Source organism: Chiloscyllium punctatum, chromosome 8 (genome assembly GCF_047496795.1).
Source record: "Chiloscyllium punctatum isolate Juve2018m chromosome 8, sChiPun1.3, whole genome shotgun sequence".
In the NCBI taxonomy this organism is placed as follows: Eukaryota; Metazoa; Chordata; class Chondrichthyes; order Orectolobiformes; family Hemiscylliidae; genus Chiloscyllium; species Chiloscyllium punctatum.
In genome coordinates, this window is record NC_092746.1 from 21,775,855 (window position 1) to 21,920,033 (window position 144,179).

The 144,179-nt window shown below is 40.5% G+C and overlaps 1 protein-coding gene across 1 annotated transcript; it reads right to left on the bottom strand.

The window, feature by feature from the left end:
• Window positions 1-5,519: 5,519 nt before the first annotated feature.
• On the bottom strand, window positions 5,520-93,851 carry cmc1 (C-x(9)-C motif containing 1). The gene is made up of 4 exons (XM_072575207.1): window positions 93,762-93,851; window positions 68,601-68,693; window positions 31,770-31,860; window positions 5,520-8,361 (listed from the first exon to the last, which is right to left on the bottom strand). The coding sequence occupies exons 1-4, from the start codon at window positions 93,778-93,780 to the stop codon at window positions 8,241-8,243; spliced, it is 324 nt and encodes a 107-aa protein (XP_072431308.1). The 5' UTR covers window positions 93,781-93,851; the 3' UTR covers window positions 5,520-8,240.
• Window positions 93,852-144,179: the final 50,328 nt, after the last annotated feature.

The following is a 144,179-nucleotide window of genomic DNA, read 5'->3' on the forward strand; positions in this document are numbered from 1 at the left end:
GGCCAGTCCTTAATAAAATTGTTTTCCTGGTGTTGAAAGTATTTGCCAACCCACTGACTAATTCTGCCTGCAGTCACCAATCTTAATAATTCAAAGGGAGTTATCCACTCTGTTACAAACAATAGTGGGAATGACATTAATTTTGACAAAATACAACAGGTCACTGATTAAGACAAAGAAATCAAATGGACCCATAGTCTTAGTCAAGGCTGCCAATGGCATATGTTTAAAGATGATGATTCAAAGAAGCATCACAGTGCATTCATGTCAAACATGGCAGCAATCTGCCAGAGTAGATCAGTCGCCTGGCTAATATGCATAGTTTGAAAATCAGGCAGTTGTAACAGACAGGTAACACACACTAAAGAGGAAAATTTACCTGGTCTTTCATAATTCCACGTAAAACTGCCTTCCATTTACAACATACCTCAACACATCTCTCAAAAATGCATGAATGATTCACACACACAGTGGATCACTGAGGTGCAGTGACTCATATGAGCAATAGTACATAGACTGAATTGAAACCTTTCCTGCCAAGATCCAATTAAAAAACGTAGAATTCAGCATGTTTATAAGCTGTAAGAAAGATTTGTGGGCAAATTTTGAAGCATTTATCATGTCATTGCTTACCTCGAGTACATTTTGCAAAAAGCTGGTGAATGTTAAAAGGTTGTTTTGCAGAACTGACTTTTTACAGTTTTAATGTGCAATCTGCCTGGGCCAGCGCAAGCCATACTGTTGCTTTCTCACATTTAGTATGCAGTGGCATAGCTGTACATATTAAAGTTAGAAGCGTAACTTGAGAAAGGAAAATTATGCAGCTTGCAAGTCAATTAATCATCAAATTGTCAGCATTAATGACCAGAACAAATGCAAATACTTCAAAATAATTCACTATTTTTAGTTTATTTGTGCCACTGATTCAACCTAGAGTTACATTCACTAAACTAAAATATGCATTTAAAAAAATATCAGATTTCACCTGTGGATACTTTTGGAAATGTTATCACGGGTGTTGGTGTGAAAGCTTAGACTTCACAAGGAGGCGTTACTTAAGTGTAAATTTATCACTCGGAACAGACTGGAACACTCCATGCAGCTGCCATAGATTGCAGAATTACTGTTCAGCTTTTAAATCACCCCCTTCTATCTCAGACATGCAGACAAATCTGTAATTTTTACATAAACTGGACATGTCAGTTTTATAGTGGGGTTGAATTTGGTTTGGAAAACTGTCCTTTCAAATGTGTGCGTTTTTGGAGGGGAGGAAGCTTGCGACTTTCCCTACTCCTAAACATTACCTCAGATTGATTTCAGGACAAGGCATGCCTTTTCTGATGGGCATGCAACTTAATGCTAACATTCTGCAAGAATCAGGTTTTCATCATCCAACGAAACATTACAGAGCATGACCTGAGTTCACACCAAGGACACAGTTTTGTCAGTGCACTCCATTCCCAATCATGGAACTAGAAGTGTCCACTACTTGTGTTTTTCCTTCCCCTACTCAATTAGTTAAAATTTACAGTCCCATTGGTGTTCATGGAAGACATGCGCAATTCCATAGTTGGGATACTCTTCAGTGATGAAATCTGCCATCTGCTTATAATATGGCAGCAGCAAATAGATAAATACGTAAATCTCCTGGTCAAACAGAGTGACCTGTGCGTTATGGCCAAACTCTGTCCAACTCCATTGCTACATAAAGATTTATTGGAAGCATAAAATAGTCCTGTTGTTTTTCAAAATTTAATATCATTTATTGCTACATTGATTTTACTTTATTCATATGTGCATCATCACTATTTATTGGTACTTAGAGAGCTAGATGCACTTATATGTTTCATGGTTGGTATGGACTGATTGTTACAAGTGAATGAAGGGCATTCCCTTCATTGTGGGAAAAGGAATGTTGCGATTTTTTGTTTACTTTATAGCAAATGTTCAAGCTAGTATCATACTCTCTACTCTGTGGGGCATGGTTGAACTCAGTTTCAGCTGGCCTAGCCTTCGTAAATACTACCACTATTGCAGGCAGTGTGTTCCACGCTCCTACTACTCTGACATCTGTCCTATATCTATCTTCGTAAATACCATTGTAAATACTGTTAGCCAAGATCACTCTGTGGGATAACCGAACTGTTACATGCCGACCTCAAAGCCCTGTAAGAATCAACAACAACCTGAGATACTCAGACATTTGGATAGCGCTGGCACTGCCTTGCATATCAAAAATTGTGGTGCTGGAAAAACACAGCGAGTCAGGAAGCATCTAAGGAGCAGGAGAGTGCTGGGTTTTTCCAGAATCACACTTTTTGACTCTGATCTCCAGCATCTACAGCCCTCTCTGCCTTTCATGTATTGACTGACTAACCCCACCACCCCATCATTCAAAGGGTGCCAAACCCTCACTCCTCCTGAACCCACCCCACATTCATCCCAAACCCCATGACTGACTCACCATTGCCAGTTATAGCACATAGAACATTACAGCGTAGTACAGTCCCTTCAGCCCTCAATGTTGCACCGACTTGTGAAACCAATCTGAAGCCCAGCTAACCTACACTATTCCATTCTCGTCCATATGCCTATCCAATGACTACTTAAATGCCCTTAAAGTTGGTGAGTCTACCACTGTTGCAGGCAGTGTGTTCCACGCTCCTACTACTCTGACATCTGTCCTATATCTATCACCCCTCAATTTAAAGCTATGTCCCCCTCGTGCTAGCCAATGTGATCTGAGGAAAAAGGCTCTCACTGTCCACCCTATCTAACCCTTCTGATTATCTTATATGTCTCAATTAAGTCACCTCTCTCTAACGAAAATAGCCTCAAGTCCCTCAGCCTTTCCCCGTAAGACCTCCACTCCATACCAGGCAATATTCTTGTAAATCTCCTCTGCACCCTTTCCAAAGCTTCCACATCCTTCTTATAATGCGGTGACCAGAACTATACACAATACTCCAAATATGGCCCTCAGCAGAGTTTGTACAGCTACAGCATGATCATATGGTTCTGAAACTCAATCCCTCCACTAATAAAATCTAATACACCATATGACTTCTTTACAACCCTATCAACCTGGGTGGCAACTTTCAAGGATCTATGTACGTGGACACCAAGATCTCTCTGCTCATCTACAGTACCAAGAATCTTACCATTAGCCCAGTTATCTTTATTCCTGTTGATCCTTCCAAAGTGAACCACCTCACACTTTCCTGCATTAAACTCCATTTGCCGCCTCTCAGCCCAGATCTGCAGCTTATCTATGTCCCTTTGTAACCTACAACATGTCACTGTCCACAACTCTATCGACCTTACTGTCATTTACTAACCCATCCTTTTCTGCTCTCATCCAGGTCATTTAAAAAAATGACAAACATCAATTGGCTCAAAACAGATCCGTGTGGCACTCCACTAGTAACTGAACTCCAGGATGAATATTTCCCATCAACCACCACCCTGTCTTCTTTTAGCTAGCCAATTTCTGATCCAATCGCTAAATCACCCTTAATCCCATGCCTCCATATTTTGTGCAATAGCCTACCGTAGGGAACCTTATTAAATGCTTTACTGAAATCCATATACCCTCGTTCCCTGTTTGGTCACCTTCTCAAAGAACTCAATAATGTTCGTGAGACACGGCCTACCCTTCACAAAACTGTGTTGACTATCCCTAATCAAATTATTCCTTTCTAGATGATTATAAATCCTATCTCTTATAACCCTTTCCAACACTTTACTCACAACCAAAGTAAGACTCACAGGTCTATCATTTCCAGCATGTTTCTCTACCCTGCTTCTTGTCCAAGGGAACATTTGCTATCCTCCAGTCTTCTGGCACTATTCCAGTAGACAATGATAACATAAAGATCAAAGCCAAAGACTCGGCAACCTCCTCCTTGGCTTCCCAGAGAATCCTAGGATAAAACCCACTTAGCCTAGGGGACTTAGCAATTCTGGAAAGTGTAAAAATAGATAACACCTCCTCCTTACGCACCTCAATCCCATGTAGTGTAGTAGCCTGTATCTCAGTATTCTCCTCGACCACATTGTTTTTTCTAGTGTGATTACTGACAAAAAGTATTCATTTGTAAAGTACCCATTTCCCCATCTCCTCTGACTCCATGCACAACTTCCCACTATTATCCTTAATAGGCCCTAATCTTACTCTAGTCATTCTTTTATTCCTGATATACCTATAGAAAGCCTATCCACCAACAACTTCTCATGTCCCCTACTGGCACCTCTTAGCTCTCTCTTTAGGTCTTTCCTGGCTAATTTGTAACTCTCAAGCATCCTAACTGAACCATCACATCTCATCGAATAGAAGCTGCCTTCTTCCTCTTGACAAGAGATTTATCTTTCTTAGTAAACCATGGCTTCTGTGCTTGACCACTTCCTCCCTGCCTGACCTGTATATCCTTATCAAGGACCTGCATTAGCAGATCTTTGAATAAGCTCCACATTTCAATAGTGCCCATCCCCTGTAGTTTCCTTCTCATCCTATGTCTTGCCTAATTGCCTTTCCCCCAGCTATAACTCTTGCCCTGTGATATATACGTATCCCTTTCCATCACTAAAGTAAACACAACTGAATTGTGGTCACTATCACCAAAGTGCTCATGTACCTCCAAATCTAACACCTGGCCGGGTTCATTACCCAGTACCAAATCCAATGTGGCCTCGCCCCTTGTTGGTCTGTCTACATATGGTGTTGGAAAACCTCCTGCACACATTGGACAAAAACTGACCCATCTAAAGTACTTGAACTAGAGTATCCCCAGTCAATATTTGGAAAGTTAAAGACCCCATAACAACTACCCTGTCACTCTCACTATCAAGGATCATCTTTGCTATCCTATCCTCTGCCTCTCGGGAACTATTCAGAGGCCTATAGAAAACTTCCAACTGGGTAATCTCTCCTTTCCTGTTTCTAATCTCAGCCCATACTACCTCAGTAGAGGAGTCCTCAAACCGTAATACTGTCACAATGCCACACCTCCCCCTCTTTTACCATTTTCTCTGTTCTTCATGAAGCATCTTATGCTTCATGCAAACTGCAATTCTCCTCTTTTTCATGCTGTAGAGGTCAATAAGGAAAATTGCAGATCTCAGATAAAATTACACAAAGCCAATGGGTGCACACCACTTTTACATTAAGGCAAACTAGATGGCACAAGATTCTCATGCACTGCTATTATTTTGTTGAGGGTAGAACTTGATTTTTAAAAGTTATACATTCATAACTATTCATAGCATGTAAATGTGTTACATTTAAGAACCCACCACATACTTGTGTAAAGCCTGATATATACTGAAACTATACCACTGACTTTGCATCTGCATCTCAACCCACTGTTGGAAAATCGCCATTTTTTCCTAGTTCAATGTGTAGGCTGCACATTCTGCTCTTGCAGATTCCATAAAATCTCTCCAATCCCCCACAAACAAATGAGCGTTCTTTTTCCTAAAAGACTATCATGGCACATGGAACGATACACGAGAAATTTGCAAAAATTTCAAAAATATTTATTTTATTCAAAGAAAATCAAAATTTATCAATGATGCAACTTTCAACATTTTCTTACCTGGTCTTGCCCCTTGTGCCTAACTCGGTCTTCTTCACCCCTCTCTCAGGTTGTGTGGAAGGGCTAGGTGCACATTTGGCTTCTTAGGTTGTACAAAAGGATCAGGGGCTAAGGCAGGCCCCACCTAATGGCAACTGACTCAAAGAGCTAATGATGGCTGCACCTCTGCAGGATATCCTGTGCAGCCTGTCTTCACCCCCCACCAAAATGTGTCAGGGCACTCTGAGGTGGAATAGGCAAAGTTCTCGTATATACTGCTGTCATGATATACAGCACCATGGCTAACTATGGACTTGAGCTATTACCATCTGACATTTGTACATCATTATTCCTCCCCCTGTACACATCCCCTTCCCCCCACCCTCATCCACACACACACACACACACACACACACAGACTGGAGGGGAGCTAGTAACAGAGATAGTGGTCAGGGTAGAAACCGGAGGGTTTGGTTTTGAGCATTAGGTCAACAGTGCTCTATGACCTGGTTGTTTTCTCTCTCTTTTTCTAGTTCACCCTCTGGTGATTATCTGACCTCAAGACCTCCTTTAGTGCTGCCTTACGTAAACTCATATTACAATTGGGAAACTGTAACAATAGGATGGCAGAAGGTACCTCAGAACAAAGCTAAAGAGGTTGACGTTTGTGTTTTATGACGATAAAGCAGTTAGTTGAGTTGCATGTGACAGTTGTGCCAAGAGGTGAAGTGAGGCAAATGGTGTGCAAAGATGTGAAAGTGCACAAAAGTGTTTTGCATTTATGCAGAATAGGTACTCCATAGAATCCCTAAAGTGTGGAAACAGGCCCTACAAGTCCACAGTGATCCTTCGAAGAATATCCCACCCAAACCCATTTCCCTTTACTCTATTTGTGCCCCAACCTACACATCCCTGAACACTATAGGCCAATTCACCTGACCTGCACATCTTTGGACTTAGAGAGGAAATTGGAGCACCCGGAGGAAACCCACACAGACACGGGGAGAAGGTGCAAACTCCACACAGTCACCCAAGGCTGGAATCGAACCCAGGTCCCTGGTACTGTGAGGCTGCAGTGCTAATCACTGAGCCACCATGCCACCTTGTTAGGGACTTGCAGGTGCCCTTACACAAAGTGTTGGTACGTCAAATATTGATTTTGAGGGTAAAATAACAAATTGTTGCCTGGGGTCAGTGAGGAGGAAAGACTAGTGACCACCTCCTGCTGTCATGAAATATTTTCTGCAGTGTTTAATCAGTATTGAATGGCTGTGAAGGAGTTGGGGGTTAGTGCCAAGGCCAACTCTCTGCAAACAGGATAACTAATGTTAAATGTCCTGTTTGGCAAAAAGAAAAACCCAGTATTCTAAGAGTTAGATTTCCTACACTTCTGCCTATTAGTTGGCATTGCTCCCAGTGGGCACAGCTAAGCACGATGGTGTCAGCCTGGACTGATGCTGTGGGTGAGCGATGCTTTCAAAGCATTTGGTAATATTTGCCACCAATCAAGTTGAACAGACTGCTGTTGATCACTGTCCAGCTGAGCTGTCCCTTGTTGAAGTTTTTACAGAATCACATTCTTCCTGTTTCTCAGGGAGAATGGTAGGTACAATATCTATACTCAAATATCATCAGGGTTGCAGCAAAAACATTTAAACTGACTTAGGCAAGAGACTTTGTGGAAGCATACCTGGTAGATAAAGTAATTACAGTACAGTCAGACTGAAATTGACAAAGAAATTCAAATAATTCCTCCCTCATAAAGTAAGATCAAATCCTAAGTGAAACTGAGAATACCATATAAGGGCACAGCAAGTTCAGCAAAGAGAAGTCATTCCTCTCCAATGATCGACTTCTCCAAGGTACAATGTTGGTTGGATTCATGGACGTCCTGCTTAAAGTTCCAATGGCTGAGCATATGGGGTCCTAACATTGAGTGATACGGGGTGAGTTTGGACGACTGGTTTTTATTGCGGCAAAATCCTCATCTCAAAACAACTGAAGCAATGAGATCTGTCTATACAAAAGGGAAAAAAAACGTTATGGAGCAAATGAATGAGTCACTCATGTAAGCAGTAGTTACAAGGTAGTAATGACAAAGCTTTGGTACCTTCTACCTGCCAAAAACTGAGAGATTGATTGGCTGAACAACTTGGGGATGTGAACTGCCTCCAGATCTCCACCAACTCAGGAGTTCTCACAGTTCTCTATGGTAAAGTGTACAGTAAAACTTTCTTCCTGAAGAAAACCAGTTTATCTTTCCTTCAGCAGTTGCCAGAGATCCTTTTAGGAGTGTGAACCAGCCAACATGTACCTCTTACAAAACAGTGAAAGTATCCAGCGAAAAAAGACAGACAGAGAAGCTACATTCTGATCAGCACAAGATATACTGACATTTGGACAATTTAATTGAATCACATGCCTTAGTCTATAATTATGGAATTCTGCATGAAAGAAACAAAGAAATATATGCTATAAAATTTGAAAAGTGCTGAATCTACAAACAGTAATAGTTCAATTTTCCAATTTAAAAAATTCCAAAAATCAATCTGACATAATATAGCAATTGTAAAACTGTATTTGTCAAACATGATGAATGATTCTTCACAATGAACAGATTTCTGTAAATGTTCCCTCTTCAGTTCTGGCTTCTTCAATTGGCTTATTCTACATGCTGCTGGGTACTTTCTGCTGCCTTTTCTTAGAAGGAATTCCAGTTTGACGGAATTCTTCCCTCTCCTTTAGGTATTCTTGTTTACATTCTTCATATAATGCTGAATCTTTATAACTTGTAAGAACGAGAAAAACAACATCCGTGTAAGATTAATTTATAGTAAAATGAAATGAAAATATACATGTAGACCATATGACTGTGAAACATGCTTTTAAGATATAAAAACATTGTGCATGCAGCACTGAAAATGCTTTCCATGTTTTACCAAAAATACCATTTTCCAGGAACTGTATTTTGGAAATCCACACATTCAATTAAATTAACAATTTGGTTGCAGAAAAAGAATCCAGGTGACGAAGTCTTCAGGTGACAAAGTGGCAGTCAGAGTGTTAGATGGTATCTAGCATTCTCACCGCTGCTCCTGATAAATCTTGACCCATCACATGCCAATAATCAGAGCTTACGCTTCTCAGCGAATCACAGGTCTTGAAACAGTTGCTCTGGATTGTCATAAATTGTTCATGAATCAGAGGCTTGCAGCCTCTGGGTACTGAAGACTAGGGAGGTGACAGATTGAAATCCTAAATGGCCATTAATTAGCTACTTAATGATCTTAATTAGTGTCAGGTCAAAAGTCACCAGGATCTTATTTCCCAGAATGTAATTAGTGAGGTGGAAATGAAGGTGTGAGCTTCTCTCGAGGGCCAACTCCCCCTCTTCAGGGAGGGAAAAATCATGTCTACAGAGAGTTACACACCACAAACTAAAAATAAAAAGTCTGAATAGCGAAAATCAAAACAATTATGACAGTCATGGGTACACACATTTTATATGCCATGCACAGTAACATATTGTATACTGAATAGGTGCAATAGATGCTATGGCAATGAATGGGTTTCATAAATGTCAAGGCATATTACATATTATCTCTCAAAAATGAGCAGCATGCACGTACCATGAGAATCTGGAAGTTGGACTCCATTTGATTTCAAAATACAGTGAAGCTAATGGGCTTGCTATTATTTATGAAAGAATGGTAAAGCTACTTTAGAAAAGGGGTGAAGTATGATGAAATCTGGATATCCAAAAATTGGTGTCCAAGTTGCACTATTACATTGTAAAATCACATCGTGTGCGCCTACCTCAATGCTGACATCCAGTAAATGCCATTAAAGTGGCTGTAATATTAAACAGGTACAAACCAAACATACCACAAAAAAAACTCGTGGAATTGTCATTTTAATGACATTGTCAGCCTTAATTACTATCAATCCATTTCTATGGCCCTGAAAATTTAACTATTACAAGTGTGAATTCACATTCCTTCAGTTTTAATTGTTAAGACAAAAAGCATATATTTTTGATTTTAAAAAATACTTTCCTATCTTTTACTTTTGTCTCCTCAGCCAGTCTTACATTTCCACCTTTTTTTTTACTTCTGAATCAATATTAAATTCACCTATTTTAGTTTACACATCATTTCAGTCCTTGCATTGCTTCTTTCCTAATTAAACATAGAACATAGAAAAATACAGCGCAGTACAGGCCCTTCGGCCCTCGATGTTGCGCCGACTGAAGCCTACCTAACCTACATTAGCCCAATAACCTCCATAAGCTTGTCCAATGCCCGCTTGAATGACCATAAAGAGGGAGAGTCCACCACTGCTACTGGCAGGGCATTCCATGAACCCACAACCCGCTGAGTAAAAAATCTACCCCTAACATCTGTCCTATACCTACCACCCTTTAATTTAAAGCTGTGTCCCCTAGTAACAGCTGACTTCATTAGTGGAAAAAGGTTCTCACTGTCAACCCTATCTAAACCCCTAATCATCTTGTACACCTCTATCATATCTCCCCTAAACCTTCTTTTCTCCAATGAGAAAAGTCCCAAGTGCCTCAGCCTTTCCTCATTCGATCTTCCTACCATGCCAGGCAACATCCTGGTAAACCTCCTCTGCACTCGTTCCAATGCCTCCACATCCTTCCTATAGTATGGCGACCAAAACTGCACACAATACTCCAGATGAGGCCGCACCAGAGTCTTATACAACTGCAACATGACCTCAGGACTCCGGAACTCAATTCCTCTACCATTAAAGCCCAGTACACCATATGCCTTCTTCACAGCACTATTTACCTGGGTGGCAACTTTCAAAGATCGGTGTACATGGACACCAAGATCCCTCTGCTCATCCACACTACCAAGTAGTCTACCATTAGCGCAGTAATCCATCTTCTTGTTACTCCTACCAAAGTGAATGACTTCACACTTAGCTACATTGAATTCCATTTGCCAGCTTACTGCCCAGCTCTGCAACTTATCTATATCCCGCTGTAACCTGCCACATCCTTCTTCGCTGTCCACAACTCCACCAACTTTCGTGTCATCCGCAAACTTGCTCACCCAGCCTTCAAGCCCCTTCTCCAGGTCATTTATAAAAATGACAAACAGCAATGGTCCCAAAACAGATCCTTGTGGAACACCGCTAGTAACTGCGCTCCAAGATGAACCTATACCATCAATTGTCTCCTTCCAGCCAGCCAATTCCTAATCCAAACCTCTAATGCACCCTCAATGCCATACCTCCTTAGTTTTTGCATTAGCCTGCCATGGGGTACCTTATCGAACGCCTTGCTAAAATCCATATACACCACATTTACTGCTTTACCCTCGTCCACTTCCTTGGTCACCTTCTCAAAGAATTCAATAAGGTTTGTGAGGCACGACCTGCCCTTCACAAAACCATGCTGACTATCCTTGATCACATTATTCCTATCCAGATGTTCATAAATCCTATCCCTTACAATTTTCTCTAAGACATTGCCCACAACAGAAGTGAGACTCATTGGCCTATAGTTACTCGGGCTATCCCTGCTCCCCTTCTTGAACAAGGGGACCACATTCGCTCTCCTCCAGTCTTCTGGCACTATTCCCGTAGACAACGACAACATAAAAATCAAGGCCAATGGCTCCGCTATCTCCTCCCTAGCTTCCCAGAGGATCCTAGGATAAATGCCATCAGGCCCAGGGGACTTATCTATTTTCATCCTTTCCAGTATTCCCCAGACCTCTTCCCTACGTACCTCAAGGCCATCCATTTTAATCACTTGTGACTCAATATTCACATCAGCAACAGTGTCCTGTTCCTGAGTGAATACTGACGAAAAGTATTGATTTAGTGTCTCACCAATCTCCTCCGCCTCCACACACAACTTCCCACTACTATCCTTGACTGGACCGATACCTACCCTAGTCATCCTTTTATTCCTGACATACCTATAGAAAGCCTTTGGGTTTTCCTTAATCCTACCAACTAAGGACTTTTCATGTCCCCTTCTCACTGCTCTTAGCTCTCTCTTTAGATCCTTCCTGGCTACCTTATAACTCTCAATCGCCCCAACTGAACCTTCACGCCTCATCTTTACATAGGCCGCCCTCTTCCCTTTCACAAGGGATTCCAATTCCTTATTAAACCACGGCTCCCTCACAAGACCCTTTACTCCCTGCCTGACTGGTACATACTTATCAAGGACACCCATTAGCTGTTCCTTGAACAATCTCCACATTTCATTTGTGTTCTTCCCTTCAAGCTTATTTTTCCAATCCACGCATCCTAAGTCATGCCTCACCGCATCATAATTTCCCTGCCCCCAGCTATAACTGTTGCCCTGCAGTGCACGCTTATCCCTCTCCATCACTCGAGTAAAAGTCACCGAGTTGCGGTCACTGCCCCCGAAGTGCTCACCTACCTCCAAGTCTAACACCTGGCCTCGTTCATTACCTAGAACCAAATCCAGTATAGCCTCACCTCTTGTTGGCCTGTCTACATATTGTGTCAGGAAACCCTCCTGCACACATTGGACAAACACCGACCCATCTAACGAACTTGAGCTATAGCTTTCCCAGTCAATATCTGGGAAGTTAAAGTCCCCCATAACAACCACCCTGCTACTTTCACTCTTCTCCTGAATCATCCTCGCAATACTTTCCTCTACTTCTCTCGGACTATGAGGAGGCCTGTAGAAAACTCCTAACAGGGTGACCTCACCTTTCCTATTTCTAACCTCCGCCCACACTACCTCAGATGGCAAGTCTTCCTCCATCCCCCTTTCTACTGCTGTAATCCTATCCTTGACAAGCAATGCCACACCTCCCCCTCTTTTACCCCCATCTCTGACCCTACTAAAACATTTAAACCCTGGAACCTGCAACAGCCATTCCTGTCCCTGTTCTACCTACATCTCTGTAATGGCCACAACATCGAAGTCCCAGGTACCAACCCATGCTGCAAGCTCACCTACCTTATTTCTTATACTTCTGGCATTGAAGTATACACACTTCAAGCCACCTTCCTGTTTACAGGCACCCTCCTTCGAGATCGATGCCATGTTCCTAACCTCCCTACACTCAAGGTCCTGTACCCTAAAGCTACAGTCCAGGTTCCCATGACCCTGCAGAGTTAGTTTAAACCCTCCCAAAGAGCACTAGCAAACCTCCCCCCAAGGATACTAGTGCCCCTCAGGTTCAGGTGTAGACCATCCTGTTTATAGAGGTCCCACCTTCCCCAGAAAGAACCCCAGTTGTCCAGAAACCGGAATCCCTCCCTCCTGCACTATCCCTGTAGCCACGCATTTAACTCTTCTCTCTCCCTATTCCTCGACTCTCTATCACGTTCTATTAGCTGACTGGTTAAGGAGGTACACAGTTGCTTTCCATGTTCCCTGTAGTTCCAGATGCTGTTTCTACCATTATCACACTTCCAACATTCCATGTAAAACCATTTTAGAGCCAGAATGTCCACGAACAAGAAGAATTAATGGAAGGCACCATATTACACTTCTTTATTCAGATCTCCATTTTTAAAATTTTCAATGTGTCAGATAGTTATTTTGTACTCCAAAGTGCACTAATATTGCACTACATTTCAATGAGGAGTTCCAATATCAAACTTATCCAGCAGGGAAGAAGATATTTGAATTTAGGCTGCATTGGAATGACTCAAATCAACAGAAAATCAATTTTCTATAATGTCTATCTTTTATATCATTCACTATGCCGTGATTAATTTTAAAATAACTTGAAAATTTCCTAACCCTCAAGTGTAATTCAGACTTCACTCCTGGTCAGAAACTAACAAGGACCATTACTGATTTTCAAAATTATGAACTACAATATTTGTACAATGTGAATACATCTCAAAATTTTCATGTGCATTACAATTGCTATCTATGAAAAGGGGTTAAATTAGACTGGTTCAAGAAAACTAGCTCATGTAAGTGAAGTGTTAAAGTTACTTATCACTTTTTAACACCTAACATTCTCCTAATAAAAAAGATATTTTAAGAAAATGTGATCCAACAAGGTGACAGCTGTTGCATGAAAACCAACTTTAATCCTTATTTACAGTCTGATTAAATTGTTATTTAAATTAGAGACTTGCAACAATATTAATCCTTCCAGGATATTTGAGCCATATTCAAAATGGTATAGCACAAATAATGGGATTCACAAAGATGATTTGCCTTGATTCTAAAAATTGAATTGAGAGAACCAAGTCAATTGCAAAACAATGTATGTAGACCTTATTTTAATTTTCTTTCACTTTTTGAATTCAAATCAAGGCTACTGACTAAAAAAAGATAAATAATTACTCAACAGTAAAGATGTAACTTTTTTAGCTTTACTACTCTTTGCCTTTCTCCCTTTTCTGCTGAAAGCAGAGTGCATTCTAATTCTTGAGTCCAGAAGCCTCTATTCCAGTGGTTGCCCCAACAGGAGTGGAGACACTGGTGTAATGCACTGGACGAGACCTTCAAAGGCTCAGGGGACCTGAGATCCAATACCGTTATAACAAACGATGGAAATTAAATTCAACTGAAAACTGATATATAAAGCTGGCATGACAATTACCATCAATTGTTGCAAACACCTATCTGATTCACTAATATTCTGTTGGGGAAGGAAATCCACCACCCCTATCTGGTCCGGCCTAGATGGGACACCAGATGCGTAGCAACACAGTTGGCTCTTAACTGCCTTTCGAAATGGCCAATCAAGGGCAATCAGGGAAGGGTAACAACTGCTGCCCATGTCAGTGATGTCCACCCGTCATGGAACGAGAGAGAAAAGACACATTTGCTTTAAAGATAGCCTCCCAAAAGACTAGAATTATGAAAATAATAACACTTCAACACATTAAAATGTATTTGGTCATGGAATACAGTTAAGACTGATATGTCGATTTTACAATAGTTTTGATAATGAAGTGGTTGGCATTCACCATTGTTAAAAACCTGTAACTGACAGGCTTGTCATACAGACATAGAATCGGACCTTTCAGTCCAACTCGTCCTGCCAACCAAATATCCCAACCCAATCTAGTCCCCCTTGCCAATACTTAGCACATACCCCTCGAAACTCTTCCTATTCATATACCCATCCAAGTGCCTTTTAAATGTTGAATTGTACCAGCCTCCACCACTTCCTCTGGCAGCTCATTCCATACATGCACCACCCTCTGCGTGAAAAAGGCGCCCCTTAGGTCCCTTTTTGTATCTTTCCCCTCTCACCCTAAACCTATGCCCTCTAGTTCTGGACTCCCCCACCCCAGGGAAAATACCTGGTCTATTTACCCTATCCATGCCCCTCATGATTTTATAAACATCTATGAGGTCACCCCTCAGCCTCCGACACTCTCGGGAAAACAGCCCCAGCCTATTCAGCCTCTCCCTGTAGCTCAAATCCTCCAACCCTGGCAACATCCTTGTAAATCTTTCTGAACTCTTTCAAGTTTCACAACAAAAAACAAACACAATGGATGTGATAAATCTGAAATAAAGAGAGAAAATGCTGGAACTGCTCAGCAGGTCTGACAAAATCCATGGAGAAAGAAACAGAGTCAATGTTTCCGGTTGAGGACCAGAATTTCTAGAGTTAGACATTTGCATTTAAATGTGGGAATCCAGAAGATGTCATCAGTGATTCAGCATTCTTCCATAAGGTGCACTGTTGAAAAGCCCCCAGACAGCAATTAGTTAGCAATCACCACATGGACAAATCTGCCACTGTTAGCCTCTTAGCCTGCCTGTAAAAAACCTTTTACAAAATCTTTACACTATGCTGAATGAGGTATAACTTGGGGTTTATGGAATTCTAAGTTCAGACTACTGCTAAGCAACTTCACTGCCCCCGAAAGAGCAACTGTATATTTGTTGTCAATATCACAACGATTTAAGAAAATCCACATCTTAAATGTTTCTTATCATCTTATTTTACTTTGCATTGTGACATCATATGCGTGTCTCAATCATTTATTTTGCATACCAGCGCAACTTAAAAATTAAAAGCAAGGGAATTCTGTGTTTTTCTTTACTTCCTGGTTTGCTTTCTAAGGTAATACTTGCTGGTGGATGTTTGGAGATTGCCTTAGTATCACATTCAAATTGATATCAGGAATCGGGAAGTGTGTGCCAAAGATGTTTAGATCTTAGTGGTTAGCTCTCTTCAAGGATAGTGACAAGTACCATTACTTTGCCAGTAACTACAAAATCCAAATCACTGCATTTACCAACAAGACCATAAGAAAGAGGAACAGGAGAAAGGCTGTTTGGCTCCTTGAGCCTGCTCTGTTATTCAATAGGATCACGGATAACCCAACATTCCTCATGTCCACTTTCCAGTGTTTTCCCTCGATTACCCCTCTGATCAAGAATTTATCTCAACCTTAAAAGGTACACAAGGACTCTGCCCCCAAGGTCTCTGTGGTAAGGAGCTCCAAAGACACACAAAGCTCAGAGAGAAGGAATTCTAGCTCATCTCGGAGGTCATCTCAAATTGGCACCCTTTCATTCTGAAACAATGACCTCTGGTCCTAGATTCCAAACTCAGTTGGGGTATCAGCAGGTTAGAAGCAGAATGAAGCTGGGTGGGGTGGGGTGGGGTGGGGTGGGGAGAAAAGCCTGAGGTGTGAGGCCTAGCACAAGCCCAGTCACAGCAGCAGCTCGACATCAGTGGAGCAAACCTTCACTGAATCCAGAAGTGGAGCTCCTTAGATGACAGGAGGGTTCAAAAACTGACACAAGGCTAGAGGATTAGCTGCTTTGGAAGCAGCTTTAGGCACTGAGTAAGTAATACTGGGAGGGGGAGAGAGTGCGAGTGCCTGGGTAATGTCCTTATTTTTGTATTTGTTGTTTGTTAGGAATAGACAGCAAAAGATCTGATCTGATCAACAGTAGGTAAAGTTAAGTAATTTGTTCCTAGTTTATTGTTTGTATTTGGTAAAGTTCACAATGTCAGAAGAATTAAGCCCTGTGGAATACTCCCTTTGCAATATGTGAGAGATGTTTGTGTCGCAGCTTTCGTAAGTTTTTCTCCATTTAAATAATATTCTTGTCTTTTGTTCTGCCTTCCAAAATGAACAACTTCACATTTTCCCACTTTACACTTCATGTGCCAACTTTTCACCCACTTAATTTTTGAATACCTCTGTATAAACTGTTTGTATCACACTTATAACCTGTCTTTCCACCTATTTTTATGTCATCTGCAAATCTGGCTACAGTACATTTGTTTCCTTTCTTCAAATCATTTTTATTGTAAATAGTCATGATCCCAGCAATGATTCCTGTGGAACCCCACTGTTCACAGGTCACCACGCAGATTAAAAAAAATCCTTATCCCCACTTGCTGTTTACTGCCCATGAGCCAAATCTCTATCCATACCAATATACTACCTCCAACAAGGTGGGGTCTTTTCTTATGACTTAACCTTTTGTGAGGAACTTCGTCAAATGCGTTCTGGAAGCCCATCAGAAGACATCTACTGATTGAGTAGATATCCATTCTGATTGAGACTTCCTGGAAAAACTAAAAAATTAGTCAGACACGATTGTCCTTTCATGAAGCCATGTTGACTTCTGCTTAATTAGATTATGATTTTCCAAATGTTCTGATTTTGCTTCCTTAAAAATTGATTCCAATACTTTTCCAACAACAGATGTTTGGCTGATCGGCCAACAGTTGCCTGCTTTTTGACTCCCAACCTTTCTGATTACGGGTGCCACGTTAGCAGCTTTCCAATCCTCTGGTACTTCTCCAGAATCCAAACATTTTTGGAAAATTACAACCAATCTCTGTAGCAATCTATTTTATGATCTAAGGATGCAACACATCAGTGACACTCTGACTTTGGCTGCATTAATTTGTCTAATATTACTTCTCTAGTAATAGTGATAGTACTTAATTCATCCCCTGTATTCTTTAGCATTAATGGGATGTCCAAAGTTAAAAATCACACAAACCTGTTGGACTATAACCTGGTGTTAATTGGAAGCACACTAGCTTTCAGAGCGCCGCTCCTTCATCAGGTGATAGTGCTTTCACCTGATGAAGGAGCAACGCTCCGAAAGCTAGCGTGCTTCCAATTAAATCTGTTGGACTATAACCTGGTGTTGTGTGATTTGTAACTTTGTACACCCCAGTCCAACACCGGCATCTCCAAATCATGGGATGTTCAATGTATCTTCCACCATAAAGACTGATGCCAAATATCTGTTTAACTCCTCTGCCATTTCCTTGTTCCCCATTACCATCTACCCAGATTCATTTCCTAAGTGCATGTTTTTCCTTTTTCTTCCTTTATATATAAAGACAATTTTACTCGCTCATATACTCCCTACTTGTTCACCCTTGTAATGTATTTTCTGTCTTTATTATCTTCTTAGTCCTCCTTGTTGGATTATGAATTCGTACCAATCTTTGGGGCTATCACTTTTTGCCTCTTTATATACTTACTGTTTCAATTTAATATTCTACTTAATTTCCTTGGTTAGCCATGATTGGTTTATTCTTCTCTTAGAATCTTTCCACCTTACTGGATATATTTTTTGCTGAGTGTCACGGGTTACCTCCTTACCACAGGGTGGCATGGTGACTCAGTTAGCACTGCTGCTTCACAGTGCCAAGGACCCAGGTTCGATTCCAGCCTTGAGCGACTGTCTGTGTTGAGTTTGCACATTCTCCCAGTGTCTGTGTGGGTTTCCTCTGAGTGCTCCGGTTTCCTCCCACAGTCCAAAGTTGTGCAGGTTAAGTGGATTGGCCATGCTAAATTGCCCGTAGTATTAGGTGCATTAGTCAGGGGTAAACGCAGGGAAATGTGTCTGGATGGGTTACTCTTTGGAGGGTCAGTGTGGACTTGTTGGGCCGAAGGGCCTGTTTCCACACTCTAAGGAATCTAATCTAAAGAGAAATGCCTGCCACTATGTGCTTACTGTCAGTCCTGGTAATCTATCTGCCTTGTTTACCTCAGCCAACTCTACCCTCATTCTATTGTAATTCCCTTTAAGTTAAACACGAGTGGAAACTAGATTTGAATCTCAGCCAGATCCTCCACTTGATAGTAAACATCTAATTTTTCACGATCCTGGAGTTACAATCGGGATGGGATAGAAAATTGGTGAGCAGACAGGAAACAAAAAGTAGGAGTAAATGGGTCTTTTTGTGAATGGTAGGCAGTAACAAATGGGGTACAGCTATTTACAATACATGTTAATGATTTAGATGAGGGAATGAAAAGTAAGCTCTCAAAATTTGCAGATAACACAAAGGATGATGTGGAAATGTTGCACTGTGATTTGGACAAGGCTGAGTGAGTGGGCACATGCAGCTTAATATGGATATATGTGAGATTATCCACTTTAGTAGCAAAAATAGGAAAACAGATTATTTGAATGGCTGTAAACTGACATGTTTAACAAGGCCTGGGTGTCCTTGTGCACCAGTCAGAAAGTAAGTGCACAGGTGAAGCAGGCAGCAAAGGAGGTAAACAAGATGTTAGCCTTCATAGTGAGAGGATTTGAGTACAGCAGTGGGATGCCTTGCTGCAATTATACAGGGCACTGGTGAGATAAGTGGACGGCATGGTGGCACATGCTGCCTCATAGCGCCAGAGACCCGGGTTCAAATCCCAACTCAGGCGATTGACTGTGTGGAGTTTGCAGATTTTCCCAGTGTGTGCGTGGGTTTCCTCCGGGTGCTCCGGTTTCCTCCCACAGTCCAAAGATGTGCAGGTCAGGTGAATTGGCCATGCTAAAATTGCCTGTGTTAGGTAAAGGGATAAATGTAGGGGAATGGGTGGGTTGCGCTTCAACGGGTTTGTGTGGACTTGTTGGGCCGAAGGGCCTGTTTCCACACTGTAAGTAATCTAATCTAATAACACCTGGAATACTTGTGCAGTTTTGGTCTGATCTGAGGAAGGATGTTTTTGCTATAGAGGGAGTGTAGGGAAGATTTACCAAATTGATTTCTGGGATGGCAGGACTGACTTATAAAGAGAGAGTGTCAAGATTAGAGTGGTGCTGGAAAAGCACAGCAAGTCAGGCAGCATCCGAGGAGCGGGAAAATTGATGTTTCAGGCAGGGGCCCTTCATCAGGAATGAGGCTGGAAACGGCATTGGGCGGGGGGGGGGCGGGGGCGAGCTGGGGAGAAGGTAGTTGAGAGTGTAATAGGTGGATGGAGGAAGGGGTAAAGGTGACAGGTAAGAGAGCAGGGTGGAGCAATGGGTAGGAAGTAAGATTGACAGGTGGGACCACATCATGAGGATAGTGCTGAGCTGGAAGTTTGGAACTGGGATAAGGTTGGCGGGGGGGGGGGGGGAGAAAATGAGGAAGCTGGTGAAAACAAATTGATGCCCTGGGGTTCAAGGGTTCCGAGGCAGAAGATGAGACATTCTTCCTCCAGGTATGAAATGTTCGGCCACGGGGCGGTGGGGTTGATGGGTGCAGGTGTCTCAGAGATGTTCCCTGAAGTGCTCTGCGAGAAGGTGTCTAGTCTCCCCAATGTAAAGGGGGCCGCATTGGGAGCGACGGATGCAATAAATGACGTGTGTAAGTGTGGGTGAAACTTTGATGGATGTGGAAGGCTTTTTTGGCATTGGATGGAGGCGAGGGGGGAGGTGCGAGCGCAGGTTTTGCAATTCCTGCAGTGGCAGGGGAAGGTGGGGGGACCTGACCAGGTAGTCACAGAGGGAACAGTCTTTGTGGAAAGCGGATAGCAGTGGTGAGAAAAATATATTCCTGGTGGTGAGGTCCGTTTGTAGGTGGCGGAAATGTTGGCGGATGATGAGGCTTATGCAGAGGTTGGTGGGTGGAATGTGAGGACCAGGGGGCTCTGTACTTGTTGCAGTTGGAGTGGTGGGGGTTTGAGTGTGGAGGTGCGGGATGTGGATGAGATGCATTAGAGGGCATCTTCAACCACATGGGAGGGGAAATTACAGTCTTTAAATGAGGCCATCTGGTGTGTTCTGTGGTGGAACTGATCTTCCTAGGAGCAGATACAGTGGAGGCAGAGGAATTGGGAATACGGGTTAGCATTTTTGCAGGAGGTGGAGTGGGAGTTGTTGTTATCCAAGTAGCTGTGGGAGTCGGTGGGTTTGTAGAAAATGTCGGTGTTGAGTCGGTCGTCATTGATGGAAATGGAGACGTCCAGGAATGGGAGGGAGGTATCAGAGATGGTCCATGTGAATTTAAGGTCTGGGTGGAACGTGCTGATGAAATTGATGAACTGTTCAACCTCCTCGCGGGAGCACGAGCTGGTGCCTATGCAATCATCAATGTAACGGAGGAAAAGGTGGGGAGTGGTGCCAGTGTAACTACGGAAGATGGACTGTTCTATGTAGCCAACAAGTAGGCATAGCTGGGGCCCATGCAGGTGCGCATGGCTACCCCTTATAAGAAGAGATACAATCAGTTGGGCTTGCATTTACTAGAATTTGGAAGAATTTCATAGAAATCTTTAAAATTCTAAGAGGTCGAGAGAGGGTAGATGCAGATGTTCCCAGTAGTGTGGGAATCAATTTACCAAGGATTATAGTTTAAGAGTAAGGGGTAAACCTTTTAGACTGAGCTGAGGAGAGATTTCTTCGCCCAGAGAGTGATAAGACTGTGGAATTCAGTACTACAGAAAGTAGTTGAGATGAAAACATTGCATTTTAAAGGAGGGGTTGGATATAGCTCTTGTAGCTAAAGGGGTCAGCCATGTGGGAGGGAAAGCAGGATGACGGTATTGAGCTTGATAATCTACTATGATCATATTGAGTGGCAGAGCAGGCTCGGGGAGTCAAATGTCCTACTCCCGCTCCCATCTTCTATGTTTCTATGAAAAGGGAAACAAAATGACAGTTGCTGTGTAGCTGGTGTGTGAATCAAAAAAATCATAATCCTGTGAAATATTTGATTTGTTGCACAGAATAGAAGGAGCCATATTTTGGATTTTGCCACATTAGACTTGCTCTCAGAATACTTCAAATTCAATATTCCTGTCTGACTTAAAATTCATGCAGGTCTGCAGGGTAGAAGAGAACAAAACTACCATTAAAAATATTGTTTAGAAATCTTATTATCAATTATTTTGTGTAGTATATAATTTATCCACACAAAACACAGGCACCGTATAGTACATAATGAAAAGCTATTTCTCCAAAACTGGTTGTAAATAAGAAAATCTGATTTTAATAGCAACATAGTTTTGAACAGACAAAGAGAAAAAATGCATACGTCTGGTTTCACACCATATCAAAGTTGCATCACACACTTCAACCTCTTTTGACACTGGAAATGCTCCTTTGCTGGATTCTGTATGCAAAGTGAAAGTTTCTCATTTCTGGCCATTTGCAGACAATAGAAATTTCATACATTTTCTCCTTACTGTCTCACACCTGGTTAACCTTTTTACGAAGCCTTTACTATTCATGCGATTGAAAGCAGTTACATTTTTCACACTTTTTAAAACCTCTTAACATAAAATTTCAGAACTAACCAGGATTTATAAGTTCAGTATTTTTAACCTTTAGCCTGGTGAACTGCAAACCAGAAATATGCATTTAGCAGATTGTACATGAAGTAAATGTGTAATTCTAATCAGCATACAATTCAAGCACAGAATTTAAAATGTAGGGAAAATGGTTAAAAGCTCTTTGTTAATGAAGAAAAATCCTAAAGGGAAAAACACCATTCTATTTTTGTGCTTCAAATGACAATGTTTCAATAAAATACAATGGTCTCGACAGGGACAAAGTATTCCATGAGTGAAGAGTGAGTTCTGTAAAGAGAGTCTCTACTATCATCTATCAAACTCACAATGTTAATTTTAAATTAATGATTCCACAACCAGATGAAATAATCTTTCCATAGTCACTGCCATCAAACCCACTAATAATAGGAAAAATTCCTAATAGAGTTCTTAACTTTACAAACAGAAATAGTCCCTGTACTGTCGTGTAGTTCTGAGGAAACTAAAACGATTCAGTTTTTATGGAAAACTACGAACTGGATTTTTTTTACATCAATGAAGAATGATTGGTGTTCACTCTTCATTATGCTTACACTTAATCTCAGAATCTTGGTCGACATTAGACAGCTTAAATAGTGCAGCAGCTCTGCAGTGGTTCTGCCACCATATCAGCAAGTCAAGCAACAATGTGTCTCCTCTAAAGTGAATGCAGAATGCAAAAGCTGAACTAGAAAACTAAAGTTAGAATGTTTCATTTTCTACAAAATCATGCACAGAAAGCAAATACAGGCTCAAAGAAATCGAAGTTAGAGACAAAAAAAAACTGTAGATGCTGCAATCCAAATTGCACAAACAGGAGGCTGGATGAACACAGCAATCCAAACAGCATCAGGAAATGGGGAAGTCAACGTTTCAAGTATAACCCTTCTTCAGTCCTGAAGGAGGAGGGTTATACTCAAAATGTTGACTTCTCCACTCTCTGATGCTGCCTGGCTTACTGTGTTCTTCCAGCCTCATGTTTGTCCATCTTAAAGAAATCTATGAGATAACTTAAGGGGAGACAGTGATTTAATGATAATGTCACTGAAACAATAATCTAGAGACTGAGGTTAATATTCTGGGGATCAGAGTTTGAATCTCATCACAAGACCATACGACATAGGCCAATTAAGTCTGTTCTGCCCTGAATAAGATCACAGCTGACTCAATAACTCTTAACTCCACTTTCCCTTAATTCTCTTACTGATTAAATATATTTGAAGAGCTGAATTAGATTTTCAATAAACAAGTCTCTAAAGCTCTCTGCAGTAAAGAATTCCACAGATTCTCTGTCCAAAATGGGTAACCCCTAACATTGAGATCATACCCTTTGGTGTTAGATTTCTCACAGGGGACAACAACTTCTCCTCATTGATCCTATCAAGCCCCCTCAGAATCTTATACGTTTCAATAAAGGTCTCCTCTCATTCTTCTAAACTCCAATGAATACAGGCCCAGCCTATTCAACCAATCCTCATAAGAAAATCCCTCCCACACTCTGAATCGGCCGAGTGAAACTTCTCTGGACTGTCACCAATGCCAATATATCTTTCTTGAGAGAAGAGAATACTGTTCACTGTATTCCAGGTGTAATTTGACGAGTGCTTTGTGTGGTTTTAAAAAAGCTTGACTATATTTATACTCTATTCCCTTGAAATAAAGGCCAACAGCCTGCTTGCCTTCTCTATTACCTGCTAAACTTGGACGTCAGCTTCTTGCGATTCATGCACAAGAACCTTACATTTCTGTAGTCTCTCTACATTGCAAATACTTTGGTTCTTCTTCCTGCCAAAGTGCATAAACTCACATTTTCCCACATTGTATCTCATCTGCCAAGATTTTGTCCAATCTTAATCTGTAGGTCCCTCTGCAAGACTCTGTGTGTCAACCTCACTATTTGCCTTCCTGCCTAATTTTGTGTCATTCCACAAATTTGGCGACAGTACATTCACTTCTGTCATTCCAAGTCATTAATATGTATTGTAAATATAGGTTGCATCAGCAGTGATCCCTCTGGCACTCCACTAGTTACAGGTTGCCATCTTAAAAATGCCCCCTTTATCCCAACTTTGTGTCTGCCTGTCTGCCACAGGGGGGGCTTGATAGGGGGCTTGATAGGATCAATGAGGAGAAGTTGTTGTCCCCTGTGAGAAATCTAACACCAAAGGGTATGATCTCAATGTTAGGGGTTACCCATTTTGGACGGAGAATCTGTGGAATTTGAATTCTAAATAGTTAGGAATTATAAATCTGATCTTGACCATGGAAGCAAAGTCAATTATGCAAAAACCCATTTGGGTCACTAATGTCCTTTTAGGGAAGGTATTCTGTCACCTCTTACCAGTTCTGGTCTACATGGGATTCTGCATTCACATCAATGTGATTGACTCTTAACTACTTACTTTGTAACCCAATCAGTTCAAGGGCAACAAGGAATGAGGTACAAATGCCAGCCTGGCCAGTGACACCCACATCCACACAAGAATGAAGGAAAAGGTAATCTTAAAAAAAATTGCAATAGTTGAAATCCGAAGGAATGAGACTCCACACTTACATAAGTTAATTTTCCGTGTTGGAGAATTTGTCAGTAGTTAGAGCTAATCACACTGTTCATTAAAAAAAGCACTAACATTTGAACAGATACCTGCTAACCTTTTCTCTGGCACGTTTAATGTGTATCAAATGCTAAAGTGCCATAACTTTGTTGGCTGTGTAATTCAATAGTGAGTCATTTAATGAAATAATGTCAGAGCAAAGCTTATGGAGGGACATTGTACCTGTGACAGCTACTGCCTGATTTTCACATTTAACTATGTATGTATGGTTGCTGAAAATTGCTATCCAATTTTCTGCATATTAACACCACTAATAGCCTCCTATTGTTCTCTTGGCAAAATCCAGCCTCTCCGTTTATTCTTATCATTGCTCGTCTACACTACTATATTTAATCTCATTACAAAAGAAACTTCTCAGATGTAAGTGAACAGTTCTCACAATAGTGGTGATTATGTCGATATGTCCAGATCCTGGGAGCCACTTCTAGTGCAGTTAGTTCAAAGTTAAAAATCACACAACACTAGGCTATAGACCAACAGGTTTAATTGGAAGCACACCTAGCTTTCGGAGTGACGGTCCTTCATCAGGTGATTGTCAATCACCTGATGAAGGAGTGCCGCTCTGAAAACTAGTGCTTCCAATTAAACCTGTTGGACGAGAACCTGATGATGTGTGATTTTTAACTTTGCACACCCCAGTCCAACACCGCCATCTCCAAATCATTAGTTCAAACTGAAATTCTTAATTGCCAAGATAGTCTTCCCCCAAATCAAAATTCTTAGTTTCATTTACATTCTCATACTATATCGCCATATCCTTTTTCTTTGAGTGAGTGCAAAAGGATTGCAATTTCTATTTTTCAGAACTCAATAATATTTCAAAGAGATGCATGTTCATGTTAGCTACTATTAGAAATATCATAGCTGGGTAGTGACAGTGAGTCCCTGACTGTGTTAAAGTTTCAGTCCAGGAAATCCCAGATGTTCTCCTACTTCAAGGACCACAATTTCCCCTCCCCCCCCATTATCAACAATGCCTTCCACCACATCTCCTCCATTTCTTGCACCTCTGTCCTCAAACAACAACTCCCCAACCACAACAAGGACACAGTCCCCCAGGTCCTTGAATTCCACAACTAATCTCAATGCATCATCCTCCACCATTTCTGCCACCAGCAGTCTAACCTCACCACCAAAATGGTATTTCCATCCCCACCCTTACTCACGGACCATTCCCTCCGTGATTCCCTCATTAGGTCTACACTCCCCACCAACCCCGCCTCTGCACCTTCCTCTACAGCAGCAGGGAGGTGCAAATCCTGACCGCACACCTCCCCTTCACCTCCGTCCAAGACCCCAAAGAATCATTCTGTCAGCAGAGATTTGCGTGCATCTCCTGTACATTGGAGAGACCGAACGCAAACTTGGGAACCAGTTCAAGGAATATTTATGGTCCGTACATTCCAATCAACCCTACCTTCCAGTTGCCAGCCATTTCAACACCTAAGGCCCCCGACAACATATTCATCCTGGGCCTCCTCCACCCTCAAGACCACATGCAAACTGGAGGAAACACTGCATCTCCCGCCTCAGGAGCTTACAACCATACGGCCTTAACGTAGAATTCAGCAGTTTGCAAATCTCCCCACCTCCCATTTCAGTCGAGACCCAGCCCTCCCTCTCCACCCCCCCCTTACCCCCCCCTTAACCTGACCCTGCCTATCGATCTTCCTTCCCACTGACCAATCACAGCCACTTCCTACCTGCATTCACCTATTGCCATCCCTCCTACCCTTCCCTCAGCCCACCCCCTTCCACTCCCTAAGTGGAAGGTTCCAACCTGAAATGTCGACTCCCCTTCTCCTCTCATGCTGCTTGACTTGCTGTGCCTTTTAATGTGTTGCTGGAAAAGCGCAGCAGGTCAGGCAGCATCCAAGGAGGAGAATTGACGTTTCGGGATAAGCCCTTCTTCAGGAATGAGGAGGGTGTGCCAAGCAGGCTAAGATAAAAGGTAGAGAGGAGGGACTTGGGGGAGGGGCGTTGGGAATGTGATAGGTGGAAGGAGGTTAAGGTGAGGGTGATAGGCTGGAGTGGGGGTGGGGGCAGAGAGGTCAGGAAGAAGATTGCAGGTCAAGAAGGCGGTGCTGAGTCCAAGGGTTGGGACTGAGATAAGGTGAGGGGAGGGGAAATGAGGAAGCTGGAGAAATCTTCATTCATCCCTTGTGGTTGGAGGGTTCCTAGGCGGAAGATGAGGCGCTCTTCCTCCAGGCATCATATTGCCATGGTTTGGCGATGGAGGAGGCCAAGGATCTGCATGTCCTTGGCAGAGTGGGAGGGGGAGTTAAAGTGTTCAGCCACTTGGCGGTTGGGTTGGTTGGTGCGGGTGTTCCAGAGGTGTTCTCTGAAACGTTCCACAAGTAGGCGGCCTGTCTCCCCAATGTAGAGGAGGCCACATCGGGTGCAGCGGATGTAGTAAATGATGTGTGTGGAGGTGCAGGTGAATTTGTGATGGATATGGAAGGACCCTCGGACTCAGCACTGCCTTCCTAACCTGCAATCTTCTTCCCGACCTCTCCGTCCCCACCCCTTCTCCGGCCTATCACCCTCACCTTAACCTCCTTCCACCTATCACATTCCCAATGCCCCTCCCCCAAGTCCCTCCTCCCTACCTTTTATCTTAGCCTGCTTGGCACACCCTCCTCATTCCTGAAGAAGGGCTTATGCACGAAACGTCGATTCTCCTGCTCCTTGGATGCTGCCTGAGCTGTTACGCTTTTCCAGCAACACATTTTTCAGCTCTGATCTCCAGCATCTGCAGTCCTCACTTTCTCCTTGCTGTGCTTTTTTCCAGCTTCACTCTTTATCCACTCTGACTCTCTAGCATCTGCAGTTCTCATGATCTTCCACTAATTTAAACATCAGCAATCTCAATAAGACTAGACTGGAAGCAAGAGTGGTCATAAGTCTTTTCAAGTATTAGGTAATTGCTTATAATCTTCTACAAATTTTAATTTTGTGCATGAAAGGAGCAAGGGAGAAGTACACTCAAAACATTACATTTCTTTAACATAATGAAGAAAAATTATTTTTCAATTTATTTTCCAAATAGCATCAGGAGAAAGACTAATGTATTAAATCCATCCTTCACATGAACTGGATGTGTCACTGGAACAGTAGTCCTTTCACCTGTGAGACATGGATTTGTACCTAATAGGACCTGGATAGGTTAGATGAAAATCTAACTTAGTTGCAATAGTTTGTATTTGACATGTGCTGTATAATAACAATCCATTTTTTAATTTTGATCTATAGTACCGAGTGGCCACATTTCCACAGCTATTCTCACTGACAGATTGCATAATTTTAGTGCGTAAAATAGAAGTGAGTTTGTGCTGCAACAAGGAATGCAGAGTATACAGATCTGGAAAAGATCAAGTGGGTGCATCATTGCTCAGAAGGACAACTTAGTTTGAAGGCATTTTTAGATTCCAAAGTAATGCCCTCTACCTACCTCTTCCTTTCAGTCCATGCAACAGGTGCTAGTCAAAAAAAAAGCCACACAAAATAGAAGACTGTCTGGGTCAGTAAGAGTTACTAGAATAAATTCAGAAGGAGTGTGCTGCTATAAACCACCGAAAATCTGAAAACCCAAATGAATACACTTGGGTTCCTCATAGAATGTAGAGAAAGGACTCTGATCTCAGATCAGCCTCAGCTAAAATCCACATCACAGCCTTGAATCTTGTACATAAACTCAAATCTCAAATGCCTACAATCATATTAGTGTTCTCTAAAGCCATTTTATACATTTGTTTATACTATACTTATTGTTGGGCAACATCAGTGCATGAAGACTTCTGGCCTTGCACTGGGAACAATGAAGGTTTGGGAACTGGAGCAGTTAGTTTCTTTTCGACCTCTGGTGCTTAGTTGAATTAGGGACCTAAGGGAAGTCTAATCAAATACAGTCATCTTTCTTTGTCTGTGTAAAGGTCTCCAGCCTTGGGGATGAGAGCTTTTAAAAGGAATGGATTACTCACAAGGGGTATCAGTCTTCAGATCCAGATGATCTGATCTGGAACTGCCCCATATCTGCTTCAGAAAATTGAAGATGCATTCTTAAATGTAGCTTACAAACAACAATGCTAGCCTATCTACTCAAATAGTACCCGGAAGCAACTAGTTGGTTGCTGCAGAATGGCAAGAATGTTTGTCACATGTCCCAGAACAGTGTCTGGATTATTTTTTAATCCTCATTCACAGAACATTTGAGTTGCTGACAATAGCAGTAGGCAGTGAAGAATTGGCAATATATTTCCAAGATGATTGTGACTAGATGGGGAACGTGCAGTTTGTGGTGTTCTCATGGATCTGCTGTCCTTATTCTTCTAGTTGATTAATGTTATGGATTCAGAATTTTCTGCTGAAGGAATATGGAGTTATAGCAGTTCATCATCCAGATGGTAAACATTATTGTCACTGTGTGCTGGTGTTGGAGGAAATGAATGTTTAAGGTGATAGATGGTGTGCCTTTTTGCTTTTATAGAGCTTCGCGAAAGTTATTACAGTTGACCTCATCCGGGCAAATCAGAAGTATTCCATCGCGCTCCTGACTTTTGTTTTGCAGACAGTGAACAAGATTTGAAGTGTCATGTGACAGAACTTCGTAGTCTTCTGCAGGTGGGTGGTCTGTTAAATTCTGTGGGCGCCTTCCTTGCTGTGTACATTTCACTCCCCAACCTGAGCATGTAAGGACCACATCCCACCCAGCCACCAATGTTTGGCCAGAATAAGTGGGCAATGGGTCAGATACCTGGCACATATGCTGGCTCGGGCTTCAGTGTGAAAGACTGGAGAGGGGTATGTCTCATTTATGGGCACCCTTTCCTGATTGGAGATCTCTCATAAGGACTGTTAGCCACATCCTCCTGACTGAATACCACTGCACTTTCATCTTGGTGAGTGGGGGGGGGGGGGGGGGGGAGGCTCTATCCTGCTGATGCACAGGCCAAAACCAAAGAATGATGATAGAGGTGTCTGTGCCTTTAGATTCAAAACTTCTCACAATGTTGTTCATGGCCCAGTCTGTGGGACAATTGTCCCAATTTTGTGAAATGGTAGTGAAGAGGATTTACAGGGTTAACTGCGCAAAATGTGCCATCATTGTTGTGACTGAACTCACATCTCCACTGTATTAATCCAGGCATTTGGATTACTAATTTAGTAATTGAACCACTCTGCTGTGATCCATCCAGGAACATGCAGGAGGATACAGCTTCTGGCTTCAGCCCTTCCAGGAGTATTCTGGTATAAAGAATGCAATGTACTATACTTCTGAGATACGTACAAGTTGAGACTGTTGAGCTAGGTGTTTCCCAGGCTGCCACACAAGAAACAGGGAGAATGCATCATCAGCTAAACTGGATGCTCCACAATAATTTGACACTTCAAAGAGTTAATTGGTTGGGAGATAGGACTTCCAGTTTTCCCATGGGAAGGAAGTCAGTCTCAATAGAGTTGTCAGCCAATCTAATTGACTTCAACTCTGTAGTCTTAGTAGTGCCACAAACATCAGTGGACAGAAATAGGCCTGCAAATAATCCTCAGGGTGTAATTACCAGGACCATGTCAAGTATGAAAATCTCAGATTGAGGAGCGGAGGTGAGGCCAGAAAGAGTTGGAGATTGGGGAATGGAGGGGAATTAGTGACAAAAGGTGCAGTTGCGTGCTTCAACTGCAGGAGCCAGACATAGTCTAAGGGGCTGGCTGATGCTGGCTGATGCTAGAAAGAAACCAGTGTCAGACACAACCCCACACCTCATTTTGGCTGAGTCCTCAGAAGGATCATATTCTAATCATCTCCCCTTATCAATAAACTTATTCTGCCAGCCTCCAAGAAATGGTCCTTAAAATGATCCTTAATTGGCCACTTAAAGGCAGAAGTCAGTGGGCCAACTTAAGCTGTGCCCATTGTACCACTACATTGCAAGAGGCCTATGGGGGAAAACTCCCACCTGCAAATTCACCAACAGGGGGAAATGTAATATTCTGCCTTTTAAGTAGAATTAATATTCTAATTCGGATAGTAGTATTGAGGAGATTTTATTTCAGTTTGCTATCACATTTTCTATGCTAGTATGAAGAGCCATATTTAGCTGTTGAATACACTAGGGAATGAAGGTAGCAATGTGTGTGGTTAGCCTACAACAGATTCTGTAAGGCATTTCTGATAAAATGTTATCCAAGCTGCAGAAGGGGGTCAGTCTAATTTTTGTAGATGATCTAATTTGATCCCTTTTCTATTCACAGGTAGTTCTCCTGTAACATGCGATTACTAAATGCGAATTGGCTGTAACAGGGTTAGTGAACTGCAGACTTATTTTAAATAAAACTACCTCCTGTTCCCTGTTACGCAATTCCATCTCTGATACTAACCTGAACAGCAAAGCACAGCCTCACAATCCTCTGTCTGCAAAATGCAACTTCAGTGTGTTCAGCTAAAACAGGAATACAATCAGTTCTGCAAGCCTTGAAACTGAGCTTGAAACTGGGAATTGTAGTCTACATTTAGAAGGAACTTTATTTCAAACCGGAACGGGGGAGGGGGGAATCTTAAGGAGGACTGGACTTTTGCATCAGCATCACGTGATCAGTCAGCATATGCACTTTCTGGTGAAGAGCTTTGTGAAAAGGTACAGTGCTGTAGTCAATGATTTTAGTGTTAAAGTGTCAAACTTTACAGTATTATTTCATTAAAATATATGATTTCAAGATATACTTAGTGCAATTGTTTGCGTTAGGCTAACTATTATTTGTTTTGATTTTTACTGATATTTTTGGCAGTTCACCCCAAACATTATAAATAATGGGACCTGTGGGAAAATAATGTGCAATTTTCCACAATGGTGTTGCACAGGAACGCAACTACCATGTTACAGGAGAACTACCTGTACAAGATGTCAAGATCAATCATTCTCTTCAGAGTATAATGGAAAACGGGTTCAAATAATAACAGATTTGTATGCAAGTATTAAAAACACAACAAATATATTTACTATGATGGTGACACATTGAAGCAGTGTTCTTGATAACATTGTTAAACATTAATCGATCAATTATCGCACAGTATAATACTCACTGGTAAGTAAGACATTCCTTAAGTGCAGCATTTTCTTCTCTGCATTTTATAACCATTAAAAACCCTTTCTCCTTGCAGCATTTGGTAAACGCTGTAATGACATAGGAAGTTTTAGTCAGTCAAAATATTAGTGCATTGGTTCTTGTGATATTTATAACAGATATAAGTTAAGATGTTATCTTAAAGTTGATAATGTGTATGGATGAACTTTTAAAGGGGCTGATGGGTCAAAAGTATTATAATTCAGAAAAAGGGAACATGTGGAAATCTTTCTTTTGCTTCTGCATTGATTTAGATGGTAACTAAGTCCTTGTTTGGGGCTATTATTAATTCAAGGAAAGTATCATTTTGATTTAGGTATTTTACAACACTGACTTGTGCAAGGTAGATGATGGACAGGCATGGGTGGGGTGGGGGTGGGGGTCAGGGCTGACGTAGAAGAGTTACTTTCCAGAAAATTTCTAAGTTCTGACCTGCTCTTATCGTTACAGAAATTACATGGCTAACCGAGAACAATTTTTGTCAACAGTAATCTGCAGAATGTTAATAGTGGCAATGTCATCGAATGTCAAGGGACGATGTCAAGAGTCTCTTGTTTAACATGGTAAATGCTTGGCACTTTTGTGGCATAAATGTTACTTTCCATTCATCAGCCTAAGCAAGGATTTTGTCCTTTGGTTTGCATATGGGCACTGGCTGCTTCAGTATCGTAACTGGTGCTGAACACTGCAATCACCTCTGAACATCCCACTTCTGACAATAACCACAAACATCTGCATTTGTACCAGATCATTTAATGTCTTTTGCATGAAGATGTTTTTGATGGCGACTATTTAAACACGAATCACTCATGATTGCAGTTTCGAAATTCCAACTGTGTTTTCATTCTCCATTCACCACACTATTTCTACAACGACTGAAATATTCAACAACACCTTCACTTTCATCACTGATGAACTCTTTTCTGTTAAAACCATTATTCTTTTTCCACTGGACATTCTTGCAAGTACAGCCATTATTTCTATCCCAAACATGAAGAATGGATATTTGGATAAGTATGATTGACAGCTAGTTTAGCTCTCCACAATCTGGATCACCATCAGGTACTGCTTGTCAGCCAAAACTACTCACAATTTAATTTTCATCCACGAACACAAAGAAAATCTCTAAACTATAGTCTTAAACTCCTATACTATCTCCTTGACTCTTACATCAAGGAATTCAAGGAACTTGTGGATTCTGTTGTCACTAAGATTAAGATCATTCAATCAATTGATACTCTACTAGCCCACTGGGTTAAACTTTTTCTAAGGCATAAGACCTTCACACCTTTATCTATCTCCTCATGCCCTCTCCAAATTCATTGTGCAACTGGAATCCAACTCCTGCATCTGACAGTCTATTCTGTCCAAACTACTGACCACCCAACTTCCATTCCTGGCTCCCAAGTTACCTGACATAGTCAATTGTTCTCTCTTTCTTCAGGTACTATTCCCCCTTTTTAAAAACATGTCATAACCACCCCTCACCTCCAATTTATTATTTGAGCCTACTGTTCCTACATACTACTGCCCCACTTCAAACTTCATTTCCTCTTCAAAGTCTTTGAGCATCTGCAAAATTCAAATGCATCTCTCTTGAAACTCAATGATTGAATTCCTCCAATCAATCCTTCTAGTGTTGCTCATGCCATGGTATAGAATTGAATCTCATAGGTGCAAATGACATTCTGTGTAACTGTAAAAAAGGTAAACAAGCCTCCTCATCGTCCTCCATCTGCCTACACACATTGACATAGTTGATTACAGCATCGTTCTGCAAAGTCTCTTCAACATTATCCAGCAGTGTGGATTGATGCATGCCTGGTTCTCATCTAAGCTAATCATAAGCCATACTCAAGAGTGTCACCTACAATAGTTTCTCTTTTCGATCCCGTACCATTACCTCAGGTGTTTCCCAAGGATTTATTCTTGGCCCCTACGATTTCTCACCTACAAGCTGCCTCCAGAGATATCATCAGAAAATAAATTATCAGAAAACAGTTTGCTGATAATAGCTATCTCCACAGCATCAGCAACCTCAATGCCTACACTGTTTTCAATACTCAACAGAAAATTGTTCCCCAGAAAATAACTCCAATCCTCTTCCCTGGCAACTGTTTGAACCAATTCTGTGTCACTTTGGTGACACATTTAGTCCTAAGGAGAGCCGTCGAGTACATATCTGCAACATCCCCCAATGTCCACATTAACTTATCTCTTAAAAATTCCACTACATCTTTAAATGGTTAAATAAATGAAAGCATACAAATTCATTTTAACATTAAAATAAAATTCACAATATTTCTTATATTTTAGGGTAATTTCATTTTGTTGGAAAATGCATTAAGTCAATTTATGTGGTCAGTTAAAAAGTCACGAGTCAAAGCTCATAAATACAGAATTTACATATTTTGAATTATCCGTTAGCTCAAATTTGGACAGTGTAACAAAAAAAACCTCTTGCATTATTTAATCAACTTGTGGATCTTGAACGACTGAATAATTCAAATGATGTTTCATGCAAAAACAACTTTGAATTAACAATAATTATGTAACGTACATCCACAATCAATCATTCCTTTCACATATTTGTTCTAGTGTCTTCTTTGTGCAAATACATGCACTAATATTGAATTACCCATCTGATTCAATTTTCATACTTGGAAAGACAATATTATAAAACTTTTAATGACCTAGTTAATACTGTGTATATGCCAACAGCAGATTTTAAGCCTTAAATTAGCTATTATCAATGTTTTGTCACTTGTTTAACAAGAAGCTTTTAATTAGATTTTTTCAGTAATCTGATAATTCGTTTGCCTGAAGATGCAACAAGACTGTAAACCAATTACCAAGATTATACACTGTATGTTAATCTAATTTAAAATCCAGCAAATTAATTGCTGTTTGATTAATAAAGAATGCTAACAAATCATGTAGTTTCCATGTCATTTACTAACAGTGTTCTTATTGCTTTTTTCCTTCTTACAATTCTCCCAAATTCATCCAAATTTACCTGAATAAGACAATCTATTCTGGACCTTTGACATTGAAATAAATGGAGGAGTAACAAACCGAGCAGGCTGATTTTTTTGCCAGTTTCCTCAAGTTTCTTTTGTTGGTCACCTCCTTTTGGTGACCATACCAGAACAGCAACGTGAAGTTATTTGTGTGATCAAGACATTTTTCTTAAAGAGTTTGCAAAATTCATCCAATTTAAAAAAAAAGCTCAAGCAGGAGTGTACAACCATAGCTATGATCCACACTCATTGTATAGACTTTTGCGTGAGAATGACTACTTGGAGATACCAAAAAATCATCATTGTCTGGAAGTCTTTGCAAGATTTACTGCTAGTTTCTCATTTCATTGAAATGAAGGAAAGCAAGAATTAGCAACCATTAAGGCTTTATTTTACAGTAATTTTCAACCAGTATTACAAACAGAAGGAAATTCAATTCAGTCAGGATAAAGTTCTGACATTGGGATAATGATGAAAAACAATATTCTTCAATTCTATTGTCCCTTAGTGTCATTTACTGTTAATTACAGACCTTTCGATTCAATTTAAAACAATGAAAGTTTTTGTAAGTAGCTCTTGATATAAATTTCCCTTTCTTTAAATTTACGTCTCACCTGTACCTGATATTATTTACCAAAACGGAACTCCAACTACAACACCAGACAAGTCATTGCTTTCTTTTAGGTGTCAAATTTAATAAAAATCCACAAATTCCTAATTTAAAATACAATATTTAATATACATGGGCTATAAAAGTACACAATTTACATATTAATTCAAACGTGTGAAGTATGGAATTTATTTCACATGCAAGGTTACGACTTGACAAGAACTAATTTCCTGCATGGCGTTGACAGTTTAAAAATAAGAACCAGCTGCAAGTGCATTATTTACAACGAAGGGAACATTTTTTTCCCTTTATAATTTAAAACTTAATATCTATTTCTTTCACCAAGAGGGAACGGAATATGCCATTAAATAGATCATTCATTCAGTCTGCTACAAGGATAATCTTACAAAATATGAAAGTGAATTTTTTTAAAAATGCAGTACCAAACTGAAAGTTTGTACCTACCTGATCATACAGGAACCTTGGAAATTTGGGAAAACTACTGGAAATTCGGTTACCTGACTGGCTTTATACTAACTGCACTTCCTCTAATCCTCACTTATAGTGCTGGATGCATGAAAAAAAAATGCACTGGATTTGTACATCTAAAAAATAATTTATTACTTCTCATGCAAAATTCATAGAAGTGTGTTCACAAGGGGAAAAGCGGTAAACACCAAGTATTAAGTAAAAGAATTTCAAAGACAATGGCACAAAGAACAAGTTTTTTAAAATGTTTTTTGCAGAATATTGACCATTTTACGTGGCTGGAAAAGATTGTACAACTGAGACAAAGCAGAGAGATTTGAAAACAAAGATCTTGAAGTTGACTCACTGGGACACAGGACCCAATAAAAGTAGATGAAAATGACTATGCAGGACTTCAGTGAATAATAAATGCAAAGGAATTTATACAAAGAATCTTACTATGTAAAGGATAAAGGCTGACAAGAATGCATTTTTGTTCTTCAAGATTAATTAGGGCACAGTAATGGTTTCAGCAGCAGTAGTAGTTTGGGAGGACATTAAGTGTATACTAAGCCGGATGTGGTAACCAACAGCTTTGGTGACAGACAGAATAAGAGGTAGAAAGCTTGCTTCAGGATGAAACATTGTAAGGCAATGCGGTTAGCCTAGATGTGAAGCCCAAAAGTGTGGTGCTGGAAAAGCACAGTTGGTCAGGCAGCATCCAAGGAGCAGGAAAGTCGACATTTCAAGAATAAGCTCTTCATCAGTAATAAGGGGATAACCCAAGGAGGCTGAGAGATAAATGGGAGGGGGTGGGCTGGGGCACATCTTCACCACTTCCCACACCGCTGCACTTGAACCCCACCCCTCCAATCATAACAGGACAGAACTCCCCTCATCCTCACCTTTCTCTGGATACAATGCATCACCTCCACCATTTCAATCGCCTACAAGCAGACCCCACACCAGGGATGTACTTCCCTCCCCACCCCTAGCTATGTTCCGCAGAGACCATTCCCTCCTCGACTCCTTTGCTAGGTCCATGTCCCCCCCCCATCAACCCACCCTCCACTCCCGGCACCTTTCCTTGCCAACGCAAGAAGTGCAAAACCTGTGACATCACCTACCCCTCACCTTTGTCCAAGGCCCCAAAAGGAGCCTTCCACATCCGACAGATTCTCCTGCACCTCCAAACACATCATCTACTGTGTCCATTGCTCTCGATGTGATCTCCTCTACATCAGGGAGACAGGACACCAACTTGCGGAATGTTTCAGAGGAATGAACGCACTAAACTACTCCACCACCCTGTGGCGGAACACTAACTTCTCCTCCCAATCCGCCAAGGACATGCAGGTCCTGGGCCACCTCCACCACCAAACTCTAGCCATCCAACACCTGGAGTAAGAATGCCTCATCTGCCACCTTGACACCTCCAACCACACGGGATCAATGTCAATTTCACCAGTTTCCTCAGATCCCCTCCCCCCACTTTATCCCAGATCCAACCTGCCAACTCAGCACAGCCCTCTTGATCTGTCCTACCTGTCCATCTTCCTTCCCATCTATCTGCCTCACCCTCCTCTCCGACCTATCACTTTCACCCCCCCTCCACCTTCATCTATCATATTCCCAACTCCCTTCCCCTCAGCCTAACCCCCTTCCATTTACCTCTCAGACCCCTTGGGCCATCCCCTCATTGCGAATGAAGAGCTTATGCTCAAACCATTGATTCTCCTGCTCCTTGGCTGATGCCTGACCTGCTGTGCTTATCCAGCCCCGCACTTTTCGACTCTGATCTCCAGCATCTGTACTCCTCACTTTCTCCTCGATGTGCAGTCAAACAGCATTGAAGTCTGAGGCACAAGGCTGTTGGCAAATGCTTCAGTTGTGAACTACTGACAAAATTACTTAGCTATGTTTAAATATGATGATTCAATTTTAATATTTCACACTTATGAAATAAAACAATTCTTTCCCATATAGGATCTTCAGCCTAAATATAAGAAAATACTTAGAATTATTTCAAAACAGTGACAATCGACAGATATACTGTTTCAATGCTGTCAGAGTATAATTCTCAAGATTATATTCATACTCAGCCAGAATTTGGGCAGGGAGCATTTAAAGACTCAACCACTAATTCACATTTAGTGGAGTGGTTTCACAAGTTATACTTGTAAAATGATATCAGTGCAAAAAAGGCCACCAAATACCAACATCCTTGCTGCACACAGGAGTACAGATTCTGTTCCCACACTTGTCAATTTAAAAAACAAAATTAAAGGTAGCAGGGAGACAATCATAAGATTCGCCAAAGATTTAGGTTTTGACAAAGTTTTTAAATTGAGAAGAGTTTATGGAGGGCATTATAAACAATAGCATCCATGCAGAAGATGGGTCTGTCATCAATGATGGGCCAAAGGTTGAGGAATAAAGCGTATGACAGAGTCGGAGGAACAGAATTTCAGAGTAGTACATAAGGTCAGTGAAAATTGCAGAGATGGGATGAAAAAGGACTTATAAAAAATAGATTTACTAAAAGCATGACTTCTAAATTAAAGTAAGGCAAACAGAAATTAGCTCAATGAGGAAAATGGGTGATCAGAGTAAATGTGTTTTAGTCAAGTTAAAGTGACACGAGGAAAAAAGGAGAGAGGATGTTTGGCTTGGTGGATATGGCAAAGAGACATGCAGCAGAGCCATTTAAATAGATGGTCTCAATTTTAGTGGCATAGAGTAAATGCACTGCTTGTATTTGATTCTGAAGCGAAGGGGCATGTGATTGAGGGGGACAGTTTACAATGGAGAAAGGAAGCCAGGGTCTGTCTTTTTATTCAGGGCTGTCCTGAAATATTGAATGGATTCTGCTGAAGACAGCACAACCCCAGAGTGTTTGATGTGATCCAGTCAGATCAAGAGGTGCATGGTCAAGTCAGCTTTATAGCAGATGTATTTTGCTTGTGTCTTGTGAACACAGCAGTGCAAAGAGGCACATTAGGGGTACAACAAAGAGGGAGGGAGTAAGAATTTTATTCTGCACACAGGCATTGCAGATGGAATAAAGCAAATGTTTGTGGATAACAAAAAAAAAGGACCAAAGACTAGACAGTTAGAAGCTTGCAAGTGACTTGGGAAAAGCCCTTTTTTTTCCCCAGGAGTGCACCCAGACATACGTTTGAAGAGGGTGTGTGTGACTGGAGCAACTGTTTCTGTGATTAAGGTGTTTTTACAGATGCATGGGAGAGTTAACAGAGAAAACTGTAAAATTAGGATGTGGTAAGATAAGTTGAAATGGCAATTGAAATCAATGAAGATGAGGAGATGATCATAAGGGGAAGTTGGTGGAAGAAAAGTCAAAACATATTGGAGATGCACCTGGGGTTTTGGGAGCGTGAAAAATAGAAAAGATATTAAAGAAGTGAAGCGGGGTGGAATGATGCAAGGTGTTTGAAGGAAACGACATTATCAGAGAGACCAGATGAAGCTGCAATTCAATGATAAGGGTCACAACCTCCATTGCAACAATTTTAGAGTCAGAAACACTAGGAGATACACGGACAGTATTGCCACCCATCAGCCAAATTTAATTCATTGACAGGAAACTGAAGAACTAATTGATTGTTACTCAACAGATAGTCTAAGAAAGCAGTGAAGACTTGGTGAAATGTGAAGAGAAGATGTGTGGAAATGTCAGTGAGACAGAGGAAATGGGCCATTTGGTTTGCAGTTCATAAGAAAATAGAGACTGCTGGCAGATAGGCACTATGGAGAATGCTTTGAGAGATACAGATGGCAACCACAGGTGCATCAGTCAGATAATGATCCCACTTAATGGTGTGAGTGGACAAGTCAGATCCCAGAATGAAATCTGGCTTGATTGACTTTTTCAGAGTTAACGTGGTGATAGGTGCCTGAAACAGCATTGCATGTAATTGCATAGTTTCTCTAACACCAGAAGTTTATTAAACAAAAGAAGAAATAATCTGAAAAAAAACATAATATAACAAAATTTTCAACTTATTTCCCCACACCATCAATTCATGGGGATTCAAATCCAGACAAAGTACATCCTATCTCTCGGTTACTTAACTGACTCACAACAGTTTCTCTGCAGGAACATGAAAGCAATTCAATTATTCTTGCAGAAAAAAACTTTCACACATGTAACCAACATAGGCCACTATTTTGAATTCCAAACTCTCAAAATAATAAATATATTAATCTATGTAAGTATATAAATATGTATAAATCACACACCTTTCATCACAATGGGACATATGAGACTTGACCAGCTTCGGAGAGGAGAATGGTAAAGGAGTAATGATAAATTGGCATAACAATTAGGCCTGACAAAGTTCACAAGGACGAAGTAATGAGAGATGACAATGACATCTTAACAGGAAGGGGAGGAGACTGTTCACAAGGTCCCCAAGCAAAATCAAGAGTGTGATAATAAGAAGGGGCATAGACTGAGTCCATAAAGGCAAAAATATACAGAAGATTTGGGAATTTGGCATGGCAGGGTTTAAAAAAAACACTTACCCTAGTTATGAACACAAAAAATTAAGGTAATATATATTCTGCAAAATAATTACAGATGGGCATTTGTAAGTCAAGCTGCCAACAATGGCACAATATTTTCCTTAAATGTGTTAAACTAGATGATCAGAAGTAAGCCATTTGACGCAACATGGCCACTGCTCTGCCATCATTGAGATCACGGCTGATCAATCCTCAGTGAGACTTTTTTGCACTTTCCCCAGACCTGGGATTCCCTTTCTGATTAAAATTCTGTGAATCTCAGCCTTGAATAATTTTAATGATTGCGCTTGATAGCTCTGTGCTATACATAATTCCACAGACTCACTATCCTGAGAAAGGAAATTCCTCCTCTTCTTTGTTTAAATGGGTAACTCTTTACTTTTTGAGACTATGCCCTCTGGTCCTAGCACCTCCAAAAAGGTAAAACATCCTCTGAATCCACTGTCAACCTCCGCTATATTTCAATAAGGTTGTCTCACAATGTCTTCTCATAAGAAAATCTCTCCATAGCTAGAATCAACCTATTGAACCTTTTCTGGACTGCCATCAATGCCAATATATCAACAAGGAGTACGTGCTAGAAAAACTGAAAGGGTCTGAAGGTGGATAAATCACCTGGACCAGATGGACAACATCCCAGAATTCTAAAGGAGACAGTTGAAGAGATTGTGGAGGTGTTAGTGATCATATTTCAGGAATTACTAGATTCAGGGAGCGTACCAGAGGACTGGAAAATTCCTAATGTGACACCCCTGTTTAAAAAGGGAGCAAGGCAAAAGATAGAAAACCACAGGCCGATTAGCCTAATCTTAGTCGTAGGTAAGATTTTGGAATTCATTGTGAATATTTAAATTTCAGAATATTTGGGAGTGTATGGTAAAATACAGTAAAGTCAATGTGATTTCATCATGCCTGACAAATCTGTTAGAATTCCTTGAGGAAATAATGAACAGGTTAGACCAAGGAGAGCCAATGGATGTTATCTACCTGGCCTTTGACAAGGTGCTGCACAGGAGGCTGCTGAGTCGTGACCCATGGTGTTATCATGGCAAAAACAGAGTGTGGGGATAAAAAGGTCTTTCTTAGGATGGCAACCAGTGACAAGTGGTATTCCACAAGAGTCAGTGTTGGGACCACAATTTTTCATTTTATACATTAATGATCTAGGTGAAGGAACTAAAGGCATTCTGGGTAAGTTTGCAGACAATACAAAGATAAGTAGAGAGACAGGTGGTACTGAGGATGTGGGGAGGCTGCAGAAGGATTTCGACAGGTAATGAGAGTAGGCAAAGAACTGGCAGATGATGTATAACATGGGAAAGTGTGAAGTCATGCACTTTAGTAAGAGGAATAGAAGCGTAGACTATTTTCTAAATGGGAAGAAAATTCAGACGTTTGAAGTGCGAAGGGACTTGGGAGTTCTAGTCCAGGATTCTCTCAATGTAAGCTTGCAGGTTGATTTAGTAGTTAGGAAGGCAAATGCAATGTAGGCATTATTTTGAGAGGACTTGAATATAAAAGCAGGGACGTACTCCAGAGGCCCTATAAGGCTCTGGTCAGACCACATTTGGAATATCTTGAGCGGTTTTGGGCCCCATATCTCAGGAAGGATGTACTGGCCCAGGAGCGTGTTCAGAGGAGGTTCACGAGAATGGTCCCAGGAATGAAAAGCTTAACACATGGGGCACGTTTAAGAACTCTGGGTTTAAACTCGGTGGAGTTTAGAAGGATAAGTGAGGGTCGAATTGAAACTTACAGAATACTGAATGGCCTGGACAGAGTGGATGTTGAGAGATCTTTCCATTGGTAGGAGAGACTAGGACCAGAGGGCACAGCCTTAGAGTAAAGGGAACACTTTTAAAATAGGTGTTCTTCAGCCAGAGAGTGGTGAATCCATGGAATTCACTGCCACAGAAGAGTGTGGAGGCCAGGTCATTGAGTATATTTAAGACAGGGATAGGTAAGTTCTTGATTGTCAAGGGGATCAAGGGCTATGGGTAGAGAGCGAGAGAATGGTGTTGTGAAAATTATCAGCCATGATTGAACGGTCATGAAAGACAAAAAAAAACTGCAGAAGCTGGGAATCCAAAATAGACAGGCAAGAGGCAGGAAGAACACAGCAAGCCAGGCAGCATCAGGAGGTAGAGAAGTCAACGTTTCAGGGGTAACCCTTCTTCACGAGTGGGGGTGGGTGTGGGGAGAGCTGCAGATAAGGGGGAGGCAGGGGCAGGGTGGTGAAGCAGGGAAGAGAGGCACGGGAACTTCTGCCTCACTTGGAAGGACTGTTTGGGGCCCTGGATGGAAGTGGGGGGTGGTGTACTAGCAGGTTTTGCCTCTTTTCTGGTTGCAGGGGAATGTTCCTGGGGAGTAAGTGGGGAAGAGTGGTGCAAACCAAGGACTGTCGAAGGGAACGGTCCTTGTGGAAGGCAGAGAGAGGTGGGGAGGGAAAGATGTTCTTGGTGGTGGGGTCTAGTTAGAGTTGGTGGAAGTGTTTAAGGATGATGCATTGGATACAGAGACTGGTGGAGTGGTAGGTGAGGACGAGGGTGACTCTGTCTTTATTGCATTGGGAGGGGGGTGATTTTACCTCCACTGTTCTAAACCCCAACATGACCAACCTTGGCCTCCTCCATTGCCACAATGAACCAAACGGCAAATTGGAGGAACAACGGCTCATCTTCCACCTGGGCAGACTACATCCCAGAAGACTCAACATTGAGTTCTCTATTTTTAAATAACCTCTCTTCCATCTCCCAACTCCCTTCCCAGCCTTCCACTGCTCCCTGCCACTAATTGGATTCATTCCTTCTACTGACCAACCAGGTCTTACCCTCTACCTGTCTTCACCTATATCCACGTCACCACCCTGTCCCTGCTATCCCCTTTATTTGCAACTCCCCCTACACCCACCCCCAGTCCTGAAGAAGGGTTACACCCGAAATATCGACTTCTCCATCTCCTGATGTTGTGTGGCTTGCTGCGTTCTTCCAGCCTCCTGCCTATGATTGAATGGTGGAGCAGACTTTATGGGCTGAATGGCCTAATTTCTGTTCCTATGCCTTAGGGTATTATGTTTCCTTAGATAAGGAGACCAAAACTGTTCACACAACACCGAGTGTGGCCTAAACAGTGCCTTAAGTTACTTTAGCAAGACTTGCTAATTTTACTACTCTATTTCAAAAAGGCCAATACTTCCTTTGTTTTCCCCATTAATCTCTGAACTTGGATGATAGCTTTTTGTGATTCATTCACAAGGGCCCTCCAAATCCCTCAATGCTGCAGCTTTTTGCAGTCTTTCTCCATTGAAGTAATATCCAGCTCCTCTATTCTTCCTGCCATTTTCAATATTACATTCCATTTGCCAAATGTTTACCCACTTACTGAACCTGTCTACATCCCTCCATGGAACCTTTGGCTCATATAACCTTTATCCCAAATGTGTCTTCGTTAGCTAATTCTCTACAGTATTCCCAACATTCTGTATGGGTTCCATGTGAATTTTGACCTCTCTCATCCCTCTTATACATATATAACGAAGCCCTTATTCTCTGTTTTTGTACCATTTGCTAGTTTACCCCTAGTTTATTTTCTTCCTCTATTTTTCTTTCGTCATCTTCACCTGGCTTTTAAACCAGCCTTGAAGTCAGTGCAGTAGACTTCACTCATGGTCTAGAACAAAAACTAAGTATCACAACAAATCTGAGCCAGACATTTAAGCTAGAAATTCAGTACATAAATGGTGTATGTAAAGCACAAATACTACTTGAAGATTTGTATGCTTAATAGTGTTCTGAGAATATCTCACTAAATCAAAAAGAGGATTATAATTAAATATTTAAACACAAAACTGAATTCAAGAATATCAAAGTGGTATACTAAATATTTTATTAACTTATATGCTCAATTTTGAGAGTTTACAAATCAACTACGTAAATACTTCATCATAAACATCTTGGATCTTGAATTTAATTCATTTGATTGTTTCATCTTGCATTATTACATCATTCACAAACTACTGATAATAAGTAGCATCATAAATCTGGGAATAATTCTTTCATTGTACTACTTGATGGACTAATGACAATATGAGATCAAAAATTATGATTGCACTGCTTACATTCTGCATACTAAAATATTATTTATTAACTTAAACAGCCTGAGTGCATATAATTTAACTTTAAGAACAAAAGGTATATTTCAGGATAATGAGCGAAATTTAGCATTCTCAAAGAATGCACTTATACCGGTCTCAAGTTTGAAACTGTTCTGTTTTGATGCTTAAAACTTGCAATACTAAAAAGATGTACATCTCGCTGGATGATAAATTTGTTGGGTTTAAACAATCCCTAGTTCAACTAATACGTTACATTGTTACATTACAGGGACAATACCCCAAAAGTATTCAAGTTGCTGTAAAGCACATGGGGCTTCTAAGGTCATCAAAACTCCCACATAAAGCAAGGTTTGCATTCTTAACCATGAAACCTTATTAATAGCAGCAAATAGTGCCAAATAAGAAGGACTTTTTTTTAAAAAACAGCATTAGGCCATCTTTTGAATGATTTCTGAATGGCTAAAACACCAGACGCATTTTACATTTTGCTTTTCTCTCCACTGGAAATGATTGCTTTGCCAAGGCAGAGGCTACCAAAGATCATGATTGCAGTCAGTGGTTTATTGGCAGCCTTACCTAATTAATTTACAATGTTATGATTCTACTTATGGACTGATCTTCTTTCTCCTACATATACTTTCTCCTATAGAGTTTTGAGAAGATTTGTAGCTCAGGTTGAGGTTTTGGATGTAGGTTTGCTCGCTGAGCTGAGAGATTCATTTCCAGGCATTTCGTCACCCTTCTAGGTAACATCTTCAGTGGGCCTCAGACGAAGCGCTGCTGATAATTCCTGCTTTCTATTTATATGTTTGGGTTTCTTTGGGCTGGTGATGTCATATCCTGTGAAGTCACTTCCTGTTCCTTTTCTCAGGGGTGGTAGATGGGGTCTAACTCGATGTGTTTGTTGATAGAGTTCCGGTTGGAATGCCATGCTTCTAGGAATTCTCATCCGTGTCTTTGTTTGGCTTGTCCTAGGATGGATTAAGGATTAGTGGTGCTGGAAGAGCACAGCAGTTCAGGCAGTATCCAAAGTGCAGCAAAATCAATGTTTCGGGCAATTCATCCGGAATAAAAGGCAATGAGCCTGAAGCGTGGTGAGATAAGCTAGAGGGGGGTGGGGGTGGGGAGAAAGTAGCATAGAGTACAATGGATGAGTGGGGGAGGGGATGAAGGTGATAGGTCAGGGAGGAGAGGGTGGAGTGGATAGGTGGAAAAGGAGATAGGCAGGTAGGACAAGTCCGGACAAGTCATGGGGACAGTGCTGAGCTGGAAGTTTGAAACTAGGGTGAGGTGGGGGAAGGGGAAATGAGGAAACTGTTGAAGTCCACATTGATGCCCTGGGGTTGAAGTGTTCCAAGGCGGAAGATGAGGCGTTCTTCCTCCAGGCGTCTGGTGGTGAGGGAGCAGTGGTGAAGGAGGCCCAGGACCTCCATGTCCTCAGCAGAGTGGGAGGGAGAGTTGAAATGTTGGCCACGGGGCAGTGCGGTTGATTGGTGCGGGTGTCCCAGAGATGTTCCCTAAAGCGCTCTGCTAAGAGGCGCCCAGTCTCCCCAATGTAGAGGAGACTGCATCGGGAGCAACGGATACAATAAATGATATTAGTGGATGTGCAAGTAAAACTTTGATGGTTGTGGAAGGCTCCTTTAGGGCCTTGGATAGAGGTGAGGGAGGTGGTGTGGGCACAGGTTTTACAGTTCCTGCGGTGGCAGGGGAAAGTGCCAGGATGGGAGAGTGGGTTGTAGGGGGGCGTGGACCTGACCAGGTAGTGACGGAGGGAACGGTCTTTGCGGAAGGCGGAAAGGGGTGGGGAGGGAAATATATCCCTGGTGGTGAGGTCCGTTTGGAGGTGGCGGAAATGTTGGCGGATGATTTGGCAGACCTCGTAATAGAGAAGAAATGAAATAAGTAATTAAAGCAGTAGCAGCACTTTCTCCTATGTTGGTATAAGTCTGGGTGGAAGTTAAAAGAAAAATGAACTTCGATCCCACTCAATCAATTTCACACATTGAGGAATGGGACAATGAACTAGTGAATCTTACCTGTTGCATCACTGACAAGGTGGTGGTTAGTAAAAGATTCTGTATCTCAGCCTGGCTACAGCCACATTGTTCTTATACGCACATGCCCTGCTGACAAACCACCCCATTTATGACAGATAGTTTAGTAAGAAAAAAAATGCTGATATCTTAAAAGAACAGATTGTTTTGGAATCATTTCTGTACATTTAGAATGTTTGATATATTGTGTTACACAAGTCTTAAAATGACCTTCTAATTTTAACTAAATTAATAGCTATGGGCAATAGAAATGGACTTAGAGCATCTCAGAATGCAATGTTCTTGAACTAACAACTTAATTCTTATTCCCATCAGCAACACCCCAATCCAGTGAAACCTGCAATATGATCCTGTCTTTTAAAAGCTGTTTATAGCAAAACTTCCGCACAACAGGAGGTCTCTTTTGCTCGTTAAGTAGAACTGGACCTCCTCCCCAGTCTCGACTATATGGCTGTGCTTCCACCCCAAACAAGGCTCAAGACAATACATTTGCTCTTCATCTCCAGAAGGCACTGGCTGTTGGTAAATAATCCAGACTGTATAGAAGCTGATCACCCAATGAGTTTCAGATCATTAAAACATGATAAAACACCTCCAAGCTATAAAAGAAAATAATAATCAATGTCTCCTAAAAAGGATGCATGCTGCAGCATACAAACACCCTGCTGCTTTAATTACTCATTTCACCACTTCTCTATTACGAGGTCTGCTTAATCCATCAGATGGTGGCTGAGGAACAATCATTGTAAAATAAGCTCATTAACAAATGGTAATCAGTAGTCAAGAGGCTAAGGCAAGCTGATGAAATATCACATTGCAGAAGAGACTTATTTTATCCAGAATATTTATTTATTTCATTAACTAACAAAATCATAACTGCTGCTCACAATTAGAAATCTACCTAATGTCTTTTCACCCAATGGATTCATCATCAAAATGTGAATTGTAATGACCCAAGAAGAACAAAACCTCTATATCAAATAAGATACTCCAAACCTGCAAATAATTTAAGTACTCCGTACAAAATGTTTCCATTTGATGCTCTCAGTATAAAAACATATTGACACTTCTGACAAAATGTGTTTGCAGTGATAAGTGAATAAATTTCACTAGTTCATAATTTTGGCTGTTTGCTCCCATCAGGTTATGCATCTCAACATTTCTTTATGAGAAAGGATTGTATTACTATTCTTAATGTTATTAAATTGCATTTAAACACCACAAATAATTTTCAACAATATTTATACTGCTATACTAAATTCTGCACAGCCACTTGATACAGGGAGCCAGTCATTAACAGTGGAAATGGACTACACTAAGTTAATAGTGAGATTTAATTTACAATGTATGTCATTTACTTAAAGATCACCTATTAACATGTGATTAACAGGTCATTTACTTCAAGATCACCTGTCAGCTAGTTAGAGGCTGAAAAACAAAGTTTTAAAATATAAAAAAATTATGTTGTTGATCAAGTTTCTCCATGCTAAATGCTTTAGTGGAATGATTTAAATAAATAATAAACTAGCTTCAGAATATTTTTTTAAAAATTTACCTTCTAATTTAAAAGTGACATGGTGCTTACTGAAGAAACACAAAAGAAAATAATTACTGCTGGCCCATAAGGTACTAATACATGAATGATTATTACATACTACATCGCAGAAGCTATTTGGCATTTACAATGCAACAACAATCATAGCTTCTCGATTGATCAAGGTTCAGTTAACATCACTGAATATTTAATACTCAGAGTGTATTAATTCTCACCTGATGAAAAACAAGAAGATATTCAAACTAAATCAGCTCTCCAGTCAAGTAGAAAAGGATATTTCTGATCTGGCTTTTAAATTAACAAATAATATCTGCTTGTTTGGTATGGCTTGAATGGTGTTTCCTATTTTAAGTTATCATAACATGCATAAAGCTTATTACAAGACTGAAAGCTAATTTGAAACAGAATGAAAGACCAGAAGAAAAGACTAATTTGATTGAATACAAAAACAGAATTGTTACACTCATCATGCAAAAAGCCAAAGCAGAAAATTAATAATAAATCCAACAGTGCTTATGACAAATAAATCTCATGTAAATAAGGTAACTTCATCATTACCAAACATTCTAGCTTCCCAAAAACCAATTAATATTCTATAGTAATGATAGGAGCTGCACTGTTTATTCTTAGTAGCATTTTTACTAAAATACATCCCAGTATTTCTAAACTCAAATTCAATTGTTAAGAGGATGAAAAACAACATTTTAACTTCAATATTTCAATTAATATTGAAGGGAAAATGATGAATTTGGGTGAGAATATTTTTATGGCTCACCTTAAATAACTTATTTTAAATACAAATGCTTACTTATCCTTTTTTGATAACCAGATATTCCAAACTTACTATTTAATGAAGTTAAAAATTTGAAGGGGGTTGTGGTATCCCCTTAAACATATCATATCACATTGTCTATTTATTATGCAATTAAACTAGCACAATTTGCATACACACTAATTGTAATTTAGCCTAGTTCGAAACTGAACCAACTCATGGCTAATTTTTTTCCCCCAAAAGGTGCCATTTCATAAATAATCTAAGCCTGAAATCAGCTTAATACAAAATAACATGTCAATTTCAGTTATGTTTCAGCTTGTATAATCAAAAATTAATTTTCCAAAAAATATAACTTTACAACTGCAGAATTGAATGAAGGTATGTTACAAATACTTATCTAGATCAATTTGGAAGCTTGAATTTTTTTCAGTAATTTTTAGATATTTGTAAAGCATCTTGAGGTTACCTCAACCCAAGTACAAGAGGACAAGTGGGAACACTGCTCAAGGCCTCAGCTGCTCTAATGGGTAAAAACAATGACTGCAGATGCTGGATACCAGAGTCTAGATTAGAATGGCGCTGGAAAAGCACAGCAGTTCAGGCAGCATCCGAGGAGCAGTAAAAATCGATGTTTTGGGCAAAAGCCCTTCATCTGGAATACACAGCTGCTCTAATACCAAGATTCAATCTACATGCAAGGTATGCACCGTTCGGATTTCATTTGTGTTTTTAAAAGGAAACAACCTGTTCCCTAGTTATCCTCCCCTCAATTTCAAAAACAAAGTTCAATAAAGGTTAGAAATACACTGGCATCTACCATACGCCTTCCTTAGCCATATGTAATTTTACCTCATGAGAATGCTTCCAATTCCAGAATTACCTATCTGACTAGCTGGAAAAATCTCTAACAACAATGCATTGTATTTAACATCTCAGTGAAAAGGGAATACTTGCCACAATGCAAGACTTCTCAATTACTGAATCTAAAGCGCCCATACTATTAAAAGCTCAAGTCCACAGAGGAACCCAAAATAAAAACCCCTTTCTCAAGGCATTTTTAAAAATTCATTTAAAGGATAAGGGCATCACTGGCTAGGCAGCATTTATTGCCCTCCCCAGTTCCCGAGAGGTCAGTTAAGAGTCAATCACATTGTTGTGGGTCTGGAGTCACATGTAGGCCATTGTCTTCTCCAATGGCACATAGTGTAGATTGACGTAAGCATACATGGTAGACTGACACTGTTGTAGTGTTGACATAGTTATGTACTCTCACAATACTGTCCCTCAGAGGACATGTTAAACTTCTTTTTGCCCTTGTGGGTAGACAAGAGTGAGAAATGACCATAAAGCTCATACACCTCATGGAGGTTGCAAATACATACATCATTCAGACCTTTTCTAATTATGTCCAATTGAGCTAAGCTGAGCTAAGCACACTTATTCCATATAGTTTACTGTAAACTCCTGGAATTAGTCTGATTGACCTAGGGTGAAGGAAAAATAAATTTTTGAGTTTTTTTTTCTTAACTGGCTAATTTTTCAATAAATAAGTTATAGTTTTTTTGCCCCCAGATAAAGCTTGAATGTACGACCTTCACACAAAGTCAAATGTACGACAGCAGAGTGAAGGCAGGTAGTTATCTGGGCTGAACTATGAGATGTAACAGGCAATTCATTGACATCGAGTCGTTGGCCCTTCGGAGTTCACATGGTGTGCTAGTCAAGATTAATTCCTCAATTAGGCACTTTTTAAAATCGCGACATATTGTCTTTTGTGGAAAGTTAGTATATCGAATTGATTGCTGAATTTGCCTTGAATTTCACTATGAAAAGAATGTGAAAAAAGTGTTAAATAAATTAAGTTTTTTCTTAACACTGGCTACGTGGGTGCAAGTGCATCACAAGCTCAGGCAGTTAAGTGTGTGAGAAGCATATTGCAATATTCATTTAGTGACAGACGAAGTTTGCTGATAATCAGAAAAACAAGCTTACTGTATGTTCTTGTGTGATGTGTTGTGTATAGAAATCACTTTCTTTAAATCAGAGATGAGCAGATAACTGCTGGGCCCCTTGCTGAGATAAGTGTCTCATGGACAGTTACAGGTGAGGTGCTAGAAGACAGGAGGTTGGCTAACGTTGTGCTACTATTTAAGAAATGTGGTAAGGACAAGTCAGAGAACTATAGACCAGTGAGCCTGACATCGGTGGTGGGCAAATCATTGGAGGGAATCCTGAGGGTCAGAATGTACATGTATTTGGAAAGGCAAGGACTGATTAGGGATAGTCAGCATGGCTTTGTGCAAGGGAAATCATGTCTCACAAACTTGATTGAGTATTTTGAAGTAGTAACAAAGAGGATTGATGAGGGTAGAGTAGTAGATGTGATTTATGTGGACTTCAGTAAGGCGTTCGACAAGGATCCCCATGGGAGACTGGTTAGCAAGGTTAAATCTCATGGAATAGAGGGAGAACTAGCCATTTGGATACAGAACTAGCTCAAAGGTAGAAGACAGAGGGTGGTGGTGGAGGGTTGTTTTTCAGACTGGAGGCCTGTGACCTGTGGAGTGCCACAAGGATCGGGTGGTGAGTCCATTGCTCTTTGTCATATATATAAAAATGATTTGGATGTGAACATAGAAGGTATAGTTATTAAATTTGCAGATGACACCAAAATTGGAGGTGTAGTGGACAGTGAAGAAGGTTACCTCAGATTACAATTGGATCTTGATCAGATGGGCCAATGGGCTGAGAGGGGCAGATGCAGTTTAATTTATATAAATGTGAGATGCTGCATTTTGGAAAAGCAAAAAAGAGCAGGGCTTTTACACTTAAAGGTAAGGTCCGAGGGACTGTTGCTGAACAAAGAGATCTTGGAGTGCAGGTTCAAATCTCCTTGAAAGTAGAGTCGCAGGTAGATAGGATAGGGAAAAAGGCATTTGGTATGCTTTCCTTTCTTGGTCAGAGCATTGAGTACAGGAGTTGGGAGGTCATGTTGTGGCTGTACAGGACATTGGTTAGGCCACTTTTGAAATATTGCGTGCAAATTCTCCTTCCTATTGGAAGGATGTCGTGAAACTTGAAAGGGTTCAGAAAAGATTTACAAGGATGTTGCCAGGGTTGGAGGATTTGAGTTATAGCGAGAGGCTGAACAGGCTGGGACTGTTTTCCCTGGAGCGGAGACGGGTGACCTTTCAGAGGTTTATAAAATCATGAGGGGCATGGATAGGATAAATAGACAAGGTTTTTTCTTTGGTCTGGGGGAGTCCAGAACCAGAGGGCATAGGTTTAGGGTGAGAGGGGAAAGATATAAAAGGGACACAAGGGGCAATTTTTTTCATGCAGAAGGTGATGAGTGTATGGAATGAGCTGCCAAAGGAAGTGCTGGAGGCTACTACAATTACAGCATTTAAAAGGCATCTGGATGGGTATATAAATAGGAAGGCTTTAGAGGGATATGGGCCATGTGCTGGCAAATGGGACTAGATTGAGATAGAATTTCTAGTTGGCATGGGCAAGTTGGACCAAAGGGTCTGTTTCCGTGCTGTACGTCTCTATGACTAGAACACCACTATAGAGCTTTTCATGAGAACAAATCAAATTATTCAAATAGTGACATATGTAGTTGAGTATCCATCTAAACAGGTTTTCTAGACTGTGATCAATTTTTTAAGACAAGAGAAAACTGTTTCTAATGACTGGTTGTACATATTCTTAATATAGGCCTTGATAATCCAGGAGTCTAATTTCAGCAAATATATATAGCTCGTCATTGCATTGCCTAATCTATGACAAAAGCATACAATAACTTATAATACAAGTCTTAGATTATCCAACAGGATTTTGATAGGTGCTTAAACATTCAACTCCTTGCTCTGACATACACCATCAGGTTCACGGAATCATGTTTAGGCTAATAGTTTTCTGCATATTAATTCTTGCTGTAATCCGACTAATTTGTACACATTTTGTGGAGCGAGAAATAACTAAATGCATCAACCTCAGCATGAATGGCAAAAAGAAGAAGCCCATTCATTTCAATATTTAATGTGAAAATATTTCTTCTGCAAAATAATCTACAAGGGACTAAATTAAGAAAATCTCAAATTCTTTATTATAGATGATGCTATTACATTTTCATCTGAGAAAAAGTTTTTTTCGTTATCAAAGCTTTCTAGAAATAGTCAGTTGCTTATTCTCAATGATTTATTTTGCTTTTGAAGGCATTGCTCAATCCAACTAGTTGGATGAGCAGGCAAACGTTAGCCTTAGTGGGCCCAGAATTTGAAAACTGCAGAGCAAGGAGAGTACAACTCTCAGATATTGACCTTTTAAATTATAAAGGAAGCATTGAACGCCTTTCAAACTAGCTGTTAACAGTTCAAATATAATCCTCTTCAACATGTGACGAGTCTATTCACAGCATAAAGAGTGTTCTCCCTCTTACTGATGGCAAAGAGAACTTCTCCAAACTAACCTGGCTTTTTTTTTAAATGACAGTCACCAGTATAGATAATCGCATAAGAAGCTTTTTAATTGTTTATGGTATTAGAGATAGTATAAAAGAAAGGAATTGTTCATTGCAATTTTTAAATTCAAAGACGTGTAGGTGAATTTTACTTTAATACTGCTTAAAGGAAAGTTGCCTGAAAAACCTTGAGAAATACAGATGATGGCAGAGTAGGACACTCCTGCCAGAGCTCCACTGTTCCACCTGTTTTTTTTTCCCCCTTTGTTTCTCTTTTTCTCTCCCCTTAGCTCCGGAGGCAAATCCCCGAGCAGCGGCAGGCTGGGCATCGAGCCCCCAGAGTAGTGAGTCATAGAGGTGTACAGCATGGAAACAGACCCTTCGGTCCAACCTGTCCATGCCGACCAGATATCCCAACCCAATCTAGTCCCACCTGCCAGCGCCTGGCCCATATTCCTCCAAACCCTTCCTATTCATATACTCATCCAAATGCCTCTTCAATGTTGCAAATTGTACCAGCCTCTACCACATTCTCTGGCAGCTCATTCCATACACGTACCACCCTCTGCGTGAAAAAGTTGCCCCTTAGGTCTCTTTTATATCTTTCCCCTCTCACCCTAAACCCATATCCTCTAAGTTCTGGACTCCCCGACTCCAGGGAAAAGACTTTGTTTATTTATCCTATCCATGCCCCTCATAATTTTGTAAACCTCTATAAGGTCAACCCTCAGCCTCTGATGCTCCAGGGAAAACAGCCCCAGTCTGTTCAGCCTCTGCCTGTAGCTCAGATCCTCCAACCCTGGCAACATCCTTGTAAATCTTTTCTGAACCCTTTCAAGTTTCACAACATCTTTCTGATAGGAAGGAGACCAGAATTGCACGCAATATTCTAACTGTGGCCTAACCAATGTCCTGTACAGCTGCAACATGACCTCCCAACTCCTGTACTCAATATTCTGACCAATAAAGGAATGTATACTAAACGTCTTCTTCACTATCCTATCTACCTGCGACTCCACTTTCAAGGAGCTATGAACGTGCACTCCAAGGTCTCTGTTCAGCAACACTCCCTATGACCTTACCATTAAGTGTATAAGTCCTGCTAAGATTTCCTTTCCCAAAGTGCAGCACCTCACATTTATCTGAATTAAACTCCATCTGCCACTTCTCAGCCCATTAGCCCATCTGGGCCAGATTCTGTTGTAACCCTCTTTGCTATCCACTACACCTCCAATTTTGGTGTCATCTACAAACTTACTAACTGCATCTCTTATGCTCGCATCCAAATCATTTATGTAAATGACAAAAAGTAGAGGGCCCAGCACAGATTCTTGTGGCACTCCACTGGTCACAGGCCTCCAGTCTGAAAAACAGCCCTCAACTACCACCCTCTGTCTTCTACCTTTGAGCTAGTTCTGTATCCAAGTGGCTAGTTCTCCCTGTATTGCATGAGATCTAACCTTGCTAATCAGTCTCCCATGGGGAACCTTGTCGAACGCCTTACTGAAGTTCATATAGATCACATCTACTGCTCTGTCCTCATCAATCTTCTTTGTTACTTCTTCAAAAAACTCAATCAAGTTTGAGAGACATGATTTCCCACGCACAAAGCCATGTTGACTATCCCGAATCAGTCCTTGCCTTTCCAAATACACGTACATCCTGTCCCTCAGGATTCCCTCCAACAACTTGCCCACCACCGAGGTCAGGTTCACAGGTCTATAGTTCCCTGGCTTGTCTTTACCACCCTTCTTAAACAATGGCACCACGTTAGTCAACCTCCAGTCTTCTGGCACCTTACCTGTGACTATCGATGATACAAATATCTCAGCAAGAGGCCCAGTAATCACTTCTCTAGCTTCCCACAGAGTTCTCGGATACACATGATCAGGTCCTGGGATTTATCCACCTTTAACCGTTTCAAGACATCCAGCAATTCCTCCTCTGTAATTTGAACATTTTGCAGGATGTCACCATCTATTTCCCTATAGTCTATATCTTCCATATCCTTTTCCACAGTAAATACTGATGCAAAATATTCATTTTAGTATCTCCCCCATTTTCTGTGGCTCCACACAAAGGCCGCCTTGCTGATCTTTGAGGGACCCTATTCTCTCCCTAGTTACCCTTTTGTCCTTAATATATTTGTAAAACTCCTTTGGTTTCCCAAGCTATCTCATGTCCCCGTTTTGCCCTCCTGATTTCCCTCTTAAGTATACTCCTACTTTGTTTATACTCTAAGAATTCACTCGATCTATCCTGTCTGTACCTGAGTTAATTGTTGTTTTAAGTCTGTCCAAAAGAAAGGCTGCAGTAGTGGGTACAATGGATTCTTTCTTGATTATATGTTTTTGGAGATAAGTCTCTTGATTAAAGTTAAAATATAAGCCATAGCTATTAAATTAACCTGGGGCAGTGTTTATAGAGGAATAAGACGGTGTTATTTTCTGGGTCTGTAGATTGTGAAGGAGGAGAAATGGCCTTTGCAGTGATATGTATTTCTTGTCAGATGTGGGAGTTTAAAGAGAGTTTAAGGGTTACTGCGGATTATATCTGCCATAAATGCTGTTGAATGCGAATCTTATCAGATCGAGAGTCATTGGAAAGATCGGCATGGGGGAAGCATTCCCGGAACCTACCCGAGAACCATTACAGAGCAGACTGGTAGCTAGGAACGGAGCGGGGATGGCTGTTGGACTGGAGTCTGGCACAGGTGGTCAGACCATATGCAGAGGCCCTGCGCTGAGCTGCTACAATGTAATATTTATTTGAAATTTTCTTTTAACCTGGCTGTATAGTCAGGTCTTTAACAATGTCTTACTTCTAACTTATTTCTTTAAACTCCATGAAATAATGCAACTACTTCTTATTCCTCTTTTATATCCAAGATTTAGACATAGGTACTTGGACCCAAGATGGTGCCAGACATTGTAAAAGCTTTTCATTGTACTTCTACAACGGAGTACTCGTGATAATAAAGGACTTGTGTTCTATTGAATAATATGAGGGGAAGAATTTTTGTTGATTGCACTGCCTGGTATGATCATAAACTTGAATACTTCATAACTCATGACCAAAGAACATGGTTGAAAATGCTCCCATTCCTGAGAACTCAATGCAACTAGTAATGATAGCAAGTGATGATTAATCAAAAACCATATACAGAATTGACATGTAAAATAAGGTAGGGAAGAATGCACAAAAGTAGGAATTGTCTTCTTTAAAAATTAGGTACCCTAGAACTTAGTTTCTAGTTGAACTAAAAATTCTCAAAATTATGAAAATAATGATGGCAGACAATTTGAAACAAATAGAAAGTCGGATTTTTAAATATATTCTATTCCTATAAAGAAATTACTGCTTTCTAGTCAGCATTTTTGAAGGAGAAAGGTTTCACTAATATAGAATCATCATACATTTTCTGTACATAAAATATTAAGTCTCGTGTACTTTTTGGAGGGGGGGGGGGGAAAAGTGTTCTGGTGCTATATTACACATCATAAAGGATAAAATTTAATTTCCTAACCCCTCTAAGAAAACATCAATTTTAAAAAAAATCAACAAACAACATTTTACCCTGCAATATTAATGGGAATTTTTTAAAAAACTACAATTTGGTACCTTTCCATTCAGGTTATTCTAAAGTGGCAACTTTCTTACAAAGAGTTTTGAGCAGTATTTCCTGACAACAACAGCAATGTTGTCTTCTGAGGTAAAGGGTGGGGATTTCCTGTATATCATAAATACCCATGTCACTAACTGCACAATGTGCCCATCGCTGCAGACCTAGGTTCACTTTTTTTTTCAACGACTTAGAGTTTAGTTTTGTCTTTCCATTAAGTAATGAAAGTATTGAGCATCATTTACAGCTGCAGACCTGCTCTGTTTGGCAAGTTTGGTACAGCACACATCATAAAGGTTCAATGCATAATATTTCTACTCCTTTAAGTTGTTTATTCATCCTTAGTCAAGAACTTAGTGACAAATATATTTTCAAGCATTTTCAATTCTGTGCTGGGCTAGCATCCCAGAAAGTTGCGAAAAGAGAAAAACTCGACCTTCGATCTTTTTAAAAAATTTATTCAGGGTGTTGTTGATTAGGCCAACATTTATTGCCAGTCTCTAATTCCCCAGAGGGCAGTAGGTCAGGAGTCACATGTAGGCCAGATCAGGTGGCAGTTTCCTTTTCGAAAGGATATTAGTGAACCAGATGGAATTTTCCTGACAATAGACAATGGATTTATGGTCGTCATTGGTCTCTTAATTCCAGATTTTTTTAGAATTTAAATTCCACCATCTCCTATAGCAGGATTCGAACCTGGATCCCCAAAACATTCCTGGATCTCTGGATTAACAGTTCAAAGATATCATTACTAGGCCATCACCTCTAACTTTCCTAGCTGAAAAAATAAACTGCTTTTATCACCACCTCACCATATTTATAAATCTGTATTTTGGAAAATGAAAGAATCAATTTTTGTGTGCACTTAAAACATTTTCTGTGCAAAATTTATCCAACACACCAGCAAAAAAACATTGTTAACATTTATTGATGCTGCAACTACTAGGTAATCACCTTTTTTTGCTCTCTAATTTTAGATTGTGCACATAAAATATGTTTGAGGCTAATTTGAAAACATGTTTCTGTTAAAAAGTAACAATGATTCCCTGGTTATTAAGGTAAAATATATCTGTTGCTACATTTTGTTGTAGGAAATGCTGTTGTGCCACATTGCCCCCAGAGGGCAACAGAGGTTCAGTTGTTTGTGTTCTTCAGTTTCTCAATTTTTGCTTCTGAGCTGTGCCAAGTTTTCAGCAAATATTTTACGATTTATCGAAATTAACGTCTCAAATGATAAATTCTCATATATCATAAAAATGTCCCATCTTTCTGTTAAGTACATGTAAGATATCTTGCAGTCAATCACTGGCTGAATACGGATAACATATTCACTTCTTTTTTGTTATTTAAGGTTTAACGCATTCTAAAGTCTTAGGGAGAGCAATGTTTAATATAGTACTGTGCCTTTGTTAGACTGGACATATTCCAAGTTAGAAAATGAAAAAAATTTCAGAAACGCATTTCCATTGCAAAAATATATTAAATTTTATACTGCGATTTGAACATCTGTTTCAAAATCATTTGAGAAAATTTACAGTATCCAGACTTAGCCCCCTATTTACAAATACAATAATTCTAAAAATTAAAAATGTTGGCCTTTCAGCTCTAAAGTCAAAAAGATTACCCGATGGGGCAAGTTGATTTAAAATATTTTCTCAGAAGTTTTGTCGCAAAAGAAAAATCAAGACTTCAACAATAATAGAGAAAACAAAACAGTGAAAAATGCAACCAAAATTCATTGCAAGGGCAAGGCCACTGAAACAAACCTTTACCAATAGTCAGTGTCACATTTCTACAATAAAAAAATCAGTCTAATTCCATGTGTAATAACTTGAATTTTTAAGCAATGTTTAGGATTGTATTGTCAATGTTCACAATCATGTGTTATGAAGGCTGAAAACCAAAGACACAGGTTCTAAATTCAAAACAATTACAACTACAGTTTCTTTTTTCTATCTAAAGATGCTAATGAGCTTGCAGAATCACATCTCAGTAGATCTACTGCCATGCAGGTTATATTCATACATGCTAGCAGTGACTTTTGGTGACTGCAAGTCTATAGTTGTCAGAGGAATATTCAGCCTAAACATCAGCTTATCTGCATTTAGTGCAAAACACCACCTTGATAAAGGGTTAGAATGCTTGAAGGCTTGGTCAGGGACTAATTTCTCAATTAAACTGACTGTTAGTATTCACAAAAATATCTGGACTCAGGTCTTAAAATATAACCTTTAATTTAGGAATTAATTTTATTAACTGTACGTAAATAGTAGTACCTGGTTAAGAAATCAGGGAACATCTCAAATGAATACAGTTCAAATAAGTTTGGAATTAATTAGTTAAAAGCTGATAGAGGCTTATAAGGTCAAAGATGGAAATATAAACCTTAAAACAAGCAATGATCCATTTCTGGACTTGCAATGGAGTCAGAATTTCTACATTTATGTCAACAGAATATTTAAAATTTAGCCTGCGGTTCCCAGAATAAAGCAAATTAAAAACAGATTACATACATTAGAGCTCCTTAACAGAATCAGCATGTTTGAGAGAGAACTTTGTAAAATTTCCCTTCGGAAAATAAATTATTCATGAGTTGAAAAAATCAAAGAGTTGTGTTGAAGGTAAAATAATTGCTATTTGAAACATACCAGTTTTCTGTATTGTCATGTGGATGGGCTGAGAAAGTAGAGGTTTTTTTTGTTTCGACTATACGTTTGTTTGAATGTATGCATGTATGTACGCCTATTTACATGTGAGGACAGAAGTAGGCAGATCGATTGGGGACAGAGGCAACTGTGGCTTTGCTTTATTATAGACTGCCTCAAACCAAATGGAGAGATCCAATAAGTGTCAGTTAGGCTGCCACAAGCAAAGAAAACACTAACTTAATTGCTCACTACAGAGAACATTTGTTCTTATTTTGACTTAGATTTCATGAGAGAAAAGCAGAAGATCTACTCTAATTTGAAGTAAATGCATTCAGCCAGGATCTGCTGCCTGACAGTCAACACAAGCAAATATTCTTCTCATTATGTTGAGGAGGTAGATGTCTCAATAGGTGGTGCAATCACTGTAGTTGCTCTTGCACAGAGTCTCAATGTTTGTATCACACACATGCCAGGGAACTCTCCCCTCCTTCTGTAGACAAATGCCAGTTTCCTGCACTTAAAGGTTTAGATGCATCCACATCTGGGCTTTATCCATTATCAGTGAGCGAGTTAGTACTTAGCTTACCTCCTCCCCTGTGGGTTCAATATCTTCTCTGCTGTGACAGACAGGCTTTCTATGGTGTTAAGAGTTTTCTTGGTGACCATGTTCTCCCTAGTGTATCTAGCAAAGGTGGTGCTCCATCCATCTCTCCAAAGGTTTACTACAATCAGTACTGATCTCACCTCTGCCTTTGCTTTTAATGAAATTGCTTTTTTTGCTGGTGAACCTGTGGTCTTTTGATCCAGCTGCACAAAACTGTGCCTAATCATCACAAGTGTGAAATCTGCAGATATCTAGTTCAGCACCTCCGGGCAAATTATGGTAACCAGCAATTAGGACCAAAATTGTGTGCAGATTTCAGATTTTCAAACAGGCTAGTCTTATTATCACAGCGCTCATTTAACACCTGCTTTCACCCTTTGGCCAATATAACAAAGGATATAAAATTTTTAAAGATGAAGCATGGCTTCTGTTATTTACAATTTTATTCTCTAATTTATTTATACAGATGTGTCATAAATCCCATTATTTTGAAATGCCAAGGTATAGTGTTCACTAAAATCTTGTAAGCAATTTCTGTTTGCTTGTTTTGACAAGCTGTATCCTTGGTTGTAAGATGGAATTAACTCACGGATCTAGCCATTGAGGTTTTGAATTAAATTCGCGATTTGCACACAGTAATCATTGATTGAGATGAGTCAATGATTTAACAACGTTGGAATATCAATTCTGTTGGTGGTTTGCTCCTAGTCACCAAAGTTTTCTGGAAAGTCTGTATTAAATAACAAAAAAATTAAGGAATGCCAAATTCTATTCAGCAAGGCTGAAAATTGTAACAGTGAAAACGTAAAGCACCTGAAGCTTAAAGCCTGATATAGTGGAGAACAGGGAAGACTAAGTGAAATAAGAAGTTTTATAGTTCTGAAGGAAAAGAGAAAATACAGAAAGAATTGAACTATAAATGTGTATTCACTGTTGACAGCTGAAAAACAACACAGCCTCTGTAGCAGATGCAATTCTTGTTAAATTTCTTAAATGCGGTGGAGATGCCCTCCCAACACAATCTCATTAGCCTCATCTGAAATTCACCCAAGATCTTTAGACATGTTCTTAGACAGCACCTTCCAAATCCATAACAATGTCCATCTAAAAGGACAAGGCAGCAGATATATGGGACACCAAAACCTGCAAGATCCTTCTTCACACTCAGTGGCATCTCTCTGGGACACCCACACCAATCAACCACACTGCCCTGTGGCCCAACATTTCAACTCCCCCTCCCACTCTGCCGAGGACATGGAGGTCCTGGGCCTCCTTCACCGCCGCTCCCTCACCACCCGACGCCTGGAGAAAGAATGCCTCATCTCCCACCTCGGAACACTTTAACCCCAGGGCATCAATGTGGACTTCAACAATTTCCTCATTTCCCCTTCCCCCACCTCACCCCAGTTCAGCACTGTCCCCATGACTTGTCCTACCTGCCTACCATCTTTTCCACTCCACCCCCTCCTTCCCCTGACCTATCATCTTCATCCCCTCCCCCACTCACCTACTGTACTCTATGCTACTTTCTCCCCACCCCCACTGTCGTTATATTTATCTCTCCGCCCTTCAGGCTCTCTGCCTGTATTCTTGATGAAGGGCTTTTGCTCAAAATGTTGATTTTACTGCTCCTTGGATGCTGCCTGAACTGCTGTGCTTTTCCAGCACCATTCTAATCTAGGCTCTGGTTTCCAGCATCTGCAGTCATTGTTTTTACCTAGCCATGAATCCCCACTATCAACATCGTGGTGGTTACCACTGACCATAACAATCTAGGATGCATTGTGATAACCCATCAGAAAAGTAAAATCATTTTTGACAATTTTTCCAGATTCTTACTGAGGTTAACATGAGAGAAGCTCTTCTATTGTTATTTTCCTTTATTCTTCATAAGTTCACAACTATCTCCCAAACCCTGAGTAATCCGTACCCTTCGAGGAAGTGATCAGTTGTAGGTAGAGTTAAGAGTATCTCAGAATAGGTGGTCATAATCATATTGCTGTTAGTGGGAGCTTTTGGAGTTTAAATTAGCACTCGCCTTTCCTAGTACTACAGCGATTACATTTTAAAAAGTACTTAACTTAATGTAAAGTATTTTGAGATGTCCAGTGGCATGAAAGGTGCAATATAAATAAATCCAAGTTTGCCTTTCTTTTAACAGGCAAAACAATGCCACATAGTTTCATTTCATAAAATGACAGCCTTGCCCTCCATGAGGTGATGTTTAAAATTAGATGTAATCAATCAAATACTAGATTTGATCAATAGGTGAAGAGGTCTCAATTCACGTATTTTAACCACTCAGTTATCCACACAATTAGAATCTAGAAACTTTTATCTGAGTTAATAAAACTCCTTTGTAAAGGAATTAAATTACTTTATAATATTATGGAAAATGTGTGAATGAGTTTAAGCACAATGACTGAATTTAAAATATATAAAATGATGTGGACAAGACATAATACACCTGTTCTCAGTGGATAACAAAAGCAAAATAAAAAGGTAAAGTCCCCACAGTCCTGCTCTCTCATTAGAAACAGAGAATGCTGGTGGTTTAGAGAGGGATTGAGAAAGACTTCACATGGTAACTTCCCTGAGCCCACACTGCATCACAAATCAGCTATCCAGCCAACTAAGCTAACCTGCATGCTTCTTCATTGGCAGTTCGGAGGGTAGTATTTTATCAGATTCTGGCCATCACTAATTTGGGACAGTGAAACCAAGATTTCGCTGTTTCAATAGGAAGGGATTGTGAAGGAGTTTGTACAAGCTCATCTCAAAAAGTGATATTGATATTTGTTTTTTATTGATTGTTCAGGTAATATTTTTTAAAAAGAAGAGTGTATGTGAAAGAGAAAAAAAAAAGGACTGCAATAATTTCAACCTCTTTTCCACTTTTTGGCTTTTATATTTCTGAATTTAACAGAATAGGAAAAATAAGTCTGTCTTTCACAATCAGTTCAATTTTGACTGAAAGCTTCCATTAATAAACTAATTATTAATTGTGCTTTGTTCATACATGTAAAAGTTAAATTACTGATCAATGAACACAGCAAGGACATAAAGATTCAATCAAAAGGCTAAATTTAATAATGATAAAGATCTTTTACTGTGATACAAACTACCAAACTATTGGTCTCATTTTTCTACTTTACCCCACCCCCCAGTGCCATACATCAAATCAACTCTGTCACCCTAAACAACCATTTCCCAAACAGTTTCCTCATCTTCCCAAAATGAGGTTCATGCTCTCCACCCCTTCACAAAACATGGATTGTTCTATCCCATGTTTCCTGGAAGCACCCCTAGTCTCTGCCTTCTACCTGAGGACACATCCTCTCAGCCCCAAATGCCCAACTTTTCAGCATCCACTCTTGTTCTTTTTCTTTCTCAAGATTCCAGGACTTTCCAGGATTTGTTCTCAACTTGTGTATTATTAAAATGTCAATCCTTGGCCCCATTGGTTGTATTGTTACAAAAGGATTCTACAGGATTCACAGGCTCTTTCCAAGAAAGGCAAATAAAATTTTCAAAGGAAAGAGACCTCATTACTGCACTCAGCAGCAATTACTGGGTATCAAAGGCGTTCAGTTACCACCTCTGGATGGTATTGATTTTGACTTCATTTAATTTGTTAGCATTAATTAGTTTCTTTGTAATGCAGACAGTTGACGTTCACAGTCATAGCTAGGGTAACCTAATTAGGATTGAGATTGGAGGACAAAACAAGGTAAAGTGTAAGCCTTTATGCTTTCAGAGAACACCAGCTGGTAAGGTTCAAAAACACCAAATGCAGCCCTTTCATTTTGAGAGTGCCCTAATGAATACATATCAGCGGATTTTAGCCAAATATTACAAGGCGCTTACATTCGAAAGTGATTTTATTCCCTCAATTTAATCCTGTTACATTAAATGAAAGTCAAACCTTGATTATAGGGTTTTCTTCTTTTAAACATTTACATGAAAAATAATTGTACCTAAATAGAATTCTCAGACAAAAATACCTGTATTTGTTTAGAAAACTATATGCTAATATTACAATGGTAGTATAATGATGCAATGCATTAGATCACATGCTGTATGGTAGACAGTCATCCTGTCAACTCCCCATGAATAATTTTACATTCTTAAATGTCCTACAATGGAATGGTGTCAAGCAAATGCACTTCCATACAGAGAAAACTAACTCCTTGATAACCTAATAACTGGCTTTAGAGTACCACTGAGAGAGGCCTCCTAGTAAATCTCTTATCGAACCTCATGGCTATGATGAGTTTGGGAATCTGAGCAACTCTGGGATTGAAATGGGGATGGTTGCTGGAATCAAAGATGACAAAAAATGTTTTAAAAGGAATTCCAAATATATATTGGCATTATTATATGTTTTATATTCTTGATATTTCTAATGGTTCTTTTACTTTTTTTTTATTTGGTATGAAAGTATAAAAGCTCATAAGTTTTTGAACAAAGTTCTTTCAGAGGGTACAGACTTCGCTGGCCAGGCCAGCATTTATTGCTTACCCACAAGTGTCCTTGAGAAGTCAGTGATGAGCTGCTACCTTGAACTTCTACAGTCCATGCAATGTAGGAATACCCAATTACTGTTAACAAAAAAAGTTCCAGAATTCTGACTCAGCGACAGTGAACAAATGGCAATATAGTCCCAGGTCAGAAAGGTGTCCTACTTGGAGAGGAACTTGCAGCTGCCTTCACTCTGTTGCATCTGTTACCCTCATCATCCTGAGCAGAACAGATCAAGGGTTTCTAAGGTGTTGTCAAGGAACCTGGACGAGTTGCTGCAGTGCAACTTACTGAAGATGGTACAAAATGGGTATCAGTGATTGAAGGAGTGATTGTTTGTCAATCATTGAACACTGATCAGGCAGGTGGCTTTGTCCTTGATGGTGCTAAGCTTCTCAAGTGGAAAGTGTTATGTCACACTCTTGACTTGTGCTTTGTATACCAATGAATATCGTGGCAAGTTAGATAGTCAACGTGAAGTCTGGGTTGATGGATCATATTTTGATTTTGTTTATCAAGGTAGATATGTTTGAATTAATCTGTTCAAAGATGTTATTCCACCCCTCTGGAGTAGGTGGGACTTGAACTTGGGCCTTTTGGTCCAGAGGTAGAGACAGTACCTGTGTCTTAGACCCAATCATCTTCAGCCATTTCATCAAGGACTTTCCCTCTATCACAAGGTCACAGAGGGCATCTTCTCTCCTTGAAGAGGAGGTTTGATAGAGGTTTTCAAAATCAGCAGAAGGCTGGACAGAGTAGATAGGGAAAAGCCAGTCTCAATCAGAAAAGAAAAAAAAAATGAAAGAACATAAATTTAAAATAATGTGCAAACAAAGCAACTGAGAGAGAAAAGAAACTTTGTAGTTAAGGTTTAGAAATCACTATCCGGAAATATGGAGGAGGCAAATTCAACTGAGGCATTCAAGAGGGCATTAGTACCCCCTCACCCTACTCCTGGGCTGCAACCACACCCCATTCACAGCCACAACTTGTTTAAACCTGAACACAAATCTGTCGAAATGTGCAAATTTATGCAGTGCATAGCATGCATATGTTGGTGTGAGCAAATGCAAACCTAAACTGATAGCATTCTTTCCTTTTTGTCTATCCCTCCTAAATCTAGAATATCCTTCCACACTCAGCTTCCAATCTCAGTTACCTATAGCCATGTCTCTGAAATACTAGTTAAATCATATCAGTTGACCTCAACTTGAGTATTCAAACCAAATGTTTTAAAATACCACATACTTGAGATAGAGTATCTTTAATTCAGCCTTTTCACTTTATTCTCCATTTTTTAATTCTATTTTATGCTTGTCTTTGCTCCATCTATCCTCTGTTTTTGCTTTCTACTCATCTACTTCCTTTTGTTAGTTTTGTTTCCTTTGAATCAGAGCTCAGTCTTAGGATCCCTTCACTGCCAATTCAGTTTAAACCTCCCCAAAAGCATTAGCAAATCTTCATGAAAGCAGACAAGCCACATTCCTACCACAATGAAACCTATCCATCTTGTACAGGCTTTATCTGCACCAGAACCAGTCCAATGACTCAGAAATCTGATGCCCTCCCTCCTACATTAATTTCCCAACCATACATTCAATTACTCAACTCTACACTCGCAATTGGAGATTCTGCTTATCAATCTCCTTCTAGCTCCCCGAAATCTTCTTTCATGACCTCATCCTTCTTCCTGCCTAAGCCACTGTTACCAATATGGGCTTTTCACCCAGAAGAATGCTCTGCAGTTATTTGGTGACATCTTTGTCACTGGCACCAAAGAGGCAACTTATGCTCGAGTCACATTTTATAACTACAAAATTTCTGTCTGTTCCCTTAACTAAAGAATCGCCTAGCAATAATAGGCTTTGTAACTTCTAATTTTGCTTCTGACTCCTGTACTACTTTCCTGGTTCCCTTGGACAGTCTGGCAGTCGCCCAGGCCTTATCTGACTGCACATCCCTAAGCTGCAGTATGACTATCTTTCTAAATGTGCTGTCCAAATAGACCTTTGCCTCGGGGATGCAGAACACTAATGATCTCATAGTAAAGGATTTTCTCAGTAAAATTGATCAGAACAATAAAAAGGTTTCATATTAAGTTTGAAGATGAGAAACTTGGGTCTGAGGCTAGTAGCTTAAAGCGAAGTAACTGCAATCATAAATGTATGATGACAGCACTGGCAACGTAGACTGGGAATTGCTAAAAGGTAAGGCAGTAGCTAAATAGCAGCAGATATTTATGATATCTCATGCTGATCTTTTGAATCATTTCCCTCAAGGAACAGTTGAAACTGGGTCAATGAACATAGAATCCAGACAGTGTGGAAACAGGCCATTCGGCCCAACAAGTACTCACTGACCCTCCAACAAGTAACCCATCCAGACCCATTCCCTGACATATACTCCTGACTAATGCACCTAACCTACACATCCCTGAACATTATGGGCAATTTAGCATGGCCCATTCACCTAAACTGCACATCTTTCGATTTTGGGAAGAAACCGGAGCACCTGGAGGAAACCCAAGCAGATACGGGGAGAATGTGCAAACTCCACACAGTCGCCCCGAAGCTAGAATTGAACCCGGGGCCCTGGTGCTGTGAGGCAGCATGCAGACTTTGATTTATGTAGGAGTCAAGTTATGGGAATCTGGCAGGAAAGTGAAGTTCAAAGAATCAGATTATCCACGAATCTTACTGAATGGCAAGGGCCAAACAGTCTATGTCTGCTCCGATTTCTTGAGTTTGTGTGTTCTTAATGAAGGAACATGATGCAAGTTATGACAACGATTTAGATTACAAAGATAAAAAGAGAGAACATGGCCAGAGAGACTTGAAATTGTTGAATCTGGAGGTTACAGCTTGAATGAGGGTTTCTATAGCAAAGAAGCGGTGACGAGCAGGTCTTAGTAATGAGAAAATATGGGATCGAAAACTCAGAAATTCAAATAAGATACCAAGATTGAGTATAATTTTGATAACTTTGAAGAAGTAGCGAGGGAAGTAGATAAAAATCAATGAGAAAAAGGAATGGAGTTGGTGGCAGGGACTAAAGAAAACAATTTCAGTGTTCCTAACATTGGAGGAAGCTACAACTCACCCATCCCTGAATACTGGGCAGGGCAAGCTGGCTGAACAAAAGTGGAGGGATTGAAAGATGTGACATGAGACACACAACTGGATATAATATGTGGAACCTTGACAGCATACCTTCAGAAGTTGTCATCAAGGGATAACCAGTCATCAAGAATGCAAATTCTGGCTGATTTTTTTTCCCCTCCTTAAGCCTCCCACCTGTCTAAGATGAGGCACTGAGTGGTGGTGTTCCAACTATCACACTGATTGAGAACAGCGAGACCAAATATCCAGGAATGGATGTGTATGACTCAACATCTCATCACAGTGTGCACTTATAAATATGGTCATGGAACCTTTTAATGTTGCTGTTGAATAATTTAGCATTGAGTCACAGTAATGTGATAAATATTACACCTTGCTTTATTAGTGTTACTGTTTCAATACACTGCATACAACTAACATAGAAATACAGTCAAAGGATTAATTATGAGCAGGAAGGTAAGCACGATTGGTGGATGGCTAGAGCGAGGTTCAGAATAATGCCAAGAATGCAGTTTTGATTCTTGTTCCCTGTCTGATATCTGAGATGGCAAACCATTGACAAAAGAAAATTGACAAGTAAACAGCTCAGGCCGAAGCATCAACTGACAATGAGCCAAGGCCCTGCATTCAGGCATATCTCACATGACATAACATGATAAATTATTACCTTCAACCTTATCTGAACAGAGTTCTCTGGCCTTCTCTCTCACCATTTTGGGAATAAGAACATCTTTCTCCACATGCCGAAGTTGATTCCTCTCTGGAAGATATAAAATTGGAATCCTTAGTGCCAATTTAATAGATAGCAGAAAGTGGATGATTACTGGGACATTCTCTAACATTTGGATTTGCTAATTAGGATACTGAGATCAGTAAATCATAGACCAGATACTCAAATATAGCTTCACAACTACACTGAAGGGAAGTCAGCCATTATCCTGTTCATCATAAAAAAGTTTCAATAATCTTTTACTGGATTGTCTTTCCAGCCCACCATCATCTCATCCACTTAAAAATCCCAAAGACTCAGTGAGGAGCATTCGTGACCAAAAGAACCAAGTACTTTTTCTCCTGTAATAATTACTCATCTGAACTCTATTTCAAGGTTTTTCTAAGTTCTAGGAGCTGGACAAAAAGTGACTTTCAAAATATATCAATAAAAATAATGATTATTAATGATTGCATAAAACATAATTCATTGGATTAAATATGTAGATAGGTATAGCAGGATATGAAACTGGAGCATTGTGTGGTGTGCATTATCAGGCAGGTGATTATATATCTCTGAAGTGCACAAATCCTTGAAACACAAGTGCAATCCTTGAAACACAATGATGCACAGCTAAAGAGTCAACTGGGTGGACATTTGGAAGATAACACATTTTCTGGAGCTGATGTTTCATTGTTCATTAGGTTACCTGGGATAATATAAGCTATAAAAGGACACTGGTAAGTACCTTTACATAGAGGTTAGGGAACAACAAGAAACAACATATGAAGGTCAAAAGGAGCTAGACCTGTCCAATGTATATACCTATTTATGTGGCAGTAATGTGAAATAAAAGGTGATGTACAGAGGAACTAGAATTCATCTGTAAAAAGTACAGATGAACGAATAGGTTAACAATGATTGTAGGGAATTCTACTGTCAATGGCTATATAACATCCTCTGTCAATGAGATCCATCGTCTCAAATGGTATGTCATTTCCCAGGTGCTATGATTTGAGCTATCACAAAATAAACACGAAAGGTTTTGGGATGTGAAGATTAAGGAAGTATGCTTCAAGCCTAGTCACTGATGCAGTGCAGAAAATGTGGCAGCCTCAGCTGGAAATTGTTTCCAATTTTGCATAGCCCCACTTAGGAATGATGTGTAGACACCAAGGATGAGATTTTTTCAAGTACACAGATAGATTAACTAAGCTGAGGCTGTTCTCCTTAGGAGACTGTTCGAGGAGAGACTTGATTTTGTTGTTAAAAATAGTGAGAGATCTAGACAGAGTAAGTAGGGAAAAACTATTCTCAGTGCTGGAAGAGTGGAGAATCAGAAGGCGTCAATTTAAGATGAGTGGTAAAAAAAAACACTTTTTATGCAATGAGTGGTTAGCAGCTGGAATTCAATACCTAGAGAATTGCAACTTTTAAAATGGAATTGGATAATTAACTGAACAGAAAAGAATTGCAGAGCAGACAGCTAACACAGACACAATGGGCCAAATGGCCTTCTTTTGCACCATCACCATTCTATGATGCCAGTGTGTGGTTCATTTGGAAACTAAGGTCATAGATAAGAGTAAGTTTGAAGATCTGAAAAAGAACTTTAAAATCTTAAGGCTACATTGTAGGATTGCAAATTTTATTAAGACATGGAGATATAGACAGACATTCGGAGGTTCTTCACAATAGGACTGTTGGCATATGACAATGCATAATGACATTAAAACATTGTGTGGCCAGTGGAAAACTCGCCACCACAGTAACATGACAAAAACAGATAGAGCTAAGAAACACTTCATAATTGATTTATTTTAAAGAAGGAGTTCCAAGTCAGTGCCTGTGGGAGACAAAACCATCCCCACTGCTAAACAAAGGCAGGAAATCTGAGGCCAAGAAAAGGAATAGCCCTGCCTGGACATTTTTAGAGGTAGAGAAGCTCATCTTTTCTACAATGAGCCAAGAATCGTTCAGGCTTGCAATCTTTCAACTACCAAAGTCAGAATTGAAAATAGAAGTGACATTTTGAATGCTTAGTCAATCTCAGTGCATGTTCCCTCTTTTCTTGGAATTGGAACCTTCCTACCACTTTTAATGGATCCCCGAGTCACCCCAATTTGACGAAAGTTGAGATCTTTACTTTGTGCTTTATTTGACACTGAATTACATAGTCTTTCTAATAATTCCTGGTTCAAGCTTCAGGTTGCTCATGAATAACTCTTCTCTCCGATTCATTAAGGAGATACATAGTTACTTCCTCTTGCACAGATTCTCCAGAAGCTTTGGAGAGGATGCTCCAACCTTTGGCTAGGAACGTGCAATGCAAAGCTCAAAGACTATGGGGAGCAGCAGTATGACATTCACTGCTGACTGCTATAATCTGGCCCAAGGAGCTTTGCAGCCAACAAGGAATCTAGACACACTAGAATTAATAATAGATAATGGGGCAAAATCAATTGACAATCTGACAGTTGCAGTATATCTTACACATAACCACCACATGACGACTGACTTGGATGTTATACTTGAGAGGAAAGGAGAATCATCACCAAGGTTTCCAAATTTAAGCTTCTTAGTATGAGAAATGAATTAACCTCTAAGTGATGTAGACTGTAAAACAGCAAATCTACAAATGTCAGGATATACTCAAAGAAATATTTTTAAAATTATACAAAAATCTATAAATATGCTCAAGAGAGGAGGTAGTTAAGTCACTGTAGTGAACTCATGAGGAGGTGATAATATTACATGAAAAAAGTTGACAAGAGTGTTGCAAACTGGGACTGAGAAGTCAGAAGGGATATCAAAAGCAACAACAAACACTCTTATAAAATGTATTGAGAGAAAATAAATTGAAAAGGAAATATTCTATTAAATGTAGTTATAGGAAAGCCTATAGTAAATTATAAGGAAACTTATTTTGTTAATTGAGTATTCAATCTGTTTTACAATGAAAGTAACAACAATCAGGAGCACACGGAAATCTGGAATAAATTCATGGGAGAAAGTGATGAATTTAATAAGTAAATAAAATGGTGTTGTAGGTAATAATGGAAGTCAAGATTGACAAATCTACATGAAGAAAACAAAGGGTGGTGGTAGAGGGTTGCTTTTCAGACTGGAGGATTGTGACAGCAGTGGTGCTACAAGGAGCAATGCTGGGTCCACTGCTTTTCGTCATTTATATAACTGATTAAGATGCTAACCATATCTCCTATGTTTACAAGTGTTCAGATGACACCAAAATTGGAGGTGTCGTGGACAGAGAAGGAGGTTACCACAGAGTACAACAGGACCTTGATCAGATGGGCCAATGGGCTGAGAAGTGGCAGATGGAATGTAATTTAGATGCATACATAGATGAGGTGCTGCATTTTGGAAAGGCAAATCAGGTCAAGACTCGTATATTTAATGGTAAGGTCCTGGGGAGTGCTGCTGAACAAAGAGGCCTTGAAGAGCAGGTTCATAGCTCCTTAAAAGTGGATTGAAGGTAGACAAGATTGTGAAGGCGGCGTTCGGTATGCTTTCCTTTCTTGGTCAATGCATGGAGTATAGGAGTTAAGAGATATTGTTGCGACTGTATAGGACATTGACTGGGTCACTTTTGGAACAGTGTGTGCAATTCTGGTCTCCCTGCTATAAGAATGTTGTGAACCTTGAAAGGGTTCAGAAAAGATTTACAAAGATGTTGCCAGGGTTTGAAGGTTTGAGCTATAGGGAGATGCTGAATAAACTGAAGCTATTTTCCCGAAAGCATTGGAGGCTGAAGGGTGACCTTATAGAGGTTTATAAAATCATGAGGGCATAGATAGGTTGAGTATCCAAGGTCTTTTCCCAGGTGGGGGGAGCTCAAAACTAGAAGTCATAGGTTTAAAGTTAGAGTGGAAAGAATTAAAAAGGGAACCAAGGGGCAACGTTTTCATGCAGAGGGTGGTGCATGTATGGAATGAGCTGCCAGAAAAAATAATGAAGGTGCATACAATTGCAACATTTTAAAAAGGCATCTGGATGGATAAATTAACAGGAAGAGTTCAGAGGGATATGGGCTAAATGCTGGCAAATGGAACTATAATAATTTAGAATATCTGGTCGGCATGGACGAGTTGGACCGAAGGGTCTGTTTCTGTGCTGTACATCTCTTATGACTCTATTTTGCTGCAGTGCTATGCATTCTTTTTTAACCTAAGGTACTTATCTGGGTCCAGGTTGGCAGCATCTGATGGCATGGTCTCCTGTGGCAGTCAGCATGGTAATAAACTACCTGTCTACCAGCACCTCCACATCGCTTTCTATAAAGTGGAAAGCCAATTGATCTTCTTGGGATGTTTCCTCACTGATAATGGTCGAGCACGACCGTCTCAGAGGTGCTGGCAGTGGCAAATGTTTTTGCCTCTCCTGCTGCAAAATTGTACAAGAAGGGTGTCACAGAACCCAGTTGCATAATTAATGAGAACATAGTAGAAAATTGCTGAGAGCCATGGTGGTCTGTGCACCGTGAATTTCACTTGTCAAAACACTAACTGAAAATTGGAAATTTCAGCCTATTAGTTCTAATAGCCAAATATGTATTCAAAGAATTATTAAAGATGGACAGTAGACAGAAAGATAAAAGAAGTGTAGCAAGGGAATTCAATAGTGTAGGGCTTAGGGAGCTGAATGCATGAGCAATTAAAATCAAGGATGCACAGAATTAGAGAAGCACAGATATCTGAGGGTGGAGGGTGGAGCAAGATTATGGAGTAATTTGAAAACAAGCTGAGAATTTTCCAAAAAAAAGAGACAGCACTGAACCAGCAAGCAATCTTGATTGGCAATTATGGAGAGATCATTGAAATGGTCGAGTCTATGGGTAACAGGCAGTCTAAGTGATGGGACGAGTTTATGGACAAGAGCTCATCTCAGGGTCAAATATGACTCCAAAGACTGATTAAAGTCAGACTGTTACCAAGAACAGGGATGGAGATAGTAATTGAGGAATACAGGGTTTAAAAACATGTGGTTCAATGTGGATCGTCAGAGTCGAAAAGGGTGGTGCTGGAAAAGCACAGCAGATCAGGCAACATTCAAGGAGCAGGAGAGTCAACCTTTCAGGCATGAGCCCTTCATCATTCCTGAAATATTGACTTTCCTGCTCATCGGACGCTGCCTGACCTGTTGTGCTTTTCCAGTGCCGCCCTTTTCAACTCGGACTCTCCAGTATCTGCAGTCCTCACCTTCTCCTAGTTAATAGGATGTCAATCAAACTGACCCAGAAAGGAAACTTCTTTTAAAACTGTTCAGTCTCATTCTCCTAGTTCAAAACGGAGGTCAGATGAGCAGTTTGATAGTCTAGCAATAAGAAGCAGTTGTGAGAGGTGGTGATCAGGTAGAGATGGGTGTCATTAGCATGCAAACACTAAAGCTTTGCTTTTGAATGATCAAGCCATACACGCCGTTCTGCTAGAATGTGACAATTGTGTTGCTCTGCAACCTCACGCTATATAAAATCCCGCTGTTGAAAACTGCTATGGAAAATCACGCTGTAGAAGATTGCTAATAGGAAATAGCTATACCCGTTCAGTAGAAAGTTCACGTTCTAGCAGAATTATCTGTACTGCTGGAGGGCCATGTTGTTGTCACCCATGTTAAAAGACTGCAAAGGCATTCAGAAAGATGAGAGGAATAGTTTACAGTGGTCACAGCAGGTGTCATGTGTGACTTTAATACAAGGAATTCCAGACCAGTTGGGGCATTAGAAACCTGGCTGTTGGAATCAAAGAGTTTTGGAGAAGGTGGTGATGGGTCTGGGAGGCAACAACAGGTTCAAGGACTTTAGTGGGAAAATGGAACATGAAGATGGTGTGGCAATTTGTAAGAATATGGGGAAAAGAGTGTTTTCATTGGAGGACTGATAATGGCAGATTTATTGGGAAGGAATAAAATACCTGAAATGTGAGAGAACTAGGAATGACATTGGCTAACATGATAGCTGTAGGAAAAACTGGAAGAACAGCAATTTAGTGGAAATAGGGTCAAGTAGTAGGAGATTGGTCTCCCAAACAAGATGAGTTTCAAGAATAAATGAGGGAGGCAGAATTAAAAGCTAGACAAACTTACAAATGCACAGCTAAGATGGGGGAGAGAGTTTAGAATATGTTTAGTCTAATGGAAGGGAGGGATATGGCAGAGCCAGCTGTCTAAGTTCTAGGCAAACTAGTGATATAGAAATATTTGAACTTAATGTGGAGTTAAAGATGGAAGAGGGCTTTAAGAAGATGTCCTGAAGTGGCAATTTTTTTGAAAAACTAACTATATTTGTGTATTAGTCTTCCATTATACTAAGTTAGGATTTATATGCTCATGTGATAAAGGTTATTGGGTACCAATCAAACTCACCCAGAAAGGAAACTTCTTTTGAAACTGTTCAGTCTCATTTTCCAAAAGAAATTTTTTTTCTTACATTCTCCTTCTCACCTTTACTTCCTCTCTCAACCTAATCTTTCTTTCTCTAACTGTAATTTTCTTTCCGTACCTGATCTGAATTCTAACTTATACCCTTTTTCTTTTTAATTTTATACAATTCTAACTCAATTAAGACCCTTATGCCCCATTGGTTAAAGACACTGTCGGTTCACTCAGTAGGCTCCTAGATGTTCTATTGTCCCCACCACAGTACTTTCAGTATATATCTCTAGCAAAGTACAGGAAAAATTATACTTTCCAGCTAAAGGGTGCAAGAAATGGTCTAACATCACAGTCTAAAACATACTCCCAGTCCTGCAAGGTTTGGTCTATGATCCCATGTCGTAGATTACAACTTCAATCAAACACAAAGTATCAATGCTTCACTTCCCACTCTAATATAGTACATATTTATGATGTTCAAGAGCACCTTTTTGACAATATACTTTGTCCAACCAATATTTTCCCCATTTTGCTCAAGACAGTTTTCAGAATGGTTCATAAGCAAAACTATTGTTAGATATTACAATCAAACGGTTGTTGCTTTCATGTGTGCTTAGATAGTATGAACTGACAGGTTATTGGTATTAACTACAAAGAGCTACTCCTGATAATTTGCTCAGTAATCACTTGCTTGCACTTTTGAAGGGAGAAGTGGGGATCCTTGCTGGTTTTCTCTTCCCAAATCCTGATTGCTGATGCTATTCAGCATTGCAACTACTACCAAGAGGAGATTAGCTAACTCAGGGCAAACCAAGACCTTCTTACATGGTTAACCATCACGTTGTAAGGGCTTATATACAAGAGGCATTAGGTATGAAAATTCAATTTTAACTCAACAATATAAAACTGAAGTTTGTCAAACTGACACACTTCATTAACCAAACTAACATCAGCACATTTGAAGAATATACAAACTGAATTCATTCAAACATTTTAAAGTACACAATTTAGAAACTGGGGAAGAGGAGAAAAAAAAACACAAGTTTTGAACTAACCTTAGATAAACAGCATTACAAAAACTGCAGTCCATAGAATTATCCAGTACTAAAGAGGCTCTTTGGCCCATCAAATCAGTACTGCCAAAAATATACTATGACCTAGTATACTAGTCTCACTTTCCTAAACTAGGCTCAGTGACTTGTTAGTCATTGAGTACCCATTATCTTATTCATTCTTCCATGAATTCAAAGTCACCAAAAATACAAAGCATCTATTCATCCATGAGCAATGGTGGTTCTTGGTACTGTTACTAAATTCCATGTTCAAGCAAAGTAATGGTAAACATTTTACACTTACTCAAATGATGCAAATAATGCTTTACAGTGCAAATATTGATCTGACAGTGTTTAAAAATAGTAGGAAAAGCCTACTCAAAAAATGAACATGGCAGACAACTTTAAAAATGTTAAATAAAAATAAAACTCAGCAGGTCTGGCAGCATTGATGGAGAGAAACAGAATAAATATATCCATAACTCTTTTTCCTAACTACTGCAGTTATTTTCATAGAAACAAGAGTGGTGTCCTGTCTTACTAGCTGTATTCCCTTCTTCTCGATTTTACATTTGCTTACTGCCTAACTTTGCCTGAATGTGCACAGTATTCGTTTTTGTTTCTTTAAAGCATTGTGCAATGGTTTACTATATTAAAAGTGTAAATACATGATGGAGAAAGAAAAGAAAGGAAGAAAATAAAAATCTACCGTTTTGTTATGACTCTCAGGATGTGCCTTTGTACTTAAAAGGCACCCAAGAAATTATTTAAAATTAATTTCTAGTAACTTCTCAAAATATATAAACGCAAGTGATTGTAATTCTATAGAAAACAAAAAGAAACTCATTTCCTTTTTAGAAAACTAATTTGTGTAACATTTAAATTGCTACATTTTAATTAACAGAAGTGATATAGGCAGCAGTTACAGTGCGAATACTCTCAGAGGAACAGGTTTATGTTTGCATTGATGAGCTCACAGTTCCTTGTTTATTATTCATAGCTAGGGTAAGTATTTTTAATTTAAACTGATCTTAAAAAATGCATCCAGGAAAAATGGTAGACAAACTTCATTTAGCAGAGATCAAAATGACTTAAATGCATAGTGGTGAGGAAAGAGATGACTGGAAAACAGATACAGTCACAAATCAAAAAGTAATTGTTTTTAAGTCATCTCTAAAATGACCAGTCACCATGATGTGGTCTTACTAATAGGAACAACTTGGTATTTTGTCACTCCATGTAAACAAAAGGTTCTACTGATAACATTCTTTTAAAGCAGCTCACCAGAGAGAAACACTAAATAATTAAAGAGATGACTGAAAAATGGAAACCTAAAACAGAAAATGCTAATAATGTAGAAGGAAGTTGATAAATATTGCAAAGGTGAAGCTAAATTACGATTTCATCAGGTAAACACCTAAATTCAAGATCTTATTTAAACAGTACCATTGCTTGCTGTGAATTTTCAGAAAACTTTAAAAAGTGTGCAATTAGATGTGATCCATTTTTTAAATTCAGCGAGCATTCATAATTGCTCTGCCAATACTATTAAATTCACTTGGTGAATGTTAAAACAACAATCCATAAGTGTTAATTTTATCATTTAACAGTCTGTACCACTTCCAATGTTCTGGAATTAATTTAAACATGATGTGAACAATTCCCATGACATAAACAGTGTGTCATGATTGGTGATTTTCCTTGACGGATGTTGATTAAGATAAATAAAGTTAGTTTATTGTTTCATAAAGTTACTTTATGATATTCATTTTTAAAAAGGTATTTTTAATAAATGCTAAATACTCTAATGAACATTGTACACCATGCTGCACACACTGTAAAACTATATTATCAAACTGTAGAAACATTTCATAGAACTCAAATTAATTACCACTTAATCATCACTTTCAATCAAATTTTCACCTTTCTCAGTACTGAATGTATTACATATCTCGTTCTGAAGGAGATCCATAATTTGGTCAAAAATAGATCTCGACTATCCTCAACCTAACTCAGCTAAGTGTTCAATTTTGTACAAAACACTTTCAGAATGTGCTCAAATGACAATTTAAGGATCAAATTGATTTTATTAGGATGATTATTTAAAGTGACATCTAGATTGGTTTAATATTCAATAGGGGAGGCAAGTCCAGTTAGTGAAATTACAGAAAAGCCTCCCTGCTGTCGAACACGTGGAAGATCATTGCCAGGATCCTCCTCAGCTGCCCCTTCCCAATAGCTGGAAGCTCTTCAAGAATTACAGTGCAATTTCCACCCATCAAGAGGCACCACTGACAGATACAATCTTCATTGCATAGTAAAATAGAAAAATGCGAAAAACAGCACCACATACATGTCCTTTCTTGAGCTAACAAAAGCTTTTAACTCCTGTCAGACATGAGGAATAATGGAGTGTCCTTGTTCAGTTTGGCTGTCCTCAGAAATTTGTGACTACCTGCAATGCATGGCATAAAAGCCATGGGCCTCACATATGGAAACACTGCAGAACTTGCAATACTGTACCTCACCTCCAAATTCCACGTAAGCATGCAAATAATTTACAAAACAAGCAGCAAATTGTTCAACAAATACTTCCTACAATCTACAACCAAAGTTACTAACTTCAAATCATTGAGCTTCAACAAGCTTGTCTGCTCACTAAAAAACTGACCTCCAGATCATTGTCCAATTTTTCTCTGAAGCATAAGAAAATGGACCTTCTCCCTAAACACCTAAAAAACTTAAGTTCCTTTTACAATCAGTTCTTACAGTACAAGATTACCCTGATGGATTTATATCAAAAACGAGAATCTGGAAACTGTAATCCATTTTCTGTATTTCTGAACAATCTCTCAACAAAGGCAGACAATTGCAACAAAATTCATCACCACCTTCAGACTTGGTTCACCAACCCAAGACTAAGATCAAAGCTTACCAGAAGGACTGATGCCTGCACTAAGTTCTTCAGAGACTTGAGTAACTTACAGCAGACACCTCAAGCATTGGAGGAGTACCACAGGTCTTTTTGCAAGATCCTTCAAATTCAGTGAGAAGAAATATAGTCCAATCGCAGTACCTTCTATCAAACCAACATGCCATGCTCAGCATCAATTTGTTAATCACTCAAAGCCAGGTGAACTGGACAAAACATGTCACACCTAAAACTAGACTCTTGAAGCAATCTTCCCTATTTGGAACTGGGTTGCAGTAGTAGACTCCCAGTAGACATGCAAACATTTTAGGTATGTTCTCAAAGTGTCTTTGAAGACATCAAAATTCCTGTGTCGCACTGAAATTTCTGACTTGGGATCAAAGAGGAGGTGGTTAGTTTGGAAAGGCACCAAAAACATTAGAGGTTTGTCAAAAATACACAGGGGTGAAGTTGGGAAGTTAGAGAGAGTTCGTAAAACTCCAAATAACTCATCCATCTGTCCCATCTCAGGCAGTGTGCAGATCATGCATTGAACTCATTACCAATCGTACCAACCAGAGTGAAGCAAGTCATCATCAATCCAGAAAGACTGCCAAAGAGAAGAAAAAAAACTCATTTCCTCACAAATGGAATAAATTAGTAGTTAAGGAGATTTTAAAAAATTGTCCAAGGAAATGAAGACAACTTACAAAATTAACATGCGTTATTATATTTACCAAACCACAATTAAATGCAAAAAACAAAAAGGAGCTTTGCTTCACAAAACATTCTGGCCTTCAATAGGTTTTGCCGAATACAAAGGCATAACATATAATGCAAAGAATGAACTTGCACTTAAATAATGTTTGTCTGAGGATAGTACGTCAATGTAAAAATGCTTTTTGAAGTCTAGCCACCATCTTTACATTGCAGTCAATTTACAGACAGCACAATTTCACAGACTGTAATATGGTAAATGAGCAATGAAATCATTTTATTTATTTTGTGCTAATTACTGCAGAACTACATATTTTTCAGGGTAAAACAAAAGCAATTTAATGGCGGCTTAAGGTAGAAGAAAAGCACTTAACGTAGTACATGTAATATTGAATATCAACTCATATGACATCATGAGGTTGCAATGACACCAAATTTACAGAGTTCAATGTTACCATTCACAATATCACTTGTATAAGTCCAAGTATTTGGAGGGGTGGGATATGGAGAGTTTCTCACAGAATCTTTAATTTCAATATATAAAATACAGAAACTAGTTTTTTTTCTGGTTCTAGTGTAGTTATGGGAAGTTATGCAATTTCAAAAAATATAAACTTTGCAAAAATATGTTTTTGCAGTCCAAATGTTAGGTCAGGAAATAAGGAGACATGTCTTCTGGCCAAAAAGGAATACCAAGTCATTACAGTGTTAGTTTGATATTCCAGGGCAATCCTGGCTGGCTTATGAAGGATTCCCAAACACAGAAATGGTCAGTATCAGAGGCTGGAGTAACCTACTAAAGTGAGTATCAGCAATGTACTAAATGGTACTTTCAAAGCATCAACTTGGGAACACAATAGGTTAGTAACTTTACCACAGATTTTAAGACTTCACCAAAAATAAAACAGTTTAAATATAGACAGAGCTTCCTGTGGCTTTCTTGACATTAGTGATCACGTCAAACTGTCACTAACCTAGCAAGCACCAAGTCTTATCATGAAGCATATTCATCCTTTCACTCTTTGTTAGTCACACACACAGCTTTCTATGAATCTTCTCAGAACACTACTTCCCTGGGGAACAGGTGCAAAGATAAGACCGAACAACTGATTTGTGCTCTGTATCGAATATGTATCTTGCATAACCTACTGAAATGAAAAATACTAAAATTTATTCAAATGTATCCCTACACATAATATATTTATAATGAAAATTTCTAGTAGGACACCTGCTTTAAAACATGTTAATAACTGAAGAGAAAGAAAATAGAAGTCTATCCAAAAAATAGTTTCTTATTACAGCAGTACAATAAGATGTACTTACGTTAAACTTTCAAGTTTACTACTTGTAAATTGCTTCCAACTATAACATTCTCAAAAGAAAGTATTAAATGATGATAAAGTATTATTTTTTGCTTAAGAAAATCTGAGTTGACTAAATTCCTAAATTGAATTTACTGACAGCAAAAAGGTGGTGGGTCCTTAAGAAAATGCATGTTCTAGAGGTTTCAGACTCTTCACTAGCATATAGTCAAATTCATCAATTCCTTTGCATCAAATGGAATGATTCGCTCAAAGTTATCAGCTGAATTGCAAACATATTCTTCAGGTTCTAAAACTGTCAGTGATTTAAAAGACAGTTAGTACCTGAAAGAGTTATCTAAAATTCTAAGATAGGCTTTGCCTGTCAGGATAGAAAGGACTGTTCCGGAGAGAAGCTAACCAACACTTCGCCAATGTCAATTGACCAGAGTTGCAGTGATTCCGTTTTCTGAGGTGTACACCAGAATGTGTTAGCAACAGAAACATGTAATTATTAAGTTGAGCCTAATGTATCACAAGGGATCATCATATATCTTAGATATTAAGTAGATTTTATTTCTCTTTATTCTTTCACATAATAAAGGCATTACTGACAAAGAGTAGATTAGAGTGGTGCTGGAAAAGCACAGCAGTTCAGGCAGCAACTGAGCAGTAAAATCGACGTTTTGGGCAAAAGCCCTTCATGAGGAATACAGGGCTTTAGCGCGAAACATCGATTTTACTGCTCCTCGGATGCTGGCTGAACTGCTGTGCTTTTCCAGCACCAATCTAATCTAGACTCTGGTTTTCAGCATCTGCAGTCATTGTTTTTACCGCATTACTGACAAAGACAGCATTGATTGCCCTTAAACTGAATGGCTTGCTAAGACATTTCAGAGCACAGCTAAGAATCAATCACATCATTGTGGGTCTGGACTCTCACGTAAGCCAGGCCAAATTAGGATGGTGGAGATGGGTGAACCAGATGGATTTTTTTCCTAATCACATTCAAACTAATTCCTGGTCACAATTAGAGGCTAGCTTTCAATTCCAAATATATTAAATTAATTTAAATTCCACCAATTGTAGTAGAATTTGAACTGATGTCACCAAAGTATTAACCAGGGCCTCTGGATTATTAGTCAGGTGAAATTATTATGTCAACAGCTACACCCTTCAAGAACTAATCAAGATTGATCCTAAATTCCACAGAAGATTTTGTGCATGCATCCTTTCCCACAGTATCAGCTGATTAGATTAATACCAATAAAAGGTGGAGTATGATGGATATGAATCTAACCAAGACACGCCAGATGGTTTAGCCACACCAAATCACAGCTGGTGACATTGGTGTGGATTTTACCCAATTATTAAAAATGATATTATAAAAATTATAATTTTTAACATTATAAACATTTAAATAGGTGAGAGAAATTGTGGATATTTCAAGATTAGCTTTGGGGATAGGAAAATTAAGGATATTCTTTCTATATCTATACTATATATAAGCTTTATTATGCCATATTTTATTATAATGGCATATTATGCCACATAGTGCTAATACTAGAATTATAATATTGGAAGTGAACAAAATGATGGAACATAATAAAGGCTTAAGATGCAAGATCCAAAAGTGAACTTTGAAGTGTAAATTAAGTCGAATGACTTATTTTCTGTCATTTAAATATAGGATGTAGCATTCTGTATATCAAAAAAGGGTGTGGGCGAGGGTTGTCAAACCCAAACCACCACTGTTCATTCTAAATAAATCAAATATCCTGAATACAGCATTTAAACAAGCTAATTTAACACGTCTAGATATCTTAAGTGATACTATTTACAAAATTCATAGATATTAATGCTATGGCACGCAATGTGGAATGAATTATAACATTGTCCCTTTACGCAAAAGTAATATGTCACATTATTCAGGAGAAAAGTTAGGCACAAATAAAAACGTAGGAGTTTGAGATCACTTAGCGTATTAATTGCATCGTTGGATGACTAAACCGCTGTGTTTGCTATTTACATTTCAGATTGAATTTACAACACCACTATTTTCCAACCGTGGAAGTCACAATGGATCAAAACCTAAATAGAACAATCAAATCAATACCAAAGAATCTACAAGGAGAAAACGTAGGTCGCGAGGTGCAACGGTTTAGGGAGGGAATTCAAGAGCTTAGGGTTGAGGCAACTTAAGGTACACACACCATTGATACAGCATTTAAAATTGGGGATGCTCGAATGACCAGATTCCAGGAAGTGTAGATATCTCAAATGGTTTTGGACCTGAGGAAATTAAAGTTAGGAGAGTTAAGCCATGGATGGATTTGAAATCAAGAATGAGAATTTTAAAAGTGAGATGTTGCTTAATGGAAGCTAATTCAGGCCATGAGGATGATGAAAATGAACAGGACTTGGTGAGAGTAAGGACATCAGGGAAATTTCATGTTTTCAGGGGGTAGAATGTGGAAGTTCACACAGAAATGCAATGTTACCTTTCAATGCAACTATTACAAAGACATGGACAAGGGTTTCTGCAGCATAGGAGAAATGTGAGTTGCAGAATTAAGCAATGTTACAGAGGTAAAAATAGCCATTTTGTGGTCACGTGATTACATAGCCGAAAACAGTCTGGTTCAGCCTCAGACAGCTTTGATCTTCCAAATATTTAGTTAGATGAAATTCCTGTTCATTTGGTCAGACTAGCAATCTGCTAATTCAGAGACAGCAGTAGAACTGAGAAAGATAGTGGTGATGTGGAGCTGAGTATCATCAACGTTCACATGGAAACAGACTGTGTTTTGGATGGCATCGCCAAAGTCAGTACCTACATGAGAAATGAGAGGTGATCGAGGATAGGATCTTTGGCAACGTGCACAGCTAAGAAGAGAAACAATCAAAACAGACACTCTAGCTGTGATTAAATAAGTCAAAATGGTACCAAGCGATCACAATCTCAACCTCTTGAGCACAGCTGGAAAGATGGCATGGTCAAACTTGTCACAGACTGTGAGGAGAACAACAACACAGTGTACTTTAGTTGCAGTGGCAATTAGAACTCTAAACCTCAGCATAAAATCAACTTTATTTTCAGTATTACTGGCACAACATAACAGCAAAATCGAATGCCGAAAATCTGGAACAGAAAACAGCATCTGTGGAGAAAGAAACTGAGGTACATTTCTGATGAAGTCACAGACCTGAAATATTAACTTGGTCTCTCTCACCACAAGTGCTGTCAGTGCTACTGAGTGCTTACAGTTTTTATTATTATTGACCAGTACCTGTAACAATCAACTCAATATCCAGTACCTCCACTGTGTCTTATTCACCAAGTAAGAGTTTGATGACAGCTCAATCCCACACCTCAAACATGGAGAAGGGCAATAGTATCAATATCAGCAAAACACTACAATCTTTTAATGCACAATCTATCCTGACTTGTATGCTTTCATTACTGCTTGGTCAAAGTTTTGCCCTTTTCTCCTTATTGTTACTTTCGGAGCTCTAATTAAAGATCAGCAGCTATTCTAGGAAATCAAGCAGCACCTCGGGTGGATTTGAAATTGGCTATAAATGAGTCATTGCCAATACTGCCCATTTCTCAAGAACAAAAACAATCTGCTGTACTTTCAGTTGGTTTCCTTTCTTCTTCCCTTATCTTTTTTTTCTCACTTTGTTACTATTTGGGCCTTTTTCATGTCCTCTCATCTTTCAGTTTTTTTTTGCACTTGTGTCAGGCTAACCCACAGATGGCCTTTTATTTTATTTAATGAAATTTGAGATGAGTTATTAATGGAGAAATTTGACAAAAGTATTCAAATTCATGAAGGGTCAGCATAGAGTAGATAGGTAGGCAAAAATTCTTCCTACTGTTGGGAAAAAAAATTTGAGAATGGGAAGGCATAGATTTAAGATAACTAAGAACAAAGAAATGGCAACATAGGGAGGTTTTTTTTATTCAGCAAATACTTGACTTTGTAATGGAGGCAGGATTATTCAAGGCATTCAAGGAGGAATTTAATTGCTATCTGCAAAGGAAGAATGTGCAAGGTGACAGGGAGATGGAGAAGCACTAGGTAAATTGCTATTCTGAAGAGCTAATACACACACGGTGGACCAAACAATCAACTTCTATGCTGTAACTATTCTGTATTTCAATTATAGGATGTCTTCTCTTAAAACCACAATGCTGGTTATTGAAAATCTTGATTTAAAATAAAATGATGAAGCCAAACATGGTTTCCCATAAGAATCTATGTTAAAGCCATGTTATATTTCTGAGGACATTTTTTGCTTGGAAAAGCCAATCTACAAGTATAATAAATGCTTAAACATAAAAGGCTACACATATACAGCACTAATCATTCCAAGCTAAATTCACCTGCAAAGCTTCAGGGAAAGAAGCAGGCTACTTGCTTGCAGACAAGTCTTTAAAGTAACTTACAGTACAAGTACATATTCCTCAACTATTATATCTGCAGATGTACAGTACTGTACAGTACAACAGAAAATTACTTTAAAGAAACAAAGGTCCACAGCAGTTCATTTACCAGTGCAGGTAAAACAGAACACAAATTTACAAATCAAAGACTAAAAACAAAGTCTATTACTTGAGCAGGGAACGGTTTAAAAAAAAAAATTGATGATTATTGACTGCAGGATGCACATACAATGGAACCAAATTCAGTGGCAAAATCAGGGTACCTTACTGATGGAGATAACACATGGGGCACAATGGCACAATAAATGATCAGGAAGTAAGGAATGTTAAAATGAGGATGGGACATGAAAAAAATTGAAGTGAAAAAAAAAACTTTTAAAAGGGAGCCTTGCAGCAACTTCTCACACAGTGGAGAAAGTGAGGACTGCAGATGCTGGAGATCAGAGTCGAGAATGTGTTGCTGGAAAAGCGCAGCAGGTCAGGCAGCATCTAAGGAGCAGGAGAAACGACGTTTCAGGCATAAGCCCTTCATTAGGAATGAGCATTCCTGATGAAGGACTTCTGCCCGAAACGTTGCTGCGCTTTTCCAGCAACACACTCTCATCCCTGTACATAGTGGTTGGTAATTCACACTTCATTTGCTCGCTATGATTGATGCTTTTGTTAATTCTCCCCCTTTCCCTAATCATATTTTCTCTCAACGTTTTATTACAAAATGTAATTGTGTGAAACACTATTTGCATCTCTGTGAAATTTTCACTTTGTACCAGCTCAAAGCGTAGAACGCAACAACCTCTACAAAAGTAGTTTTCTGGAATACAGCATACTAATGTCAGCTGCAACGTAACTATTTATAAAATATAGTCATGTTAAAAAACTGACTAAATTAAATTATGGCTCAATACACATCACCACATCATGTGTATTTAGAACCTCAGAACCATTGAAATGCTACAGCACAGAAGGGTGCCATCAGTTTCACCTTGTCCCTGCCAACCCAGGAGCACTTTCTAATCCCATTTCCCTGGACACAACCGATTTAACATTTATTAACTTTTGCTGTCACTTCCAAACATATACATTCTGAACACATCTGTTTTGATGGACTAACAATCATCTACACAAGTTTTTTTTTTACTAATTTACAGTACTGTAATCCAATTTGCAGCACAGAGTAAGAGACTACTTTTTTTTTGTAACAAGCAGAAGCAGAAGTTGGAATGCTATATAATTGAAATACAAGGATGTTGCCGGGATTGAAGGATTTGAACTAAAGGAAGAGGTTGAATAGACTGGGGCTGTTTTCCCTGGAGCATCAGAGGCTGAGGTATATAAACCTTATCGAGGTTTATAAAATCATGAGGGGCATAGATAGGATAAGTAGACAAAGTCTTTTCCCTGAGGTGGGGGAGTCCAGAACTAGAGGGCATAGTTTTAGGGTGAGAGGGGAAAGATATAAAAGAGACCTAAGAGGCAACCTTTTCACTCAGAGGGTGGTACGTGTATGGAATGAGCTGCCAGAGGAAATGGTGGAGGCTAGTACAATTGCAACATTTAAAAGGCATCTGGATGGGTATATGAATAGGAAGGGTTTAGAGGGCTCTGCACCACGTGCTGGCAGGTGGGACTACATTGGGTTAGGATATCTGGTTGGCACGGACAGGTTGGACCAAAGGGTCTGTTTCCATGCTGTACATCTCTATGACCAGGAAAGGATTGTTACTTGAAAATCAAGTACTATATATTTTTGAACTGTGTAATACAATATTGCATTTTTAAGCAATGGGGGAAAAAAATCTGAAACTGCGCAGGAGCCAAATCTTTTGAGTTGGAAAAATTCTACGGGATAGGCAGCCCTCTGATTGAGGTACAGTTTGTTACAGAGCTGCAGGAGCAAGGGCAGCAGGAAAACTTCCAGAGCCTGTGAACCAAACATAACCATCTCTCTCGTGCTCTCTCTCTCTCTCTCTGTGTGGGGAAATAAGTCAGAAAAACCAAGAAAGCTTACAAGAGTTTGCACAAGAAAAGATCAAGGTCTGCTGGATCAGCTATTGAAGTGAAGAATATGACACAGCATTACAGACAGCGGTGTACCAATGCTAAAAATTCAGAATCTCTAAGACAATTTAACACATCTTTAAAATCTGGACATAATCATAGAGATGTATAGCATGGAAACAGACCCTTCGGTCCAACCCGTCCATGCCAACCAGATATCCCAACCCAATCTAGTCCTACCTGCCAGCACCCGGCCCATATCCCTCCAAACCCGTCCTATTCATATACCGATCCAAATGTTTCTTAAATGTTGTAATTGTACCAGACATCTGATCTTCATAATTTTGTTTTCTCGGTCTATATTTGTTTTCCATCCATAATGTGCATCAAACCACCTGTCTTTCGAATGTATTAATCATGAGTGATTATATTATGAGTGATTATTGGGTCTGAAGCAGTATAGTTTCTTGCATAGAAGTAATTAGAAATCTTTCTTCTCTCTGCCTTTTATTAAAGTGTGCTACAATAAATAGATATCTGTTAATGATAAAACCCTTTGGAAATTGCAATTACCTGAATAACAGTCAGTCAGGCAAATTGGTTATTTTGGTAGTTGAATTGGGATTTTATACATTTTGTGATGGCCTGTGGAATAGTGGGGCACTATTAGCAGCACACTCTTCCCAATCTGGTCATAACAGACTAAAATGAAGTCTATCAGTATCATGTATAAGTTGGATATAATAGTCAAAAACTATGAAATGTTTAGAAACAAATTTAATCATTTTAGGATTTGCTTCCCATTCCGATTTAATATGCATTGTTTATTATGTTGCAATCTTAAAATGTGTTATTTAAGACTGTAAAATGCATGACATTGCTCAGATCAAGCTGAGGAAGGGTTATGCGATGGCAGAACACTGTTCACATTAACCTATTTCTTAAGGTATGATTTCCTGACCACTGGGGTGGCATCTGGTAGAAACAAACCACATTCTTCCCCAGCTATTGTGTTTATGGTGAGTCGCTGCAAGAACTAAGCAAGTCATGTACACACTTATCCTTTATTATAAAATGGAGATATAACTTAATCATTGTCTCAATAAGCCATGAGGGTACTCAGCAAAATTGAAGTTCAATCATTAGTCTTCTCTTAGCTGATCTCAGCCAGCGTAGCAATAGGAAATTTTTAAACTGATTTTAGTGGACCTTGGTTAGGGGTTGGTGGGAGTACAGAAAAGTAGGGAGTGATTGGAGGTTTGGGAAGAGGGTGTAGACCATACAAAGTTCTTCCTCTCAAATGTTATCTAATTACTTTGACTAGGAAGTACATGTGAGTTGATGTTCTCGAAGAAGTCAGCATTCTATGCTGATGTGTGTCAAAGAGAGGAAAAAAAATTGCATGATATTAGTAGCCAGGTACTCGAGATCGGATGGTTCATAGAACAGCAACCAACATAAGGTATTACATTTCCCACTAAAAGGAAGAAACTTGGAAAAACCTAGAATTTCAACAAGTTAATGTTAGATAAATGAGGAACAGCATTCCTTTAACTTGAGGTAGAACCAAAAATAGTGATGTATTTATCATTTTAAGTGATAAATATTACAACATAGAATCATAGAAAAAGCTACAGCACAGAAGGAGGCCTTTTGGCCCATCGCCTCTCTGCTGGTTCACTGCAAAAGCAGCTCAGACAGTCCCATTTCCCCACATTTTGCTTTCAGATAATTAACCACTCCCTTTTGGCAACCACACTGAACCAACTTCATCAACATTCTCCAGTTAGGGCATGGTGGGGGGAGGGACTAAGGTGCCAGGTAAGATGCCATTTCGTTAGGGTGCAAGGTAAGTGATGCAATGTTTAGGTTAAGTCAGGTGGATTGTAGACGTTCATCCAGTGGGGTGGGGTTTAGTGTCAGGCCTGGTCTGCAGAGAGTTTCAGGCTGGGTCCACAGATCTGGTGCTACTGCCATGTCAAGTAAGGTCCAACAGCAGGGGTGAGGAGAGTTAGGTTAGGTCAGGCAGAGGGGGGCTATCCTGGTGGGGCATTGTATTGGGTCAGGTCGAGTCCAAATGGGGAGGAAAGGGTACTGGGTCATAGGATGAGGGGGAGGTTCTAGAATCTGGGGGTGAAAGGGGTCTGGGTGAGTGTAATTGAGGGTGGTTGATGTAGATATGGGTTCAGATGAAATAGTTTCTCAGCAGTCACTTATTTAATGCTCTAATGTTTCCTGAGTAACTATTTTACTTAATTTCATTGGAACCAATAGGTCTCCTATTGAAATGAAGACTTATAGAGTAAGTGCCCAGCAGAAAGTTCAATTTCCTGGGCAATTCAAAGTCTGTGATAGGAAATCTGGAGGGTCTCCATGGACAACACCCATCAACACTGGCGTAATGGCTGGCCAGTGGAAATCTTAGCAACAGTACAAATATGTTCTTCATTTTGCCTCAGGTTCTTTTGCCAATCATTTTAAACCAACATCCTTTAGTTATTGGCATTCTAAAAATGGGTAGTTGTCTTATCTACTTTCCTCAGATTCCACTTGGAACACCTCTTAAACATCTCAAAAGAAGCTACTCCCAGTTTCAGCAAAGTGTCAGGTAAGTGAATTTTCATTCCTAATGCTTCCATATCCTTCCAAAAGCAAGGGAGGATATTCAGAATTGGCCACAACATGAGGCTGTAACATCTACTTCTTATCAGTAAAAAGACTTCAAGACTCTCCGTTGGTTATAAAGCATATTGGGACATCATACGTTCTCTAAAAATTATCAAAGAAGTTCTTTCTTATTCATAAGTAAACCACAACCTGGAACATACATGATCGAACTGCATCAATATTGAGAGAATTGTATTCAGACCCTGGTTGGGATAGGGGCTGGAAAGGGGGGGTTGGGAAAGAGAAAGAGACAAGGACTGGCAGAGGGTGGGGGATGAGGACTGGCAGGCGGGGGGGGGTGTGGGGGACGAGGACTGGCAGGCGGGGGATTGTGGGGAACGAGGACTGGCAGGCAAGGGGGGGATGTGGGGAACGAGGACTGGCAGGCAAGGGGGGGGATGTGGGGAACGAGGACTGGCAGGCAAGGGGGGGATGTGGGGAACGAGGACTGGCAGGCAAGGGGGGGGGGGGGTGTGGGGGACGAGGACTAGCAGGCAAGGGGGGGGGTGTGGGGGACGAGGACTGGCAGGCAAGGGGGGGGGTGTGGGGGACGAGGACTGGCAGGCAAGGGGGGGGGGTGTGTGGGGGACGAGGACTGGCAGGCAAGGTGGGGGGGGTGTGGGGGACGAGGACTGGCAGGCAAGGGGGTGGGTGTGTGGGGGACAAGGACTGGCAGGCAAGGGGGGGTGTGGGGGACGAGGACTGGCAGGCAAGGGGGGGTGTGGGGGACGAGGACTGGCAGGCAAGGGGGGGTGTGGGGGACGAGGACTGGCAGGCAAGGGGGGGTGTGGGGGACGAGGACTGGCAGGCAAGGGGGGGTGTGGGGGACGAGGACTGGCAGGCAAGGGGGGGTGTGGGGGACGAGGACTGGCAGGCAAGGGGGGGTGTGGGGGACGAGGACTGGCAGGCAAGGGGGGGTGTGGGGGACGAGGACTGGCAGGCAAGGGGGGGTGTGGGGGACGAGGACTGGCAGGCAAGGGGGGGTGTGGGGGACGAGGACTGGCAGGCAAGGGGGGGTGTGGGGGAGGAGGACTGGCAGGCAAGGGGGGGTGTGGGGGAGGAGGACTGGCAGGCAAGGGGGGGTGTGGGGGAGGAGGACTGGCAGGCAAGGGGGGGTGTGGGGGAGGAGGACTGGCAGGCAAGGGGGGGTGTGGGGGAGGAGGACTGGCAGGCAAGGGGGGGTGTGGGGGAGGAGGACTTGCAGACAAGGGGGAGTGTGGGGGAGGAGGACTGGCAGGCAAGGGGGGGTGTGGGGGAGGAGGACTGGCAGGCAAGGGGGGGTGTGGGGGAGGAGGACTGGCAGGCAAGGGGGGGTGTGGGGGACGAGGACTGGCAGGCAAGGGGGGGGGGTGTGGGGGACGAGGACTGGCAGGCAAGGGGGGGTGTGGGGGACGAGGACTGGCAGGCAAGGGGGGGTGTGGGGGACGAGGACTGGCAGGCAAGGGGGGGGTGTGGGGGACGAGGACTGGCAGGCAAGGTGGGGTGTGGGGGATAAGGATTGGCAGGCTGGGGGGGTGTGGGGGACAAGGACTTGGGGGGGGGTGGGGTGTTGGGGACAAGGACTGGCAGGCGGGGGTGTGTGGGGGACGAGGACTGGCAGGCTGGGGGGGGGTGTGGGGGATGAGGACTTGGGGGGGGGGGTGTTGGGGAAAAGGACTGGCACGTGGGGGTGTGTGGGGGACGAGGACTGGCAGGCAAGGTGGGGTGTCGGGGACAAGGACTGGCAGGCTGGGGGGGTGTGGGGGACGAGGACTGGCAGGCAAGAGGGGGTGTGGGGGACGAGGACTGGCAGGCAAGAGGGGGTGTGGGGGACGAGGACTGGGGGGGGGGTGTTGGGGAAAAGGACTGGCACGTGGGGGTGTGTGGGGGACGAGGACTGGCAGGCAAGGTGGGGTGTCGGGGACAAGGACTGGCAGGCTGGGGGGGTGTGGGGGATGAGGACATGGGGGGGGGGGTGTTGGGGACAAGGACTGGCAGGCAAGGGGGGTTGTGGGGGAAGAGGACTGGCAGGCAAGAGGGGGTGTGGGGGACGAGGACTGGGGGGGGTGGGGGTTGTGGGGGACGAGGACTGGGTGGGTGGGGTGTTGGGGACAAGGACTGGCAGGCGGGGGTGTGTGGGGGACGAGGACTGGCAGGCTGGGGGGGGTGTTGGGGATGAGGACTTGGGGGGGGGTGTTGGGGAAAAGGACTGGCACGTGGGGGTGTGTGGGGGACGAGGACTGGCAGGCAAGGTGGGGTGTCGGGGACAAGGACTGGCAGGCTGGGGGGGTGTGGGGGACGAGGACTGGCAGGCAAGAGGGGGTGTGGGGGACGAGGACTGGCAGGCAAGAGGGGGTGTGGGGGACGAGGACTGAGGGGGGGGTGTTGGGGAAAAGGACTGGCACGTGGGGGTGTGTGGGGGACGAGGACTGGCAGGCAAGGTGGGGTGTCGGGGACAAGGACTTGCAGGCTGGGGGGGTGTGGGGGATGAGGACTTGGGGGGGGGGGTGTTGGGGACAAGGACTGGCAGGCAAGGGGGGTTGTGGGGGAAGAGGACTGGCAGGCAAGAGGGGGTGTGGGGGACGAGGACTGGGGGGGGGGGGGTGTTGGGGACAAGGACTGGCAGGCGGGTGTGGGGGACGAGGACTGGCAGGCGGGGGGGTGTGTGGGGGACGAGGACTGGCAGGCAAGGTGGGGTGTGGGGGACAAGGATTGGCAGGCTGGGGGGGTGTGGGGGACAAGGACTTGGGGGGGGGGGGGGGGAGTGTTGGGGACAAGGACTGGTAGGCAAGAGGGGGTGTGGGGGACGAGGATTGGCAGACAAGAGGGGGTGTGGGGGACGAGGACTGGGGGGGGTGGGGGTTGTGGGGGACGAGGACTGGGGGGGTGGGGTGTTGGGGACAAGGACTGGCAGGCGGGGGTGTGTGGGGGACGAGGACTGGCAGGCTGGGGGGGGGTGTGGGGGATGAGGACTTGGGGGGGGTATTGGGGACAAGGACTGGCAGGCAAGAGGGGGTGTGGGGGACGAGGACTGGCAGGCAAGAGGGGGTGTGGGGGACGAGGACTGGCAGGCAAGAGGAGGTGTGGGGGACGAGGACTGGGGGGGGGGGGGTTGGGGACGAGGACTGGCAGGCAAGAGGAGGTGTGGGGGACGAGGACTGGGGGGGGGGGGGTTGGGGACGAGGACTGGCAGGCAAGGGGGGGTGTGGGGGACGAGGACTGGCAGGCAAGAGGGGGTGTGGGGGACGAGGACTGGGGGGGGGGGTGTGTGGGAGGGGGGGTGTGGGACGAGGAGTGAGGACAGTCCTTTGGAGGGAATAAGGACATCCCGGGGGTGGCAGGGGCAGCAGAATGGGGTCACTCCCGTGGTGGTGGTGGTGGTGGTGGTGGTAAGAGGGGGATGAAGTCACTGGACGCTGTGGGTTGAATGTGGAAAGTCCAGGAAGGGTTGATGAGGACCACTCCTTTAACACCACACACACCCACCACCGCCATGTGCCGGCGGCGTCAACATTTAAATAACCGGCTGTGGGATCTTAACTTCCGTGTAACGACAGTGGGGGGTGTGGGGGGAAACCGCCCTGATTCACCGTGAAAGGCGTGTCAGCTGTGCCCAAAGCCGGGCTCCAGCTCACAGGGAAGACTCCGCTTTACCTTCAGCGCCGACATCCATGACCTCTCGGCGGCGGCGGCGGCAGGCCCCGCCCCTTCACCTTTCACCCTGGTAACCGGGCCCCCACTTCCGGTGTGAGCGGCGGACTCGCGCTATGCTCCCCCCCGCCGCGCTTCTGGTAATCGGCTGATTTTCTGATCCCGCCGTGTTTGTGCTTATTTTAAAGGAAACTGTTCCGAGTTAATTTTAATGTCTGTCAGAGGCAGAAAATGGAGCAGCTGAGAGTCTGGGCCAAAGGAAGGGGGGGGGGGGGGGGTAGGTCTGGGTCGTCCTGTGAGACCTGGGAAATAGTCAAAACACAACACCATGTGAAATGTAAATCTGAAACAAAAACAGAAGACGCTGGTCACACCCAGCGGGACTGGCAGCCCGAAAACAATTATATTTAAGGTCATGATTTGGAGATCACTTTTTCAATGTATAATTTCAGTTACATCACACTGTAAAATTTTGCTATAAATTCTGTGTTAGGATCGAGCCCTCCACTATCACCTGAAGAAGGAGCGTCGCTCCGAAAGCTAGTGTGCTTCCAGTTAAACCTGTTGGACTACAACCTGGTGTTGTGTGATTTTTAAATATTTAAGGTCGTTGACCTTTCAGCAAAAATTGGATAAATTGGAATGCAATACAATTCAGCATTTTTAAGGATGGAGTGGGGATAAGATGAAAGAGAAAGTCTGCAGTAGGGTGAAAGGCTTCTCAACAGTTTTTAAATTCCTAGCACTGTCTCCTTCTCACCATCGATGTACCTCTTTCTGCACCTCCATCTCTCACCACCAACCAATGCGCCATTGACCTCCACTTGGCTAAATTCTTTCTCATTTGAATAACTTCTTCAATTCCACTCGCTATAGCAATAAGGTGATCCGATAGCTAACACACATGGATCTTAGATTACATTTTGTTTTCACGATTGATCCTTGTCTCATTCCTAATCAGGGCCCCTCACATTTTTCCTGTACGTTGTTGACTGCATTGGTACTGTTTCTTAACGATAAAATGGAAAATTTGAACTTTGCTTCCATGCTTTGTTTCCTATTTTTTCTTAACTGTTTCTTTTATATCTCTGTTCCTATTTCAGGGATAAATTATCAATAAATATTTATTATAAATTGGCTTCCATTACACTTTATCACATCCTACTTCCTGTGAGGACTGGAAATTTTTCAGTTTCTCTCTTTTTCACATCTGTTCTAATGATGCATTCATAGAACAATACAGCACAGTACAGGCCCTCGATATTGCGCCAATCTGTGGAACCAATCTAAAGCCCATCTAACCTACACTATTCCATTGTCATCTATATATTTATCCAATGACCATTTAAATGCCCTTAAAGTTGGCAAGTCTACTCCTGTTGCAGGCAGGGCATTCCTCGTCCTTGCTACACTCTGAGTAAAGAACCTACCTCTGACATCTATCCTGTATCTATCACTCCTCAGTTTAAAGTTATGTCCCCTCGTGATAGCCTTCACCATCCAAGGAAAAAGGCTCTCACTGTCTACCCTATCTAATCCTCTGGTCATTTTGTATGTCTCTATTATGTCACCTCTTCAACCTTCTTCTCTCTAACAAAAACAGCCTCAAGTCCCTCATCCTTTCCTTCCCTCCATACCAGGCAACATCCTGGTAAATCTCCTCTGCACCCTTGCTTAAAAACACTTCCTAGTTCTGAGGGATCATAAGAAACATTTGACAGTTTTTTTTATCAAGCTTTGGAAAGTGGATAAGGGGGCTAGTTCAAGGTTGTTTTAGATATTTTCACTGTAATTTTCAATGTTTTAGCTGATTCAAGGTTAAGCAGTGGCTTATTGTTAAATCAGGGACAACAGGCATACTCCCTAAGCTGGAGAATCAACGGGAGGCATCTATACCAGCTGAGATGGGGTCTACTGATTTGTAGATGGAGAAACAGAGGGAGAAAGCCAGGCCAACATGGGCCAATGGCATGGCTCACTGAGAATCCCAGGTAGGGCACAGCTAGGCCTTAATAGATCCTGTAATTCTCCGTGGTTAACTGCCTGCCAGAAATCCAGACCTGAGCACCCTCATTGAAAATTTGTGCCAAAGGCAGAATCATTACAGCAAACCAGTGTTGCTGTAAGGCAAATCATTACAGCAGTGCCAAATTGTGTGCCTGCATTCTTTTGATTTGGACCTCATAATAATTTAAAAATTCTGGCCACTTCTCCTTGCACTCCACAGGTGCTGCCAGACCTACAAAGCATAGGGATTTGTGCCAACACTTTCAGATTTCCAACATTTGTAGTACTGTATTTTGTTTTTGTGAAAGATTAGATTACTTACAGTGTGGAAACTGGCCCTTCGGCCCAACAAGTCCACACCGCCCCGCCGAAGCGCAACCCACCCATACCCCTACATCTACCCCTTACCTAACACTATGGGCAATTTAGCATGGCCAATTCACCTGACCTGCACATCTTTGGAGTGTGGGAGGAAACCGGAGCACCTGGAGGAAACCCACGCAGACACGGGGAGAATGTGCAAACTCCACACAGAGAGTCGCCTGAGGCGGGAAATGAACCCGGGTCTCTGGCGCTGTGAGGCAGCAGTGCTAACCACTGTGCCACCATGCCGCCCACAGTTACGGAATTGAATGTTGATTGGATTTGACAAAGATTAAAACATAATTTGAGCCACCTTGCTCTCCATAACCTATATAAATTATTTGGTTTTTGAGACCATAGTGTCTGATAGAAAACCTGCTAATACGATCTCCGTGGATGGGGTTGGGGATGATATTGTTTCGCAAACTTTAACAAATATGATGTAAGCAGGTCAGGAAACAAACAAAAACAAAAATTGCTCAACAGATCTTGCAGCATCTGTGAAGAGGCATCAGAGTTGACATTTCAGGTCCAGTGATCCTTCCTTAGAACAGGGAAACAAGAAGATGTTTGGAACGTACAGTTCACCATCAACAAGTGAAATGATCCAGTTGGAGAGGAAGAACAATGTGGTAGTAGAAACTAACTGGAAAACTATTTAAAGTAGCAAATCAGCAAAATGATAAGGTATTAAAAATGCAGATAGGCACAGCCACAAAAAAGAAGGCAACAGTATTTTGGATTTTATAAATAGTGGTGTAAAGTACATGGATAGTCATATCCAGTTGTGGTTATGCCCCAATTAGCAAAAAGAGGAACTTGAACAACTGTAATTATTTCACAGAAACAAAGCAGGCTAACAAGAACTGACCTTAACTATGAAGGGTTTTGACCCAGTGAATACAGAAAAACTTCCCCAGGATGGGTGTCAATTATCAGGGTCAATTGAAAAATAAGGGAAATGTTGGGAGAAGGTTCTTTCTCAGAGTTTTTGGAGTAGGAAATGTTTTGCTGAAAGGGGTATGTTAAGACAAATATCACTTTGTCAATTAAGAAAAATGTTTTTAAAAATTAAAGAAGTTTTTAAGATAAGACAGTAGAGAAGTAAGTTTTTTTTTGTTACTGCATCAAAGAACCAGCACTAACATTATAGAGTCATAGAGATGTACACATTGGAAACAGACCCTTTGATCCAACTCATCCATGTCGACCAGATATCCTAACCTAATCTAGTCCCATTTGCCAGCACTTGACCCATATTCCTCTAAACCCTTCCTATTCATATACCCATCAAGATGCCTTTTAAATGCTGTAATTGTACCAGCCTCCACCACTTCCTCTGGCAGCTCATTCCATACACACATCACCTTCTGTGTGAAAAAGCTGCACATTACGTACCTTTTAAATTATCCCCCTCTAATCTTAAACTTATGCCCTCTAGTTCTGGCAAGCCCACTCCAGGCAAAAAAACTTGTCTATTTACCCTAGCCATGAACTCATGATTTTATAAACCTCTATAAGGTCACCCCTCAGCCTGTGACGCTCCAGGGAAAACAACCCCAGCCTATTCAGCTTCTTCCTATAGCTCAAACCTTCCAACCCTGGCAACATTCTTGTAAATCTTTTCTGAACCCTTTCATGTTTCGCAACTTCCTTCCAATAGGAACAAGACCAGAATTGCGCACAGTATTCCAAAAGTGGCCTAACCAAATGTCCTATACAGCTGCAACATGACCTCCCAACTCCTATACCCAATGCTCTGACCAATAAAGGAAAGCAAACCAAACGCCTTCTATCTACCTGTGACTCCATTTTCAAGGAGCTATGAACCTGCACTCCCAAGTCTCTTTGTTCAGCAACACTCCCCATTAAAAAACCAAAATGTTTAATTTACTGCTGTAAACCATTTTGATTCCTGAAGTGGAATATGTGATAGCTGTAACCCCAATAGAAATGTGTCTCACTTCAAATATATGTAAGTTCAACAAATTGTAATATTTCAATGGCAAATCAGTTATTCTTCTGCAATAAGAATTCAATGTTTCCTTCACTATAGAATATGTAGTGTACATTTTCTTCTCGTTTTAGAGACATGGCAGACATTATTGGAGGAGGAGTTATGTCTAGACATGTTTTGCTAGTTCACTATTTCTTAGCAAACCTTGTTGCATCTACATCACCACAAACTACACTTCTGCAAATAGTTGCAGGAAAGGGAGTAAAACAAAGGAAAAGGAGAAAGTTTACCAAATCATCATCCAATAAAAACATTTTTAAGAAGAAGCACTTGACTTAAATGTTTGCAATCAGTACTATAGACTGAGATTTCATTCAAAACACAACATTCAGAGCTATTTACTGAATTATTATTAGTTCATCTTTTTGTGGAGTTCAGGAATCTTAGTTTTTGTATTTAGTTCTGTGGACTCACTTGAACTACTGGCTAAATTACATGACATTGAGGCAACAGGTTGGTGTTCATACCATGTTTCTTGCTGTACTTGAATGCTACCACAAAAGGTTGGGGCCTATCCCTCCCAAACGTCCCTACAAAAGTGACTACTTTCACAAAGTGTTCTAAGTCAATTACTCTGAGCAACTGAACACCTTCATTCTAGAATAAAATGCGCTTTGCATTCCTCTATTGATGTCAAAGTATGCCAGCCTCCTGAAACAATCAGTGCAGAAGCTGTATACATTGGTTCTATATCCAAAAAGGTTGATTGGAAAATATCTAGAACACATTGTGTATGTGATTCTCTATCAAGGTATTTTTGAAGGTATTTAGTACTGGTATTTACAATTACAACTCTGTGAGCAAGAAAGCATCAAAAGTTCCCAGTGTCAGCTGCCTGGCACCTAGGGTAAAAATCCAGACCTATTCCCCATGTAGTTGATAGACACGGACTAATTCATGCTTGATAAGTTTGCTACCAAGCACAAATGTGCTGATAATCACAGACTACTTCATGAAAAACATTTTGGCATTGCCAGCCAAGAACCAGATGGTCACGATCACAGCCAAGGGCCAGTGGTCACACATCTTCCAACCGTATGTTTGCCCAGTGCAGTTGAATTCCGACTGACACAAAATTGAAATTGAAGCCCATCAATGATTTCCCCAGCTGCACTGTAAAAATATACAATGTATATAAGTCCATTGGTATCCTCCTGTAGTTTCCGGTTATCCTCCTCATTAGTTACTACTCTACCATTTGCAGGCTGTCTGTAAACTTATTGATCATGCCCTCTACATTTAAGTTCAATCATTAATGAACACTGCAGGCAGCAAGGGCCCCAGTGTGATGGCCTGCAGAACCTACAAGTGACCTCCACAAACACAAAAACATCCCTCTGACATTATCCTTTGCTTCTTGCCTCTCAGCCAATTTTGAATCCAATGTGTCACTTGGCCTTTGATTCCATTCGATCCTACTTTTGGGACCAGTTTGCTATGAGTAACCTTTTTAAAAGCCTTGCTAAAGTCCATGTTGACCACACCAAATGCTTCTGATTACTTCCTCAAAAGGATAGATCAAATTTGGCAAACATAACCTTCTTTTAATAAGTCCATACTGACAATCCCTGATTAATCTCTGTGAACTTTGAATAAAACCTTAATTTCTATAGCAATGCTGGGAGGATCCTGGATAGTTTGAGAATCAGCACAATTTCCCAAGTAGATTGTAACAGTATAAGTTCTTTTTTTTCCTCTGTATATCAACCTGTGAACTCGTGAGGGAATACATATGCTAGGCAAGCTTGCACCTCCTAAAACAATGCTGTATTCAGCAAAGTAATGTAACCTTTTGGGTTGAAAGCTAGAATGTAAGGATTATGTGCACTGGCAAGAACAATGATCAACTTTCCACCGGAAGTGTATGCAAGACATTGCAGGTTGACCTTGAGCTACATAAGCTTGGTGTCAACATTATTGCTTGACAGGAAACCAAATTAGTTGACATAGGATTTATTGATGAGGTTACTTACACTGGCTTGCAAAGAGTGCTGAAGATCAGCGTGAGCATGATCTAAGCTTCACAGTCAAGGTCAGTTGAACACTCAGTAGCAACCTTGGAGGACCTCCGCTTTCTGCAGCTATCTCATTATAGAGTTGCAGTCAACATCATATACCCCTATGCACCAAGTTGTACACCAGCACCACAGTAAAAGCAGATTCTTCATGACTCTACATGACATTGTGAGGACATTTCCAAATGATGAGAGGATATTAATCCCAAGCATTGTCTTAAATCTGTTGAAAGCCTGTTTCTTTTTTTTTGAAAAGGTGGCTAAACAAATGCCAGTGACCATGTGGGTTTTGTTGATCCAAACGAAACTTGTAAGTAGAGCTAGTGAGGTATTTGCACCATTATCAGAAAAGGTATCTTGGGCACAAGTGGAGGTGAAGAAAGCCACCTTAAGTGCATACGACCTTGTGCCAGAAACCTACAGACAACGTTTCAGCAATCTAAGGAGCGACCTTGGTCAAACTTACATTGAGTTTGAAAGGATCAAACAGTAATTTTGATGGGTGGACAAAGGCATTAAAAACAGAGCAAATCTATGATCCTCTTGGAGAGACGATTAATTTGGAGGAGTTCAAAAATTCACTTCCAGAAGCAGTGAGAACTCATGTGGAAGACTAGAGAGTGAAAACGGCAGGATTATCAGCTGAAATGGCTGATGATTATGAGTTGGTCCATAAATCAAAGTTTAGCTTCCACAATCAATTTCAATCCAAGAGAGATAGAAACTGGGGAAAAGAGAAATCCTTATGTGGAAAAGGAAAGGTAGATCTCAATGGAGATCATAAGGATAATTTACCACAGAGTAAAAAGGAAACCCTTGAAGGGGGGAAGAGAAAGTAAAAAGCCCTGTGTTTTCACTGCAATAAAGTAAGCCACATGAAATCACAGTGTTGGTGGATTAAGAGAAACACTGGGAAACCAGATATAGGAAAACAGGATAAGCCAATGAATTTTGTTGGAGTGGTAACGGAAACCAAAGTGGAGGCTAGAAAGCTGCACCAGAATGTACAAGCTGGTTGCAGGTTGGTTAAGGAGGAAGTGCCAGATCTTCACAAACCATAAATGCGAAGGTAAAGTTTATTTGCATAGGCCAGTAGCAGCAGATAAGGAGGTTACAGTATTAAGAGATACAGGATCCTCTTAATCTGTGATATTTAAAGATGAGGAGATATGTATCTCTGAAATACATTGCTAGAAAAGGTACTAGTAACAGGAATTCACTGTGAGACAAGAAGCGCTTAGTTGTGTAAAGTGAGGTTACAGTGTCCAGTGAAGACTGGAGAAGTCGTGGTAGGAGTACTGGACAAATTCTCAGCTCCAGTAATTTGTCCTTGCTAATTATATAGCTGGTTCACAGGTAAGAGTGCTGTCTAGTGTAATTGAAAAGCCAGTAGAAACTCAAGCAACTGAACTATTGCAGGACACATATCCTGGGATTTTTCCTGACTGTGTGGTAACGAGGTCACAAAGTCACCAGTTTAACCTTCTGATTAGATTATCTTCTGATTAGATCACTTACAGTGTGGAAACAGGCTCTTTGGCCCAACAAGTCCACACCGACCCTCCGAAGAGCAACCCACCCAGACTCATTCCCCTACATTTAACCCTTCACCTAACACTATGGGCAATTTAGCATGGTCAATTCACCTAACCTGCACATTTTTGGACTGTGGGAAGAAACCGGAGCACCCGGAGGAAACTCACGCAGACACGGGGAGAATGTGCAAACTCCACACAGACAGTTGGCTGAGGCGGGAATTGACCCAGGTCTCTGGCACTGTGAGAGAGACCCCGTTTGATCAGATGGTGGAGACAAACCAGGAACACATAGATGAAAATTTAAAACAATTGTATCAAAAAGCATATGTAGAAAAATAATCTGAATGTTATTATCTTATAAATGATATCTTAATGAGGAAATGGAGACCATCACATATTCAGCGGATGAGAAATAGGTAGAAGTTCATCAAGTCGTATTGCCAGTGAGTTATAGAATGGAGGTGTTGCAAGTGACGCACGAGCTACCACTAGGGGTCATTTACAAGTGAGAAAAACTCAAGCGAAAGTACAAAAACATTTTTACTGCACAAGGATGTAGTTGGATTTTGCCAGACATATCATACGTGTCAGGTAATTGGAAAATTACAGACAGTAGTAAAACCTGCACTTTTAATACCTCTTTCTGAATTTGAGGAACCTTTTTACAAGAGTCTTGATTGACTGCATTGGACCCCTATTTAAAACAAAAAGTGGGAATCAGTATTTGTAAACAATAACGGACGTGTCTACTAGATTTCCAGAGGCTGTTTCATTACACAATATCACAGATAAAAGGATTGTAAAAGAGTCATTCAAATTTTTCACAAGATATGGACTACCCACTGAGATACAATCAGATCAGGGGCCAAACTTTGCGTCAAAAATTATTCAAGGAAGTTACAGACAGCTTAGAGATAAAACAATTCAAATCTACGGCGTACCATCCAGAGTCACAGGGAGTGCTCGAAAGGTGGCCTCAGACATTAAAGTCAATGTTGATGGCTTATAGTCAAGACTATCCAGATGATTAGGATAAAGGAATTCCATTTGTGCTTTTTATGATCAGACATGTATTGAATGAATCTACCAAATTTAGTCCATTTGAATTAGTTTTTAGGCATGAAGTGAGAGGACTGCTAAAATTGACTAAGGAGAAATTGGTAAGTCAGAATTCAGAGACCACATATTTGGACTATGTGTAAAATATTCAGGAATGATTAAATAGAGCAGGGGAATTGGCTAGACAGCATTTAAAAGTATCACAGCATACAACGAAACAGGAAGCAGACAAGACATCAAAAACTTGCAATTTTGCTATCGGGAATAAGGTTTTAGTGTTACTTCCGGTGATAGGTGAACCTTTAAACGCAAGGTTTAGTGGACCTTATCAAGTCGAAAGGAAATTGAGTGAGATGAACTATTTGACAAGGGCTCCAGACAGAAAGAAATCTCACAGTGTGTGTCATGTGAATATGCTCAAAAGGTATTTTGACAGGGAAGGAAAGTCAAAGGAGACTGTGTTATTGGTTACAACACAGAGGGAAGAACCAAGTTTAGAGGATTCTGAATTAGACATTCCTCAAATTAAATTGGACAATGAGGAGGTTGTCAAAAATTGGCATAAATTCAGGATGTAGGTTTGCTCGCTGAGCTGGAAGTTTCATTCTCAGACGTTTCGTCACCATACTAGGTAACATCTTCAGTGAGCCTCCAGATAAAGTACTGGTGGTATAGCCCATTTTCTATTTATATATTTGGGTTGGTGATGTCATTTCCTATGGTGACTTCATTAGCTCTGGTGAAGTCATTTCCTGTTCTTTTTCTCAGGGGGTGGTAAATGGAAACCAAGTCAAAGTGTTTGTTGATAGAGTTCTGGTTGGAATTCCATGCTTCGAGGAATTCTCGTGCATGTATCTGTTTGGCTTGTCCTAGAATGGATGCATTGTCTCAGTCGAAGTGGTGTCCTTCCTCATCTGTATATAAGGATACTAGTGCGAGTGAGTATTCAAAAAGAATGGGGACCCAATGAACACAGACTGCCAAATTCTCAGCAACAAGCCCAAACAAGCAGACAAAACACATCCAGAAACCCTAGCCACTCTCCCCTACATCAAAGACATCTCAGAGATGGCTGCCAGATTACTCAGACCCTTTGGCATCATGGTAGCCCACAAACCCACCAACACGCTAAAACAGGAACTAGTGAACTTGAAAGACCCTATACAGACAACAAACAAAACTAATATGATATACAAAATACCTTGCAAGAACTGTAACAAACATTATATTGGACAAACAGGCAGAAAACTAGCCATCAGGACACATGAACATCAGCTAGCCACGAAAAGATGTGACCCACTCTCACTAGTATCCTTACATACAGATAAGGAAGGACACCACTTCGACTGGGACAACACATCCATCCTAGGACAAGCCAAATAGAGACACACACGGGAATTCCTAGAAACGTGACATTCCAATCGAACTCTATCAACAAACACATTGACCTGGATCCCATTTACCACTCCAAGAAAAAAAACAGGAAATGACATCACCAGAGGAAATTGCATCATCACACGAAATGACATCACCGACCCAAGGAATCCCAAATACATAAATAGAAAGTGGGCTATACCACCAGTACTTCATCTGGAGGCTCACTGAACATGTTACCTCATATGGCGATACAACATCCAAAAACAAACCTTCCAAGTCCTGGGGAGTGTTGCTGAATAAAGAGACCTTGGAGTGCAGGTTCAATAGCTCCTTGAAAATGGAGTCGCAGGTAGATAGGATAGTGAGGAAGGTGTTTGGTATGCTTTCCTTTATTGGTCAGAGTATTGAGTACAGGAATTGAGAGGTCATGTTGCAGCTGTGCAAGGCATTGGTTAGGCCAGTTTTGGAATATTGCATACAGAAGAATGTTGTGAAACTTGAAAGGATTCAGAAAATTTACAAGGATGTTGCCGGGGTTGGAGGATTTGAGCCATAGGGTGAGGTTGAATAGGCTGAGGCTGTTTTCCCTGGAGCGACGGAGGCTGAGGGGTGACCTTATAGAGGTTTATAAAATTATGAGGGATGTGGATAGGATAAATCGACAGTGTCTGTTCCCTGGGGTGAGGGTTTCCAGAACTAGAGGACATAGGTTTAGCGTGAGAGGGGAAAGGTATAAAAGAGACCTGAGGGGCAACTTTTTCACACAGAGGGTGGTACATGTATGGAATCTGCTGCCAGAGGAAGTGGTGGAGACTGGTACAATTGCAGCATTTGAAAGACACCTGGATGGGATATGAATAGGAAGGGTTTGGAGGGATATGGGCCGTGTGCTGAGATTGCAAAAGACACAGACTCCAAAAAGTCTTAATTTAGAAGGGTTTTAGGTCCAGTTTGATTATAGCTATCAGATAGTGCCACAGTCAAAAGGTTTTCAAGTTTTAAGTAAGCACTTATACAATGAAAGGGGAGTTGCTGGTTCTCCCAGCTCAGCATTTCTCTGGTTTGATTTGGGTTTTGGCAGTCTGATTATTCACTGAAAACAGTCAGGCAGGTTTTGAAGCTGCTGGACCCAATGAAGCAGGTCCATGTTAGTACTCTCTCTCTGACTTCTCTTCTGTAAGGCACTGTGTTTGATTTTACCTTTTGTGTCAATCTGTGTTTATAGGTATTGTTGCAAGCATTTGGAACAGCATCATTAAGTTGGTGTAATCTGTTTTGTTTTTAGACAGGTTAAGTTATTCGATATTCTGTTCTCATTTGTTTGTATTTCACTCAGTAATCTTGTAAATAAATTCTGTTTTGTTTGAAACTAAGTGGTTTGATCAGTTGCATCCCTCCTGGAATGTACGTGTGAGACCTGCTTAAAACAACTAGCAAAGTCAGGGTCTGGGCTACTTTCTTGAAATGTTTTGGGGGACTCTGGCCTGGTCGTAACAGACTGCATCAAGCTTTTTTTTAAAACATCCTCTTATTTCTTCCTTAATATAGACATTTTCCAGCAACAGATTTTAGGCTACCTGCCCCATAGTTTCATGCTTTCAGCTTCCCTCCGTTCTTGACCAGGGTCATCTCATTCGCAGTTTTGCAAACCACTGGAACACGCACCGAAATCCGGTGAGTTATGTAAGATTTCAACCAGTGCTAGCTCTGCAGCCACTTCTTTGAGCCCTTTGAATCATAGATCCCTACATTGTGGAAACAGGCTATTCAGTGCATCAAGTCCACACTGACCCTCTGAAGAGCATCCCACCCAGACCTACCCACCCACCATCTTGTTGGACTTCATTAGATGAGAATCCCTCCAAAAAACCTAATGCAACAAGCTTCAGACCAAAAAAGTAAATTGCAGCCTATGTTTGTTGTTTTCTAGGGGATCTTTTACTAATGATAATTTAGGAGAAAGTGAGGACTGCTGATGAAGGGCTTATGGCCTGACTGATGATCATTTATTATAGCTGCCTTATTACCAATACCTATATCAAAAATAACTTGATCTCTGGTTGGATCTACAACATGATATTCTAGGAAACTGTCCAACATGCACTCAGTAGACTGTTCCTCGTGAGTACCTCTGCCAATTTATATTTTCTGATCTATATGTAAATTAATTTCATCCATGATTAATCTGCTGCCTTTTTACATGTCTTCATTATCTCCTAATATATTTTCTATTCTACTGTAGCTACTTAAGGCCTATAGACTGCTCCTAATAGTGTCTTCTTCTCTGTTATTTCTTACATCCACCCATATGGCTTCTTCATTTCTGATCTAAGATTATTTCTTGGCATTGTACTTATTCACCCCATTTTCTTTTCTGCTATCCTTTTGAAAAGTCACATATCCCTGGAAATTTAGTTCCCAGCTTTGATCTCCCTGAAATCATGTCTCTGTAACAGTTATAAGATCATACCCATTAACCTCTACTTGTTCCATTAATTTATTTATTTTGCTCCTAATGCTATGTACAGTTAGAATTATAGAGTCAAACAGCACGGAAACAGACACTTCAATCCAATTTATCCACGCCGACTAGATGTCCTAAATTAATCTAGTCCCACCTGCCACCACCCAGCCCATATCCCTCCAAACCCTTCCTATTCATATACCCATCCAGATGCCTTTTAAATGTTGTAATTGTAACAGTCTCCACCACTTCCCCTGGCAGTGCATTCCATATACACACCACCCTTTGAAGAAGTTGTCCCTTAGGTCCCTTTTATTTCTTTCCCCTCTCACCCTAAACATATGCCGTCTGGTTCTGGACTCCTCCAACCCAGGGAAAAGATCTTGTCTATTTACCCTGTCCATGAACCTTATGTAAAGAACCTTTCTTTTTCCCCATCTGACTCTATTTGCTGTTGTTTTTCAATGTTTGTACACTCTACCTCTTCTTGTTCCGATGTTAGTATCATTATCCAAATAGCTGCCCTGCAATGCAGCTTTATCCTCTCACTTTGCATGCCTCCATTTCCCCTCTCCCAATCCCTGTCCCTCCAGTTAGATTAAGGCCTTCTCAACAGTTTGAGTTACTCAATTTGCCAGGACAGTGGTCCTACCTCAGTTCAAGTGAAGCCTGTTCCACCGTACCAATTCTCTTCCAATTTGCGTTGTGTTGTCGGAATTTGTAGTAGGCCCAGGACAAAAATGCTACTCTAGGAGCAAGGTGGTTTATTAAAATGGCAAGCAACTGGATGATTCGGGTTATTTCTATGGTTAGAGTGAAAGCATTCCACAAAACAGTACTCCTGTCTATATTTGGTCTTGGTATTGTAATGGAGACTGCATTATGAGCGGCAAACACAATAGATTAGATTAAAAGAAGCACAACTTTAATGCAAAGTTAAAAATCACACAACATCAGGTTTTGGTCCAACTGGTTTACTTGGAAGCACTAGCTAGTGCTTCCAAATAAACCTGTTGACTATAACCTGGTGTTGTGTGTTTTTTAACTTTGTACACCCCTGTCCAACACCAGCATCTCCAAATTAAGTCTAATGCAGCTTGACCTGAAGGTGTATTTGAAGCCTTGGATGGTTACTTTACCACATTGGTGCTTTACGCAATGCATGAACCTGGACTTTTCCATTTTGATACTTTACAGCCTCTAGTACTCAATATTAAATTCAACAACTTTAGACTAAGACCTTTGACCTACATTTTTCTTACATCTCCCACCACCCCCCCCCTCCCCAGTTGTGTCTTGTTATCTTTGTTTTCAGAAGAGCTTTCTCCATTTTGTCTGTTTTACACCTTTATGCACATTCATTTTACATTTCTGTCTCTGCTTTGCCACCATTATCATTCCCTTTATCTTCTATCCTGGACATCCTCACAATCAGTTCCATCAGTTCCTCTTCTCCTCAATAGCACAAAATGCACAATATTCCAGCTCCTTTCATTTCTGAAAAAGATTTATACACGAGTTGAAACATTAGCGCTCGGTTTTCTCTCAACAGATGCTGCCAGCATGTGCAGTACATTGCTTTCATGCCTATATCAGGGAATGGTTGAGATCTCATGTTGTCCTGGAGAAGAGAGAGATCCATCTTTATGAATTCCACACTCGATGAAGTGTGAAAGACAGCAGTCTTGTCATTTTCTGCTGTAACATAGCTTGGACTTCCTGTTGTACACTCATCTCCTCGCAATGAATGGCTGCAGACATATAGCAGGGGCACAAGTTACCACAACAAAGTTGCTGTGCTGCTGCAATAATTATTACATGTGGCTCCTCAGTTAGTTTGGTTGCATTCTTCCTGCTTTAGTGTATTCATATTTTATCATTACCAGAACACACACACCTTCAGGGAAAGCACAAAGAGGCAGGTGCATGTCAGGGAGCCAGACCAACATTTTGCAACACAACGTTCTTGTCCTCCGCATTGTTCTAACTGTCTTAAAAACCACATCCACAGGATTAAGAACACACAGTCCCACATGCCTGGATGGCTCCTGCCCCATTTATTCTGTTCTATATGACTTGTGACAAGCCTTCTGGAATATTGTCAGAAACCTTCACTGTTTGATTTTTCACATTGTTCAGCTTTAGCTCAGAGTATCAGATTTCATGTGTCATAGAAGAATCATTGACACTCCTAACAGTACTAATATGCCTTGCCATTCTGAAATACAGAGTCTCTTTAAAATGGCTCCCACCACAAATAGCATTGGGTCCACTCTTGATGCATGCCAGTAACAAACAATGAGGGTGGTACTGGCTCTGTAAAACAATCAATTAAAACAGCAACTGGTATAAATTTGACTTGCTGCCTGCAACACAGGCATTAGTTGGTCACAAACTAGAATTCTCAAGGCAATTTTTCAAGGTTTATCTGAGTTAACCTCCCATTTTAATAGTCTAATAGATGAAAAGTAGTAAATATTAGAATGACTTAAGATATTTCAGGGTTTAATCGATATTGTCATATTGTCTGTTCTGATGATGGTTTTAGTTTGCAAACCAAAGAGTTATAGAATGGTTACATCACAGAAGAAGGCCATTCAGCCTGTCATGTCTGTGCTGGACCTCTGAAGGAGCAATTTAACTGCTATCACTCACAATAGACCTGCAATTTATTTTCCATTTCAGATAACAAAAAAATTCATTTTAAAAGCCTCAGTTGGTCTTACCTCCGTCACATTCTCAAACAGTGCATTCCAGATCTTAACCACTTATTTCTTTAAAAAGCTTTTCCTCATGTTCCATGAGATCATTTGCAAAATGCCTTTACTCCATGTCCTCTGGTTCTGGGTCACTGTCTCCTTTCTGCACTCTCTAAACGCCTCATGAATTTGAATATCTCTGCAAATCTCCTCTCAAGCTTCTCTTCTGCAAGGAGAACAGTCCCAGCATTTCCAAGAAAAACATAAAATGCTGTTGAATACTCAGCAAGTCTGGTAGCATCTGTGGAGAGAGAAACAGAGGGTAGAATGTTCCCATCTCTATTTAAAGCATTTTATTGTGTGAAATTCAATGTGTCTGGTGCACCATGGCTCAGAGAGATTTTTCACAAGCAAACTTCTGTTCTTCACCTCACTAATTATGCACCCGGACTCTTCAACACCCTTCCCGTAGATTTGCAAAAGTTGTCACCACTCACTTCCATCCTTCAGATATCTGATGCCATATTTAGAATCTAGATGCACTCCACAATGCCAAGAACTAGCCCTTTACACTATAGTTCTGCACTGTTTCAGTTTAAATTGATGATTGTCCAAGGCATGTTTGTTTGAAAACACAGATAGGAGCACACAAGTACTTGTTTGTTTTGCTGACATTTATCCAGAGTGCTACCTACAAGAATTCCTCCTTTTCAAATGGCATATAATTGGTAGCATTGTATTCTAACCACATTCCCTCTTGAATCATGCCAATATTTTCAATCTTAAAGATTTTTAACCCATTTTTTCAGCATTATAATTGGGATCCCTAGTACCATGCATAACGTATTTCCTGGGATTCCCTTGCAGTCATTATCAAACCGGACCTTGGTTGGTTGGCTGTAACTAGAAATTTAGAATATTGAGATGGTTCTTCCCGCAGAATCAGTGCTCTACTTGTTCGTCGCTGATCAAAAATGGAACCTGCCCTTGGCTAGCCTGCTCAAGGTTCTCCCTCAATTGTGCTATTAGATTACTTACAGTGTGGAAACAGGCCCTTCGGCCCAACAAGTCCACACCAACCCGCTGAAGTGCAACCCACCCATACCCCTACATTTACCCCTTCACCTAAAACTACGGGCAATTTAGCAAAGCCAATTCACCTAACCTGCACATTTTTGGACTGTGGGAGGAAACCCTTTTGTTTATTCTGATAATTGCACTTCAGGATTCAAACAAGCTGCATCTTCCAGGCTTAAATAACCAGAGTGACTGAAGCTTAGTTGAGAATCTGCTCCCACCAGAAAGTAAATTAACAGCTATGGTTAATTGAACAGATGTAATTGAAGAGCCTTACTACAATATAAGGCTATCATGGATAAATATTGCCAAATGTTACAAAGTTTTCTTTCAGAAAATCTCTTACATAATATTTTATTCATATGTTTACATGTTTATAACTTTGTGGAATCTATATGTTAAAATATCATGAGGTCATCCACTGCTCACAGATACTACACAGGTTTTGATTCTCCTGCCTACTGTCATCATCTATTTTTCCTTGGACAATTTCATTTATTGTCCTGGTGTGCCCTTCTAGTACCATTACTAAGTGTTGGCTAGCCTGATTCTCTTTTAATTCCCCTATGACATCTTGCCGATTGTCTTTTTTAAATTCATTCATGGGAATTGGATTTCGCTGGCTGGCCAGCATTTTATTGCCCGTCCCAAGTTGCTCTTAAGAAGGGGAGGGTGAACTGCCTTCTTGAACTGCTGCAATCCACATTCTGGAAGTTGACCTATAATATGTTTAGAGAGAGAATTCCAGGATTTTGACCCAGCAACAGTGAAGGGATAGTGATATATTTCCAAGTCAGGATGGTGAGTGGCTTGGAGAGAATCTGATGGTATTCCCAGGTATCTGTTGCGGATGTCCTTCTAGATAGAAGTGGTCGATGGTTTGGAAGATACTGTCTGTCTTCTATGCTTTGGACACTGCCATTAATTGTACCTCTTATGTTAAAGAACAGTTTTCTCTGAATGAACCTGCTTCTCATTCCCCACCTGGGTTGTAAACTCAAGTCAGCAAAAACCTTGCAATTATATTTTTTTGGAATGGTGAAATTGCTAATTATTTAGCTAAAATCACGTGATTACTTGGAAGTGTTTTTAGTAAATAGTTCCAAATGACTTTCTGACCTTTTAAACAAAAACAAGTCACACCTTCTATGAAATTAAAACTGAAATCTATCGTTCTTCCACTTGAGAACGCAAGTTCACAAATAATGATACGTTATGAGCCTTCATCACAGTTTATATTTCAGATTTCTAGCATCTATAGTATTTTTCTTTTGCACCAACTAAACTCAAGTCAGCTTGCTAAACAACTTCAGCTCATTAAATATCTTCCAAAACATGTTGTCAATGCTTTCTGAATTTGAATACCTGCCAACTACTTTCAGAAGTAACCGTCTGTCATTCACATAATGAAACAAATGCGACAGTAAGTATTTGACCCTCTATACAATCTTTCAGTCGGAAAACAAGAGCAGATTCTTCTTTTTAACATATGTATACAATTAAACTGGGACAGGGGATTGAACCTCACAATTTTGGGGGGGATATTTTCATTGAGTTTCATTGAGGGTTTCTCTCTGCAAGAGATGGTGCAGTTTGTCATGCTATTGTCCCAATCTCATTAACGACCTAACCTGCTCCCATGGTGCCTCTCTCATCTGATGTTCGCTGGATTTTATCACTTGCTCCAGTTAGAAGAACTTGCCACTGCTTGGATAGCCCAAAATATATTCGTATATTCCCAATTCCTTCATCTCCGCCGCATCTGCTCCCAGGAGGACCAGTTCCAATACCGTACAACCCAGATGGCCTCCTTCTTCAAAAACAGCAATTTCCCCCCAGACGTGGTCGACGATGCCCTCCTCCACTGCTCCTCCGCCCTTGAACCCCACCCCTCCAATCGCCACCAGGACAGAAACCCCCTGGTCCTCACCTACCACCCCACCAACCTCCATATACATCATATCATCCGTCGTCATTTCCGCCACCTCCAAATGGACCCCACCACCAATGATATATTTCGACCCCTCCCTTAGCAGCATTCCGAAAAGATCACTCCCTCCGTGACTCCCTCGTCAGGTCCACACCCCCCACCAACCCAACCTCCACTTCCGGCACCTTCCCCTGCAACCGCAAGAAATGCAAAACTTGCGCCCACACCTCCCCCCTTACTTCCCTCCAAGGCCCCAAGGGATCCTTCCATATCCACCACAAATTCACCTGCATCACTACAAACATCATTTACTGCATCCGCTGCACCCGATGTGGCCTCCTCTATATTGGGGAGACAGGCTGCCTACTTGCAGAATGTTTCAGAGAACACCTCTGGGACACCCGGACCAACCAACCCAACCACCCCGTGGCTCAACATTTCAACTCCCCCTCCCACTCCACCAAGGACGTGCAGGTCGTTGGACTCCTCCATCGCCAGACCATAGCAACATGACGGTTGGAGGAAGAGCGCCTCATCTTCCGCCTCGGAACCCTCCAACCACAAGGGATGAAGTCAGATTTCTCCAGTTTCCTCATTTCCCCTCCCCCTACCTTGTCTCAGTCAAATCCCTTGAACTCAGCACCGCCTTCCTAAACTGCAATCTTCTTCCTGACCTCTCTGCCCCCACTCCCACTCCGGCCTATCATCCTCACCTTGACCTCCTTCCACCTATCGCATTTCCAACACCCTTCCCCAAGTCCCTCCTCCATACCTTTTATCTTAGCCTGCTGGACACACTTTCCTCATTCCTGAAGAAGGGGTCATGCCCGAAACGTCGATTCTCCTGCTCCTTGGATGCTGCCTGACCTGCTGCGCTTTTCCAGCAACACATTTTTAGCCCAAAACACACCAGCACCCTTTGCATTGATGTCATTTCGGATTCCTTACAAAATACCAAGACAAGCTTTAGCAGTCTGGAGTTGCATTTCACCATCAATATACTGAACACAGCAATAACAAACCCGTGTTCCTATGGCAAACAAGGGGCACGGTTGACTCTTCATCGCACCAATGATTTTACCTTCTTATCTCAGAGACTGCTTAATTACCAGGTCAGACAGCTTACTGTCCCCGAGCCACATCCCCTCTTGATGCCTTCTAACTTACCATACATCTTTCCACAATGCCCAGTGTAGACCAGTATTGGTACAGTGGAGGACCATCACCTACGGGGTAGCCTTCAAACAAATTCAAAGGTTATCCTTTATTAACAAATTCCAAAAATCAACAGGAATAAAATGAACAGAAGCTGCATTGGTTTTGCAGTTACAAACAAATTGTTTCCTCTTAACAAACAGGGACAGTAAGTTGTCTGACCTGGTAATTCCAAATGAGGTAAGAACCTAGAATGAGACCCCATTTCCCATTTCCATGAATCCATATAACATTTTATAAATTCCTACTTTGGAAATAGAACCAGTCTGTCTCAATATTGGGATACAGATAGACTCTAACCTCACACCTTTAACACATTGTCTGAGCTAAGAAGTCACTTTTTTTTATAAAATCTTAAGTTAGCTCAAGAATATGACTTGAAAGAAGTTCTGGAATTTACATATTAATGAACCGAAACCTGCAACCCATTCTAATAGATGAAAGATTTAACAGTAATCTAGGTTTGTTGCATACAACGTTTTAATTGCATGGCACTGTGATCTTTTGCTATAAATTCTGTGTCTTATGACCATGCCCCATTAATTATCTGATGAAAAAGCCTGTTGTACTATAACCTGGCATTGTGTGATTTTTAACTTTGTCCACCCCAGTCTGACACCGGCACCTTCACATCACAATAGAGAAGAGATAGATTGAGTAATATAAACTGAAGAAAGGGCAAGACATACCTGGGAAGGAAGGGAGAGAATAACACAAACCATGCAGATTTTTAGTTGATGTTGGCTGTGAAACATACTATGTTGTGTTTCATTGGGGGAGTTAGGCAGATTTTAGTGTTTCTGTCTCACTTCTGCCTTACCTCCCTAAAGCTGACTTTCAATGGAGAGAGACAGTGTATTGAATTCGATTTTTTTGTTAATAAATTTCCATGTGTATGTTATAAGCCATACTATAACTATTAAAAATGATTAAAATTATATGGTAACTTTAGTAAGAAGTTGCTTATACAGCTATCATCCCAATTGATGTTATGACTCAATAAGTTAAATCCCCTGTAGGAACCTGTCTTGACAGATCATGATTTTATTTGTTTTATTTTGACCGAAGTGGTATTGCACTAAACCATAAACACAAAATGCTGTAGATTTTGCTTTTACAATTCAACTGAAGTATATTACAAGGAGAACACAGGTAAAATTGAATAATCCAAACTATCCATTTCTAACACAAATTCAAAGGTTTCAATGACACAATAAAACCATAATTCCATTAACCCCCGAACATTACTTTAGAAACCGGAAAGAAGCAAAACAGTTTTTGTATAGCACCCACAAAACTACTCCTAGTATGCTTCCCAAAAATACCAATCATAAAATTCTAAGATTAGAATTCCTATATCTAACATGTTGGTATGTTTAAATCAGTTGTGAGCTTCATTGTATTCACTTTTAGATAGTCTTTTCAGGGTTTCTGGTGTGGGACCATCACCAACTCTTTACTTAAAGGTAATCTAAATCACTACCTCTGTCATTCCCTTCTCAGGAGAATTGCTCTGTACAGTCATCCTGTTCCAAGGTTTTCACAGGACCAACAAACACAAATTCAAAAGTGATATTAAATGTCATTCAGTTATGGGTATTCCCCTTAAAATTAAAAAAAAGAAACTCCATAACTCTAACAAACCTTTGCGATTACATTATTTACCATGCTGAGCTCTTTACCATGCTAGACCCTCTAAACTAAAAATACCCAATGCTGCACAAATCCATTCCGGCAAGGTTCAAAACATGTTTCAAAAATAAATCACCATGGTTATAGAAATACCGATGAGTTTATTACGAACTTCAGACACACAGAAAAACCTATTGGTCACTAACTCAAAAACCAGACCCAAACTAGCATCAAATATATTTCAAAGTTATACTTGAAAACGCACTGTTTGCATTGCAATACTGATGATGATTATGTTGAATTAGGAGTACTTTCTTGATTTTTTTCATTATAGAAGTTGTTTTTATTTGCTTATTGTAATTGTTTTTAAAAATATATAGAAATTACATTACCCATCTTAGTACAAAACAAGAACAACAAAATCAAATATGTTATACAGGGCTTGGGTGTATTAAATCACTCAACAATTGTAAATATAGCAACATTTACAAACTATGAACAAGTGTCATGTGGTCAAATATCACATGAGCTCTGTTATTTGATCAAAGCCATGTGGTAAATGCTCTGTGATCAAATTATTAAGAATGTATCAAACCAGATTTGATCACTCTAGGTGAGGGAGGAATTGCAGAGATACAAAAAAGCCCATTTCAAGGTCCTGAAAATTGATGTGATCTGGTGGGCTGGAAAATGGCCAATGTTGTACCCATTTTTAAAAAGGGCGACAGAGTTAGCATTTGTATGATTACTGGCTAGTTAACTTAATACTTGTAATAATGAAAATTGTTGAGGTGTTGGTTTGTTTTAATGTTATGCTTACATAAAACCTTAGATGAGATTTCAGGTAGAACAGAGTGAGAACACATTTGACTTTTGGTTATAGAAGGATAATGAAGCTTTAAAAAGGTTGCAGTGCAACATCTTGAGAATGTAAAACAAAAACAGTGTGCTGGAGAATCACAGCAAGTTTGGCAGAATCTGTACAGAGAAAAACAGAGTTAATGCTTTGTGTCCAGTGACCCTTTGCCAGAATTGAAAATAGCTGGGAAAAGATGGTATTTAAGCTGGTGATGGGGTCAGGGTGGGAGTAGGGTGTTGGGGTGTGGCTGCTGAAGGTGGAGGAGTGAATAGAGTATATGGAGATGCAACTCAGAGAAGGAAGGGGGGAAAGGCAAACAAAGAAAAAGCTGAAGTTAAGCCAAGAGAGAAATAAATACAAGATAAGAGTGCTAACAGATGCTACCAGACCTGCTGCGTTTCTCCAGCACTTTCTGTTTTCATTTCAGATTTCCACCATCTGCAGTTCTTTGCATTTGTTATTATGAGAATGTTGCTTGGCATGAGGAAATATAAATACTGTACAAGATAAGCATGCAAGAAATTTTTCGATTAGATCTGCACAGATGACATATCAACTAAACTGAAGTTTTTAAAATGATGTTAGGCTGAGACAAGACATACAAACAGATTGTCTTTATTAGTTGAAGGTTGAAAACTATTGGCTAAAGATATAAGATTAAATGTAACAGATTTCGAACCGAGGGCAGGAGAAACTTTGTCACACAGAGGGTTGTGAGGCTGTGAAATTCACTCCCAGGATTAGTGCTTGAGGCAGAAGTTATCTCAACATTTAAGATTAGAAAAAGCAACGCTCACCAGAGTACCAGCTGTCAATATCCATTTTTGCTTTTAAACGTCAGTGCACAAAGATTAAAGAAAAGCAGGGTTGTGATTCTACAGCACCTTCCATTACCTCAGGACTTTGCAAACAATGTTAAAGTCAATGAGGTACATTTGGAGTAGAGTCATTATTGTGGCGAGATTGCAAATAATTTGCAAGAACTTGATAATTTAACAAAGCAAAGAGGCATTGAACACCGTTGATGCAGTGTTGTCTGGTAAAAAGGCAGGTAACCTGTTTTATATTACAAGAAAATAAAGTCTTCAGTATGCATATGAATCTGCCACAATAGGAGGGCCACATTGAAAAGGTGAATGAACAAAATGCCACTATAATTGTCAATTGACATTTGGATTTATGTTTATTTGTAACATTATTTATGAAATCAAATTAAATGGAACTTTCCAGCATGGAAAGAGGTATATAAACACCTGATGTTTATTGTTGATGTTTATGTTTCATTGGAGCTTCCTTTCACCTTTATTTTAGACTTCAATGTATCCAAATTTAGAAATAGTATACTTGGCCCCCAAATCATTGATATATATTGTGAATAACTGGGTTCTACGTACTGATCCTTGCAGTACACGACTAGTCACGGCCTGAGAATGCTAGAATAACCATTTATTCCTATCCTCAGTTTTATATCTGTTAGCTACTCACTAATTCATGACAGTACACTACCTCTGTTACCCTATACTTTAATTATTTTGAACCAGCCTACTGTGAGGGATCATCAAATACCTTCAGAAAATATAAGTATACCATTTCTATCAGCTCCACTTTTTATTAATTTTGTTCATAACATCTTAAAAAAATTTAAAGGTTTGTCAAACAAGATAACCCATTCACACATGCATGCTGACCATATCCAATCAGATCATTATCAACCAAATGTCTAACTATTCCATCCTTTATAATATTTTCCCTACTACTGATATGAAGCGAATAGGTGTGTCATTCTTTGTTTTCTTTCTTGCAGCATTCTTAAATAGTGGTGTGACATTTGCTACCCTCCAATCAGCAGGAATTATTCCAGAATCTGTAATATTTTGGAAGATAATGCATTACTACAGCCACCTTCTTCAACACTCTGGAATGTAGGCTTATCAGGTCCTGTGGATTTATCAATTTTCAGTCCCATTAATTTCTTCTGTACATTAGTTCTACGGATGCACACTTCTTTCAACTCTCATGTTCCCTAGCCACTTAGATATCTAGATATTATGCAGTTCCTGGCATCCCCTCATGAACACCTCATTGAACTAGGGTTGACTTCCTGGCTTGAGAGTATGGGATATGCCATGAGGTTACAGATTATAATTGAATACAATTCTGCTGCTGATGATGAATGCATAGTTTTGAGATGCTAGATCTGTTTGAAATCCATCCCATTAAGCATGGCTGTAGTGCCACACATTGGAGGATATCCTCAGTAGAAAGATGGGACTTTGTCTCAAAATGGTTATGTGGTGATCATTCCTGCTGATACAGTGATGGACAGACCAATCTGCACCAGCTAGCTTAGTAAGGATGAGGTCAAATAGATTTTTCCATATTATTGGTTCTCTCATCATATTGGCAGTTTAGCAACTGAGTCATTTAGGATTCAGCCAGTTCAGCCAGAAGTCATGCTACTGAGTCACTATTGGTGACCAATCTTGAAGTTCCCCCAGCCAGACTATATTCTAAGCCCTTGACACACTCAGGACTTCCTCTGAATGGTGTTCAACATAGAGAAGAAGTTATTCATCAATTGAAGGAGTGTCAATGCGTGGTAATCAGCAGGAGGTTTTCTTGCCTATGTTTGACCTGACGCTATGTAACTTCATGATATCAAGACTGAGGACTCCTTGTTCAACTCCCAATTTAATATTGCTATGCTGCCACCTCTACTGGGTATGTCCTACTGTAAGGCAAACATAGTCAGGGATGATAATGGTGGTGTCTGGGACATCATCTGCAAGGTATGATTCTGTAAGAATAGCTATCTAAGGATGTTGCTTGACTAGTCTATGGCTCAACTCTCCTAATTTTGGCAGAAGCCCCCAGATGTTTGCAAGATCAACAGGGCTGTGATTATCATTCTCATTTCTGATACCTACATTGAGGCCAGGTATCCATCCAAATTCATTCCTTTCTTTAGATCTTGTGGCAATTCAATACAATTAAGTGGTTTGCTAGGCCATTTCAAAAGTCAGTTAAGAGTCAGGCATGCATCTGTAAATCTGGGGTCACAGGTAGGTCAGATCAGATATGGATGGCAGATTTCCTTCCCTAAAAACATTACTGAGCTAATTAATGGTGGTGGTGGCGGGCTCTCAAAACTGGAGGGCCAGTAGGAAGCTCTTCAGCTTGAACACAGCAACTACAAGCTTGTTGTAAAAACTCTCTTGGTTCACTAATGTCCTCCAGAGAAACAAATTTATCCTCCTAGCTCTGATTCCAAATCCACAGCAACGTGTTAGATTCTTAAATAGCCTACCAAGCCCCCATTCAAATTCCAGAAAGAAGCTCAACACCATTGCTATTCTTTATTGGACATGGCATTGAGTTTAGGAGTTGGGAGGTCAAGTTGCAGACCATTGGTTAGGCCACTTTTGGAATATTGTGTGCAACTCTGGTCTCCCTGCTATCAGCAGGATGTTATGAAACTTGAAAAGATTCAGAAAAGATTTACAAGGATGTTGCCAGGGTTGGAGGATTTGAACTATAGGGAGAGGCTGAATAGACTGGGGATGTTTTCCCTGGAGCATCGGAGGCTGAGGGGTGACCTTGTAGATGTTTATAAAGTCATGAGGGGCATGGATACGGTAAATAGACAAGGTCTTTTCCCTGGGGTGGGGGAGTCCAAAACTGGAGGGCATAGGTTTATGGTGAGAAGGGAAAGATATAAAAGGGACCTGAGCGACAACGTTTTCATGCAGAGGGTGGTGCATGTATGGAATAAGCTGCAGGAGGAAGTGATGGAGGCTGGTACAATTACAACATTTAAAAGACATCTGGATTGGTATATGTATAAGAAGGGTTTGGACTATGTGCTGGCAACTGGGACTAGATTAGGGTTAGGATGTCTGGTCGGCATGGATGATTTGGAGTGAAGGGTCTGTTTCTGTCCAGTACATCTCTATTACTATTTCTTAAAGGCAATAAATGAATAATGAGTCTTGCCAATAAATGAATCTTGCCAGTGGTGCCATGCTCCAAGAATGAATTAGAAAAAAGGTAATGAGAAAATTTGTTTGCACATTTTACCATTGCCATTTTGTCTGAGCGCTAAAGCAAGGACAACACAACTGTTACTGTAGTCAGAGTACCACATTACATAAAGTTTCAGTTATGAGCGCAATGGTGGTTTCCTGTCTTACCCACTCCATTTCTTTACATGACCACAATCATTCCACAGGTAAAGTGAATACACAAATACTTATTAGGTACAATGATTACATTTACTTGGTGAAACTCTATGTCACGTCTATTCTTACAAATGTAAGGGATACACAGTGTTGGAGTTGAGAGTAGAATAGACTGGGTTATGAAGTGAACAGACAAGAGTGAAAGCTAACAACCACGAACTCAAAATTATGGAAATGCATATTAGTGGATGAAAAATAACAAATGATTAATATTTTAGGCAAGAACCTTCACTGTAACTTGTGATGGAAGGTTTAATGTTCAAATTGTTTTTCAGTTTTTTTGTTCCATCCCCAAGAGGTTTATTCATATTCTCAGCAAGACAGAAATGTCCATACAGATGTTAGTCTGTCTGTCTTTAACAATTAAACTTTAATTGTGGTCCGTTGCTTATTGGGAACAGGTGCAACTTTCACCATGGTCTTCTGTCACTTCAAAGCAAAAAGTAGCCACTAGACTCATGTGCACAAGTCCCGCCTCAGGCGACTGACTGTGTGGAGTTTGCACGTGTGTGTGTGCGTGGGTTTCCTCCGGGTGCTCCGGTTTCCTCTCACAGTCCAAAGATGTGCAGGTCAGGTGAATTGGCCATGCTAAATTGCCCGTAGTGTTAGGTGAATGGGTAAATGTAGGGGAATGGGTGGGTTGCACGTCGGTGTGGACTTGTTGGGCCGAAGGGCCTGTTTCCACACAGTAGGTAATCTAATCTAAACATAACTTGGACATGAGTCAAGTAATGTACAGAAACCAATACAACAGCATGATAGTAAGTATTTTAATAACCAACATAAAATAATAAATTATACAATTTTGAAAATCAAGATAGCCTGTATCTTTCCATCTCATGAGACAATGGTTTGTGTTGTGGTGGCTGACTGTGTGTTTTTAACATCATCTGGAGTGGCTTAGGAGCCTCACTTTGTCAAGGCAGTCTCTGCAGCTTTCACACAGATAAAAATAGTGGATTGAAAAGGTGCATAATCTGCTGGCCTCTGTTTTCACAAAGTCCTCTTCTCAGCCAACTGAACTATTTGTTTGTCCTTGCTACTTCCAATGTTTCTCCAAATAGTCAGCCTCCAGAGTTCCCAGATACCAGTATTTATCCGTGTCAATATCTGTCATATTTCCATATTGCCCTTTTAGTGAAAATATGGCTACCCTTGAGGCCATTACATAATTACTCAGCTGTACAGAAAATCCTGGGTATTGGGCCATTATCCATCTATGAGATGTTGTTGCTGTAGCAACAAACTTATGCTATCTGAATTCACAGGCTCCAGAACTTCTGAGTTGGTGAGGTAGACTTACTAAAAGATGCTAAGGATACCTTTGAGACAGAAAAGGTTGAAACTGTTCAGCCTTTGCCTCTGCCGAGCAAGTTATCCAGGTCTCACTACTGTGGAGGAATGTGCAGGCTTTGCAGATTCACAGTCTGATGTTCTCCATCCAATTGTTCTATACTCTCTAACTCAGCTTGGACATAATAGCTACAGCTTTTACAATTTGCATGTTGATGTCAGCATTAAGTGACAGATTGCTGGCAAATGGGGAATGTGGAGGGTTTTGATTTAGTGGCTAACCAGCATTGTCTCAAAGATTCCAGTGCTATGGACCATGCTGAAATCAATGAGATTCTTATTGTAGTAATGCAAACTCTACATTTCGGTGAGTGAGGATTAACAGATTTTATTAATATAACTATTTATGTGGTAAGTGACGACATACTGCTGAAGCCTTACAAACTAAGACTCCAGTTCAATGTGATCTTATGTCACTATGACATAGTTGCTTTTGCACATGCTAAGTAGCTCTCCTTGGAATAAATTTACTTTGAATCTTTTATGGCACAAATAATTAATTGCGCTGAGAGTTGCATTCTGTCAATGGAAACAGTGTTGCTGGAAAGCAATTGTTACCCTTAGTCAATATAGTTACTAACAAGTGGGCATAATTTTAAAGTGAAAGGCTGGAGGTTTGGACGGGTTTGAGAAAAATCTTTTTCACCCAGACGGTGGTGAGGATCTGGAATGCCTTCTGGGAGGGTAGTTGAGGAGGATAACCTCGCAACCCTTAAGGTACGTGGATGACCATTTGAAATGTCATAACATTCAAGGCTATGTGCCAAGTAGTAAAAACTGGGACCATGTAGACTTAGAGTAGTATATCTTTGTCAGTGCACATCTAATGGGCTAAAGGGCCTCTTCGGTACGATGCTATGATTAAATATGAAGTACCAATGCAGTATAGAGTGTATTCTAAAATCCATCAACAAGTGGAAAAAAATTGTCATAAATTTCATAGAGGTGCAAGACCTATATGGTGGTGATAATCAGGGATTTTAATTATCCTAAATTTGAATGAAATAATAATAGTGTGAAGAGCAGATATGAGGAAGAATTTCTGAAGAGTGTTCCAGAGACTTTTCTTGATCAGTATGTTTCTGGCCCAATGAGGAAACAGACATTGTTGGCTTTGCTTTAAGGGATTGAGATAGTGCAAGAGGATCAAGTGTTTGTGGGGAACATTTAGGAAATAATGATTAAAATATTCTCAAGTTTAGATAACAACGATAAATGAGAAGGAGCAACGTTGAGTGAAAAATAAATACTTATTTGGGGGAGCATTAATTTTAGTGGAATGAAAACCAGGATAAATTGGAATTGAAAATTGGAAGGCAAACATTTGCATGCAATGACAGCCTTTAAAGAGGAGATGACTGGGAGCAGTCTAGATATATTGTCCTAAGGGAGAAAGTTAGGCACCCAAAATCAGAACTCCCTTGCTGTTGGAAAACAGAGAATAAATTGAAGCAGGTGAGAAGCAAATTGAAAATACAAAGTTCAGAAAAGGACAAAAAGAGAGGTATAGGCATTATCTGAGAATTGAGAGTAGCTAACATAAAAGGCTTCCTGAGGGAAGTAGGGACAGAAATTGTAGAATTTTTGATCACAATTTTTCACTCTCCTTCAACATGATGCCAAGATAGAGAATTACAAATGTTATAGACAAGGATGCAAGGTGGACCTAACAGCTACAGAGCAAGCAGTTTAACCTCAGTGGTGGAAAATCTTTAGAAATGGTCATCCTGGACAGTCTTTTCAATAAATGCAGATTAAAAAATGGAAAGCCATCACGGATTTGTTACAAGCAAATTCTGATAACATACTTGAGTTTTTGGATAAAGTAAAAGAAAAGGATAGTGAGGACAATGCCATTATAATGACAGAAACAGACTTCCAAAACATTATAATTAGCGCTATGTATTAGACATGTTGACAAATTTGAAGTCCATGGAATATAAAAGGCAGTGGTAGCATGGATATGAAATTTACTGAAAGACTAGAAATAGAAAAAATCGATATAGTTTTTTTTGGACTTGAGGAAGGTATAAAGTAGGATTCACTTGGTACTGCGAACCTTTGTTTTAATATATGTTAATAACTTAGACTTGCGTGTATAGGCCAGTTCTAGAATTTGCTGATGACAGAAAAATACAGAGAGGAGCTCAGAGAAGCTGAGCTGAGAAGGTTAAAAGGAGATTTGGAGGGGAGTTCAGAACTATGTCTATTGGCAGAATGGTTTACAACCAAAGTTCACTGATGTAAGGTAGTTAACAAAGGCAAAATGAGAAAAAAATATACTTCAGCAGTGAGTGCTTTTGATCCATAATGGACTATCTGGAAGAGTACGGGAGGCAGATACAGAAATGGTTTTCAAAAGGGAATTAGCTATGCGCTTGAAGGCAAAAGGTTACAGAGTTTTAGAGTAAAGGCAGGAGAATGGACTACCTGGATTTTGTTCATAGAGAGCTGGAATGGACTCAATAAGTTGAATAACCTCCTCTTGTACTGCAACACTTCTATGAATCTATGATGCACTGCACCCCCAACCTTTCACCTCAACCCTGTCCTTCAGATTTCTTGCTTTCACATACTCACAACAACCATGGGAAGAAGAGAGAGCAATAGTGCACCTTTGATTCAGAAGCATCATCGCTTGTTCGAATATTAACAACCATCAGTTTGAATGCTTGCAGTATGCATACTGAACAGCCAAGTTTAGAGGTGGGATCTACACATGATGAATCACCAAGCACGAGTGGGCTGTAGAGTGTGAGAGACCGTAATGAGTTTGTTGGAACAGTCAAGTACAAAGGTACCAAAGCCATGGATGTGTGTTTGAGCAGCAGATGAGCTTGGATGGTGGCAGATTGAGCAATGTTACAGAGCTGGAAATAGGAAATCTTAGTGATGGTACAAATATGTAGTTGGAAACTCATCTTAGCATTGGATATGACATCAACTTTGCAGACAGTGTGGTTCAACCACAATAGTTACTAAGGAAAGATGAAGGCAGTGTCCAGAGAACAAGATTTGGTGTAAGGATCAAAACCAATTACTGTTAAGTTAGCATAAATGGAGGAGTGGAGAAAGGTGGTGGTGAAGCAGATATGCTGAATGCCTGAAACAAAAGCAGAAAGAGATGGAGAAACTCAGTAGGTCTGGCAGCATCTGGAAAGAGAAAGTAGAGTAAATGTTTTGGGTCCAATTCTGAATGGCAGTCCTGAATAAGGGTTACTAGACTCAAAACGTTGACTTTGCTTTCTCTCCACAGATACTGCTGAGTTCTTATAGATATTTCTGTATTTGTTTCAGATTTCCCACGTCTGCATTTCTTTCTTTTTTGTTTAGAGCTGGATGTCATCAGCTTCATGTGAAAACTAACTGTTTTTGAATGATGTTGCTGGGGATCATCAGAGCTGGAAGTGGAAGAAGAATTAATCCTTTGTAGACACCAGTTATAAAGGTGTAGGAGTGGGCAGTGAAGCCATTGCAATTAATAATCTGGCTGTGATTACACAGTTCAGATTTGAAACATACAAGTGCAGACTCACTCTGCTGAATTTCAGTGGAGAGACATTGAAAGAAAATAGGTAGTCAACGACATCAAAGAAGACAGAGAGACAGAGAAAATGTAATCTTTGTCAATATCATGTGGGAACATCCTTGTGACTTTGATAAGAGTTATTTCATTATGCTGGCAAGGATGGAAACCTAATTAAAAGAATTCAAACTTGATGTCTGTAAGTAACAAGGAGGATTGATGAGGGCAGAGTGGTAGACGTGATCTGTATGGACGTCAATAAGGTGTTCGACAAGGTTCCTCATGGGAGACTGGTTAGGAAGATTAGATCACATGGAATACAGGGAGAACTAGGCAGTTGGAAACAGAACTGGCTTGAAGGTAGATGACAGAGGGTGTGTTGGAGGGTTGCTTTTCAGACTGGAGGCCTGTGACCAGTGGACTGCCACAAGGATCGTGCTGGATCTACTGCTTTTTGTCATTTATATAAATAATTTGGGTGTGAACATAGGAGGTATAGTTAGTAAGTTTTCAAATTACACCAAAATTGGTGGTGTAGTGGACAGCAAAGAAGGTTACCTCAGTATACAATGGGATCTTGATCAGATGGGCCAATGAGCTGAGGAGTGGCAGATGGAGTTTAATTTAGATAAATGCGAGGTGCTGCATTTTGGAAAAGCAAATCAGAGCAGGACTTATACATGTAATGATAAGGTCCTGGGGAGTGTTGCTGACCAAAAAGACCTTGGCGTGCTGGTTCATAGTCCCTAGAAAGTAGAGGTCCAGTTTGATAGGAAAGTGAAGAATACGTTTGGTATGCTTTCCTGTATTGGTCAGAGTATTGAGTACAGGAGTTGGGAGGTCATGTTGCAGCTGTACAGGACATTGGTTAGGCCACTTTTGGAATGTTGCTTTCAATTTTGTCTCCCTCCTATAGGAAAGATTTTGTGAAACTTGAAAGGGTTCAGAAAAGATTTACAAGGATGTTGTCAGGGTTGGAGGGTTTGAGCAATAGGGAGAGGCTGAATAGGCTGGGGTTGTTTTCCCTGGAGTGTCGGAGGCTGAGGGGTGACCTAATGGAGGTTTATAAAATCATGAGGGGCATAGATAGGGTAAATAGACAAGGCCTTTTCCCTGTTGTAGGGAAGTCCAGAACTAGAGGGCATTGGTTTAGGGTGAGAGGGGAAAGATATAAAAGGGACCTAAGCGACAACATTTTCACACAGAAGGTGGTGCATGTATGGAATGAGCTGCCAGAGGAAGTGATGGAGGCTGGTATAATTACAACATTTAAAAGGCATCTGGATAGGTATATGAATAGGAAGGGTTAGAGGGATATAGGCCAAATGCTGGCAAATGGGACTAGAATTGGTTAAGATATCTGGTCAGCATGGATGAGTTGGATCAAAGGGTCTGTTTCTGTGCTTACATCTCTACAACTCTGTGACTGTATGATGGATATAGATTTAGGAGTTTATGACAAATTCAAAGATTTTGGAGAGGAAAGGAATTTTGACATATGGAGGTAGTTTATGAGGATAGTGGGATCAATCCTGAGGAAAGTATGATGGCAGCAGTTAAACAGCTGTTAACAATATCAGCTAACATGGAGATCAGGATTGGAATTAAGGTGATCTGCACTTTAAAGGAATAGGGTTGAGGGGTCAGGAGATGGATCTCATAAATGAGGTCAACTAGTTATGAGCATAAGGAATGCAGAGGTGAGGGATAGTTGCAGAGCAGCTAGAGGAAGATAAAAGAGTACGGATTTTGTCAACTGCTTTTAGTACAAGGTTTTGGCCAAGAGATGCTCTGATAGAACATTACAAAGGAATGGGAGGGTCGAATAATGTAGAGTCATGGTTGTGAGGTGATGCTGTTCGAAGGAAACCAGTGTAGGAATACATGCTCAGGTAGCTCATTGGGAGCAAAGATGCAATGTTTGTCCTATTTAAAAATATTCAACTCTTCTATTCTTCCTGTCAAAGTACATAACCTTACATTTTTCCACATTACATTCAATCTGCCATTTTTTTGCCCACTCACTCAACCTATCTATATCCCTCTGTAGACTCATTGTGTCATTCTCACTGCATGCCTTCCCACCTATTTTTGTGTCATCTGTAAACTTGGCAATAGTACATACACTTCTGTCATCCAAGTCAGTAGCAATACAGATAAAAATAGATATGGATAAGTTACATAAAATATTAAAATTTCAAAGTTGTAAAGTCGCTTGGGCAGGATGGGATGTATCCTAGGATATTGAGGGTGGTAAGGGTTGAAATCGCAGAAGTTCTGACTGCAGTCTTTCAATCCTTCATTAGAGGTACTTGAAGATTGCACGTTTTAAATCCCTATTTTGAAAAGGAGAAAAGGAAAAATCCAGCAACAGTAGTCAATCAGGTTGGTAGGAAGGCAACTTCTGGTGGCAATAATCCTGGAAAAATTGGTATTTGGAAAAGTATAGCTAATAAATGAAGATCAGCACATATTTGTTGAAGAAAACACCATAAGTGACAAGCTCAGTTGAGTCCTTTGATGAAATAAATGTGATGTGAAAAACAGAAATACAGAGTGTTATTTAAATGCTTCTTTGGGCATTGTGGATGAACAAAGGGATCGGGGTGTCATTGCAGTTAATGGAAGTAAACAGGCGCAGACAGAAAGCAGGTAATGGTATGTTAGCCTTTATTGTAAGAGGATTTGAATTCGGAAATGGGGATTACTTACTGTAGGTATGCAGGACCTTGGTGAGATTGTACTTGGAGTATTGTGTGCAGTTGTGTGCCATAGTGAAAATGCAGTGAAAGTTAACTAGACTGGTACAGGTGATAGCAGTATGTCTAGAGAATGGCTTGCGCGGGCCTGTCTTCACAAGAGTTTAAAAGAATGAGAGGGAATTGATTGAAATGTATCAAATTGTAACAGTGTTGGACAGACCAGGTGTAGGGAGGATGTTTTTCCTGGCTGGTGAGTTTAGATTCAGGATTTGGAATAGGCCATTTAAGATTGAGATAAGGAAAGATGTCTTCATCCAACCTGTGGATTTCACCTCCATAGATGGGTGTGGACACCATGTCACTGAATATGATCAAGAAACAGATTTTTTTACGATATTAAAGGCATTGAGGGGTATAGAGAGGAAGCAGGAATATGGAATTGAGATAAAGGATAAGCCATGATCATATTAAATGACGAAGCAGGCTAAAAGGGTCAGATGGCCTATTTCCGTTCCTAATTTCTATGTTCCTATACAGCTGCTTCCATGGACAGGACGTCATGGACACCCTGTCTTTCTGAGCACAAGTCCTGAATCAGCAGGTGACACTGTTCCATGAGGGAGCCCCAGAACATCATTAACTTGTGCTGGCACTCTCTTTCCAAAAGCCATAAAAATTGACAGAGAAGTCTGTATATGTAGAATCACATCTCTGGATTTTGTATCCCAGCTGGTGATTCTGTAATTGCTCTCTACTTTGATATTGTCTTCACACGTGAAACAACAGCCTCAGATACTCAGCCACTGAGATGTCCATGTCAGATGTGTGTGCAGGTACTCTGTGCATGGAGGCTTCACAGGTGGTCAATGGGATACCTCGAAAAGGAGCTCTGAGATGTGTAATCTTATCCAAACGTATGTTGCAAAACCAAAGTGTTCATGTTACTTTCGGGGAATGCAAATTTGATAATAAGCAACCATGATAGAGCCCTTGCCCTCTATCTCCGCAGGAGAAAGTGAGGACTGCAGATGCTGGAGTTCAGAGTTGAAAACTGTGGTGCTGGAAAAGCACAGCTGGTCAGGCAGCATCAGACAAGCAGGAGAGTTGACATTTTGAGCATAAGTTCATCAGGAATGAAGTGGGTGGATGGGAGTGGAGCCCAAGGGGTCCCCTTGACCCCCCTCCTAACTTCATTCCTGACGAAGAACTTATGCCCAAGACGTTGACTCTCCTGCTCCTCGGATGCTGACTTCCAACACCACACCTCTATCTCCCCAGAAAAGTTACTCTTATACGTCTCAGACCATGTCTTATATGTAGAAAAATTTATTCAGGACAAATGTAGACCCGTACTGTCTGAAATTGGAGAATCAGTAATAGATAACAAAAAAAATCTCAGACCAGTTTAACAACACTTTAGATCTGTCTTCAAAGAGGAATACGCAAATAACTTTGTAGAAATGTTCGTGAAGCAAAGATTATTGGGCAGGAGGAAGTGGAAGAGATTGTGAGAGTGAGTTCGAGGTGTTGAATGGCCTACTCCCGTCCCTATGTTTCTACGTTCCTGTTCATATTAGCAAACAAAAGCACTGGAGAAATTAATGGGTCTGGAAAATGATATATCCCAGGGACTGGTCATCGACATCCTTAAATACAAAAGGAGGTGGCTATGAAAATAATGAATGTTTTCATTGTAATCTTCCAAAATTCTCCAGATTCTAGAACAGTCCCGACCAATTGACATTTCACCGCAGAGTGATACGGTCTCCCCTTTCAGACGTCCAAATGCTTCTGGCAATACCATTTCCACTCACAAGCTGTTCAGCTATCCAGGAGCCAATCACATAACTCTTGGCAGGTAGGAAGGCCTTTGTCATCCCCAGAACCTGTACATCATCCACAAAACACAAGTCAGGAATGTGATGGAATATTGCCTCTGGCCTGAATGAGTGCACCTCCAATAATACTCAAGAAGTTTGACACCATCTTGAACAAAGCAGCCCACTTGATTGTTACCTCATTTTGCAGGATCTTCAGAAATGTTTACCTTTTTTCCTGAGCTGAGGATTCCCCACCATAAATATCTGACCCATTTCCCACACTTCTGACCTCATCCCTTCTCTTCATTTACCTTGCACAAAAATAACAGGGTTTCTCTGGTCCACATTTTTCACCCAACTAGCCTCTCCATCCAAAAGATCATACGCTGCCATTTCCACTGCCTGCAGTAGGATGGCACTATAGACACAGATTTCCCTATCTCCATTGTCAACACTCTACAGGGATTGTTCCCTCCAGAATACTCTGATCCACTCCTCCACTCCCAACACCTCCTCATAGTCCTCATAGCATCTTCTTATGCAATCACAGAAGGTACAGCAACTCGCCTATTTACCTCCTTCCTCTTCACTAGACAAGGCCCAGGCATGCCTTCAAAATGAAGCAGTAATTTACCTGTACTCATTCAATCTGGTCTGCTCTATTCTTTGCTTACCATGTGGTTTTCTCTACAATGTGGCAATGAAACACAGATGGCGTTGCAAACCACCTCGGTTTTGACTGTAAAACTGCTCCCATGCTTCCAATCACCTGCCACTTCAATACACCACCATGATCCCATGTCAACATTTCTGTCTCAGCCTGCTGCTGTTCTCCTGCAAAGCAAATGCAAGCTGGAGGAACTTCATCTCATCTTCCATCTGGGTACCTTACAGCCTTCAGGACTCAGTGTTGAGTTTAACAATTTCTTGTTAGCACCAATTCAGCTTTTATTTCCCTTAGAGCTTATTATCAACAAACCTTTTGTTTGCCTCTCATTTTTTCTATCTGTCCCTTGACACCATCTCCATATATTTGACCCACCCCTCTCCCCAATGATGCACCCCAGCATCAGCATATATAGTTCCAGCTACTTTTAGTTCTGATGAAGGGTCTTGGAACCTGCAATGTTAGCTTTGTTTTTCTCTCTACAGATGGTGCCAGATCTGTTGAGTTTCTCTAGCACTTTCTGTTTTTGTTTCAGATCTCCAGCATCTGCCATTCTTTGTTTTATTTTAGATTGGAACCAAAAGTTGGTGGGAAAACCCAAAGCGTTTTAGCCAAATGGAAAAATACGGATTCACTTGGAAGGGTCACCATGGAACTATTAAAGGAAACTCTTGCCTGACTAACTTGCTGGAATTTTTTGAAGAGGTAAGAGAGCAGTTGTTGAGGGGAAGGCTGCTGACGTGATGCACATCGTCTCCTTTGACTTTCAAAAGGTTTTTGATACAGTGCCACACAACAGACTTGTGAGGTAAGTAGTAGATCATAGAATAAAAGGGACAGCAAAAATGTGGGTTCAAAGTTGATCCATAGAATCCTACAGTGAACACGCCATTCAGCTCATCGAGTCCACACCAACCTTCTGAAGAGCATTCCACCCAGACCCACCCTATCCCTGTAACCCTGCATTTCCCATTGCTAATTCATCTTGCATGCACATCCCTGGACACTATAGGCAACTTAGCATGTTCAATCCACCTAACCTGCACAGATTTGGACTGTGGGAGAAAACCAGAGCATCCAGAGGAAACCTACAGAGATATGAAGAGAATGTACAAATTTCACAGAGACAGTCGCCTGAAGCTGGAATTGGATTCCTAGCACCGTGTGGCATCAATGCTAACCACTGAACGACTGTGCCATCCCATGTTAAGGGGTATGAAATGCAGAAATAAATGATAATGGATGGTTTCTGGGATGAAAGCATTGTGGCAAATTTCCCCAGTCATTGTTATTGGGACCTGTATTTCTCCTGGTCACTTTCAAACTGTGCAGGCAACATGAAACCTGGGAAAATGGCAAACTGTAAGAAGGACAATGTGGAACTTCAAAAAGACATCAAGTTGGATTGGCCAGATAGGTGGCAGATGAAGTTCAATGTGAAATGTGACATGATACACTTTAGTACAAAGAATCTGCAGACATATATCAAGGTTATATATTTAAATAAAGGGTATTACTTTAAAAGGTATGCAGGAGCAAAGAGACATGGGGTGTACATGTACATCTGTCATTAAAACAGTTAGGACATTAGAGAGAACTCTTAATAAAGCATAAAATATTCTAGGCTTCTTAAATAGGAACATAGAGTTCAAAAGCAAGGGGGTTATGATGAACTTGTAGTAGAGACTGTTTGTACATCAGTTGCAATTTGGGCACTGCATTATGGAAAGGGCATGCATGCATTGAAGAGGGTATGAAAAAGGGTTGTGAGAATGGTGACAGAGATGAGACTCTTCAATTATCAGCAAAGATTGGGAGAAGTTGGGATTGGTTTCCTTAGAGAGGAGAAGCTAAGAAGAGATCTGTTAGAAGGTTCTATAATTATGACGAGTCTGACAGAGTAGTTGGGAAAATAGTTCTCACTTATAAAAGGATCAAGAACCGATGGGCACAGTTTTAAAATATTTTGCAAAAGATGCAAACTACGAGATGAGAAAAATCTTTTTTACGCAGTGGCTAATTCCCTTATTGACTGAGCCTATCAACAACAGCAGAAAAGAAACAGCCTCTGACTGGAAGAGCAGCAAGCTGTGTGAATGTCTTCATTTCCATTCAGCCTGAAGCCCAGACGATTGGAACAACAGTGGTTCTGCTGTACTGGGCTGCTGTCGGGACAGGAAGTTAGCTGTATGCATGGGTGAGTGGGAAAGCAGTAGGAGAGGTGGCCAGACACATCATCAAGATGGCCTGACCCTGGGGGCTATGGCAGGGCTTGAGACTAAGTTGATAGGTATGCCTGGGCACAGGGTAGTGGTCCGGCTGTCGCCCAGGGCTATGTGTTGAATGAAGCTGGGGCGATGGTTGAATTTGGTGCTGAGTTGGTGAGTAGAACAGGGTTGACAAGTGTGCCTGGATTGAGATGCCAACTAGGCTTGGGTTTATGGCTGAGACAGTTTGTAGGAAAATGAAACTTCCTCACAAATGGGTGTTACTGCATTCAAGACTGAGCCCAGGTGGAGTTGTAAGAGAGACTGCCGTGGAAAACAGAGAGAGAGACAGTGTGTTTGTGCGTGTATGTGTGGGAAGGAGTGAAAAACACTGAAAGTGTGTGTGGGAGGTGATGAAAGACAAAGAGACCGTCTGTGTTCAGGGTGGGAGGTGGCAATGAAGGAGAGAGTATGTGTGGGAGGCTGTGATGGAGAGAGTGTGATTGTGTGATGAATGGAGGGGAGAGATGTGTGTGGTGTGTATGGGATGCAATAATGGAGTGGTAGTGTGTGTGCGGGGGAGGAAGGGAGCAAAACACACACCCACCTTGTTCCTCCTCCTCTTATCCACAAAGCAGTCTGGGAGATAAGGAAACCTCAGTCTGAAAGAACACCTGCTTCACACCTTCACTTTCACATGAACTTCACTGAGGCCTACACAGTCTGTGCACCACCAGAGTGTTAATTAAACTTAGCTTAGTGCTGGTCCCCAGACCACTTCCCTGGTGATCAGAGTTTGGGGTTTGGTCAGTCTCTCTCTAGTACAGTTTCCTAACTGAAATGGTAAAGAAATATAATTATGAGGTAGATCTGTTGCTTGGCCATTTTTACTAATTATTCATTAATTTAAATTATCAATTTATTGTTTTAATATTATAAAAACATCATGAAAACTGCTGTGCTAAAATTTTATCTTTCCAAAGTTGGCTCATGGTGCCCCGATCTCCTCCTCCCCTGAGTAAATGAAATAAGAAAATATGGCCCCTACATAAATGGACTGACTGTTGATCTGGGTAAGATGTTTCTTCTGGTTGGCGAGTCTAAAATTGGAGGAACCATTTTAAAAATAAGGGAGATGCTATTTAGAACAAAGATGAAGAGAATTTATTTACTCAGAGGGTTGTGAATCTTTAGAATTTTCAACCCCAAAAAAGTGTAGAAACTCAGTTGTGGGGCAGACTTGACATCACAATGATGTGGGCTATGGTAATATGTGTAGCAAAATCAGGCGCCAAGTGTGGCAAGGCCCACCTTATTGTCGAGAACATCTTGCTTCTATTTTTATGCTTTTCACGATTGGTGTGGCAATGTTCACTAGGCAGCACCCTCCAATGCCAATTGAGAGGGATTAACTCTTGTTTAAATGCCTTGTTAACACCACAATTCACCTCAGTAATATTCAAACTCCCATCTTACCAAACTTGCCAAGCAAACTCAGCATTGGGAAAACTCAACAAGGAATCCAGACTGAGATCTGACGGATTTACCTTGCCTCTTGCTCCGATGGACCTCCATGTTGATACCCGGGCACCAATGTTTCAAGGCATCTTCCACAGGCAGAGGCCACATGCACCCCCCATCCAACATGTGTCAGCTTCTAGGATCCCTCATGTAATAACTTAGTGCTGGTGCCCAGACCACTTCCCTGGTGATCAGAGTTTGCGGTTGGGTGAGTCTCTCTCTGTCTAGCACTTTTGCCTAACTGAAATGGTGAAGAAAGATAATTATGAGGTAGATATGCTGCTTGGCCATTTTTACTAATTATTCATTAATTTAAATTATCAATTTATTGTTTTGACATTATAAAAATGTCATGAAAATTGCTGTGCTAAAATTTTATCTTTCCAAAGTTGGCTCACGGTGCCCCGATCCTCCTCCTCCCCTGAGTAATTGAAACAAGAAAATATGGCTCTTGCGTAAGTGGACTGACAGTGTTGATCTGGGTAAGATGTCTGTGTTGTTCCTCAATGATCTGCACAAGGCCTCAGCTGTTTCATCTATGTTCTATTGCCTTGGATGAAAGTATACGGAGTTATAGTTTCATTTTTAAGTTAGAAAATACAGTAATTACTGTAGATAGATGCACAAATTTCCTCAAAGAACACTGAAAGACCATAATGAAGAGGAAATATTGTGGTAAATAGAGTACTGCATGAGAAGGTATTAGATCAGCCACCTTGGATTCAAGAAAATAACAATATTTTCTTTAGCAAGGGACAAAGAACTGAACGAGCTAAAGGATTTGGTGTCATTTTACACATAGCATTAAAATGGGATTCGTATTGGTTTAGAGACCCGGGTTCAATTCCTGCCTCAGGCAACTGTTTGTGTGGAGTTTGCACCTTCTCCCCGTGTCTGCCTGGGTTTCCTCCGGGTGCTTCGGTTTCTTCCCACAGTCCAAAGATGTGCAGGTCAGGTGAATTGGCCATGTTAAATTGCCCGTAGTGTTAGGTGGATTGGTCAGCAGTCAATGTAGGGGGGTGGGTTGCTCTTCGGAGGGTCAGTGTGGACTTTTTGCGCTGAAGGGCCTGTTTCCACACTGTAGGGAATCTAATCTAATCAATCATACTGATTTTTTTCATGAGGTATGAATCTCATGGGAAGTAGATCCAAGATAGCGTGGGTGGGAGTTGAGACATGCAGTTGAGACATTGATCTGCCATGATTTATTTGAATGGTGGGACAAGCTTCAGAGACTGAATGGACTACTTTTGTTAGCATTTTCTTATTCTCCTTATGTTAATGCGGTTGTGGAAACTATAGTGGAATTATTTCTCTATATGTATGGCAAAGGATTTTGGTACACAGTTGTTATTAATTGGTTAAGAATTCCCTTAAACATTACAAACATTCCACCCATATCAGCACTGTATTGGATTCAGTTGTTGTTCACATTATTTATTATATAATTTTACAAATCAAGTAAATGTGGTCATAAACAGTTATTTCTAGTATTAGGACCCATAGCTTTAGGCTTTCATTGCAGTGAGAAGTCAATAAACAGATTATTTCCGCAGTACAGATGGAATAATGTGTTCAGTTCTGGTCACCACACTATTGGAAGGAGATGATTGTACTGCCGAGGGGGCAGAGGAGATTAATCAGGATGTTGGAAAGTATCAGGAATGAGGAGAGACTGAATAGACTATCTTTGTTTTCCTTGGAGCAGAGGACTCTGAGATTTGGTGGGGACCGGATGTGAAATCTGATTCAGGTATACAAAATTATGAGTGGCATAGATAGGGTACATTGTGAGAATTTTTTCCCTGTGGCAGATCTGCTTAAGAGCAGGGGATTCAAGTTTACAATGAAGAGGAAGTGGTTTGAAGGATATCTGAGGACTTTTATTTTCATCTAGATAGTGACAGAAATGTGGAACACACTGCCTGAGAGGGTGGCGGAGGCAGGGACTCTTATAACATTTATTTAGCATGTGATTGAGCACTGAAAATGCCAGGGCATGGTAGACTATGGACCAAGTGCAGGTAGATGGGATTAGTATAACTTGATATTTGTTGGTTAACATAGACATAATGGGCTGAAGGGTCTGTTCTATGCTGTATAACTCTATGTATCTCTGTACATTTATTGATTTAATAATATGCAAATTAATATGCAATTTGATTCTCTCAATGTCTCAGTGTAAATATCTTGTGTGTCTATTAAATCAGGTCTTCCCAGGCATTAGGAAATCCAGTGAGAGTTTCCAGATTACTTTAGTTACATGAGACCTATACCTGGAGAACTTTGCACCCCAATAAACCGCACAAAAGCAATGAACAGCACATGGTAGCAACATTTCATTTGTGTTACAGTGCTGCTTCTAATCGTAATGAATATGGCATAAAGCACAAGATATCTGATGTCAAAGTTTGATTTGTCAAACATATTACCTTGTACCAGGTTAATAATGACCAGGATAGGGCAGCACAGTGGCTCAGTGGTTAGCACTGCTGCCTCACAGCGCCAGGGACCCAGGTTCAATTCCAGCCTTGAGTAACAGTCTGTGTGGAGTTTGCACATTCTCCCCGTGTCTGCGTGAGTTTCCTCTGGATGCTCCGGTTTCCTCCCACATTCCAAAGATGTGCAGGTTAGGTGAATTGGCCGTGCTAAATTGCCCAGAGTGTTAGGTGCATTAGTCAGGGGTAAATGTAGGGGAATAGGCCTGGGTGGGTTGCTCTTCGGAGGATCGGTGTGGACTTGTTGGGCCGAACGGCCTGTTTCCACACTGTAGGGAATCTAATCTAATCTTGCCCATGCTCCCTGGCATGTGTACTTTTGCATATAGATATTAACAGTGGCTTATAAGCATTCCTAATAATACAAGATTTTTTTACATTGATAGACATTCTTCCCATCCCCCATCCCACATTCATTTCTATTTATGTTACAAAAAAGCAGTTCAACTCAGATGGACATTTTTCAGCTGCAGGGACCTCCAGTGATCATGAACCCTTTTGTCCTGTCACTTGTATCATTATTCACCCATAATTGAATGACAAAAGCCTCAGAACATCTTAACAGTCTTAAATAGCAAAAATCAACAATAATGCTTTTTCTCCTACCAATAGCACACATACAGCTTGACACTTCTAATGAGATTTCTTACTTTTGACTTTCAAATTTTGCTTTATTTGATATGATTGCTGAATTATTTTAAATTAAAAGAATTCAGAAGTAGTTATGATTATTGTTTCTTTTTAAATGATAAAGAATATGACTATATGAAGAAACTCAGTTGAAATTAAGAAAACAGTTTGGAACTATATCCAGTTTTAAAAGGAATTATACATATTGTGCACAGTGGTATTTCTTTCAAAGTTATAAAGCTATTTTACTTGTTAATTAATTGTATAGTCTAATACATAGCTTTATTTCCTATTCAATCTACTATAATGACCTGAATTTTGTGTAATCAACATATGAAGTAAGCAAGAGTGTTTGTAATTTGATATAAATATCCTTAATATGATATTTTAATGCTTGGTGTGTCATTCCTGAAAAGTTGCATCCCATGAATTATATGCCTGGTTGACATTATTTTCCAAAACAGCACTTTATTATATCAAATTAGATAGTGTAAGATGAGATAAAACCAAACAGACAAAAAAAATCACATAAACCTGACATAACCATTTTAATCTGTATTGCCTGCTAGGATATTTCTCCAACAATCTCTTGTCAGCAGCTGGCTTTCCACATAAATAAGCTTCACCATTTCTAATGAAAGGATGAGTCATTCTTAAAAGGCAGTGACAAGTCCTTACTAATATTTAAACCACTAGAGAGTTGGTCCAATAGGACATGACAGGTTGAGTGGATATTACAATCCATGGGTTATGGTATTAAAGTGACTGGGAATATCAAAGTTGCCTGTGCCCTGTCCCTGCTGGAACCAAGATTGTTTTGAACAGAATGTTGAAACCATATTGTATTGTCAGAGGGCGAGAAGCCAGTCATTCTCACTGAACACTTAGTGCTGACATGCTGGCATGACAGGGAATTGCACTAAAACAGCACAGCTGAGTTACTATTTTAGTCTAGATAAACACGCCAGTTTGTAAGCATAAGCCAGGAATCCCACAGCAAGGAATTTTTTTTAAAAGGAGTTAGCTTATTAAACTGAAAAGCAGCTTAACACAGAATGTGCTGGTGTGCATTGCTTCTTTATGTTATAAAGTTCATTTGGGAATAGGGGCACAATAATTATTTTTAAGGAGATAAACAAAACAAAAGCCCTGCTCAGAGGACCAACACAATCCGAACCATTGGCCCAGACGAACAAGATTATAATCAGCCATGTAATGCAAAAGAGATGTGATCATTTTTGGAGAAATCAAATCTGAACTTGAGATTCAAATAAAAGTTTTTTTTTAGGTTTCCAAATATGAAAGTTGGATTCGTTACTTTTTCCCTGGTATAGTCTCAAGTTTCTTTTTTAATTTTTACAACTCTACACCTAAATTGTACTTTAATCAAATGAAACCAGCAGACAATTTAAAAATGAAAAATCTAAAATTATGCAATTTTAACTATTCAAAGAATGTTTGCAAAATCACCAGATTAACTTGGTTCATTCTTTTTTGTTTAAACCAGCCTTGGCCACAAGAAACCTTATGCGTATTAGCAGGAAGTACTTGTCTTAAACCATTCAATAAACTGGTTTGGTTGTGTTTGGAGTCATTAGGCCATGTAGGTGTATAATGCTACTGTTCTTGACCCATTACGAGAATACAGCTATCTAGGTGTCTATCATTGTGACTGGAAGCAAAGCATCAAATACTTTTATTTGTTGTCAACATATTTGGCAATAAGATACTGTTGGTTTCACAGTTGGTGTGCAGCTAATACTTCACATATAAACTTGTTTTTTTTGTGGAATTTTTACTTATCTTTATAGATTATGAAATTGGTATGCCATAGTCAAAAATGAAAAATGAAAAGAAAGTCCGAAATATGTGAAAAGTTCAGAATCAAGGAGGAAGGAAAGAAAACTAACTTTACTAAAGTTATACAATTTGCATGAGATTATCCCATAGAAATTGATTAAAAATCCAATCTGAAAATTCTCAATTTCTTAACTATAGTGCTAAATGTATTACCCTTCATCACGTTCCCAAAGAAATAAATCTCACAGATTAAGTTTAGTTCATTATTCCATCAAGTGACCCAGAGATAGATTTGGAGAAAGTTGTTTACTGTGTCATTCTTGGAATACGTATTATATTTCACTGGATTTAATTATTATCTTAGCAATCTAACAATGTAACTGCTTACACTTCAATGAGATATTGTCCTCATAGTTAAAATTTTTCATGTCTCTTTAAAATTAAACAATGCGCTTATTCAGATTTTGCCATTTCAATTTTAAGTTAAACGTAAGTAATCCTTCATCTACTGGTAATTATTTGAAGTGCGCAAAACCCTCACAATTGTTGAAATCTTCCCATATAATGCAGCAACTATCTAGTTACAAATTATTATTTTTGTTGTGCTTCAGCTTTGAGGTATGCATCACAGGCATTAATTTTTCTCACTAGGTCATTTGTCATTTTAATTCATTAGTGCATAACAAAATGCATCAAACTGAACAATAACATTGGCAGACTCACCTAAAATAAAACAACTCAAATTTCTAAAACTTTATCCACTAAATATCTGCTATACAGGATAAGTGAAGTGAATTCAATAGTTCAAACTAGGTAGCAAGTAGCTGGCATCATCATGCTTGTTTTTTGAGTGCTAAGTGGGCACCAAATAGGTCGGATAGGAAGCACATGGTAAAAGGATGGGCAAGAGGCCAGAGTTAGAGAATTTGCATTTAGGGCTGTAAAAGATAACAGAGTTGTGTCCAACAGACTGATATAATGTATCAAGCGTGTGGGTGAAGAGAGTTAGTGTGTTTCTGCATTTGTATGTCCAACAGGTTTATGTAATATGTCTGTCATTTGAATGAAGGGAGTTAGAATTATAGAATAGAATAGAATAGAATCACAGAATTTCCACACTGTGGAAGCAGGCCATTCAACCCATCGATTCCACATTGACCCTCCAAAGAGCATCCCATCCAGACCCAATCCCCAACCCTATCCCTGTAATCCTGTATTTCCCATGGCTAATCCACCTAGGACATCCATGGATGCCATGGACAATTTAACATGGCAAATTCACCTAACCTTGGCTTTCTTTCTACATTTCTTTTCTAATTTGCTTCTCATGTGCAGCCTGTACCATCAGCAAAGCAATAAACAGAGCCAAGTGCCTCCCAGTCAGTGCACAACCTCTCTATCAGCAAGCTATCAGCTGTGCCTCCTCATGGAGACACAAGAAAACTGGGTCCCTTCCAGTGCCATGCTAAAACTTCATAAGTTTATCTCTGAACATGCATTGAATAGACCCACAGGCATATGGTCACATCCTGGCACTCATGAACCAAGCTCCTAATTATGGATGAACAGCTCCATTGTTTTATAGATACCAGGGAAAGTTGAAGGCTATGGAAATAAAGGCTGACAAATAAATCAGGAGTGGAGCACAAAAATGAACTGATGCCTACATACGTTATCTTTACAGCAGCACTTGAAATCAAGCCAATGCCAAATGGACCGGTTTTGATTCAATGGAGGATGTCAAGAGTGTGACCCTGACATTTGGACTGCCCTGAATCTCCATATTGTGCCTGAATTGATAAGTCCAATTCAATTGGTGTAGAGAAAGGGCACTACAGGCTTTCACTGATGTCAGGAAAGACTAGTGTAACCCATTGATTTGTCACTGCCCGCCTCAAATTGAGCAGCCTCTGACATGAAAGATACTGACACTTTACAGAAGTGGAGCTTACAGTCTCTTCTCAGAAAGTGAACAGATTCCATTACACCAGGCAAATAAGAGGATTTGATTGAAAAGTTGGACATGCAAGGGACTGACAGATATCTTGCATATTGGTAATGTATGAAAGGCAATGGTGATTGACATGGAACTTGATAAGCTGAATGAGCATTGACAAAACTGTCATTGAAGCCAATTGGTCAGTTCTCATAATTTACAAGAGACCTTAGCAAGAAGAGCAATGCACTGAGTGTTGCTCAAAGTAAGGTCCAACAGACTGCTAGGAAGTGTGCCAATGACAACTTTAATAGTCATCCAAATGTCCAATGACTTAGGAATTTTAGAAACATGCATGAAGGGGTCATAAAGGCAATAGATCCATCAGCAACGGAATGACTTCATTGAAACAAAGACAGAGATGGTCTTCACCAGTTGCAAAACCCATTGGATAGATGGCTAAAGCACTTTAACCAAATGGGTTCAAAATTTGTATCTTCTTTCCATAATACCATAATGGGTATAAAGGTCAGTGAGATATGATAGGGCAACGTTGGATCTCTTCGAAATTGCAGTAGGGTCAAACGGAGTTGTGTTCTGGCACTGACACTATTTTTCATATTCTTCCCTTTGCTACTGTTAAGTCCCTTCAGGTCAACTGTGGAGAGTATCTACTCACGTATCAAATCTGACAATTTTGGTCAACCGTGCTTATCTGCAATCCAAGACAAATCAGAGAGTTGCTCTGTGCTGATGAAATCTCATGAACATTTCATAGCAAAGAACATGTTCAGCAGAAGTGACCAAATTTTATCTTGACCATCGATATTAGGAGGGTGAATGTCACAGTTCAGGATATTGCCATTCCACAACTGACAATTTGACATTTGATGTTATTGATAGCTTCATATATCTGGGTTTTACAGTCACCAGCAACTTGTGACATGATATTGAAATCAACATATACATCACAAAGGTTGCAATTATTGTGTACAAGAGGTTATGAAACTGCAAACCGCAAGATAACACCAAAACACCAGTTAATCAAGCCTGGGACCTCAGTACACTCCTCGATAGTCATAAGATTAAAACAATTTGGTTGACAGGAGAAAATACTGAAGACCTTATCCTTAGCAGCTCTTGACATAACAAGGTAATCAACTCAGAGTATCTGGAAAGTCCTCATTCGATCACTAAGCACTCAATCAAAGGATAGCTAATTATTGGCAGAGCATCAAGGATTAATCATGTGACCAGCAGAAGGATAATGTGGAAACCTGACAAGTCATCAGTTCAAGTCTCAGAAGGCAAAGGGCAAGGCTCCTATCCTCCAGGGGGCAAAGGACAAGGCTTCTACACTCCAGGACCACATTGCATTAGACATCCTCCACAAGAACTCCCCCTTCCTGGTTTTATCACTTCCCTTTGGCCTCTCAATTATCTCCTGCCTGGACATCATGTCCCCTCCCTGTCACCCTACATTATCTGGTCCTGGACTCCAGGACTTAGAACCTGGGTGACACGTTGTCTCAGTCATGAGCACTGCTGCCTCACAGCATCAGGGACTCTGATTTGATTCCAGCCTCGGATGACTGTCTGTGTGGAGTTTGCACATTCTCCCCACATCAGCGTGGGCTTCCTCCCACAATCCAAAGATGTGCAGGTCAGGTGAATTGGTAATACTAAATTGCCCACAGTGTTAGGTGCATTAAACAGGGGTAAATATAGGGTAGGGGAATGGGTCTGGGTGGGTTACTCTTCGGAGGGGTGGTGTGGACTTGTTGGGCTGAATGGCCTGTTTCCATACTGAAGGGAATCTAATCTAAACTGATGCCTGAAAAGCTGTAGGGATGACAGATCTGTCAGCCAATCAGGTTACCCATTAACTCTGAGGCAAACGTTTTTGATCATCATTGTATTATTTCTTTTAATGAATTATTCCACGACAATATAAAACTCTTGCTCTTCATGCTGTACTTCATTAAAGTAAAATTGTTTAAATAGTGCAATTGTAACATGTATTGAAGAGTTGAAAACCTGTCATAATTTGATAAAAAGGGGCAGACTGACACCCACCCATAAGTGGGATATTGTGATGATTTACAGTGCTGTAAGTGGCGGTTTGTTGGTTGAAGGGTACAAAGTAGGGACGAAAGAAACTACCTGCCGAGGCTGTACTCAAACCACGAGTGACATATTCTAGTATGTCAGTGCTATTGTGAACTGCAATGTAATTTATCAACCACATCAGAATATCTGTTCTCTTTTGACACTTCATATGTTCAACAAATCATCACAGTTAGATTTTCCAAAATAGCGCATCCAAAATGTTACCAGGAGCCTGGAACCAGCAGTTCCATCCTTATTTCTGACAGATCTTATTTTCCCTGTTAGGTGAGCTGCAGTGGGACATGACTCACACTTCAGAGAATCCAGAACCTAGAGCTGACTTCAAACAGAATCTATTTTCATTAGGGTGACAGCCTGATCTTGCAATTTTTAAAAAATCATTCACACAATGAGGGCATTGCTGGCTAGGCCAGTATTTATTGCCCATTCCTGAGGACAGTGAGGAGTTACCACATTGCTATTGACCTGGAGTCACATGTAGGCCAGACCTGCATGGCAGTTTCTTTCCCTACAGGATATTAGTGAACCAGATGGATTTATGATCACCACAAGAATCTTAATTCCAGATTTTTTATTGAATTCAATTTCCACCATATGTTGAGTTGGCATTTGAACCTGGGTCTCGAGAACATTGCCTGGATCTCTGGATTAACAGTCCAGCAATAATACCGCAAGGTCATGGCCTCCTCATTGTCTCACACAATATGTGACTTATGATATTTTAGAATAGATATAAATTCTCATAAAGGCAAAAAAGCCCACAGAAATGTTATGTCAATTTATTTAAACCTCCTGCCCTTTAAAATATAAAAGAAACTAGCTTACCTGTGTTATTATCTGTCAACAGCTATTTGTTGACACCATGTTAAGTGCTACGACTTAAGCATTATTATTGTTTGACTGCTTCCACAACCTCTCATTGCTACAGTAGGGTGGTTGGTTCTTCAGCAGGGAGGAGCGGACGGGTAGATGGGACTGTGTAAATTCACAATTTGAATGATAGCTCCAAGAGGTTACTAATGAATTAGCATTCTTTGATGTGAGGAAAACAAATACATTTTTTAAAGTAAGGAATATAGAGATATCATTACTTGATGGGATTTATGTGAATTAAATGGGATATTAGGATAATGTTTTTTAT

Coding starts and splice junctions, on each gene's coding strand:
- cmc1 (XM_072575207.1), bottom strand. Junction 31,861..68,600: donor CTGTTCAGATAAGGTTGAAG/GTAATAATTTAT, acceptor ATGTCATTACAG/CGTTTACCAAATGCTGCAAG. Junction 8,362..31,769: donor AAGGAATGTCTTACTTACCA/GTGAGTATTATA, acceptor CGTTCTTACAAG/TTATAAAGATTCAGCATTAT.